Genomic DNA, 141472 nt, shown 5'->3' on the forward strand with positions numbered 1-141472 from the left:
CTGAGTGCCATCATATCTGCCTACAGCTGATATCTCCAAAACTTGGGAACTCACACTCTCAATGGATAAATAGCACTACGGGTAAGAGTTAAAGTATGTATTTTTGATTTTGGGGTGGACTGTTTCTTTAACCTTCAAAGTCTTACTAAGGATGGAACTTCTCAGATCTGTGCTCCAAAGTCAAAGAAAGAAAAGTGTGACAGAGAACGACTTGAAGGAGGAAAGAAGCAGAGAGAGGGAAGAAGTGTGGGAGAGTGACAGCTAATGACAGTAGCTACAAGCTGTGACCTTTAGAGCGATCACACAAGCATGACGAACCAGGCTCAAGGTGACAGATAAGCAGGCTACTTTGGAAGAGGATGTTAAGGACAACAAAGCTTAGTGTGTCTGTGGTTTAGCAGTCATGTTGCAGGAGTGGTATTGGAGATTATAGGTACACAGGTGATCAATAAGACTATCATTTTTGTCAGAGAACAATGGTCATCTGTGTGCAAATGGAGTTGAGGATAGTATGCTCAATCAGACATTATCTATCTTTTTAACCTTTATTTATCCAGGGAGAGTCAATTTTGCACACATGCTTTTCTTTGATATTCACGCACATAGACAGTGCAGAGATAGCATTCACAGAGCAGATGGAGTTTGGTCGTTATTTTTCATTATTTACATTTTCCAATGTGGTCTGGTGATTCAAACCAGAAACTTTGCATTTTCTAAGGACTGTACATGTGGTTCTGCATGTTCGAGCCCAAAGCCTACCAACTGTATTTAAAATCAAGAGAGAATTAACTGCAACAGAAACTGAAAGGTCAATTCAAGAATACTAAGAGTCTTTGGCAATTAGACCTCATCGTGACATCATTTTAACAGGGTAGTGATGGTCACTAACTTTCAACTTTCAGGAGATATTTAGTAAGTTGTATTTGATATACTTTAAGGTTGTATCCAACATCATTGACACCAGATGAGGTTGGATAGTAACACATCACTTGATGGTAGTAAATATAATAACATTATCAAAATCCTGTTATCTGATAATGTGTGAATGAGGTGGAGGTTGGTCACATCGATTTGACTGAAATGATGACTGACTGCAGCAGAGGGAGAAGTGTGAACTTTGACAACAATGAGAAGATCACTGGGGCCGTGGCAAAATAAGATAGCTTTAATTGAAAGAGTGAAACGCCCATGTTAGCTGACTGACCAGAACAGGAATAGAGAGGGAGAGAAAGGTGGAGAGAGAGATAGTCTACCAGTCAGTCAACTGAACTTCTCCGAACTTTGTACCTGAACACATTCAACTGTGATTGGACAGTATACTGAACACATTCAATTCTCATGTGACAGTGAAATTTACACATTTGATTGTGATGTCACAGTGCATTGGACACATTTACCTGTGAATGACCAGTAGACTAAGCACATTCAGGTCTATTGTTACAGTAGAATGAACACATTTAATTGTCGGATCCCAGTGAACTGAACGCATTCAGCTGTGATTGGACAGTAGACTCAACACATTTTTTAATGTTACAGTAGAATGAATATATTCAGTTGTGGTATAACAGTGCATTAAACATATTCCACTGTGATAGGACGGTGTGCTGAACACATTCAATTCTATTTTCAGAGAAGGATGTTAAAAAAGTTCAGCTGTATTTTCACGTGCATTCAAGACGTTCAACTGTGAATGGAGAGTAGACTGAGCACATTCAATTCTAGACAGTAAGATATACACTTTTAATTGTGATGTCAAAGGGCGCTGAACACATTCAGTTCTCATCTGGGAGAAGAAAGAAAACATTCAGCCCGCTTCAAAATATTGTAGACCATTTTTTTAATGACATTTTGGATTTATTTTTACTTTCAAGGCATTAATTGTTTTCCATAATCATTATTATACTTAAGTATTTGTGTTGTGAAACTTGCAATTGCCAGGAGATAGGAAATCCATCACTGTGTTTGGGTTTCTCACTTTTGTTTTTATCAGAGGCATTGTCGTGCGGAGAACCTGCGCCTGCATGCAAGGAGTCTGCAGTCCAATAGCAGCTCTGTGAGACTGTTCAAAGTGATGGATTTCCTATCTCATGTACATGCTAACACACTGATGCAAAGCGGTGTTTACCATCATCACCTTAGTTTAGTGTGTTAGCATTGCTAACATTTGTTAATTAGCGCCAAACACAAAGTAATGGACAAACAGACATATTGACCTGATGATGGCGATAGATGAAAAGTCAAAGGATCATAAAAGTCATTACGATTACTTCTCTTTGACATTCCTAGAGCACCTAGCATGGCAATAAAAATCATCGATCAACATTTGTTTCTATGGAGTTGCAAGCTGACAGGCAAACTTTTGATTTAGAATATGATCATAATTAGATTTTCCTTTATACACTTTCCATGTTTTCTTCTTATTTGCTCCTTGAATTGTCCATGAAACTGAAACATGCCAGACAACTTTTCTCCAAGACACCAAGCTTTATTCATTAATGTTGCTTTCATCGGGGTAAGCAACTTGGTCCAACAAAAGCACCAAGTTTGTGCTGTGTTATTGTTACAGAACAACTTTGTGGACATCAGTTTGAAAATGTAGGGCATGCTTCAGAAACTGTCTGCACTAATGTAAGCTATATGCAGTTTGTGGATGATGGTCTGAAACATACACAGACACCCACAAGTGGTCTTCTTGTATTGAGTCAATCAATATCGGCAGGCCTAAGTAATATTTAGGTCAATATATGACTATCAAGGAAATACTATACGTACACATACACATCACAGTGTCCTTGGTCATCAGTACTCTCAGGTGTGGTCTGAAAGTAGTTGGTCCACATAGTAGTATCATTGATCTACAGGTTTTTTTTTGTTGTTTTTTTTTCTCAACAAGGAAGGGGAGAGGAAAAGGAGGTGTCCTGGGATGATGTGTCCAGTTCAGGTCCCTGGTGAAGGTTTTCAAGTGGCTGTGTGCTCTGTCTGTCCTGTCAGCCCTGAGCAACCACCTCATCCTAAAAAGGATAAAGGAAAAAAAAACCAAAATCCCGGCTAGCATCACACACGGCTGGCCAGGGCCTCACTACCAGTCCACTTGTCTGCTCTCCCCTCCACAGAGCCTTCACAAGAGATGGGAGGAATACTAAGAGAGCAAGCATAGATTTTCTGGTGGGGGGTGGAGGAAGAGAGGGAAGGCTGTTGGAGGGTTGTGGGGTTGACTGCTCACATCAAACTCCCCTCCTTTTCTCTCACCCCTCTCCCTTTCTCCTCCTCTCCCTCTCATATGCCTGGCTCTGGAGGGACCCTCTGTTTGTCAGCCAGGCAGTGGAGCGTCTCCCTCTAACCCCACCTCCTCCTGTTTCTCTGTCTTTTTCATTTTCTCTCTCAGATTCCCTCTCTTTAAACCTCCACCTCTCCTTCCCTCTGTTTTCCTTACCGTATCACAATTCCTGTTTCTTGCTTTCTCCAGGTCTATTATAAGCAGCTTCTCTTCGCTCTTTTCACTCAGTCACATTAAGGAAGAGCCTGTTGAAAAAAGTCAATAAAGACCAGATACAGAGAAATGATTTGCTCTACCTGGGGGCCAAGCAGTGGCTGAAATGATGGGGATTAATTTGATCCAAAGAAATTCTTCAAAAATGCTTAACACTGGAATATAATTTTAAATGTTGCCTCACTACACTGCATTGCACTACAGCGCACAGCAGGTGTGTCCCTTTGTTGTGGCTCCAGACAAGCTGTGTGAGATCTGATAAACCGCCTCACTTGACTCAGCACTGGTTGGGGCAGAAGCCTACAGGTTTGAAAATAAAAAAAAAATATATGGGGATGTGGAGTTAGCAAGTGAGTTTATTGGACTGCTGTAGCCTACTCTTCATCTCTGCGTAAGGCTAGTGGCTTCAGGCGACATTAGCTACTACTAAGATAACACAGGCAAAACACTGACTGTACATAAAGATAAACAATATGAGAGCTCCACAAAGGTGAAGCTAAAATATATTTACTGGTGGCTGGCTCCAGTACAAGTCATGAGCTCCTCCCCCTCCATGTTTGCAGAGGGAACAATGACAAAACTAATAACCACATAAGTACACATCAAACTTTTTTTTTTTTTTTTTTTTTTACAAAGATGGTTTTCATTTTAGGTAGTTAATATCACACTGATGTGTGTTCAAGTGTTCATTCTTCTTAACATTTTTTGGTTTTAAGTAGTTGTAGTTATTTCTTAACGGGGGGAGGGGTGAAACATCATGACTGACAGCTGAGTGCTGCTCATGATTGAGTCAGACGGGTGTATGGGCGGGAACCAGATCACTACATCATCAGCCTTCAAGATGGGAGCAATCGTTTCTGGCTTCACTTTTGTAGAGTGGGAGGAAGTTGAGATGCATCATTTATATTTATATATGTCAATGGGCCAAACCTCCCACTAAACTGTCAGCAGTCAAATTGCATTGTAGGTAATGAAAGCACTCGTAAGATCAAGGAATACAAAAAAAACAATATTTTTAGTTCTGCTGCATTGATTTTTATCTATCTATCTATTTTTTTTATCTATATCAGGTACTTTTTTATTGTTTTATTTTATTTTTCTTATTAAGATAATGTAATTTTTCAATGCCGTATGTTAGACATCTAAAACCCTCGACAAACGGAGGATTATTATTATTATTATTATTATTATGATTGTGAATTTTGTAAAACAAACCCTTAACTTCAGCCTTTCATTTCCCAGCCTGGATTGATTGACCTTCATTTTCTCCCAAGCAGACGTCCCCTTCCTCCATCCTCACCTCTCTTCCATTCTTCCTCTCTCTTCTCTCATCTCTGCTTCCTTTACTCCTCTTTCTGTTTTCTAGCCCCTTTCTCATACCCAGTCAGTCCAAGCTCCACACGTATGCCAAGATTAGACAGAGAACATGGGGCTCTATTGATTTCTGACACTGCAAGATGACAAGTTTGGTCTCACATCTCCCTGTTTACATCTGATTCACTGCAAGCTGCTCATGAGACAACATCGAACAAGAGAGAAAAACCACAAATATTCCCCCTGCCGGAAGATGGGTACCTGTTACTCTGCTATGCTGCATGCACAGGTATTCATACTCTGTGTCATCTTTGTCTTAACTATACCTTTGTTAAGGGTTGTGTTTGCGAAATTGCCAGTGGCTAGTCCATCGTGGCACACCACTGGGCTGCCAGGTCAGATTGTGATAGATGCAGAAACAGAGGATGTTGAGTCACAGTGGCATTCAGAGGAGAAGATCCCTGCAGACAATAGATCATGCCTGCAGATGCGGCCTGAAGCTTGGGCAGGTGGGTCACAAACTGTCACAACAAGGGAATCGCTGGAGATTAGAGTAAAGGAGGTGGCATTGACTAGATCACTGTAACTCAACCCCATCTCATTAAAGAAGAGCCTCTCTACCACTTAAAGACCCCCCACCCCCAGCACAGACAGGACAAACTCCCTCTTGAAAGGATTAGACTTGACAACATTTTCTGATCCGTCATCATTTTGTCAGACAAACCCCTGACTCTGTGTGACCTTTGACCGCTTAGCTCATTTCCCCTTATTCTGTGAGGCAGATGTCCATATGGGTTGGTTTTGGTGAATGTGACAAACATGCATCACTTTTGTTTTGCTCACCTGCTTGATCAGCCAGGTGTGTATTATTTTTATCTTTCAGGATTCTATGCATCACTGGATTTATAAATCAGTCTTGCGCTGGGTGCTGGTGTCACTGAAATTTGGACATAAATGGCTGACAGTCTATTGACTGGCCTGCCAAGCCGTGTTAAACCAGCTGGCAGCTTTTCCAAGACCAAAGCATACATTGCATCCTTTAATACCAACAACAAACTTTTGTCCTCCCCTGCAGCTATTTATCTACCTTTCAATTCATGTCACCTTTCATTTCTCGCCATTGTTTTCAGCTGTCTTCTTGCCTGACCCCTGGTCTCTCTTGAAAGAAGCACATGGATTACTGGCGGCTTGCTGAGATTTTTTTCTCCCTACCAACATGCCACAATTCTATGATTGGCCTGTAAAGGTCTCTTTGAAGCTTCCCATCTGTCTAAACATCTCGGGCAACATCAAAGACCACACATTACAGGGGCCCAGAGTTCAAATGGGAGCCACTGTGATTCAAGCATCATCTCTGCTTCTCCCTTTTCCCCACTTCTTCGCGGGTCTTATTTCTGCACAGTGCTGCTGAAAGAGAAGGATCGCAAGCAGAGAGGGAAAGGGGAGGAGGAGGAGGAGGAGGAGTCAGTTTCTCTTCCAGCGTTTGTGTCCATCATATGTCATGGCCGCTCTTGGCTTTCATGTTCTGTCTGGCTGAGTCTCCTGCTCCAGCAGTCTCTGTTTCCTCGCTGAAAATCTGTGTCCCTGAGAGGCAGGAGACGCTCTCTCCTCTGCATCCATTTCAGTTCAGCTCAGCGTAGCTGGGCTCTGCTCACACCTTGCTGACACCAGCTCCTCAGCAGACACCTCTTCCCCGCATGGGCTCAGCTGGCTGACAGACAGCTGTCCATATGGATAAAGCAGGAGTGGACACACACACTGTAGTAGGCAGTCACCATCACTGCCTACTTTTCTAACACCTTTGTTATTGCCACCTCTTTGATGTAGGCACTTCTCTTGGAAGCATCTCGCGCATCCAAGAGGGGAAAAAAAGCTGTATGCAAAGAAACATCAGGTGATGTTTGTCTTTGTTTTTACTCAGGTTTGATAGCATATTACACAGGTACTACTTTTTATGCATTTTGCAGTTGCTTCTTTTTCAGGAGCTTATAATGTTCAGAGCAAACACAGAACACCCTCTTTACCCTTTTATCTTGCTGCTTTTCGTTAACATAGAATAATTATGCTCACTACATCTCAAGAGTAGCTAATCGTCGAACCTAATATAGCGGACTTTGACTCAAACACTTGTCCATGTTTGATTACCACGGGAAGGAAAACACAGTCGCAGAGGCCCAAAACAAGCCAGCGGCTGATGAAGACAAATGTGCAAACACATGTTGGCAGAATTGCTTTTTGGTTGAGCGTGATCGGCTACGCTCAGGAGGGCGGAACCAGGAGTTGTGATTTATAGTTTTGTGCTGTCCGTGGACCACCACTCTCTACTGCCTCCCACTACTGTAATTACCATGTGTGTCTATTAGAATAGTCCTGCTGCCCACAATGCATCACCTCAGCCGAGAGGAGAGGAGTGTTAACACTTAGCAGAGATAGTCTTGTTATTCAAAGGGTGTTCTCTACAAAAGCATGATGCACAAGCAGAGTGGAGAGCAAAAATACACTGCAGATGATATGATAAAGGTCAAAAAGAACAATGCTGAAAGGTTGAAGGGTGTATTGAAAAAGGGGGAATAAGGACAGACACGGTATCTTCCTTCAGAAAGACATAACTATATATGGATGCTACAAAAACAAAGATTTTAGCTACATCATATATCCACAATCATTCACACTAAATGCTCTTGGCCTGCCATGAATACAATTTAGCTAATCATTTCAACAACATAAAGGTTGTTGTATGTGCTTTTTATGCACTTTTATGGCACACCTGTGGATTTCAAAACATACTCAATCTTGATTTATATTACATGTCCTCCCACATCTTATCTGCATCCCTGCTGACCGCACCAAAGTCTGCTCTGCCTAAAGACTGCTCTGGATTCAGTTCACTTTGCCTTGGGCCTTACAGCATCTCCTAGCGGGCAAACTGCCTGCTGTTTTCAGTCCCATGAAAATTAATGCTTTGAATAATGTAATTCAGTCAATACCTTCAGGTGCCTTGACAAATAAGAAAACTTGACATCTTCTGAGCTTGTTTATAAGGTGGATTTCTCTGCCATGATTTCATTATGGATAATTTTCCTTTTCTGTTTTATAGTCACAGTGTGTGCACAGTCCACATCCCACAGACTTTGTCCAAACATTTGTATCAGTCCCCATCAATCACAATTTTGTTTAGAGCTAATAAAGCATTTTACATAACTAGATTTCTTTTCTTTTTCAAATGAATTTTTTTTGGAGGGTTGCATCTACCTAAAAAGGAACTGAATCACCTTTTTCTTCTTCATGAGAGCTCTGAAGAGATAATGAGACCTGGCACTGAGCTCTGGCCAGTGTCATTTATGCTGTAATTGGCCTAAGGGTGTAAAGGGCAGCCATGCATCAGAGAAGACAGAAAACTAAGTGGCTTACAATGACAGGACTGAGAGGACGGAATATAAGGAGAGAGTGCACGTAAGTGACAAAACAGAAGAGAATTTATGAGCTGCTTTATGATACAACATGCATATTGGCTACCAAAATACACAGCGATTATTACACAGATTAATAAATGCATGCCTGATGCATGACTGATTGAATGAATGAATGAATGAATGTGAATGAATGAATTGTTTTTTTCACGTCATATCATCAAAGTGCTGTTCCAGAAGGCACACACTCGCATCTAAACGTACTTTCAGCATTCACATTCAAAAGAAGGAAAATTAATCAACCAACATATAATCACACACACAATAATCTATCTAATATATTTTTACATACACCCTACAAACTGACATCGTAACAGCCTACAACATATTTTCTTATCTTAATGACCCTCTTATCAGTAAATAATGGGAATGCAAAATCAATATACCAGCAATTAAATAATAACTTCTTCTTTTCCTCAGTTGTATTACAACCTGTTAACATGCAGCAGTGTCCTTTTCAGCCAAGGTTATACATCATATGAAGTCTCACAGTCCCTCATTTCTAAATGCAGAAATCATTTTAAAATTCCATTATTACTGCATTAACAGCTGCATAGTTTGGGAGTCAGTACAAAGCAAAAAGTAAAATAACTAAAAAATGTAAATTTAATTAATGCATCTGTGCCTTTATAAAGCATCAATTTATTTTTAAAAAGACACCAGGATCATGACTTGGATCAAAAATGCTCAAGAATAGCAACCACGTTATTTTGTGTGTTCAGGCTTGTGTACTGTCTAGTTTCCGGACAGCCTTTTTGTTTTTTGGGAGGCTTTTTTGTTTGTTAGTTGTATTTTGTTTTGTTTTGTTTTTTAACAGTAAACTACTATAAAACAAGATCTTTAATTACGCTAATAGCAATGCTTTTATTTAAGATTGACACTGATTGAAACCCTGATTTCTGATATATATTTTTGATATACTAGTTATATACATTATGGACGTAGACCAAAGACTGTATTTTACATTAGCAGCCTCTGACATAGTCTTCCATCATTCATACTAATTTAAGCCACCGTCTGTTCATAAAGTAGTCAACCTAAGAACTTGTGTCCACCAACAAACCTTGTAGACCTAAACCAAATCAGTTCACACTCTTTGTAAACTTGAAATCCCAACACAGTACCTCCATAATATATACAGTAGATCAATTGCTGGCAGCACAGCAGTTGTTTAAAATAGTTGAATCAAGGGTTACATGAATGATTGAGGTCAGACAGAGGATAGGCTTGTGTTGTTCACACTGATATCGCAGCTCATTAGAAAAATAACTATGGCCTCAATTGATCTCTGTGACTACAAGCTCAAGTGGTTGTGGCTGAATTTGTGAGTCATTGATTTCTATGGCTCAGTAAAGGTACTAGTATCTGACTATACAGAGAGATGTGAAAGCAGGATTACTGGGAAATAGAGGTATTGATTGGGTCAAGAATCTGGGGCTTACGCTTCAAATTCCAGCAAGGAGACGGTTGGCAAAAGAAAAGTGTTGACTGAATGATACGGGAAAATATTCTGATGAGTCACAGATTCTTTGCACATGTGTTTAAATAATACAGAGAATTAATGTTATCTTATCGTGAATTCAACAATTTTATTTGCTAAATTTATAGCCAACTGTGTTCCATGAAAATCTGGGCCCCATACTTACTGCATGTGAGTCCTCTTGCCCTTTTAATACATTTTCACGCCTGTGCATAAAACTGAATCAGCAAGTAAGCATCTGTAGTGGTTATTAGGGTAATCAGCAATGAAGCATTTAGAACACACTTAAGAAAGTCTTGATCTGAATTTCGAAATCTCAGCACATTTCAGCCCTCTTTTCTCCACCCACTGTAAAGCTTTAACATTATCCATGTCCTGTTTGTTTAGATCTTCGTTGTACCCTTAGTATAAGGCAAAGAAGGATAACTGTGGCACTGAATTTCACAAAAGATGAGAAACAACTTCAATGAAATCAAATTTTATTCACAGAATTAAAGCAAACTAGTGTCCAGAAGAGCAAGCCCAGTCCAGTTACAACATGGAAAGAACACAATATAATTTAAAGACACAATACATATGTACAAAAATGCCAAAACATTTTTGATGCTGTTTATTTTGATCATGAATCTTTGTAAACACAACAGTAAAAATAATCAGGGTGGATAAGAGGGTGTAATATTATTTGGAAATGAGAAATAGTCTGTTATAATGCCCCTGCATACATATCAATGCATCACAATATATTGTATGATCACACATTTTATATGAAAGATATTCATCTGCAATGTAACTTGTAACTGTAGCCGTGAAACAGCTAGGGGTTAAAAAAAGAAGGTTTCAATTAAATTTTTCCCATTTTTTGTCCAGTAGGTGGCAGTGTCGCTACGTGTTTGACCTTGCCTCATGTGTGACGACAACCCGGAATAAGGAAGAGCAAAGTAAAGAACAGCTAGCGGCTGTGTAGCTCCATCCCGAGTGTCCCACAGCTAAAACTTTCACTTTATCTACTATTATAACGTAAGATAACTGTTTTTGCTTGTGCTGTTATATCATAGAATTTGTGTAGTTTAGTGTTACCGCTGTGAAGTCTTTTGTTTCGCAGGTTTCCTTGCTAGAAAGCTAGCTAGCAAACCTTTCCGTATGTTAAACTTCAGTGTTGTGCTTTGACAGATTTTTGCAGGTGCGTCCGCTGTGCCAATCATCTTGCCAGCTGGAAAATGCAGTCTGGCAGGGAAAGACTCTGGATCTTTGCTGCAGCCATACTGCTGACCTTGTTTCTGCTGGATGCTGTTGGTGTTGCACAGGCGAAGGTAAGACATGTTGGTCCTCACCTGGTGCATACTTGCAGAAAGTCTCATGCTAGTATGCTAGCTGATTGTTGTTCAGTACGTCCCCTTCCTCCTAGATGAGATAAAGTTATTTCAGGTCTGTAAGTTTAGTTTTCCTGATGCATCATCTGTAAAACTGAATCTTCTTGTTAAATAGACTGGAAAAGTACGTTTTTAATTTAACTGCCAATGTAAGTGTTGAAAGAGTCGAATAAAACGTCTTGTCATTGTATAAATCACTTAACCTTTAATATTCTGTTTATGTTTAAATGTTCAGCAAATTTCGATATGTGCGCTTCTATCTCAAATTACATTTTTGTAATGTAATATTAAAGGTCGGTCTTATCGGCAGTTATTCATGTCGGGTAATGGACAGTATTTCTCTCAGTTCCCTGTGAAAAATATACTTGATATTAAAGTTTTTCTGAAGTTGCTGTAAATGATGATTGGTTGGATCTTAAAAGGATATCTGTTTGACTTTGTAAGGTGGTTCACTTGTCTAATGTTTCTAATGTAAAACTAAAAAATAAAAATTCAAAGTTTGTTGTCTTTCAGACTGGAAAAACAGGACCTTTGTTTGTACAACCCTGTTTTGTCAGTAAGGCAACAAAAGGACAGATGCTGTGTGAAACAGATGAACTATAACATCAGCACTTAGCCAAGTTTGAGCTCACTTGACACAGTTTTCTTGATCATTACAGAACTTTGAGGATGTTCGCTGCAAGTGCATCTGCCCACCACACAGAAACATCAGTGGCCACGTGTATAACAGAAATGTCTCCCAGAAGGATTGGTAAGAGAAACCCCTGATTTAAACTTTTAAACTTTCAGGTTGCTTCCTGTCTGATATTGTGTATCATGTCTAACGCACAGACACTTTGATGTGTTTTCCAGTAACTGCCTCCATGTAGTGGATCCCATGCCTGTGCCTGGCCACGAAGTGGAAGCTTATTGCCTGTTGTGTGAGTGCAAGTATGAGGAACGAAGTAGCAACACCATCAAGGTACCGCTGCCTTTCTTTGCTTAATTGTGGCTCAAATCTGATGTGTTTACTCATGTGTGACTCAAATCCATTTTCATGGCAGTGTGAACAGCAGTGTGAACAGCACAAACCACATTGAATTTGATATTTTTTTATTTACTTATTTGAGCCACTGTGATCTGTGGCTGTGTGTTAAGTCAGACTTCGTGTGATTTTTCCTCACAGTTCACATTACTGTTACATGATTATTAATCAGAAACAAATGTGAAGGATTGCCCTCAGGCTGAAAAGCTGACAGACTATTACCACACCACTGTTACCACAGCAAACAATTTAAGAAAGGAATGGCTGCATCACTAATTAATTGATTTTGAAGATGGACTGTTGTACCAGTGACATTTTGTGTTGTTCAGCTGCAGGTTTGCTATGAATTTGTGTTATGAGTCACATACAAACATGAATGTGAACAGTCAAGGCAAAAAGATTACATTTGAGAAAAATCACAGTTGTGCCACCTTCAACCAAAGTGTGAATTTAGCCTTTGGGTTTTAGTCTGACTTTTGGAAACATACCTCATTCAAGAGTCATTTAAAAACATTCTTAAAGGCTCTTAAGTGTTTAGTCAGTGTTTACAGTGAGCTGATTAAACGCCTGTGTCTACTTTTGAAGAAATGTGAAACTTCTTTTTCTGTCAATATTTTAACGGTCTTTTGTATCTGAAACTGGAATTGTTTCACACAGTAATGTTAGTAATGTCTTCTGTCTGTCCCAGATAACCATCATCATTTACCTGTCTGTTGTGGGTGCACTGCTGCTCTACATGCTGTTCCTGCTACTGGTAGATCCTCTTATTCGCAAACATGACCCATACACCCAGCCGCTGCACAACGAGGAGGACTCTGAGGTAACCATTCATATACGTGCAGTTTGTCCTTTCAGTTGAATGTGAAGTCCTTCAATTTATGGTTTGTGTGGGTGTGTGTGTTCAGGAGATGCGACCACAAGTGGACAGCAGTCAGGCCAGAGGAAACACGGTCCTGGAGCGGGTTGAGGGAGCACAGCAGCGCTGGAAAAAGCAGGTCCAGGAACAGCGCAAAACTGTTTTTGACCGTCACAAGATGCTTAGTTAAATCCTACAGCTGATCTCAAGCCAAGCTTAGAATAGGTAACGTCCCTCTGCTCAGCACTCTTACACCCTCACCAGCTGCTATCTGGTAATCTAGTATCTCTTTGTCACCAATGTGCAGCACACCTTCTGAATAATCATTTTATTGCTTAGAAGTATTTAACCACACTGATCTAACAAAAAGATTTTTTTTTATTATATGTATGAGTTTAGGGTAAATTGCAGGAAAAACAGCATGTTTTCACACTCTTAACTGCTCGATCACTTAACTGCTTAACCAATTCAGCAAGTTTGATTTTGAAGTAAGATTTTGAACGTCTTGGTAAAGTATGAACCATTTTTGTCTTTTTTAGTCAGACTTTTAAGCTTCCTTATGATGTTTTTTTTTGGTAGCTACTTGTCAAATTTGTGTAATATTAAGGTGGTTAACTTGTAGCATAATTTATGAATTTACTTGCTAAAATGTAAAATTTACTGTATGTATGTTATTTGTCAGTATTTTGTTAGAAATAGTACCCTGTGTGCCAAATATTGGACATTCCCTAGTTTATCACTAATAATGATTTATTTGTTATTATAATTTATTTATTCCCCATTGCTGTGGATATTAACATGGGTATATTATCATCACAGAGTAATTAAAGGATTGTATATTTTTGGTTTTTTATATTTAATGCTTTGACATTTCTACCTTTAAGACGGCCCTAATATGTGCCTTTTTCTGTTTCTCTCCTTGTGTGGGTCAGTGTGTTAAGCAAACTCCAGTGCAAAACTTTGCTCTGAAATGTTCAAAGTTCACAAGTTGTAAAACATAGGTATTTACATAAGTATTTACAATACGGTGAGGTCTACCAGTGCATTCGGTGAGCATATCATCCATCTATGACCTGGACACAAGGCCACATTTGCGTGCTGTATTTTTCAGTTTGATGGAACATACTTTCCCATGCAAAGAGAGAAATGGAGAGTGGGGCATTTAACAGAGCTTTAAAGCCATCCACAGTTGAATCAAAGCTCTGCCACTGAATGTGATAAATCAGTAAAGATGCTGAGAATGTGGTTAAGTGTGGCAGAATCGGGTTGCTTCATGACTTTGAAGGTCCCTTGAGTGCATCATTATTTGTCAGCGAATTCTCATTCGCATCTTACCACTGAAGGTCTCTTTTGGGGAATTTTTAATGCGACAAAGGCCAAGACACACTGAGTCACATTACCTCATGCACTTTGTGAACTGCTGAAGTTTATTTGCCTGTAAAGGTTTGTTTTATTACTGAATTTTTGGATTTATTGATTTAAGTATCATTTAATGTCACTGGTATCAGTGGTTTTTATTTTAGGTTTATCTGTGATTATGCAGTATTGCACTGCTCATGTCTGCGCATTCAGCTTTAAGAGAAATAATAAAAAAAAAGAGTTGCAAAATGTTTTTTAATTGTTCTGGATGTTTGGGATGTTTATTTATTTATTTGAGGCAGTGATTGGCAATTCTGCTCACAGCAGAAGAGTTCCCAGTTCGAATCCCAGTCTGTGCCCTTCTGTGCACAGTTTGCATGTTCTCCCTGTGCCTGTGTGGGTTTTTCTTCCGGCTTCCTCCCACAATCCCAAAAACATGTACATTAGGTTAACTGGCTGCTGTACATTGTCCCTAGGTGTGCGTGTGTGGTTGTCTTTGTGTGTCAACCTTGCTGTTGACTGGCAATCAGTGCAGGGTGTACCCCACCTGTCGCCCGCTTTCAGCTGGGCTCCATCCCGCAACCCTGACGGATAAGCTGTATAAAAAATAGATCGATGGATGGATTTATTTATCTGTTTGTCTGGTCCGAAAGTCACTGCTGATTATTGGCACTAGGGGGCGACAGAGTACATAATATGGGTTCTTATGTACTTCACAGAAACACATCATCAAATTAATTCTCACATTTGGTGTGATGTTCAGCGAAAACTTACAGCAGTTTCCTCTGTGCCATAGAAAAGATTTGTTCTTAGTTTGAGAAGTCATAAATTGTTGTATCCTACATACTTTTATTCCCCAGATCACATCACACTATCCAGACTAATTCTTTGCTGGGCTCTGAATTAATTTAATGTTTGTTTATCAGCTTTTATTTGAATGGTGTCATATTTTGCTATCATTTTTGCAGACTTCTGTGATCCAAACAAATGATTCTTAGCACATTTAATCACAAATTCACAAAATGACATTTTCTTAATCTTTAATTTTATGGAGAATTTTGTCTTTTTTCGTTTGCTTCAATCAGCCTACAACTGCACTGTAGTGTGTTATAGACCTAGTTGACATTCACCTCATCACCCTGCCCTAAATTCTAAAGAGTCACGTGCAGAAAAATGTCCTACGTGTAAAGATATTTTGTGAAAGTTATGTTGTTGTGAAAAGCTTTAAGAAATATTTCCACCAGCACAATGTCACACCGAAGGCAGACTCATCCTTGTGTCTTCTCCCTCCTCTCTGCTCACTATTTTTTCCACACTTTATGGTTCAGTACCCGTCACTGTCAAGCAGCAGAGCAGCTGAGTCTGTTTTGAAATGAAGGGCAAGTTCGGGGGTGATACTCTGCTACCCTCCAAACCTTGTCTCTCCCCTTCTTTGTGCTGTCGACTGCCACTGCTATGCTACACCCCCCCACCCAGTTCAGTCCCCTTTACTCCCATCTTCCACCTTCCACCCCCCACTCTTTTAACCATCCCCAAGCATGGGCCTGTCAGTGGTTCACAGTCTAAATTTAAACTACAGCAGGGCCAACTGCTCCTCCAGCCGCTCTGGGCTCCTATTATTTTCCCTGCTGAGGGGGCTTTTTCTGTCAGAGGTCCTCAGCCAGGAGGCGAGGCCTGGGGCACTGTGTGCGGCAGACTGAGTCAGAGGGAGAGGCGAAGAGGGGAGAGAGGGCGGCGGAGGAGAGGACAGGATCAGAAGGTCTGGAACCCCCAGGGGGCCTTCACAGTGGGGAGCTATACGGTGCCTCAGCTTGGGATTATACAGTGAGAGGACACATTTCTAGAGGACTGGGAGCTTGTCTCAGGTGGAGGCATCGAGATGGCGGCCAACACAGACGCGGCCAAGCCGGTCATCATGAATGAAGAGGAGCTGAAGAGGAAGCAGAGGGAGAAGCTGAAGAAGCTACAGGCCACAGGGGGCAACCCTCGACCAGCAAGATCCCTCTTCTTCTTCACCCTCAAAAATCCCTTCCGCAAGGCCTGCATTAACATTGTGGAGTGGAAGTATCCTTTAAATCTTACACACATACTCACTCCCTTACCTACAACATACACAACTCACAACCTTTTGTACTATTAAGTAGACATTGGCTTAGAAACATGTGCTTCAACCCTTTCAGCGAAAGTGTTTTACTTTTGGTTAAACAGTATGTAAACTGTCAATACTGAAGGTATTATGCAGTTATTACAGCGTGTAGGCCTCTGGTGAAGAAAACTGGCAGCTACAGAGGTTGAGTGTCTACAGGCTAGAAAATTAATCCTCTTTCAAATCTGTGATAAGGCACTCTCTGAAGTGTTAAGTCTGTTGTTATGTATATGGCTCTCCTGTTTCAAAGCCTGGAGAACTTCTTAGGTTATTGATTTACACCAGGCAGACAGAAACAATACGGAGCTGCATGTGAGCGTCCTGATGGCTGACATTTTGCTTTTAGTGTGGAAAAGGCTGTTCTGATATGCTGGCACCCAGGGCAGGCAGTTAAGTGATGTTATGGCCCCTATAGGGGGTTTTCTGCTTTTAGCCTGATGTCCATTCCTGGATTATACGTATTTTACATCCAAAATAGAATATGGTAATCATATCTATCCAGTAAACACAGCCTTATCTTCACAGTGGGACCCACAGAGTTGAACAAAGTTGACTGTGTTTCTGTTGTTGTGTTGTTTTTATTATGTTGTAAATAATTATAGGTTTGTCGAACAGTTTCACAGAGCCTTGTGTCCATATGCCCAGCCAGGCCCTGAGATTTTTTTTTTTTCTTTAACTGCAGCAGTTGTTTAATCACATTGCTATGTGATTCAGTAACACAGGTCAAAGGTTCTGCATTTTGAGCAAAATTACAAAAACGGACTGAACTTGAACTAAATTCAGTCAGTGCTCACATATTTTATAATAAATAAATATCTCTAAGAATAATCTAACAGCTTTTTTTTCCTGATAGAGAGAATGAGATTAAAGGGTTTGGTTTTATTCTTGGGCTGTGCAGCTGTCCCGTGGCGTCACTGGAAGACATGATGCTGAGCTGGCAGGGGAATTCTCTTAGAGAGCCCCCTATGGATGAGAATGAAGCAGCACAGCAGACATGATTACATTTATCGTGGGCTGTTTCAGGGATTATGTTTCAGGCAGCTTTTAGAGACATCGATCACTGTTATTGTTGTAGAGCTGAGTCATTTGTCATTTGTATTTTTGTCACATTACATTACAAGAAAGTTACACATATAAAGAAACTGGTAATTTATTGAAGTGTTACCCTCACCCTTCCAATGTTAATATCAGCTAAACATGTACAGGAGTACTCAAATATTATCACAATAAATTATTCCAGGTAAATTGTATCCCTCTCTTAATGTTCCTTTTGGGGAACCTGGGATCATACCAGTTCTCCTCGCATGTTGTTTTTATGATCCTGAGTTTCCACATCCAGAACTTTTGAGATCATCATCTTATTGACCATCTTTGCAAACTGTATCGCCTTGGCTGTGTTCCTGCCCATGCCTGAAGAAGACAGTAACAACACCAACTCAAGCTTGGTGAGTACAAACACAGACCCTTTCTCTAATGCATGACTTCAGTGGTCAAGAAGAGCTTTGGGCCAATGGATGAATGTGGTATATTTTTCTGTCGTGCTAGATATGGAAAAGAAACACATTATTTCAATTATGGCCTTATGTCTTTGAAGGATTCCATATTTTACCATGACCAGTAAATGAATGTGCAGCTATGTCCAAGAAATTAATTTAGCTAAGTGTTTCAGCTCGTGCCAAGCCCCATTTAAATGCTTTCAGACACAACTGAGTTCTTTATTTGGAGTCCCATCTGTGTGGACATGTGGAATGCCTGGTTGAAACTGAGCTATTTACGTCTGAGTGGAGCAGTCATCAGACATTTTTTTATTTATTTATTTATTTTTGTTAGATAGACAACAATTATAGAATTTTTCTTTTAAAAAAATTAAGAAGGGCTTCATGACACAAGGTGATATACAGTGTCTCTCTTGTGTTAAAGTAGTGTGAACTCACTGCTGGCAGGTGGATGCTGCTGATGTGTTTCCAGGTGTTCTTATATTTCAGCCTCACAAGTGTGTGTTTACACTGAAGTGAGTGAGTGTGGATAGTGTATTATAGCTCAGGGACTGAGTGATGCAGCCCAGAGATGATCAAAGCTGAGGATATATGTTTGCTCTTTCACAATGTACATATCTTGCCAATGTCTAGATATTTGAGGCTGTATTGACACTGGTGTTATGATATTGAGGAGACTTATTGTGAGAGAACTTGATATGTGGCTCAAGCTCAAATAGACAGTCATCATCTGCTTTCCGCCATTCAGTCAATAAACTCCACACATCATTAGGTCAAAGCTATCAGTTTTGTTGGTACCCGACTGATTGACCTAAACCCCACAGATTTCATCAAGTCATCAGATATCTGGGCCTGAAACTGACCCCATTTCTTTAATATCTTTGCTTTGGCCCACTCACCAGCCTCATCTCAAACCCTTCTTACTTCTCACTGTGCCATTCCTCAGAGGTGAGGGATGTAAGAGGAGCTGGTCAGCTTCCCCACCTCCCTGTTATAAGTAGGTCGGCTCAGCCAGCGTCACCCCATTGACGCAGGTGGATACAGGAGAGTCCAAAAGCGTTGCCTCATATAACCACACTCATATACTCATAAAATATTATGGTTTGTGACATCGATACACTGCAGGGTACATCTCAGTTTGTTGCCCTCACTAATTTGAAAAACGTTTCTTGATTTTCAGTACATATCATTGTTAATGTATGAAAGGTTGTCCTTGGCGGTTCTGATTGCTTAGGGGCCTGGGGATGGTACTGTACCTCATATGAACTCTGTTGATGATACCTGAAGTTGTGGCTGGATTCCCAGGAAGCTCTGTCATACTGCACTCATATCTCCTCCTATGACAGCAATGAAGAGCAAAAAAACAGTTGTCTCTCTAATGTTGACAATTTCAGGCTGTTTTTATAAGCAAATATGTGCGTCGGAGTGTTTTGGTTGCACGTCTGCTGCAGGGCAACCTCTACTTTACGCTGACAATATCAACACTGATTGCTAATTTGTAATTAGATGATTCATTTCATTTATTTATTCAACCATTCCAATGTTTATGTGTCACCTCTAAAATAAACATTTACATTTTCTGTAAACACCTTGCTTGTAAAATCTGTCAAAGCTCTTACTTGTTAAATTGTGGCTCATTTTATGTAATTGATCACAATGTGACTCATAGGCCAAGCATTTGTTCTGAGGTCATGTTTAATCTGCAAGAGGTAAAAAAAAAAACCCAAAAACTAATGAGTTCATTTCATAACCAGTGACATCTATTGCAGTTCACTCTAGCTGATGATTAAATGCCAAAGTTGCCATTTTGTTGTTTGTTTGTCTTGCTGCAGGAGAGTTTGGAGTATATCTTCCTGATCATATTCACTTTAGAGTGCTTTCTGAAGATAGTGGCGTATGGGTTTGTGTTCCATGAAGGCGCCTATTTACGGAACTGTTGGAACATATTGGACTTTGTCATCGTCTTCATGGGGTAAGATGAACTTTGGGCAGCAGGTTGATATCCCTACCAGCAAAGGACACATCTTTTCTTTAACAACATCTAAGAAATAATTTTAATGTAAAATTTCACATGTGAAAGTTATGTAAAAACTGGAATATTGCTGTGCTGAATACCCATTTTTAAATGCTCATTTGAGAGTTTTGTAAAGGTAGACCATTATGGTTGTACAATTGTCTCCTCTTCTCCTACAGTCTTTTCACTTTTGCCTTGGATACCATCAATAAAATAGCAGGTGTACCATTGGAGAAGGGTGGGGGGTTTGACATGAAGGCATTGAGAGCCTTCAGAGTGCTGCGGCCCTTACGTCTCGTCTCTGGAGTACCCAGTAAGAGTCTTTTCACTAATTCAAAAAATACTGCTGAAAATACCCTGATTATGCTACACTCTTAGATTAGTTTGTGCATAAAACTTTGTTTAGAGACATGACTGAGATTTGGTCTGTTGTAACATTTTGGTTTTACTGTTCACAATCAGGCCTGCAGGTGGTGATGAACTCGATTCTCAAAGCTATGCTGCCTCTGCTGCACATCGCCCTGCTGGTCTTTTTGCTGGTTACCATCTATGCCATCATGGGACTGGAGCTCTTCAAGTGCAAAATGCATAAGACCTGCTATTACACTGGCACAAGTATGCATAAAGGGTTCAGCAGTGACTGATATATTATCGATTATAAATCCCTGCAGCTACATCCAATAGTTACATTTATCTCTTCTCTCTGGCTCACAGGTATCTACGCCACAGCAGAGGCTGAGCTGCCTGCACCCTGTGCTCAGGCTGGTAATGGACGTCGCTGTCTAATCAACGGCTCTGAGTGTCGGCCCAATTGGGAAGGTCCCAACAATGGCATCACCCACTTTGATAACATTGGTTTTGCCATGCTTACGGTCTACCAGTGTATCACCATGGAGGGGTGGACCAAAGTGCTCTATTGGGTCAGTTACTGCTTGAACCTCATTTGCTCATGTGCTCTTTCCATCAAAAATCTCCTGCATGTTAGGTATTTATTGTGTAAGGTATACCTTATACCTAACAGAATATGTTGTTATCTTTCAGGTTAATGATGCCATAGGAAATGAATGGCCCTGGCTCTACTTTGTTCCCCTCATTCTGCTGGGCTCCTTCTTTGTGCTCAATCTGGTTTTGGGTGTGCTTAGCGGGTAAGACAGCTAGTATGTTCTATCCTTTTTTGCCAATCTGCATCTTGCCTAATCACATGCGCAAACTAACAAAAATATCACATGGGTCGTTTTATTTTTTTTTGTCTTTCCGCATAGAGAGTTTACCAAAGAGCGAGAGAAGGCCAGGTCACGTGGAGAGTTCCAAAAGTTGCGAGAACGTCAGCAGCTGGATGAAGACCTGCATGGCTACATGGAGTGGATCACTCACGCTGAAGTCCTCGATGCCGACCGAGAGGGCAAAGGTCAGCACTGTGAACCATTTCAGCACCCATCCCATGTAGAGAGAGATATTGTTGAATAACAGTTGTTATTGTGTTTTCAGGACTCTTGCCTTTAACCAGTGGAGATTCAGACACAGACAGTCTGTATGACATGGAAGGCAAGAGTCGTATCGTCTACTACTAGTGAGTCTACTGTAAATGCGTGAATATTTGCACGCAATATTTACTAAACACAATAAGCCGAATTTATTTTTATGTTTAGCCGCCTTGCCCGTCGCTGGAACCGTTTCTTCAGAATGAAGTGTCTGGTGTATGTGAAAACCAAGGGCTTTTACTGGCTAGTGATGTTCCTGGTCTTCCTCAACACTCTGACCATAGCAACAGAATACCATCACCAGCCTGACTGGCTCACTTCACTACAAGGTTTGGTGACTTATATATTATAATGAAAATCGTTTTTAACATGAATTCGGAGTTGCTGACAGCTTCTTAATTTTGTCTCTCTCTCTCTCTCTCCTCTCTTATCTCAACAGATGTGGCCAGCCGTGTGCTGCTGGTGTTGTTTGTCATAGAGATGTTCATCAAGATGTATGCGCTGGGTCCCAGAGCATATTTCATGTCTCTGTTTAATCGCTTTGACTTCTTTGTGGTGCTATGTGGTATCCTGGAGATGATCATGTTTTCTGCAGGAGCCGTGACTCCCCTGGGTTTCTCTGTACTCAGGTGTATCCGACTGCTGAGGGTTCTCAAAGTCACTAAGTAGGTCTTGTCCCCCTCAAAGGATCATGCTGCATTAAGGTAGTTGTCAGGTGCTTTAATGTCATTTAATACCTCTCTTCTTCCAACTGTTTTGCAGGTACTGGACCTCTCTGAGTAATCTTGTGGCCTCTCTCCTCAACTCTGTACGCTCCATTGCCTCCCTGCTCCTTCTTCTCTTCCTCTTCATCGTCATTTTCTCACTCCTTGGTATGCAGGTGTTTGGTGGAAAATTCAACTTTTCTGACCACAGGTCCAGACGCAGTAACTTTGACAACTTCCCTCAGGCCCTCATTAGTGTGTTTCAGGTAAGTCCAGAAGTGGTTTCATAGATGCAGAACTATTAGAAATGTCTGCTTTGATTATGCCTTTCTTGCCTGATTTTGTTGATCCATTGTGTGAATTAAGTGCATTTAAAGTAGCAGCAGCTACCTCATCCCTTCAAAGGTGACATAAATAAATCACTGTCTGCTTTTTAACCTTTAACGATCTCTCAGATCTTGACAGGAGAGGACTGGACCACCATCATGTATAATGGCATTATGTCATACGGAGGGCCTGTCTTTCCTGGAATCCTGGTGGCCATCTACTTTATTGTTCTCTTTGTCTGTGGAAACTGTATCCTTCACATATATTTACAATCATCAGGGGTTTTAAAAGACAACCACGATAGCAGCTCTTTGAAGCTGCACTTACACACACATACAGGCACAGCTGTGCTTTTTGCAGTTGTTTGGTCGTAAACATATTGGACAAACAGGAGTTTTAACCTGATGATAGCACTAGATGAAAAATCACCAAATCTAGAAACACCATCTGGGTCCCATGAATGTTTGTACAAAATTGAATGGCAATCCGTCCCAGAGATATTTCAGTCAGGATTAAAGTGGTGACCTAACCAACTAACTGATAAATGCTGCAGTCTCTAGATTGTTATCTAAATTCTACACACAGCTAGAATGTTTTTAAAAATAAAAGTTTTTGTCTTCCTGAGCTCAGATATCAGATATCCTCCTCAATGTCTTCTTGGCCATCGCTGTTGATAACCTGGCTGAGGCTGAGAGTTTGACTTCTGCTCAGAAGGAAAAGGCAGAGGAGAAGTTGAGGAGAAAGCTTCTAAGGTCAATAAAATAATACCAAAAGTTTAACCAAAGTGTGACGATCTTCTTTGTCCCCTCATAGCTAAACCCAACTCCACTGCCTGCCTCTCTTACCCTCCAGATCCAAAATGCCTGACAAGACTGACGAGGAGAGAGAGAGGATAGCAAAGAAACTGGCAGAGCAAAGAGCCAAGATGGAGGGCATGCCCACCACAGCCAAGGTTAGCATTGTTGCTGTTGTCATATTACACATTGATAAGTTATTCAAAAGCATAAGTCGCTATAATAAATAAATGTTTTTTTCAGCTCAAAATTGATGAGTTTGAGTCCAATGTCAATGAGGTGAAAGATCCATTCCCGCCTGACGACTTCCCAGGTAACACAAAATATGGATCTCTAATATTAAATGTCCCAAATTTCTCAGCAATGCAGCTGTAGCAAAGGGAGGTCACTGACTACAGGAATCCATATTCATTACACTGGCTCTTTACCAGTTCTGCTGTCTTGGCTGTGTTACAGTACAAGTATAGTAACCCTTCATTATAATTAGACTTAGCTGATTCACTGAGCCAAGCTTATAGCAGAGTCTAAAGTTAGGCTGTTTTTACACTAGTCTGCTGACGACCATATAAAGTCTACTACATGAGCCAGTACAGATAGATTTCCTTTTTTTTTCAATAATTACTTTCTTTTAATTTGATGGATCTTATTTTACTCTTCTGTCGCACCATAACATGACCAACAAGTAAATCTGTTATTACTATAGAACTTAAAATCTACCTTCCTGCATATCATAGGTGATGATGAAGAGGTAGAGCCTGAAATCCCTGTCAGCCCTCGCCCTCGACCAATGGCTGACCTGCAGCTGAAGGAAGAAGCTGTTCCATTGCCTGAAGCCAGCTCCTTTTTCATTTTTGGCCCTCAGAACAAGTAAGAACGAACCATACCAGTCGGACAGTAACAGTTTCTTATCCTGTATCAGTATTAGTGTATGCACAACAGTAATTTGATTCAACTCAACCATGACTGTGTCTCTTTGCATATTCACTGGCATCCAGGTTCCGTAAGCTGTGCTACAAGATCATCAACGCGTCATCATTCACCAACTTAATACTTCTGTTCATCTTGCTCTCCTCCATCTCTCTGGCAGCTGAAGACCCCATCGACCCCAGGTCCTACAGAAACCAGGTGATATTCAGGTCAACCGCAACACATTGGGTATTAACTGTTGAAGGAAAGCTAAATTTTAAAAGAACTCTGTGCACTTTTTCTGCAGATCTTGGCCTATGCTGACATTGTCTTCACAACTGTGTTCACCATTGAGATTGTACTGAAGGTAATGTACTGTAAATTTCATGTTCTGCTTTATGTGGGTTTGACTGATGTGATTCTTTGAAGTCAAGACACCAGATAACAGATACAGTTTAAATTAAACTATGACAAAATATCTCAACAAATTTTCTCAGACATTCAATGCAACACATTTGCTCCTAAGCCTAAAAAAGCTCAAGCACAAATATATTTAGTTCAGTATTCTGATGTGTCTGACTGACAGATGACGGTATATGGAGCATTCATGCACAAAGGCTCCTTCTGCCGTAACTCCTTCAACATCCTGGATCTGATTGTAGTTGGAGTCTCCCTGCTTTCTATGGGGATGGAGTGAGTAAACATCCTGACATTGCCATATTAGTTTTTTTTCTAAATTACAAAGTTTACAAGACTGTGTTTTGTCATATGTTTGCAGATCCAGTGCTATTTCTGTGGTGAAGATTCTCAGGGTGCTGAGGGTGCTGAGGCCTCTCAGAGCCATCAACAGAGCCAAGGGGCTAAAGGTACAACACCTGCATGAATACAGTAATTCCACACGAGGAAATGTATGCATTTCAAGTGATCTAACCTTTTTTCAAGTCAAACTATCTATTCAATAGTGTAAAAATACTATATTACAAGTACTGCATTCATAATTTCATGTTAAGTATCAAAAGTAAAAGAAATTGTTCCAAGAGAAAGCATATGACAAAGTATTGTATTTTTATAAACTTGTTAAATATTTTTTGGGTAAAATCTTCTAAAATCTGAAAAAATCACTAATATAATAGATATATGTTGTTTAGTTAATGGTACAGTATTTTGCAATGTAGTGAAACAGAAATACAAAAGCAGTGTAAACTGGAAAGGCTTCAGTGAAGTATAAGTAATTCAAAATGGTACTTAAGTGGAGAACTTGTATGAATGGTATTAAGTGGTCACTGTTTGTCTTTAATGACAGCATGTGGTCCAATGTGTGTTTGTGGCCATCAAAACCATTGGCAACATCGTCCTGGTCACCATGCTGCTGAACTTTATGTTTGCCTGTATAGGAGTGCAACTCTTCAAGGTGAGTTTTTCAAAGATAATGTTGACACAATTTGTAGTATAACACTATAATAATTCCACATGAATATGCTGTAGGTATGGAGGCCTCTCGTCTTATGTAGTAAATGTGTCTTAATCCTTCCCATACTACAGGGTAAATTCTACAGCTGCACAGACATGTCCAAAATGACTGAGGAGGAATGCCAGTAAGACAAACATCAGTCATATATGAGAGATTTTCATCTATCAAAAAGCTATTTTTGAAGTGTCTGTGTTTATCTGTGTTTGTCTCTCAGGGGTTTCTTCTGGAAGCATATGGAGAATTCCCTACAAGACACAGTGTTGGCTAAGAGAGAATGGCTCAACAGTGACTTCAACTTTGATAATGTGCTCTATGGCATGCTGGCTCTCTTCACTGTTTCTACATTTGAAGGATGGCCAAAGTAAGCACAGCATCGATGTTGATTTAATAAATTGTTTGTTTTTGTTTGTTTCTTTTGATAATATCTGTTTGATTGAGTTAGAAGACAGAACATCTTATTGTGTGGATATTGAGTTGGGATGTAATTCCATTAACTGTAGCCAGAGATGATAACTGAGGCCATACATCTTTTTTAATCCACTGAATTAAACATTTCATCTCTACAAATTGGCCTTATTGTATCTTTGATCTTTTTCCTGCCAATTTCCCCTCTTCTCTCAACATCACTCCATTTGTTCCTAGACTGTTATACAGAGCCATTGATTCAGACAAAGAAGACATGGGTCCTGTCTTCAACAACCGCGTGGATGTGTCCATCTTTTTCATCATCTATATCATCCTCATCGCCTTCTTCATGATGAACATCTTTGTGGGCTTTGTCATCGTCACTTTCCAGGAGCAGGGTGAGGAGGAGTATAAGGACTGTGAGCTGGACAAGAACCAGGTATAGCAAGTCAGCTGGAGATGAAGCCGCAGTGAGAGAATCCAAATCTAAAACATGTTACTCAAGTGTGAAATTACTAATTATTTTTCTTTTAACTCACCTTCTGCCTCCCCTGCAGCGTCAGTGTGTGCAGTATGCACTGAAGGCTCGTCCTCTGCGTTGTTACATCCCCAAAAACCCCTACCAGTACAGAGTCTGGTACATTGTCACCTCCTGCTACTTTGAGTACCTCATGTTCTTTCTAATTATGCTCAACACCTTGTGCCTCGGGATGCAGGTATGCAAATTAAAGGCATGTTGTAACCTAAAAACATTGCGATCATATTGAGGCTGCTGACAGCCAATAGTCATTGCCAGTATTTAATATCTTTAGACGGAATAAGAGTTCAGTATTTGCCACAGCATTTAATTCATGTTCAAGTGGAAACTTTGAAAGTCTGTTTAAACTATGGGACATTATGACTTTCTGGCAAAATCCCAGACTAATTATTTTTGGTGGGGATTAGGAGCGTATTAATAGAGGGTGCCCTACATAATTCTTTGTCAATTAATTTACAAAACCTTAACTGTACCTAAAAGTCAAATGATGGACCAAAGCTACAACTAAAAATAAGACTGAATTTGTGATAAGAAGGACTTATCCTTTAAAGGTTGTGAAACCCTATTTTCTCAGTCTCAGTCTTTCTTCTTACTGTGATTGATGGGATCCTACATTAGCAACATTTGAATCAGAATCTAACACACACAGCCCTGATGAAGCAGATTATCTCTTAAAAATTCAATGGCAAAAAGATTTTTTTTTAAACTCTGATTTTGCTTGTTCAGTCATGACTATTAAACGTGATAGAGAAAAACTTCAGATTTCAGTTTCAGGGGCCAATGTTAGCATTTCACTTTACTAGTTTACTCAAGTACTAGTACTAGTTTCACTCAAGCTGTATTAGAGTTTGTAATGATGCTACACCAAATGGATGGTTGTAACATGTTGAGATTAATATTTGTTTTCCATTTTGAACAGCACTGCAACCAGTCGGATCATGTGACCAAACTGTCAGACACACTGAACTTGATCTTCACGGTGCTCTTCACTGTGGAGATGATTCTTAAGCTCATGGCCTTCAAAGCCAAGGTAAAGACTCTAATGTTTGTTGTTCAGACAATTATCCACCCAGTCTAGAGTCCTACTGTTGCTGCAGTGCTTTTCCTCTTTGTGCAGGGCTACTTCGGAGACCCCTGGAATGTCTTTGACTTCATTATCGTCATCGGTAGCGTCGTTGATGTCATCCTGAGTGAAGTCGATGTGAGTACATGTGATGAAACATTTATTTTATTAATCCTAATGTATACCATATCAGATGTCCACTGCAAGTGCAGTATGTCAAAGTCATGTTGTCTTAACGAGGCATTCCCAGTCAATAGTGTGATTTGAACTGTGTGACTGAATGTATTTATTCAATGGCCTGCTCCAGAAGAATATAATCGTGGCCCAACAGCTGACTGGTGCCAGCTCACAGGACAGGGTCAGTACTGTTGTTGGCCATTCCCACCCCAGCTGCCCCACATCCACCCTCCTCAGTGCCTTTTGTAACCTCAGACGCATTGCCATTGCCAACCACCAGATTATCCATCCGCAATTATCCATAACAATATTTCAGTAATATTATGTTTTCTGTGTGTTGTTTGAGCACTTTAAAAAGAGCACAATGTCAACTTAGGGGATTTTGGTGTTATTTCATGTAGTAATGCTACACAAATGCAATGTTTCCTCTGGCCAGTCACTTTTTTTCTTGTCATTAGAGCACTGCATTGTCCTAATCTTTTTCATCCACAAACACAAGCTTGTTGAAAATTCTGTTTTCTCCATCTAAATTTTATTTCACTCCTTCTTCTTCTTCTTGCTTCCATTTCTTCTTCTTAATCCTTCTCAATCCCTCTGCCCTCCATGCACCTCACCTCACTCATCTGTCTATCCTCCACAGACTGCCCTGGCCTCCAGTGGAGGACTGTACTGTCTCCATGGCTGTGCTGTAAATATCTGATCTGCACTGCACTGCTGCATGAGCCTTGCTGTGTGAGCACTCCACTATGTTCTCAACTAACCTATAGCACTGCTGCCCTCAACTCTGTGTGACCCAAACTGCTGGAGAAACGTTCATGTTTCTAGTGTCTGTCTAATCTTACAGAGCAAGTGCAAGACCTCAAGGTGTTTGTATTCCAGTATGACCCAAATAGTTTATATACACAGAACCCAACACTGAAAATATCAGCGCAGCAAGTATTAGTGGTGGCTGAACTGGCTGAACAGTGTTAATATTTTTGACAATAAAGTGTGTTTACATTGTTTATTTTGCATGAGTTACAAACTGCAGTTGTCCTTCTGGTTTTCAGCAACTAAGACCTGGAGGCTTTGTAACTCATCAATGGTGGAAAAAAACATCTCTAATATTAACCCTATTGCGTGATTGTAAATCATACTTTAATCATTTTTAGCAGTTGAGAAATCTGCTCCTTCTTAATGGTGCAAAAACTATCTAATATATCTCATGTAACCACACTGTCATCTACTTTGTGCAGGAGACAAATCCTATGCAAGCAATTGCGGTAAGACAAAGCGTTCTCAGCTTTAAAGCCACAAATGGTTTTCTTTTTGTGTTTTTTTACTTCTCAAATTTTCTGCTTTTTTTTTGTTTGCAGGCCTCTGAAAATGCCACAGTTTCCATCACATTCTTCCGACTCTTCCGTGTCATGCGTCTTGTCAAACTGCTGAACCGTTCAGAGGGCATCCGTAACCTGCTGTGGACCTTCATCAAGTCTTTCCAGGTGCGTCACACTGTGGTCATCATCATTTTCATTTCTTTAATTTCACTTTAACACACTTTTAGTGAGCTGACTGTTTGGTTTGTGTCCTCAGGCTCTTCCTCATGTTGCCCTGCTCATCATTATGCTGTTCTTTATTTACGCTGTCATCGGGATGCAGGTGCAGTCTTCTGTATTTATTTTCCGGATGAAAACAGTGTAAACCTCTGTTCTTGTAATATGTTTCTGAGTAACTGCTGCTAAGACAAATTTATATATGTGAATTTTGACTGGCATTGTGACATCCCATCAGATCTTTGGAAAGGTAGCCTTAGTGGATGGCACCCAAATCAACCGCAACAACAACTTCCAGACATTCCCTCAGGCTGTACTGATGTTATTCCGGTGAGTCTCGGAGCCAGAATCATTTGTTAAAATGTTAGTGGTTACGAAAACTGAGACAAGATCTCACTTAATATGTCTAGATGTGCTACTGGAGAGGCTTGGCAGGAGGTAATGATGGCTTCAATGTATGGGAAGAAGTGTGACCCCAAGTCTGACTACCTGCCCGGAGAGGAGTACACCTGCGGGTCCAACTTTGCTGTCTTCTACTTTCTCAGCTTCTACTGCCTCTGTGCCTTCCTGGTGAGCCGCAGCAGAAAGCAGAAAGTTAACATTTATCCTTTAGCTGCAATAGTATCTCTTGCTGCATTTTGATGAAAATGTATAAATATCCATATAAATAAGGGTCTTTTTTCCTGTCTACTTCAGATCCTCAACCTGTTTGTAGCTGTCATCATGGACAACTTTGACTATCTGACCCGTGACTGGTCTCTTCTTGGTCCACACCATCTCGATGAATTCAAGAAGATCTGGGCTGAATACGACCCTGAAGCCACGTGAGCCTGGACACAGCCCATGAAACTTTATTACCCCTCATGTATTTATTCTCAGAATACCTTTTAGACATATTGTAAGATGTCTCTCTGATCTAACAGAGGGAGAATTAAACATCTGGATGTGGTGACATTGCTGCGACGCATCCAGCCTCCACTGGGCTTTGGAAAGTTCTGTCCTCATCGTGCTGCGTGCAAGGTACATGAACAGGGTCAATGGCCATGTGGTGGGTGCATGTATGTGTTCATCAGACAGGAATTAAGAAGGGTTTCATATATATTGAATCATAATATTAATGATAGCATAAAATCACTGTATACTGACATATACAAAACGAGACTATAGGATATTTAATATCCCTGATAAAACTCTCACTCTTGCTGTCCACAGCGGTTGGTCGGCATGAACATGCCTCTCAACAGTGATGGCACTGTCACCTTCAATGCCACCCTGTTTGCTCTGGTTAGGACTGCCCTCAAGATCAAAACAGAAGGTACAGAGCATCAAAATCTGAATGGATTATGGTTCATATACCACATGTGTGTTTGCTTTAACTTGATGTACATACACTATATAGACAAAAGTATTGGGACATACCTCTTTACTATTGAGTTCAGGTGTGGTATGGGGCTGTGTTTCAGGGGTTGGGCTGGACCCCTTATTTCCATTGAAGGGAAATCTTAAGGCTTCAGCATACCAAGACATTTTGGACACTGCTATGCTTCCAGCATTGTGGCAACAGTTTGAGGAAGGCTCTTTTCTATTCCAGCACGGTTGTGCCCCAATGCACAAAGCAAAGTCCATAAAGACATTATATAAAGATGTTTGGATGAGTTTGGTGTGGAAGAGCTTGACTGGCCCACACAGAGCCCTGACCTCAACCCCATCCAACACCTCTGGGATGAACTGGAATGGAGACTGTGAGCCAGGCCTTTTTGTCAAATGTTAGGGCTCGACCTCGCAAATGCTCTGCTGAATGGGCAAAATTTCCCACAGAAACACTCAAAGCACTCAAAATCTTGTGAGCCTTCCCCAAAGAGTGGAAGCTGTTTTACCTGCAAAGGGTGTCCAACTTCATATTAATGTCTGTTTATTTAGAATGTGATGTCACAGTCCCTGTTGGTGTAATGGTAAGGTATTCCAATACTTTTGTCTAAAAAGTGTAATTAATTCTATTAAGATTTTAATGGATTCTTCTGAACAGGCAACTTTGAGAAGGCCAACGAGGAGCTGAGAGCCATTATAAAGCAAATCTGGAAACGCACTAGTATGAAACTTTTGGACCAGGTCATCCCTCCGATAGGGGGTGAGTTTATACACATTTCAGTTTCACCTTAATAAAGTAATCCAATCTTACCCCCACTGACAGCACTGTGACTTGTCTCTTAAAGATGATGAGGTGACCGTGGGGAAATTCTACTCCACCTTCCTGCTCCAGGACCATTTCCGTAAGTTCTTGAAACGTCAGGAGGAGTACTATGGCTACCGGCCCACTAAGAAGAGCGCCTCAGGCCCAGAGATCCAGGTGAGCAATCAGAATGGGGTCAAAATCACATCACTGTTGTGACGTTAAAATGAAATTCACACAGAAATACTGAAGAGATACATTAAGTATTTTTTATAATAGCATGTAATGCAAAAATGTTAATGTATATTGAGTATTTTCTCTTAATTTTGTTAGAAATGCCAATTTTTTTATCAGCAAGAGTGTCTTCAATGTTTTTCTAGGCGGGTCTGAGAAACATAGATGAAGAGGTGGCTCCAGAGATGCACAGGGCCATTTCAGGAGACCTTCAGAATGAGGAGGAGATGGACAGAGCCATGGAGGAGGCTGGAGAAGAGCAAATCTATCATGTGAGAACACTATGTGCAACTTGAAAAAACGCATTGTGATTGTTAGGAAATAATAAGATATATAATATATAATAAGGTAAGTGGTCATAGATAAAGGAGGGATGATTATGGAGTGACTATTCAGTTGGACTTACTTTGTAGACTAATACTGTGTTCACCCTGCCTGCATGTATCTTGCTCTGTATTTCCAGCGTACACACGATCTGTTTGGTAACCAGGTGGACTCATTCTCCCCTGAGCCTACCAACACGCAGTCCCAACAGGTGACCAACCTGCGGCCCCTCAAGTTCTCTGACAGCCAGTCTGAGTCTCCGCCAAACTCTGGCTTGGTGCCCACTACTGAATTTTTCCCCACCGCACCAAAAAGCAACACTAACAACAACGCCTTCGCAGAGTGAGTGCCAAACACATTTATATCAATAACAGAGAATGGATGAAGATGGGGGTCAACATATCTGATGGGTGGCAATTTTTGTTGCTTTTCAGATTTTCATTTGATAGAGAAGGCAGTCCCACAGACTTTTATAACCCGAATGAGGATGCCGAGCCAGGTACGTCAACCAGTCACTCATGTTACTGCAGTTCAAAGTGCCTGCTCAAGCAATATGTTTCTTGTGATGTGAAATGTTGCTTTTCCAGCTACTTTACACTGAACAGGGACAGACTGAAAAAAGAGTTGGATTTCTCTGTTTTTCCACAATTGTTCTCTTGTATCGCCCATGTTTAGACAACGTGCGCTCCTGGAACTTTACAGTGAGAACAGACAAAACACAGGTAACTTTCATTGACTCATCCAGCGTAAATGATGATCAGCAGCTTATATAGACAAGGTATGGATGCATATATTTTCTTTGCAGTACCCTTATGAGCCTGACTATGATAACAGTCGGAGTCAGAGCTCCAGTTCTGCAGCTGACCAGCTTATCCAAGAGGTGAGTGAGGAAGGCTCTCTGACTGTCCACCTCATTTATCATACACTAATTAATAGCCACCTCCATCAGCAGGAACTGTTCTGATCCACTGTCAGATCTGCCATAGATGGGTGATAATGAACAGAACGCCTTTTCAAGCACTGCGTACATTTCCTGGACACAAATTAAACCAAGTCCTGAACTGAACTTAATTTCTTTCTCCTGGAAAAGTAAACATAGTTAAGGTTTATTTTTCATTTGTTTGAGAACTCAGTGCTCTAAGTTCAAAGGCGACAATGTGTAAGGCAGATTCAGAAAAACTCTACAAATCACACTAATTATTGTTATTTAAAAACCAAAATAAAAAATAAATTCCAATTTCAGCATCCAACATTTATAAGTAACATTATTGAGAAGGTCAGGCATGAGATTACAGCATATTAACAATATCACCAAATACAGCAGGACCCGTGGTTGATGGATTTCAAGTACTGATAATAAGAAAATGTTACTGTTTGTGATGAAGGCCTCTCCATGTTGTTTCTTTTTCCAGGCTCTAGTAAAGGGCGGTCTGGCTTCCCTGGCCAAAGACCCTGGCTTTGTCTCTGTGGCAAAGGAGGAGATGGCTGATGCCATGCATACAACTGTAGACGATATGGAGGGCGTGGCTCAGGACATCATCAGCGAACGCTCCGGCGGCATCCCCTCTGCGAAAAAGAGACGTCCCATCCCTGTCCCTCCTCCTGCCTCTGCTGTGGCAGCACAGGCAAAAGGTCAGCCAGATCCAGCTGTGAGGAGAAAGAGACGTCCAATCCCCATGATTCCCTCCTCACAGGAGCTGGATGAGGTCAACTCCAATGTTTAGAGTTTGAATTCAATGTGGTTATCTTGTGATTTTTACATTTACACTGGCTCCACCTCACCTCACTCTACCAAGCTTGTTGCCACCTATGACAATCTGTATCTACTAGCCTGGCTCAAGGCCTGAAGGCACGTTGGCTCAGGTTTAGTATTGTTAAGTGTGGTTGAAATTTAGCCAAGGACAAACGGTATACCTGATGATGAAATATGAGTCTAAATCTTCAGATTTATTGACACTAATAAAAACACAAACCCATCTCATAGTGAACAGATTGATGCACTTCTTTCTTTGTAGCGTTTGTTCAGGTTATCCATTCCATATGACTTCTGGGACAGAACGTGAGTGAGCTGAGTGTCTTACTGAAGCCTCACTGAGGGAGGCAGGATAGCGTCTAAAACGACTCGCTGAACACAGGGAGCCGGCGACTGTCTTTGTTGTGCTGCAGTTCAGCGAGAGTCGAACGGACTCCACTTTGGGGAGATGACAACTGAGATTGCATGCATCCAGGCCCAACGTTCAACTGAGTATTCAGGTCAGACTCTTAAAATGGGCTCTGGTGCTACACTAACAATGCAAGTCAAGAATTTTTTTTCCTTTATTGGTAAAACAGCATCCTCCGATTGGTTAGGACTTGCTGTATTTTATTACTGAGGTTTACTGAGTTTTCTCCTGCTCACAGCTGTTCTTGTGGGCGGTTGGTATCAGCGGATTTTAAAGAGGAAACATCTTTTTTTTATTTTTGACATAGAGGTAGATTTATGTAGGAAGATAGATTTATTTGTATTAAAGCATTTGTTCAGTCCAAAGACATACTGTAGTCAGGCAGTGCATGTGATCTTTTTCCAAGTCACTCTAAGTCACTGTACTGTTACAGGTTTTTAAATTATGTCACACCTTTGAATTAGGGACACTTAGTTTGACCCACACAGTTTATGTATCTTCAGCATACCTGGAGTATGGTGGATTTAGCTTTATAGCTCAATCGGGCTTATAACAGATTTTATTGATAAATTGCATGGGCATAATTTATTGCACTTCTTTCATGTTTTGTGCCTGAATGCAAACAGTTAAAGGCTTTCTGAAGGATTTTTTTTTATTACAATATCTTCTAATCAGCCTGTTTTGCTGTCATACAAACATTACGTTGCTAGGTTTAGAGATACTTGGCAGTGAACATTATAGCTCAGCCTCTGACCTTGAGTCTCACTTCACCTCTCACTTCTGGATCTGTGCCATTATGGTTGATGTTACTTTGGTGTTTTCACCATGGCAAACGAAATAAATCATCCAAACATTCATTTCTGTGTTAGTTTTCTTTCTGTAAACAAACCTTTTGGAGAAGGAAAATAAGCACTTGCACTACAGGTGAGTTTTCTCCAGTACATAATAATCAAAACCAATGATAGAAATACCTTGAAATGAGGTAGCTTGAGCAAATGGAGCCTTCATGAGAAGATAGGTGCATGTTTTGGATACGTTCCCCTGCAGAAGTTACAGTGTGAAAACTGAGATCCTCTATAAATAGTCTTGCCCAGCATAGCACAGACTCACCCCTTATGGAATGGAAACCAATGCAGGAACGTGCATTCTGCATTGTAGATCCAAATAAAAGGAATTAATTAAAACTGCTACACAAATCTGTCAAAGTATTCAGAAAACAGAAGGAGATGCATTCTTGCATTATGCAATTAAAGTAATAAAAGTAAATAAAATAAAGGAGCTTAAATAATTCAAATTTTATTTATTGAAGCAAAGCAATCAATAAAGCAGACTTCACAGGACAGTCTCATGCTGAGTTTTCCATTCAGCCAAAGCTGATTTAGAATATCACTCAGAGAATATGAAGAGAGACTGCTGTTACTCATACAGCCATACAAAGTCAGAACTTTAATTTTCTGATGACAGTTTAGACAAAGCTCCATGATCTCATTATAGCACCACCAGCAGTAGCTAACTAGGGGATTCATTTAACTATCGCACACGGGAATGTGTCCACCATACTGTAACAACAGTCTGCTGCATAAGCTTTAGAAAAGTTAGCACATGAAAACTGCAAATACATCTTTAAGTACACACGAGAGGGGACAGGTAAAGGCTTTAAAGCACACAATTGAAAAGAGGAGCATAAACAGTATAAAAGCTCTGAAAACAAACACTTGCTTCTGGTAAATTCGACCCATTTTACCACGTGATACAAATTCTACAGTCTGTTAAAAAGGTTGGATTCCCTATCTCTTATACATGATTATAATTCATTTTTATTGATTATTAAAATCACTCATATGGCCAAATTGAGAAAGGGTTGGTTTATATAAATGTACATACATCCCAGTTGTCGCTGTCTATAAAGAACGACCTGCCACAACTAAAAAAAAAAAAACCCTCACTAATCCACTACTCTAACATATAAAAAAAATACATAAACATAAAAAAACAGTGGGAAATAATCTAATGGATACATGATCTGTGACTACAGAATACATCAGTCATTAATCCAGAGAGAGTAGCAAATGAATGTCCAACTTGCCAAAATGCCAGTGCTGGGAGAGTTTGTCCTCATTCATTCGGATTTGGGTTGGCATCAGGATACTGAGAAAGGTCAAAAGTGAGCACTTTGCTGATGACACAATCTCCTTGCTGTAATTGTAAGAGAAAGAAACTTAGTTAACACTTTAGTCTTCATGCACACCAAGATGTCTCCAGTGGGCATTTATTTAATAGCAGCTCACAAAGAGTTACTATTATTATTATTGGAATTATTAGACTCTAACCACATCAGGTTTGAAACTAGTTCTTGCAAATATGATATCTACAAGTTTTTGCAGTATTTATCAAATTCTGTTTTAAGATATTTTAATACCACAAAGAATGCATTTTTCAAAGCTAAAATGGTGGAAAGGCTGGAGAAGGCTCAATAAGGCCTATTATTTATTACAGGAAGTAAATAAATGTAATATTCAGTTTAATCATTACTTTTCATCTGTACATTATATAACAATAATCCTTACTTTTACAACTGATCAATTAAGCAATTAAGATCTTTTTAAATGAAACACGGACAATAACGGACAATAGAGAGACACACCTCTGGATAAACGCCAATGAGCGAGTCTGCCTTGGTGTAGAATTCCTCCTTCAGAGAAATGACGATGGCCTGGAAGTTCTGCACTGACTGGTCTTTGATGTAATTGGCCACCTTGATGATACACAGGGAAACATGAGTTGCAGTTTGTGTTTGCTGTCATTAAAGGCAGCATCAATGAAAACAAAAGTGATTAAAAGGCTTAAGTCACTGAGTCAAACATCATTGGTGAACAGACCTTGCCGATGTTAGTGTTGTCCAGAGCAGCATCAATCTCATCCAGGACAAAGAATGGGGCAGGTTTGTAACTAGAAACAAATAATAATCATATTCAAATGGTGCAAACATTGACATCAGCTTTAAAGCAATACAACAAATGCATAAACGTTTTTATGCAAAGCCTTTTTTTTTTTTTTAAATCAAACATGTCTTAAGTCTCTGTACCTGTGGATAGCAAAGAGCAGAGCCAGGGCAGCAACAGTTTTCTCTCCTCCAGACAGGTTGTCCATGGGTCTGAACCTCTTCCCAGGGGCCACACAGTTATAGTTGATGCCATCCAGATATGGCTCCTCAGGGTTTTCTGGGCCCAGGAAAGCCTACGGGAGAGCAACACACTCGTTGTAAAAGGCTTTGCTTTTGGTACATAAAATACAAAATTAAGTTAGTTAAGAACAAGTTAAGAACATTTTCTGTCACTGTACTGAATTTATACTGTGAAATTTACATTGGTTACTGTTAAAACACTGAGGCATACCTGGGCACTGCTGTTGCGTGAAAGAGCCTTGTAGATCTCATCAATGTTGGTGGCCACAGACTCAAAGCAGGTATTAAAACGATCAAACCTTTCCTTCTTGATCTGCTCAAACGCCTGCTTGGCCTTCTTGGCTCTCTTACGCGCGGCCTCGAACTCTGATGGAACAACAGAAACGAAACCATGAGACCACATAGAGAGAACAAGAACTCTGGAAAGGTACACTAAACCTGCATCACTTAATTTCTTTCTTTCATTTAACCCCAGCCTCTACGATCATCCCATCATCTCACCGTCACTAGTCTCTTGGAACTTGTCCCTGACACTCTCGAGCTTCTCCATGGCCTTCATGTTGGGTGCACTTATCCTCTGTAAGATACTCTGCTGCTCGTTCAGACGCTGCTGCAGTGTGTTTGTCTCCGCCTTGATCTCCTCTTCTGACAGTGCATCCTGCAGGAGGGATGAAGGTGGGATGAAATAAGTTTGACATACCAAGTAATAGAAATAAGAGATGAAGTTGGACTGTTTAAACAAACAATGGTGCGATGTGGACCATCTACCTTAAGGTCTTCAGACAGGTTGCTGTAGTCGATCTCTATAAGAGCCTCTTTAGCAAGAACACTACTGGATGTCCTCTGGCTGCTGGACTCCTCAGTCTGGGAGCTTCCCTGGAAGAGCAAAACAAGTAAGATGATATTTTCTGCTTGAATCCAAATAGTATTAAAATTAGAGCTTGCATGAGCGTCTTTGTGCGTACTTCTCCCTGGCTGATATCATCCATTGTTCCAGAACGAAGTGGCAACCTGATATCCTGCATTTTGCAGGCTTGCAGCAAGTTGTGACGGTCGCTGCGCTTTTGCTCCAGTTTGGTCTCAATGGCCGTCACCTCCTTCTGGAGCTGAGTCAACTCTCTGGAAGAAACAAAAACAACATATGTAGCACAAACTGACTCAAAACCAACATTTACATGACATAAGATATATTTGAGTTTGTATGTGTTTGCAGCTATTTACTTGTTGGCACCACCCAGTTTTTTGCGGATCTCCTCCATCTCGTGGTTCTTATCATTGACCTCAGATTTCTTGGTGAGGTGCTGGTTCTTCAGGTCCTGCAGTTGGGCCATTGTCTCATCAATTATCTTCATGTGTCTGTGCTCCTCCTACAGGAAGAAAGATGAAAAACAGAATTAGAAAAACAAGAATTAACTTGATGTCAAAACTTAGAGTGAAGGTTAAGTAATCCAATTTTTCACTTCACTTTATGTTTTCACCTTCTTAAGTCGCTCTATTTCAGCCTCGTCCTTCTTGACAGTCTGCTCCCACATCATGACCTTCTCCTGGTCTTCCTTCAGCTGATTCTTCTCGTAGTCTACCTGGATACCCAGGCGGGTCTTCTGTGTCTCAAATTCCAGACTGAAGCAAAATGATGTGTCAGATTAAACCACTGAGGAATCCTGTGACAGGTTAATTATGTGGAATGAAATGACTTATAATCTAAACTATATCTAAACTCACCGCTTCTTTGCAATTTCATTCTGCCTCTTCACCTTCTCCTCCTCAAACTCCCTGATGTTCCTCACTCCAATCTCCTTACAGAATTCAACAAACACCTCATCCTCCACCTGGAAAACAAATAAATTTGTATCAATATTACCACGGTGCCCCATATTCATAGACGGGCTTCCAAATGGACCTCACTTTGCATCTATCTCACCAGGTTCATGCGGTCTCGCAGGTCAGTGATCTCCCTCTCGCGGGACTGGATGATCCTCTTGATGTCATTGATGCGAGGGCCAAAGTTTGCCAACTCGCTCTCTAGCTTAGATTTCTCCTGCATGACACAAATGAAACAAGTTTTAATTCACCAGTCGGTATAGCAATAACAAACAGCTAGGAGGAAAATAATGAAGTGTAACCAGGCTGCACCTGCATGTTGAGGGAGAGGTGGCGGGTTTTTGTCTGTTCCAGATCACTCTGGGAGTATTTTAGTCTCATCTGCAGACCGTGGGCCTGAGACTGGACCTGACGCAGCTCCGCCTCCTTCCTCTTGGCCTTCATTTGCTCCTATAAAGAAAAAACATTATACATGAATTATTGTGAGTTTACTCCTAATGACAGTCCATCAAACTATTGACCCCAAATCACAAATAATCCACATTTTGAGGTTATCCACAGGATTTCAGCTGCATTCCAACAAACACTTCCGGCACATTGTGTTTTGAACAAAACGCTTCAACATATCATATATATTTTGGTGACCAACAGACAGGATCAAAACCACAACCTCTTTGATGAAGGGATTAGTGAAAAAAAAAAATCACCTTGAGCTCATCCGTGAGTTTTTCTTTCTTTTCCTTGAGCTTGTCCACTGCCTTCTCATCCCAGCGCCTGGCCTTGGCCTTCAGGTCGCTGGCTCCTCCAGAGATGACTCCAGACTTCTGGAACAGAGTACCATCCAGGGCTACCGTCTGTACATAAGAGGAGGAGAAATTAGATGGAAGAATAGACAAAATTCACATCTTCATAGCACACAGACATTGACAATATGTGCAAAATCTCAGTTAGTGACCACAAGAAACTGAAATACCTTGTGTCTGTATGGCCCCCCAAAAGCAATTCTTCGCGCATCCTCTACATTCTCACAGACCAGGGCGTTGCCACACGCATACTGGAGGGCTTTCTTGATGTGGGGTGGCTCATAGCGAATCACATCAATTACCAGTTTGGCTCCTCGCAGCTCCCTCAGTTTCTCATCTGTTGGTTTGACCTTTGATAAGACAAGTGAAAAGTCATTTTGGAAAATTTCTGAAATAAAACAGTTTCAAATTTCCAGAGTTTTTTTTGTGAGCACCATTTTCAGCAGGAAACCTTGTGTATGAGATTGAACAAAAAATTAAGATAGCTGGCTGTCAACATTTATAAATTAATTACAAATAAATGGTATTTCAGTTAGTAGCTCTGAAATGAAATGTTCATCAGCAGTGTCAGGGCGAAAAAGTTTTAAGGAAAATTCAATCCTGCTGTTTTTTAATTTAACACTTCTGACATGATCATTCCACAGACTGTTGAGAAGAGCTTTTATCTGTACTTATTCACCTCAAGGTAGTCAAGAGGAAGGAAGGTCTCAGGCTCTCCTCTCTGCTCTTTAATGTACTGAATACAATCTCTGCCAGTCTTCTCCGAGTCAACAATGATGGCATCCATGTTCTTGCCCAATACTTTGGTCACAGCAATCTGATACTTCTTCTGAGTTGGCTGGCAAAGGTCGATTAGACGACCATACTGAATAAAGAGAGAAGCATATTTAATTAATAGGACAAGTTTATTCAATACTATCACTAAATATAAATATAGCAGAGAAAATGAAATGATATTGTATTAAATACTGTCACTGTTGCCTTACCACAGAGCCAGGGTAAAGTCTTTTAATGCTCTCCATGATCTCGGCCTTGCGTTGCTGGCGACTGTTCTCCTGTCTGTCGATTCTAGCGTCTCCCAGCTGCTCCATTACCTACAGCAAAAGCCAATAATAATGGGATTTGTTATAGACTATTTCACAGCTGACATTTTCACTTGTCAATCACAAAACTAGCTCACTAGCAATATAAATACCAGTAGCAGCCCCTTGTATTGTACATGCTGGCCCACAGGGGTTAACAGTACATTTATTGGTCACATGTGCTTTTCCTTCCCTGATATGTGAAACTGTCAGTAGTAAGAAACATCTATTGATTCACATGGAGAAATGTAGTCTCCTGCTTCTCACTTTCAGGTTAACTGCAGATGCCAAGTTGAAGCTTGAAATCAGAAAAGGCTCTCTAACAACTACAGCACATTGGAATTGTTAATAATTAGCTGAGATGGCACAATGTGAAGTAATTTTCTGATGAGTGTGAGTGTATCGAGTACCTGATTAAGCTCCATGTTGATCTCGTCAATTCTCCTCTTGGCCATCTCCACCTCCTCAGTCAGCTCCTCTTCCATGCGCTTCTGCTCATCAAGTGACTGCCTGGGAGGAACAGGACAAATGAGTATGAATGAATGAGTGTAATGGACAAACCTCTTATTAAAAAAAATAAATAAATAAAAAAAAGCAATAGCTTGATCACAGCACTACACAGACAACATAAAAATGACATCAGCATACCTGCTGGTGGAAATGTAATCCTCTAATTTCTCAATACGTTTCTGGTTTTCCTCAATTTCACGGATCTTCTGTTTGATTTTGGCCTGAAGAGAAACAACAATATATGGTTGGAGGCATTCAAATGATTTAAAATCTATTTGTATTTGTATTGTAGCATGGGCAAACCTGTGATCATTATCTTATTTACCTCTGTCTCTACTTTCTTCCTCTCCTCCAAGTCAAGTCGGTCCTGGTCAGCCTTCTGGTCACGGTTAAACTTCTCCAGCTCCTGTGCCAGGGTGGCAGCACGTTTACTGGCTTCCTCCTTCAGACGATGGTACTGCTTGACCTGGAGAGAAACAAGAGGGAAGCAGTGGGTCATGTCATCTAACTTTCCAGTTATACCATCTTAATGTCAAAAAACTAAATGGATTCTGACAAGTCATGGCTGAGAACAGTCAGTTAAGACATCATTATTAGTAAGATATTTCTACTACAATCAGCTGAGTACACAGTATAACTGACTCCACAGAAAATTACAAGAATATTCAAACTTAAAATTATTTTTTTTTGTTTATATGGGACTGCAAGTACTTCAGTTCTATCAAAAAAAAAATCCTGAAAATAATAAATTCTATGATGATAAAATTTTAATATTCCAATATCAGACCTGGTTTTCCTCCAGGGTGAGATCCTGGCCTTGGCTCTGGGCCTCCTCCTCCATGCGCTCCTCAAATTCTTGCTTGGCCAACTCCACCGCCCTCATTTCTTTGTCTAGCTCATCCATGTCGGCCTTGCGTTTCTTGTACATCTTCTGGGCATTTTGTAATGATTTGCGTGCTGCCTCAAGCTTCTTGATCTTGTGTGAGGTGTTCTCTTTGGCCTTGATGTACTGTGGCCTCTTCTGATTCAACTCAGAGTCTTTCTCTCTGTGGACAGAGTTAAGTGATTAACAAAACTCCTAGTTTTAAATGGCATTAGGTACAATCTAACAAAGCAAGTGTGCTGTCAGATCATGTAACTGTCACTTACTTGATTTCTTTCTCAATTGTCTGTTGCTCCCTCATCAGCCTGCCCAGCTCCTTCTTCTTGTCTTTCAGTTCCTCCTCCACATGGTCCATCTTTTTACGGTCCTTGTCAATCTCCTTGTTCCGCTGGGCCAGCTCTTTGTTCAGTTTCTCAATCTCTGTCTCGTTGTGGTACAGCTTGAAGAGCTGCAACTGAACACTAGCCCTGGCCACTTCATCTTTCAGACGTTGGTAACGCTCAGCCTGGTGGGATAATGGGAAGAGAGTCAGTGTTGTGAAGTAAATTCTGTATGTTTTTTATACTTATTTTAACCAGTCAAGTGCTAAATCTCAACAACACGAAATAACAAATCATGTTTTGTATGATCCTGGGCGCAAATCAGTTTCGCTGTAAGGGACATTACAGATACTTTGTACCGTACTTAAAACTAGAAAACTAATCAGAAGTATATCTTAAGTGAAGTTAATTAAAATTAAAGGGCAAAATTTACATGAAATCACATAATTTCCAATCTAAGCAGGACACAAATACATAGAATTAAATAGAATTCCAGAGACGCTTCACTTAGATCAAACAAATACATACCTCTTCTTTCTCTTGCTTGGCTTCTTTGCGCTCAGCAGCAATGTTTTTCTTACGATGGTAATTGAACTGCGTGTCCTCCTCTGCTTTCACCATCTCCTTCTTCCGGCGGTCATACTCCTGAGCCAGCTCTCCAGAACGTGAGATTTCCTCAAACAGAGCTGTACGCTCCTTGGGGTTCTTCATGGCAATAGACTCCACGGCTCCCTGGAGGGTAAATTAGCAGGGGAAAAAACAAGGTTCACAACAGCACCTGGAAACACCACCTTACCAGATATTAATTTAACCACAGAACGTTGATATTTCAATTAAAAATATATTTATTATAATATTTATTTATTTATTTTTATTATTTATTATAACATTTGTGCAATATTTATCTTATGAATTTTAACCATACTGAGATCATTGCAAAGCACAGCTGTTATATAAAAGAAAACTAATGAACGGATTTCCGTCTCACCTGAAAGACCAAGAAGTTCCTGGCCTTGATCAGAATACCAAGTTTTTCAAGCTCTTCGCTGTATTCGGGCAGACCCACCACCTTGTTGTTGATACGGTACTCTGAAGATGAACCTGATAAACACACCACATGCACATTAAATGAGATAAAACTTAGCTTATCACAAGCACATACTATATCGTTGCATTGGTGTGTCACTGTTCCTACTCCTGTAACAAGCATTTAGTTGCATAATATGTGTTGTCTGGCCAGCATTAAAAAATAAACAGCGGCTGATTAAAGATCTACTGCCTCTTGGGCCGACTTGAGGGTGTAGGATAGATTCAAATTAAATCTGAGCACAGTGTGGTTAAGTGTGATAATGTCACAGGCTGAATGCATGTCTCTCTAGATCCTCAAAACATAGATTACTGGCAAAGTTTTAAAGCAATATTTAAAAATATTCAATACTCATTGCTGCACAGCTGTACTCAGATGTATGAGCTTACAAAAGCCAATTTTTCTGTACTGCATTACTTTCAATTCAATATTTAATTCCTTCAACTTAGGTAAACTGGAAAGCATATAAAGTACATAAACAATTCATGTCCTCTAATTTATGGTGAGAGAAGTGAGAGAAGAAAATTACTAGACCAATATTTTTTCATTTCACGCAGACTAATAATGAATAACAATAAATTATCTGAATTATTCCAACATGACTGCCAATGGTGGTTCATACCAATTATGACCCTTGTGAAAGAGCGTTCTTCTCCATTATCCTCCTGGTACACCATACTGACAAAGGCTCTGTTGGCAGCTGGCTTCCCTACAGGTGCTCCATGGATTAGATCCTTTAGAGTCTTCACACGCAGGTTACTGGTTTTCTCTGCCAACACGAAACTGATGGCATCCATGAGGTTGGACTTTCCTACAATAAAGGAATTCAGATTTTTACCAATATATTCAATTTCAATATAAAAATACAATATATAAATATTAGGTTTATATATACAAAAATGTGTGTGTTCAATTCAGTTTGTTTAGTTTACACTTTGTCAAAGACATGACATCAATTTGTTTGTAATATTAAAACCTCACAAAAACAAAAACTTCGTGTGCACACAAATTAATGGATATGCACACATTCATCACTGGCTAAGTTAATACTCAAAAATCCCAACACAGATAACACTGAAATAAACAACAATATGGTGCAGAATAGTAACGTTTCATAACGTTACTTTGTACGGTAAATATTTAAACTGCTATTTAGGAATTCTGACACAACGCTGACATTAATTCTATGCAAGAGCTACAAGTTATGATATTTAAAGGCGGTTGGTCATTACTGCACTGTTTACTGTTAGCCAAAGCTAGCAAGCAGTCTGCATTTTGAATTAGCCGCGAGCTAATATTTGCAATCATAACATACCAGATCCATTGGGTCCGATGATTGCAGTGAACTTATGAAAAGGTCCGATGATCTGTCTTCCTTTATACGACTTGAAGTTTTCGATCTCTATCAATTTCAAATAACCCATCTTTGTTTTATGTGTGCCGCTGTTCTGAAAAAAAAAACTGCACTGAATACTAGCAAACAAAATGTTAGCTAGCTAATGCTAACAGCCAATTTTTACCGGACAAGCTATCTTAAAGGCGAAGTTTGCACGCAAATGAATGAACCTCTCTGTTCAGTCTATTGCTGGCCCATGCACATTCACATTATTAAGTGCATTTTTAGTTTAACAATCTAAACAGCTTCATAATCTTAATCAGATAGACGAGATGCGGTTGTGACAACAATGCGCCATTTTACAATCCGACAGGAAGACCTTCGAGCGCGCGAGACAAGAAACCTCACAATTCATCGCGAGACTACATTGAGCTAGGCATACGACTCCTGTACTATGAGCCCTCATTCCACCACGAATATTAAAGTATGTAAGCTACAAAATAAAAAATAATGTCAGACTTTAACGTTTACATGTGCAGCTCTCACGGTTGTTATTTGTGTTAAATAACGCATAAAGCGTGCAGCGTCAAATTGAGATGTTACCATGGTTACCAAGGGCCTCCAAACATAACAGGACTCTAACAGCCACAGCTTCATTCACTGAGGTGCTACATGTTTCTAAGGTAAAATCAGAGGTAAGCGCTACTTTAGATGAATGATCATTGCCTATCTTTAAAGAAAATACAAATGAATTTAAAAAAATATATCATGTAAGTTAAGCAATAGTGAAGCGTCTCCATGTTTTATTGTGATGTTGTAATGTCATGATAGGATCAAATCTCTCTTGATAAATGCACCTGGATGAGATAGTAAATTTAACACAGTAATTTCTTTCCAGCAAGACTGTCACAAGCGTTAAGTGCCCTTCCATAAGACCAATTAGAAACTGAGAAAATGTACAAAGTGGATTTGCCTGTAGACCAGTCCATTGAAAAGGCTGTGGAGAGGCGAAGGTCCGCAGAGACAGTACGCAAGGCCCGGATCTTCAACACCCGGCTCCGTGTCATGGGCCTCGACACTGATGCTCTCAACCAACAGGTCCAGGAGAAAAAAAATAAGCAAGACATGGAGCTGCAACGGGACAAAGCATTCGGTAAACTATAGGCATGATGAGAGTCAGGGAGGAGTCTGAATTAAATTAGCTGAATGACAACTGTTACTCAGCAAATGACACAAACAGAAATAAAGCCTCCAGTCAGAATATTGTCTTATGCTATCCACTTATATATCACCTTTCACCGTTAATGAGCATCAAGGTGTATTTATTTTCATTACATTTCGGATACACTGAGACGGTATCATGATCACGCACTGCTGTTGCAAGACATTAAAGAAAGAGAGAAGCGGGCAGCTTTGCACACTGACCTGACCCAGTACTGGTCCACTCACCAGCGTGTAGAGGACTCTCGAGATGCTGATCTCATGTGTGGCCTGAAGGGGGCATTCAGGATCACCGAGGATAAGCTGGGGCCTGCCAGTATGCAAATCTTTCAGGTAGGCTCGGTGTAATAGGCAGGTGCTTGGTGTGCATCAAACATCAGTGGAACAAAATCCAGGTAATGTATGAATAAATGATCACCTGAGCACAGTGTCTTTGTTTCATGTACAGGGAGAGGGAATTGGAGAGGAGCAAAACAGGAGAGAACAAATGATGAAGACAGAAAGAGATCTACGAGCACAGAAGGAAGACAATGAGAGAAGGCGTATGGAAAACAAGCACAGAGGTGAAAAGAGACAAACACAAGCACACACTGTAATCACCGATGAGATGATATGCTATAGCCTCTGCAAATCACACACATGCTTCATGCTTTCCTGCACAAACAATCACACAACTCCTACGCACAGCCCTTACTGCCAGGTGGCATTGATGGATGTTCATCCCAGAGAGCCATTGTGCATGTGTGAGTGTGTCACTGAAGAGCTTTGTATGCTGGGTAATGGCTAAAGCAAGTGTTGAAACATGACACAGTAGGTGATTTCCAATTGTGTGTGTGCGTGTGTGTGTCACAGAGATGCTCATGAGTAAAGAGCTGGTGCAGCAGGACCTTAGGGGGGTTCACCTGCGTGCACTAGAGGAGGAGAGTAAGAAAGCTGCCTGCATTGCACTCGCCAACTACAATCAAGCTCTGGTACAGTACATGCATGCGCACACACAGATGGACGCACATATGCACACACACACCACCCGCTGATGTGGATGCTCAAAGCAAAATCCATGGGGTTTTGAGCTCTGACATAATGTTCTCAGGTGGGATTGTGAGATTAAAATTTCTAATTGAAAATGTTAAGTGATGCATACACGCACACTTGCTGCAGAAAGGCGGTCATCATATTAGTTGGTATCAAGCGACATGGATCGTTAAACAGCTTTGACGTATGCGTGGTCCCTGTCTGTTTTTAAAAGCCCCATTTAGCCCTCTCCTCATTTGCCTGAATGCACTCAGTTCCCAGCTCCATTGGGAGACATCATTATAAATACTTCAGGTTATGTTATTTTTCATGACAATTATGTGGTTTCTCTAATAACCACTCACATGCATGATGCACAAGCAAATACAACTGACTGAGCGAATCTCTCATGAGGATATGGCTGAGTCTTGCTTCTGTGCAAGAAGTAACCACATATTAGGGTGATGGGTTTCACAAAATCTCTTGGTATTGTAATCATTAAGGGAATGATCAATCTACTGTCTCTAAATCAGTGGTAAGGCCTCACTACGTCCCCGTCCTCCACAGGCTGCGGAGCAGGCAGAGAAACTGAAGGAGCAGCATAGGAGGGAGGAAAGGGACAATGTTGCCGAGATTTTTCACACGATGACATCCGACATGATGACAGAGTGTGCAGAGGCAGCAGAGAGAGAGGTGGGAGGAGGTAGACCACCTCAGCTTCTGGTAGACAAGTGGAAGGGGATGAGCCCCAGGCAGCTGAGCGCCATCCACAGGGAAAGAGAAGAACAACGTCTTGAGAGACAGGTACTGGAGTTACTATAAAACACAATGCACACACACAAATAGTGCTCCTTGAGTGATTCATGGTCAAGTTACTTCTCACTCTACTGTTTTTGAGTTCCACTTTCGTGAAAATTTCTATGGTTCCCAACCTTTTGACTTTGTCTGTCGTCTTAAAATGATAACACAGATGGGTGACAAATTAAAGGACAAACTAACATACAATGTCTGAGTGGGGTACTGGGGCTTGTCTATTTGTTCGTGTCTAACTTCACAGTCTGTTTATGTCTGAAGGTTGTTAACAAAGGGGTGTTACCCTTTCTCAGATAGTTTTAAAGAAACAAAAAGCATAAATGTTTTGGGGTTTTTTTTTTTTGCTTTTTAATCCTATTAATCACTTTGCCCCCCACCCCCAAATTTATCTTGTTGGGTTGGGAACCACGCTTTCATGACAACACTTTTCTAAACTTGGTATCCCACATATTCCACTCAGGTTTAGCATTAGCAGACCTTTATCTCTTGCCTTCTTAGAGACAACGTGATGCTGAGAAGGCTCAGGATGCAGCTTGGGATCTCCAGGCCCTGAAGCTGTCGAGAGAAGCAGAGGCAGAGGAGAGGAGAGCAGCAGAGTTGAGGAGAGAGAAGAGGCTTCAGACAGATCATTACAACATGCAACTGGCCAGAGAACAGTGGGAATAGTGAGCACTTTATATACAAACATACAGCACATTAATTTTGGGTGTAGGTGACGTAGTCCTCAGAGGTTGAATTCTGATTTAAATAAGCATTTTTGGAAAAAGCTACTCACCATGTGTTTATTCGTGTCTCTGTCTGTCCCAGTCAGGAGTACCTGAACAAGGAGCTATACACCAACAAACCCACCAAGGACTATTTTCATCAATTCAACACCAGCTCCCGCTGACCACCACACCTTTCTTTGACAATGTGCTAATAAAATCTACTGACACATTCAACATGAATTGAATCCTGGATGATCAATACTTGCTGACACATAGAAATACATATGCATTGATTTTATTATCTGGTGACAAAAAGGGACCCTCGTTTTGATACAGATGGTTCCACATACTTTATTTTTCAGTCATATAGCCAGTTACAGTGATAGATTCATAATGCAATTACAATTATATTGGCCCCATATGTGGTACAAGTCTGCCCAACTCCTGTCATTCACCCATAGAGATACCACCAGTCCCATTGTGCTAATTGCACACCCCACACACGGAAAAGAGGCACATCTACACTCCAGCAGTGACAATGGCTCCCTACCCCTCCTACCTCACCTCTTCACACCTCTATTTTCTCTCAACCCCCTGCCCTCCCACTCAGGGATTGTTGTTTAGATTCTGAGTTCTGAAGAAGCTCCTTTAAACAAACCATTTCGCTTTTTTAATACGTTTTTATCTTTTAAGTATAAAAAGGGGTTAGCAGTGGAAAAGCAAAGGCCAGTGTCCTCAGCTTTCCCCTCGACACATGAAAAGCAAAGAGTGAGTGGCAGTCGAGTGAGTATCTGTGTGTGTACACTCATTCCTCATTCAAAGCTAACATTTGCCCCGAACATTGACAAACACAGATGTTTAGCAGCAGATAGTCAAGTTAGAATATTGGCATATTTTGTGTCATTCGTCGCTCCTGTATGAAAATAGATTTTTTTTTTTTTTGTTAAAAGCATTATTTGTCCTGAGTGTGTCTGAATAACCAACAACAGGGAGCTTACACACACTTCTGTCCGTGCCACTAGCCTTTTTTGACAGCCAATAAATTTTACCTCAGGGACTGTCAGGAGATGTTTGGCCAGTGTCAAGTTTTTATTTGAATAGAGAGAATTGAGGCAGCAGTGTTGCATATAGGTACTCCCTGTGGTATGCACAAACTGTCTCGCTGCATCCCCGCCTCTCATAACTGCATCAGACAAAAACTCCACAGATATTCACTGCGCTGCAAAGCATTGTTGGATGGTTGTGGGCATGAATGCAATCTTAGCTCTCACTGTAATGTAACTACTGCTATCACTAAATGACACTAATGTACAATTTTTTGAGTTTGAAATTTTGAAATGTTTGCAAACATCTACAGAACAATGGTGATTTTTTTTCCTTTTTATTTTTTTTTTCCTCAACTATGAACTATTTTTGCTAAAACAGCCAAATCTCACTGCAATCATTAGTCAAAAACTGAAAGTTTGAATCCATAGCAATAGTACAAAAAAGAAAAATGACAACTTGCAACATTTTTAAATTAAGTGGTTTCAAAGCTGCACATTTTTTTCACATTTCTATATCAAACATTGTTGGGTTCATCAAAACAATCTGTAATGGTGGTATTTACATTCTGTAGGGGAAAAACTGTCCTTCCAGGTCTTCTCATAACCACTCTTATCTCTCCAGTAGCTTCTAGCTCAAATTATTTTAATCAGCAGTATGTAAATACAACATCTGTCCAGCTCTAAAAAGAATACATTCTCTGTGTTTGATGTGACAAATGCCAGCTTCGTGCCTTTATTATACACCGACTGGTAATCGTCACGCCTGTCTGCAATGTCAGTTTACATTGATGAGGGTTTGAAAATAGAACTTGAGAGTATTTGTCCACAAGACTTCACTCTCCTATCTGTAAATATACATGAATACTGCCCCTTGAACGGTTTGTGTCATATGAGATGGACGGGTATGAAAAGATTGTTCAGTAGAGACAACAGTGTTTTTAATACAGTGTAGAAAGAGACAAAGACAGATACAGAAAGCTACACGTAGGTCTCGACACAAAAAATTACAATATCATTTCCAATAATGACATTACACTTCTGGTGGAAAGGCGAGAGAGTAATGACATCAGTCTGGTGCTCTATGCAGACCCAGCAGGCACAGGAACTTATAAGGAGCATGTACATATCTATAATACTGTATTATGGCTAAATAGGTAGATGTAGATGCAGCTATATACACCAGATGCTACTCAGCATTTTCACAGCAAGCTCTCCTTATGCATCCAATGTTATTTATAGTAAGAAACTTGGCTTCACTTATCTATGAAATATGTCAGTAAAGAGAAGTCATGAGTTTTTTAGCAAATAGTGTAGAAAACAATATGAAAAACTGATGATATAAATAAAAGATAAGAAAAAGATGTTTCATATTCAAACACATTTGTAAAAAAAATTTAAAAAAATGTCATTGGAAAGTAGAATCTGAGACATGAAAATAGACATGTAAAATGATGTGTGAAATAATATAAGGCATGATAAATATCTAAGATTCAAGACTTTTTACAGCAGAGTGGGCCATCTGTTTCCTCACACTGAGCTCTGCCATTATCATCATCATCCTCCTCCTTCAATGTACTACTCTGCATCTCTATAGGACCACACCTACAATCCCTCTGATATGTCTACCTGTATAACATTCTGTTTTGATCTTTCTATAGAGTTGTCTGCGGAGAGAAACAATAAAGAAGAAAAGGAGAGAAATGAATGTTAGTCATTAAGATATGTTGTAAACCACACAGATAGAGCAGGGAGAGAGGGGTCAAAGGACATCTTCAGGTCAGTCAACTTCTTATCACACTGCCCAATACTTTGGACACTCCTTTGGTCAAAACAGTCCAGTCGATCAGATGACTGCCAGGTGCATCTGAATAGTCAAGATATTGATTGTGTATTAGTCGTTAAACTACAGATCTGAAAGTCGGTAAGGAACAGGAGCTTATGGGCACATATGTGTTGACATGTTTTGGTCTGATGGTCCCCGATGGATGTGATGGGGTTAATCAAGGATGGCGACAGAGTTGGGCACGCCATTGTTGGCTGGGGAGACGGTGGTGGGGTGGAGCAGAGAGTTGTCTGGGCCCACGCTGGGACGACTGAACTGGCTGGCCAGAGACTCATCCATGTTGAGCTCTGTGGTTATGGCACTGCTGCCGTTGAAGTCCAAGTTGTCCTCGCTGCACAGTTTGCTGTCCTCGCCAAGGGATGGTTGGCTGGCCGTGCGCTTCTCCTCAAGGTCACTACAGTATGCAAGAGCACGGGATGGGTCAAAAGCAGTAACTATTATCATAAGGCATGAAAGAAATCAAATTCAATCTGCCTATATACTAAAATATGAGAACTAAAACCAAACAAAATAATGTGCATTCAGATGACAAACCTGTAATCTCCAAAAGTATAAACAAAATACAGAATTGAAACAAACAAAAAATTCCTGGTTCAGTTCCTGGTTCTAAAATCTGAGAAATTGCTGCTTTAATTGGCATTATATTATAGTAAATTGAAGATTATTGGGTTTTGGGCTGTTGGTAGGATAAAACAAGACCTTAATTGACACCACCTTTTATGATTTTGTGATGGCCTGTTTCCATTGTTTTGTAATGATCTTTCTTTTTTTTAACAAATTAGTAACTGAGAAATCAACATCAAATCGACTACAGTTAATCATTAGTTGCAGCTCTACATAATGTATTACACCCTGATTATACCAGATATTTCAAAAAGAGAAGCATTGGCCGGGGCTAATAAATAAATGGTTTTGGGAAAGCAAATCAAAGCACAGCATACCTTTCTAGAGATCTGCATAGCAGGAGCAGGCATTTGGGAGAAAAGGGACAATAAAAGGAACAGAAAGGGTTAGGAAAGCGAGACAGTGCTGAGGGAGTCAGGGCTGTGTTAGGAGTCAGAATTTAAATGAATCTATAGAAACACAATGTAGTCCTCAAAGAGACGATGTGCATTCAGAATACAAACCTGTACTCTCCAAAAGTCTCATCCTTCATAGGCCGCGCTTCTGAGTCCATCGGACCCTCTTCTTTATCTTTCACTGAGAAGAAGATTATTGGATTTCATTATCAGGAGGATCTCAACCATGTTTCCCTCCAAGCCACTGTCTCAGACACTGATAATGACATTCTTTCACACCGCAAGATAACACAAAGTGAAAAAAAGAAGTTTGTGTATGTGGATCAAATGAGTCTTCTAAATCTTCTGACCTGTAGACAGAGTCTGTTTATTTATGTGGTTTATGGTTTGACATTTGGTAAAATTTCAGTCTAATAATAAATTCAGAGCAATTTGAATAATGAATTGTTCAGAATGGTTGTATTTATTATTCAATTAGTCTTTGCTTTTAGCACAGACAATTAAGTCTATATGTTTAAAGGACCCAGCCACTAGTCTCTCTCTCATATACAAAGGGGTGAAAGGCTGCTGCTTTTGTCTGACCAGTCAGGCGCTGGCCTGCAGGTTGCCTTTTCTCTTGTGGTTTGTGATTATTATTTCACATTCCTTTTCAGGGCAGAGGTCCTGCAATCAGAGTAAGAACGCACAGGCTTAGAGGTATATTTCACAGCATGTTTGATGTAAAAGCAGCAAGGAAGAATCTTGACCAAGTGAAAACTTGACAATAACTGTACAGATCATACAGCGAGCTGTTTGGGGAGACATTAAAATTTAGTGCAATTTTATTTCAGTTCTTTCCAGTAATAACAGTCTTGTGTACTGTGGTGCATTCCTGTAACTGCTTGGCGTCTTCCTACTGCAGTGTCATTTTCATTATTAGACAGCTTTTTGGCTCCAGACCGTCCAACGTTACGCACAAAGCTTGTGTACAGTGTGACTCAGCAGCAGGCTACCATTGTATCGTTCTTGCACCCAGGCTTAGAAGTATGACTGAATATAGCACAGGCTTCACAAAAAGCTATTTAACAGTTCAACATCTCTTCTGAAGATTGCTTAACAATGATCCCGAAAGATTGCACTTGCCTGAATACTTCCCCCCTTTACTTCTCTTGATGAAGCAGAGGATGAGCAGTATAAGCAGCAGCAACACAATGGCACTCACAACACCGATGAACCAACCCTGTGTTGCAAAGCTTGGCTGCATCTCCGTCACTCCTTGGGCAAAGAAGGGAGAGATGAAAAGGAGAGAGAATATGTATTTTTGTCATGTGAAACTGAGTAAAAGTACAAGAGAACTGTAAACAATAAAAAAGGAATGAGAAATGAGATGAAAGAGGGGGAAGAATCTAGAGCAAAAGAGACAGAGCCTCACGTATGCTGACAGGCAGCATTTCACTCGGGAACCAAAGAATACAGCACAATACACCAAACAAACACAAGTAATGGATCATTTCATATGGCTAACCAAGCTCTCTTTTCACGTAAGTCTTTGAAAGCACTTCTTAGGCAGCGGAGAGAACTGCAAGACACTCTCAGTAGGATCAGGCTTTATATTTAGGAGTGGGAAGCCCAGAGGAGAGAGAGCAGAGAAGATGAAAGGAAAGAGGATGAATGAAGGCTGCAGAATTCTCACAGCACCTGTTCCCTCTGTCTTGATGTTAGTCTCCCAGAAGGTGCTGTTGTTGTAGGTGAAGTTTAGATGATAATCAGAGCCTGGGGTCAGGCCCTGGAGCTGGTAGAAAGACTGAGAAGAGTTCAGCACTGCTGTTTTCGATTTGCGGTCACCTGCAAGAACATTAAATTCCTTTCCATCATTTAGGATGTTGAAACTATTCCCGTAATGAAGTAAAAGGTTGAATGCAACAAGGTTTTCCTTATTCTTTTTTTTTTTTTGTAGACACCATACCATTTTTTTTGGTGTAGTGGACTTGGAAGCTAACATTCCTGTGTCTCTTCTTGGCCAACCAGCTGATGTTAACTGACTTTTCTCCCGTGGACAGGCTGAAGTTGGCAGGAGGCACTGCAAGACATTCAGACAAAGGAATCGAACACTTGATCTACTAAGATCCGGGTTCTCTATGTGCCAGAGCTGTGACAGTGAAAAAAATCAGCTTTGTACCTCCATCAAGCATGGTGGCACCCTCTCTCCTGATGGGCTCTCCATCCCCTGCAGCAGTGCGGCCCCTCAGGTAGAAGCGGTAATGGCTATGACGGTCCAATCCCTTCAGGGTGTGGTGAGTGAGCATGGGGTCCTCTATTGCCTCTACCTGCATGGGGCTATCATCACTCTCCACAACTGACCACAGAGGAGTCAAAAAACATCCATTCACCACTTGATCTTCAACACAATGTTATTGGGGGCACATTGTTCTGGGTGACATGTGACTGACTGATGAACATCATTAAGAGCCTGTGCTTTTGACATTTTTCTAGTGTTATTGATTTAGCTGGAAATCTATTGTGTGGCATCATTCTCCCTACTGATGCTTTTGTCTTTGATACAGCATAGACACACTTAATAAACAGAAAAATGTATGTGTCTCGTGTGTTTTGTGGGATAAGAGCGTAAACAATTCTCACTCTGTTGGTACTGCAGTAGATATCCGGTGAGGATTCCATTGGGCTGGTCAGGAGGCGTCCAGCGGAGGGTCATTTCGGTCTCTGATGGGCTGTCCAGCATTAGGGACATAGGAGGACCAGGAACTAGCAGCAACACAAACAGGCCTCATTAAAATGCACTTGTTTTAAAGAGCATTATTGTACTAGTTGATCTGCTGTCATCTAGATTCCCCAAACACCTGCCTGCTCAATAACATCAATTCCTGATTCGACTTCACTGCCCTCGACTCAGTCAATCTCTGGATATGTCATTTCCTTTGTTGGAACCCACATACCACCACTCGCCTCCTCCCATGTTGCTCCATCTTTGTCTCTTCCTTGATGTAATTAAAGCTCTTCACTCACTTAATCTATTACTTGCGCCCATTTCAGCCGTGCTGTCCTTCTCTCTTTCACCCCCATTTTTCCTCCGCTTTCCCACTCTCACCTCCCTCATCAGTCATGAAGGACAGGCTCTCAGATGGGGGTCCCTCTCCCTTGCTGTTGAATACGGTGACGGCCAGGGCGTAGTGGGAGAAGGGTCGGAGACCACCGATCACCTTCTTCTCCTCGTTGGCCCCAGTCTCAACCACCACAGTGCTCTCTTGCTCCCTGGCCCTCCGTGCTCGGTGGTGTCCCTGGGAGCCTTTTCTGGTCAAATAGATCTGGATCCCATATCATATACTTAATTAAATCCATATCATGACTACACTGAGTGATGCATTTGCACTTTAAGAGACATTCTCTTATAGCAGCATTTAAACACGGTTTTCTAAAAGCGGGTAGAAAAGGATACAGAATATAGTTTGGGTGTTGGATGGAGCATGCATCAAAGATGCCAGAGAGAGAGAGAAGCAGTTCAATGAGATTGTGATACATTTTCAAGGTGAGATCATCTAAAATAAAAAAGGCTCTATATTCTTCACAACCTTGAAACTAAAGAGAACTGTGAAGCCCTTGCCAAGCTAAGATGTGGCTGCCTCTGCTCTAAACCCAGTGCATGTATTATTTATGAGGATAGGGGCTGAATATGTTAGGCCAAACATCAGAGGATATACAGGATCAGTACCTTGTATCCCAGCAGGTGTCCTCTGACCGTCTCTTTCTCTACTGCTGCCCAGGTCACTCTGATGGTAGTGCTGTTCATTAGCACGACACCCACATCCATTGGAGCCTCCAGTGGAACTGAGAGACAATGACAGACGAGAGAGTGGTAGGTGAGAAAGAATGTCAAGTAGAAATATTCCCAGTATAAGAAAACTGCTTGGGAGCCCATTTTTTTGTTTTGTTTTTACCATCTTCGCCTGAATAGCCAATGATGGGGTCTGGCTCGGGTCCGTCCCCTTTCTCATTGACAGTCTGAACTTTAATCTCAAAGGCAGAAAAGTTGCCAATGTCGTGGACTGTGAATGGCGGTGCCGTTGTGTAATTGGTGTGCCAGTTAGGCCCACTGCCCACCACTCGCCTCCACAGCACACGGTACTTGAAGTCAGGTCCATTGAAATTACGTTTGTCCATTTCCTGCAATCACAGGAACAGCAGCCAATAAAACACAAACCTTTTCTTTTAAGATGCTTCTTCGGATAATTGTACTTTCAAGTAGGAGATGTACCTCCCAGGTGATGACCAGAGTGTCTGGATCTGTGGACTCACTCCTAACATCTTCAGGGTTATTGTCTGGAGCTGTAATTGGAAGGAGGTTCAGTGTCATGTCAGCTGAGGTTCAATTTAAGAAAGAAAACTTGTGATTACAAAACACTGGTTCTGACCTTCAGCAGGTGTGTTGTGGATGTCAGATGGCTTGCTGGGGTCACTCTTGCCTACATCATTGATAGCAATGACCCGGAAACGGTAGGACATGTATGGCCAGAGAGAGAGGTTTGCACGCTTTTTGTTTCCTCCCACTCTCTTCAGCTCTTCCCAACCTCTTTCCTTCGAACCTTGATCCTCAAACTCAACCACATACTCTGCAGAGACAGAAAGAGAGAGTCAAAGAGGGGAGAGGAAATAGGGGATGCAAACAATAAGGAAGCAATAAAAACTGAAATACATACTTTGAGCTTTACAAAAGTCTGATGCAGCAGATCAAATAATAATCCTGTCCAAGTAATGAAAACAGTTAAGTCTTTCATTTTACCAGAGGCAGATAAATGATATGGGTTTGTTGCCCTGAGCATTAGACAAGATGAAAAGTTTCATGCTTACATTCGTGTCCAGATAAAGTATACAATGTCTTCAAACACAAAAATATAACTACTCTCTTAGCACTGAACAGAAGAAAAAGAGGAAGAATCACACAGCCGTGTACGGATGTGCGTGTATGTTTGTACTAAACCTAGCACAGGGCTGTTGTGGTCATCTCCAGGAGCCCAGGCGAGAGTAACGGCACGACGTTTAGCATCAGTGATCTGGAGGAGGGCAGGAGGGTCTGGACGATCTGAAGGGGACAACAATGATTTCAGTACCACAGCCACCTGGTGTGAAAATGACTGAACATTTTGGCATATATCATCCAGGCCTTTATGCTCAGTCTGAGCTTGGTCTTTGATCATACAATATATGATCAGTGATCTTACCACATAAAGTGAGGGTGCTGCTGGATTCAGCCATGTCCAGCTTAGTGATGACCTGACAGGTGTACACGCCCTCATCATCTGGTCCCACATTAGCTATTATCAGGTCTGGTCCTTCAAATGTGTATCTGAGGAAATGTGATCGTCATTGTTATCCTCATCTCACTTCTTTTAATTGTGACCACCTCCCTTTATCAAGTTTGCCTCTATCTCGTCATCATCATCACCCTTACTCTTATTTTTGTCACCAAACATTCTTTATTTAGGTTTGTTTTGTTGGGATAACACAGATACGCATTATTACATGGGGAAAAGAAGATGTGTTATACTGAACAAGGATGCTTATCTGAAGCTAATTTACAGACATTGTTCCTGGTTAGGCTTAGAGATTCAGCATTAAACAACTAAACAGACAAATAACCAAGACAGTATAACCTTTCTGTTAGTAATTTATAACATTATTCACATAATCATTGGTTCTCTAATGTAGTAGACTTAGTCTTACTTTTCGTCACTGTGGGACTCAAAGAGCTTCTGGTCGTTCTTTCTCCACTGAATCTGTGGAGGGCCGAGTTTGGGATCAACGAGGGACTGACAAGTGAAGATTGCTGTGTTTCCAGGCTGAACCTTCAGAGCCTGTGGGGGTGACAGGATCACTGTCCTGTCTGGAGGAGAAAGCAACGTGACATGCAAAGCTGAAACAAGCTGCAAGAGGTGCAAAGAAGATCAGCTGCTAAGGGACACAGTGTCTGACTTACTGAGCACTTCTAGATCGGCACTGACAGACAAGTTGCTGTTCTGTGCAGAGCAGGTGTAGATGCCCACATCATCATGGGTGACATTAGAGATCTCAAGCCCCCCAGTGGTGAGCAGGTTAACTCTGGGATCTGCCAGAAGGGAGGAGGAGCTGTCGCTCTCCCTGGAAAGACACAGAAACACACATGGGAAATTTGGCCAGCAAAGAAATCTTTTTAGCTACTGCAGGTGCTGATAAATTCACCAGCTCACTTGTCACTTTGTCTGTTTCACCAGAAAGAAGGAAACGGGCTGGATACCTGCCACGCTGACAAAATTCACAGTCACAGCCCAGATATAACAGCATTTGGTTGTTAATTTATGCATATGAAGAGCCACCTCCACAAAAATATCACATCTGTGAAATTTGCTAATATGAAAATCTGCAAGACAACACCCTAAAATACACAATACCATACAATGCAATATAACAGAACACAACGGAATAGAATAAGGTGCTTAAGTGCCTCACCATATGACTTTAGGTTTGGGAGAGCCAAAAGTTTCACACTCCAGTAAAGCCTTTTGGCCCTCTACAAATGTGTATGTATTCCCATCCTCAGTAAGGATCTGGGGAGGCAGCTCTGAAACACACACAAGAGAAATGAGATACACACACACACACACAAAACTCTGTTCAAACAGTAACATGTACGAAGCAACCATTCACCAATGACATAGACGTTGGCGTTGGTGAGGATGGCTCCATGCTTGTTGGAGGCCTGGCACTGGTAGATGGCAGTGTCTCCAAAGTTGACATCCTTTAGGATTAGAGATCCACTTGGTGTTAGAGTACGTCTGGGTTCCTTATCGGTTCCTGCAAAAAAAAAATATATATATGGTCAACACGTGGACATTGTTTGAACATTGAACTTGCAGATGGGTCTGTGCACTGACCTGAGAGTGGGATCCCATTCATGGTCCATCTGATGGTAGGAGTAGGGATGCCATCTGCCTGGCAGTCTAGTTTGACAGTCTCACCTGGAGCATATAACTGACTGACTGGCTCATTGGTCCAATAGGGAGACGCTATAAGGGACAGAATTATTATATTAATTACATACAACACAAGCAAAACATTATGTTCCTAAGTTGTACATAAATCATCAAGCCTTTACACAAGACAGTTCCCACTCCCACTGAGACTGATGGGTTGAGTTTGAAAGGTCACACCTTAGAAGATGTCAAAGAATGAAGCAAGAGATTGCTAAACTGGTCGGTTAAAAGGACATGCCATCAATTTTCAAGGTCAAGGTCTGTTTACTAGTCAGAGAGCACTACTCAGCTTGTGACAGTTGTAAAATGTCTTCTTCTGTGCATCTGGGGGCAGCTGTTGCCTAGAGTTTGGCGAAGCGGCTTGTGATCGGAAGGTCGCTGGTTCGATTCCCCCACCGGACGGGCAGGAAAAATTTGAGTGTGGTGGAGTGATAATGTCCCCACCCCCCATTAGCCGGCTGATGTGCCCTTAAGCAAGGCACTTAACCCCCAATATGCTCCCCGGGCGCTTGATGCAGCCCACTGCTCCTGTGTGTTTCACTGCATGTTGCATGTGTGTGTGTTTCAATCAGTGATGGGTTAAATGCAAAGTAATTTCCCAGCTTGGGATTAATAAAGTAACTTAAAAAAAAAAAAAAAGAGGAAACTACTCAGTTGACCATTGACCCATTTATGTCAACTTGTACCTCAATAAGTTAGGTCATGGGGACTAAAATTGCTATCCAAAATAATTTTTGAACCAGGTGACAGATCATGATTTTATACTTTGTTTTTTGGTGATGCTCATGTCATCCTTATTTCACATGCAAGTTACAGTAGCATACATACGACATACCTTCCACAGTCACAGTGTAAGTGTGTGTGGCTTTCCCTTGAGAGTTTTCAGCTATACACTGGTACTCGCCCCCGTCACTCTCGGAGATATTACTGAAGCGCAGGCGGCGGTCGAACATATCCTTAGTGATTCGGGATTCAGACAGTTCACCGTCTTTCCTCACCCATGACACTTTGGGAGTTGGACTGAAGAGGAGGAGAGAGGGGAGGAAGAAGTGTAGCAGAAATAGGAAGAATGAGGATGGCAGGAAGAAATACGTGGAGCAAAGAGAGAAGAAACAGAATGTTGTTTAAAAGTCATACATAAAATGAAGAAGACAGGTAGAGATAAAGAGACATGCAGGATAAAAAGAGAAGAAATGCACGAAAATGAGAAGGCAAGAAGATGCAGAGTCGGCAGGACACAGCAAAAGACAAAAGATAATGGAATGAGGAGAGTGTAGAGTTAGGAGGAGGGGCGAGAGATTGATGAGAGGCAGGTAAGATTGATTAAAAGGAGTGGCTGAAGTTTTATGATTGATGGGGGCAGCAACACACACATATGCACACATAGACACTCACAGGCCTTGGACGATGCACTCGAGCTCAATGGTTTGGCCCCTGAGGGCATGGTAAGTGCTGTGGCTTGAAGTAGGTATCAGCATGTGGGGCCTCCTGTTCCGCAGGACGGAGTTAGCTGGAGAAAGAGAGGTGGAAACACAAATAAGACAGAGAGAAAGATTCATACATATGTATGGATACTTTTCAAATCGCTAGTCTGCTGACACAGCAGCCACTTTGGAGACTGTGACACACACATACTGCACACACACACACATACACACACAGATGCAGGGTGTGGAATCCTGTGGAGAAGACTTTCTAACAACGCAACATCGTACAGATTTTCTCAACACACACACATACAGAGAGGTCTTATGTTAACATGCGTTCATCTTTCTGACCTCTAGTTGGGCCACAGATGCTGGCAGTCACATCTCAGTGTGAGCTGCATCTCATTACCACTGGACTGAGGAGGTGAATGGCCTCCTGTCGGCTCTGGGACCATCTACCAGATACGGTACTGCTCAGGTCAGCACAACATGCCACCACATGGGGGAGAGTTGACTTTGGTTTAACTGTGAGCCTCAGTGGTGCTCCATAAATTGTCATGCTGACTATTCATCACACTCATGTGCCAATTTGATATACTGCCCTATACAGTATTTTCCTGTCACAGATTTAACTTAAATGAGGAAAAGAAGACTGATTTTTAAGAGCTGTTACTGCCAATTTGTTCAGGCTAAAACAAAATGCACGTGTTAATGTTGGTTCATCCAAAGCTTTGGTTCAAAAACTTTAGGATGAATTGGCATGAAATGTGGTACATGTGTACATCTTTGGCTGCCAGACCAGTCCAGAAAAATTCTGGTGATCCTCTGACATGCTCTAATTTCACCTAGTGCCATCTTGGGGTTGATATTTGTAGTTCTGAGAGAAATGTTTCTCAACCATTGAATTGGGGGTCATAAAATTTAGTAGACATTAATGTTCAAATTGTGATAACTTTCTCTACATTTTGATATAGCACCATCATCAGGTCAAAATTTTAATTTGAGGCAGATATGTAAAACTCAAAGCTATTTGCTTTTCTAGATATCACAAGAGGTACAGGTGAATAAATTAAGTCATGTTTTTTTGCATTTTCAGCTGCCATCACAGCGGATGGTGAGAGGAAGGGTGTTCAGTTCATCGGTCTGCAACCACTCCAAGAGATGCCATTAAATCCTACTCACTGGACCTTTAAAATCTGAATAAAAGCATTAAAATACTAAAGATGCATTTCTGGAACTCAGTTCCATTCAGATCACTTTATATTAGTTGATCCACAGGAAAACTCACAGGGATTGACAGTAAGAGTGATGGGTTCCTTAGCCAGAATGGTGCGTGTTGCCAGGTACTGGACATTGCAGGTGTAGTCATCCCTGCTGTCTTCAGGTGTCACATGGGCAAAATACAGGTTGCCATCCTTTCCCACCACCACTCGTTCACTTAGCAGGATATGATGTAGCCCTTTAGGGAGAGAGAGGGAGACAAGAAATAAGAGAGAGAGATCGGAGAGAAAATGATGACGGATAGATGCATCATAAAAATGAGAAACAAGGAAGAGAGAAAGAGCAGCTTAACAACAGAATAAGACAATGAGATGAAATCTAAGAGGGAGCCATAGGAGATGAGAGAAACAGAAAAAAGATGAGGAGGGTAAAAATAGACTCTACTCAGTCTACAAAAATTTAGGAATAGATAAATGCATCGAAGGATATTCTGTACATTGAGAAAGAAAAAAGATATTAGAAAAGAAAAGAATATTAATTCAGAAATAAATAAACAACTACCTCTCTCTCTAATGTGATGAAAGTGGATAACAAAAGGATGGATAGATTTATTGAGGAGACAGGAAGAATGTAATGGAGGGAGAGATGGAAAGGTAATGTACTCACTCCAGTCCATCCAGTGAATGATAGGCTGCAAAGAGCTCTGTGGGGGGTTGCACTTCAGAACAATACTGTTTCCCTCTTCAGCCTTCACGCTGCCTTTTTTTTCTTTCTGCTGGGAAGGGGGAGCTAAAGAGAGGCAAGTGAAGAAAAATACACACCTGTTAGACTCTATACTAACATGTTCACAACCACCTGTAAACACATTTATTGTGTCATGTCAAGATTTCCTGAGGCAATTCACAACACAAGTCAATTTGAACACACAACATGTTGGAGAGGAAGTATTATTTATAGATCCCAGTCTGAGGAAAAAGGAGCACAGCTGTGTTCATAGAAGTTGCCAGGTTTTCTTTTGTCTTGTTCCCATCACCACCGCCCCACACGCACACAGGAGCCACTGATGAGTGCTTCACATGACATCAACTCAAGAGCGTTTCTGGGGAAACCGTTGTCAGGGAAACTGAAGGAAGGAGGTCGCCCAGGAGAGCCAGTCACACAGGTGGATGGATACACAGGGGTGCTCTTTACTTTTGCCCAGGGGCCCGTGTGTGTGTGTTTGTGCGTGCGCAAATGTGTGTACCTGAGTTTAAGCTAATTATCATGTTATTGCATGTAATTATGTTTGGGGTGGCAATTCTGGGAGCCTCCATCTGCTAACAAATGTGCTCTGTATAAAGCAGGGCAAGGAAATGGTTTATATGTGGGTGCTGCTCGCAGCTTTGTAAATCGCTCTGTTATTGCTGATAAAACCAACAACAACACAGCTCTCTTCTAATCTGGACCTTGAAGCCATTCACAGAAGTGCGAACGCTGCAACTGACATCTATGAAAGACTTAAAGCTCCTCTGATCTAATGCAGCTTGTTTGAAAACAGATCAGAGAATGTTTGATCAGTTTGTTGCTATTTCAAATGGTGAGCTCTGTCGATCAAATGATTATTAATCAGCAAACACTCACTGTGCTTAACGGAATTGGGTTATATAAAGGTCAAAATTTACTGACTCATTTTATGTCTCAGTAACTGGTCAGTGGTTGCTTCAGGATTAACTAGTTGTCAGCGCGTTCTTACCATCAGTGTGGAGTATGGCCTCGTTAGACACGGCTGTCCCCAGCTCATTGGATGCATAGCAGACATATTTGCCTTGGTACTGCTTTAGGGTGTCCATAGTATTACTGAGTGTGTAGAATGCAGATGAACCAGGTTGTTCAGAAACCTTCAGCTCAGGGTCACTGCCTGGGTCAAACTCCTTTCCATCCTTTGTCCATCGGAAACTTGAGCAAAAAAAACAAACAAGCAAAAAACCTTTACAATAATGGGAAGGTGTTGACTAAAATGTCAAAGTTAGAAAAAGTCATTTCCATGCCTTTGAAAAAAAAAGACACAAATATTAGATGTTTTGAATTTGAGGACACAACCGAATTACTGCAAAATTTACACGAGATGCCTCTGGTGGGACTGGGAAGCCTGTCCTGTGTAATTGCAATATTCATCTTTTCCTTGGCAATTTGAGTGGTTTTCCACTTCAGAGCAGCTACGACACAGTGAAAAGATTGCTCGAGAGCTTAATGACATTTATCCCTTGTTGAGATGAGAACTGTGACTGGGAGAATCTGTGCTCTCATGTAATACTAATATGTAGATGTCAGCTGAACAAGGAGACGGTTCTCAGTTGTCTTAACGGATAACTGCTGGCTAGGCTCTACAATGACTAATGTAACATCTTCAGACTTTATGTGTTGGTGTGAATGTGTGTGTGTGTGTGTGCGTGCACTGACTAACATGGGTGAAGGGTTGCCGGAGGCTTCGCAGCTCATGACGAGGTCTTCAACACTGAAGACGGTGACAGACTCTGGCTGTGTGGTGATCACTGGAGGCCTTTTGACTGCAGGGACCAAAGACAGTCATGCTGCTATCACGAAGCCAGTTAAAAAAGCAGGTGTACATGTGCTGATACACACCCATATGATTTAAATAGATAGAGATGTACTGTAGTCTTCACATGACCTGCTTTCATGCTGCATGCTGCTGTAATAATTCCTGCTGTGACATAATCACATATATCTTCCTACTGTAACATGCACAGCTGTTGGTTGGCTTAGCGAAAAGCACAGAATAACCAGCATTGCTACTAATTTTTAGCGTTCAACAACTGCCGATAAGCATGTTCAGTCAATATCACTTAAAAAGACTCCTCAGAGAAAGAGATGAAATGTAGGGCGAGGAAAATAGTGAGAGTAAGAGAGCAGGCAGAGAATGTGGGTTGAGATGAGAGGAAATTGATACGGCATAATGTAAAAAGGAGAGTTCATGTAAAAGAGATATATGGCACAGTGCTCCCGGGGAGACTGAGAGACAGGCAGAACGAGGGAACAAGTCTGTGGGGAAATGAAGCAGGGATTGCAAAGGGAAAGAAATAATGACCACCGGAAGAGGTTTCTCTTTCTCTGTCACCGCTGCCCATAACAGCCATAAAGCAAAGTCTCGATAACAGACTCATAAAATCCTGCTGGGATTTGGTGTGACTACTGTATTGAACCAGTGTGGGTTATTATTTCTTCTTCTTTTTTTTTTTTTACATGTTTAATGGCCTGTGTCATGTTTTTATGTCTTGTTTTCAATACTTATAGACAAAAATTTTAATCATTTTTTTCTAAAGAGCTCCAGTAACTATACACATAGGTTGCTTGCAGTGGAATAGAGATCACAGCTTGATACTTGTTGGTAGAGCTTTTAATTTGACTTTAAGGGAAGGAGACAGAGCTCGAGCCAGGGATGAATTTACATTATGTAGGTAAACGGGTAAAGGAGGACATGGAGGAGGGGGGGGTGCTGCAGTAGATGAGAAGAGGGCGATGGAGATTTAGAGCTGAGCAGACAGGGGAGATGGATGGAGGTGCAGTGAAGAGAGAGCGCATGCAGTGCAACACGAAAAGCAAAGCAAAGGGAAACAGAGATGGAGGGAGCAAAACAAACAAGCGGTAGGTTCACAGAGATGCAGAAAGAGACGGATAAGGAGAGTGGGGGAATTTAATGAAAGAATTCCCACTGATAGAGGAAATAAGCCCATTTCCTCAACTGATCAGATTGAAGAGGCTGCGGGCGCTGCTCCATTATTGGCAGAGGAGGAGGAGGAGAGGAGCTAGTGCTTAGTGCTTTAACTCCTCTTTATTTCCCCATGTCTTTGATCTGACAGCCCTGCTGCCTCCTTACTGACAGCAGCTCCTCACACTTCCTATGGGATCTCACCTTTTGGAAGCCAGTAAAACTAAACACACACCCACACATAGAAAAAAAGGCACAAAGACAAGCACCTGCACAATACAACACACAGACACACACATCCTCACAAACAAAAACATAACTATAATGACAGTCATACACACACAGGCATAACACTGCAAATGCACACTAATGCCAGATTCATTCAAGTGCAGCACAGTGCAGTAGGGCTTTGCATGCTAGATGGAAAATAACCTCTCTGGCATCATGAAAGTGATTACGATAAGCTTTGCCAGCACCTAAGACATTAAGCTAAAAGACAGATAAGATGTCAGTGAAGTTAAAAGCACTTACGATCACTTATGTGGTCTGTTAGTCCACAGTGGTGGCCAGAGAAGCAACAAGAGAACAATATATTAGTTAGAGTAAACAAGAAGGAGAAAAGACAGACAGACACACAGAGAGATAGATAGATAGATAGATAGATAGATAGATAGATAGATAGATAGATAGATAGATAGATAATGCTTCACTGATAATTGAACAACAGTCATGATACATGCACAATAAAGCAGTGTAATGTCTGCTGTAATGGGGCGTGGCCTTTAACCCCAGCCTTCTTGACACAGATTCTAAAGCATCTCCTTTATCGATCCCGATCACTGCCTCGGTGACTCTCATTGACATGGCAGAGGATTGCTAATTGAAAGGCAGGGGACACCTTGACCTTTCACATCTCTGACCCGCTCCTCCTTCCTCCTCATCTTCATCCTTCTTTCATCTTCCACAGCCCTCTCACCCCTGTGTCACCTCACCCTTTGGGGATTAGACTGGGAGATTGACTGCATCTCATCAGCATTTACGTGTTATGTGTGTGCGAGTGTGTCCACGCCCGTGCGATTGCTTGTTTGTACACACACTTTTGAAAGCAGCGTGGGAGGTGAAGGACTGTGACTCACTGCAAGTAGTCTTAGATAAAGAGTGAACAACAAAAGCAGCAGTGGAAACAATATTCTCTCCCCCTCCTTCTCTCTCTCTCTCTCTCTCTCTCTCTCTCTCTCCATTGGAGCTCCGTGGGCAGGCCGACAGCAGCAGAGGAGATGAAGATCAATTTCCCTGCAGGGCCACAAGCTCAACTGTATTTCCATTGCCCACATATTGCATCGAGGGAGAAAGAAATGAGAGCGACTGTGGGAAAACCTTGCTGTATTTTTGTTGTATAACTCAACTGTATATTAAATTACTTTCCAATCAGATTCTGGTTTGCACCAAGGAAACCAGATCAATAGTGGGACTAATCAATGCAGCACGAGGGGATCAGTTACAAAGTAATTAGACACACCACAGGCACAGATGAGTGCTAACCAAAGAAACCTCAGACAGTGTAGTATTTTGAGCACAATAGCGCAATCCCAGCCTGAATATCGAGGTTACTGAACAAACACATGTTCACCCTGCTCAATAGCACTAATTAATCATGATGAAAGATCATTATTAGCGTGCTTTGATGAATCAACAATGTAATTAACACTACAAATGGATCTTTGAACCTCATGGAAGCATTCAGCTACCATTGTTATGAATGGTACAACATAAATCTGTACTCACAGTTGGAGGGTATGTGTATGGCTGCTCGGCTGGGCTGTGCAGCAAGAGAGAGGAGGAGGAGGAGGGGGAGGTGAAGGCGTGAGGAGCACTGCCCCCTACTGCCAACCTGCTGTCGTTGTGTGTGAGGCATTGCTCACTGTCCCATCAAAGTCCCACCTGCTCACACACACGTACAGTAAAACAAATGTACAATGAGGGCAACCTCTCTCTCTCACACACACACACACACTCACATACACACACACTCGTGAGTAAGTGTGAGTTTATGTTTTTTGTTCCAGGAGGCCTTGACTGTGCCTCGTATGTCTTTGGTCCCTCTTGTCCTCTCTGTTTTTTCTCTCTCGATTTTTCTTTTCTTCTTTAGGTCAGGTCCACGCCCTCCTGCTGGTCTCCTCTCTGAAAGATAAAAGAGATTGTGTGTGTGTGCGGGGGGGTTACAGCAAGAGTAGAAGCAAGAGGGAGGGGAAAGAGGGGGCCATGTGTCAGAATGGGAGAAAAATTACCCTTCACCATGTGGTCAAATCTATACACAGGCCGAGACACGGAGTTAACACGCCAATCAAGATTCAACAATCGCACATCCCAACAAAGAAACACCAGCAATGCCTATCACTAAACCCGTTCCCGCAAGAAAAAAAAATCTCCATTTGGTTAATTACATGACCAGTGGCCCATATGGAAGGGCCAGTCAACAGGACAGATGGACAGAATACCACAACAAGAAGGTGAACAGAGACTCCCAGTGCCCAGATGGGCTGTGGACAGACAAATGCAGATTGACGAAGTGTCAAATCAGATAATACGCAAGACAGACAAACAAATAGTTGTTAATTAGGTTGACTGCTCAAAGCTGCGTTGCACAAACTGAACAGTTCATACTGTACTTGGGTGATGGTGCTGTGATAAGTGTGCAATAAAGATGCTATCAGTCATGGGGAGTGAGGCAAGCCACCCCTGCTAGGAGTCTATCCGTTCTCCATCTGTACCCTTGGATCTGGTCCTCACCACAACATGCAGGCTGTCCTCCCCCGCGGCACCACGTGGAGCAGCCCGCTGACTGTTTACACTACTCAGTATCACACACAAAGAACTGTTATAGCACACCATGATTAAGACTTACATGTGAGACAAAAGAAAATGGCGATAATAGAGAGGTTCATATTTGGCAGCTCTGCAGTAATGGCAGCCTGACTGAGAGAGTCTTGGCTCTGCATAGAGCTGTTTGCTGGCAACGCCACGCTGGAGTGATGGGTGACCTTGGAGAGTGGGGGAAGGTCAGAGAGGAGAGGAGATGAAGATGATGGAGAAGTGCGGAGGCTCAGAAGGAGATGGAGAGACGTTATTTTCTAATGGATAATGGCTGGCCAGTTAATTACTGTGGATATTTGCACATCAGTCTGTGAACAATATCTTAGTAAGAGAAACAGAAATATGGGATTTGTCTATCTCAATAGAGCCAAATTAGATTAAATTAAGGGCCAAACAAGAGCTGAGCCATTAATAAGGCAGTTTAAACTAAGGGCATTAGGATTAAATGAGCCATTACACTAACTATCTTGTCTTGTCAGAAGAATTGCACAACAAGCACAAAGAGAGAAAGAGGAAGGAGTGGTGAAGTGGGCGAAGGACTGTAGAGGGACATAAAAGAGGGAAGGTGGGTGTGAGGAGGAAAGTGGCGAGGGAGAGGCAGAGGTGAGGGAGGACAGAGGCAGAGTGAAGGAGGGAGGATAAGAGATGATTGAGAGAAGTGGAGGGGTGTGGTAGGGGGGAGGAGGAGGGACGACAAAGGACGACAGCTGTGACGCTAATCCTATCCATCCACTTGCACACATACACACACGTGTAAGCTCTTCCAATCAGTGCGCATTATTTGTTCACTTTCTTCTTGTCTTTCTTCTGCTCCTTCTTTTATTGTCCTCATTTCAGACGCTTTAGTTGGTTGTCTTTTCTGCAGAACAGGGGGGCCTTAAACCTGCCTTTCCAAAATGTCATTAGAGACAGATGAATGAAGCGGGGCTAGTAAGGGTATTAGTACTGGTGTTAATGTGATCTAAGGTGGGAGCTTGCCTGTCAGTGCCCCTCCAAAGAAATGGAGAGGGAGAGCTGAATGAGGTGAAGCAGGACACTGATTAACTGTGTGGCGAGCCACAGCTTGTCACGCTGCCAATCACCATTCACCAGTGGACTGTGCTGCATGTGCACAGGCTGGCACACACATGCATACACAGACACAGACATACAAAGAGGCTTGTAATGCATGGATAGACTGACAGAGAGGAAGGCGGACCGACAGACACACACCTCGAGTGGTCTGACAGAAGAGATCAGACAAATAAAACTGCATGGTTCAGTGGGCTCCAGTCAGCAGGTAGACCTTGCCAAAGAAGATTCCAGTCATGCTGAGTAGGAGCAGTAAAGGGGAACACTATAATGGGTTGGGAGGGGTGTGCAAAGGAGGGACTGTGAGCAAGAGAGGGAGGCTGAGACAGACAGAAAGAGAGAAGAGACATGGAAGGTGGGCATGTAATGAGACTAATGCAGCCACCACAAACACACTGATAGCACAGACTGATGTGGCCTGACACACTAATACACACAGAGACACTTCCAAGCTGTGCACATGGCATGGACTCTCATGGCGCTCCATTACCACCGGGGTGAAAGACACCGACATCGAAGCAGATGCCTGATTTCACCTCTTCAGGGTGTCTGCTGTGCAGCTGTCAGAGATCCAATCCCAACCCCGTTACCTGCTTCATTGGACAGGGTCAAAGGTCACTCCTGGGATGGCTGTTCACAGCTGGGTTGAGATGACCCGTCACAGTGCTTCTGAGTGCTTTTAAAAACTATTATCACCGCTGGGATGTCAACGGGCTCCATCAGAAGTCGTTCAATTACAGGGAGGTCGTAGAAGAAGCAGTGCTGTGTTGAGGTTTGAGGGCGTGGTCGTTGTCTTTTTTTCCACAAGAAAGCGCAAATGCAGAAAATTAGTAACCCAATAAGTAATCCAATTCGACCAAGTCCATTTTGCAACTTCGTCAATTATTGATGAATTCCCGCTTTGAGGCATTTTGCTTACAAAAACATGAATAACCCAAACATTTTGTGTTAGGCTGTTGGTGATGCTAATACTGGTAGACTTTAATTGCTGCACACCATTGTGCTGTGTAACCCCCTTGTCATCCATTAGACAGAAAATTGCACCCTTCTGTGTGTCTGCAAAATGTAGTAATTAGGATTAAGTAGGCATATTTGGCGTTGCCAAGGACTTTCCAGTGCTGAATAGGCTCTCTTAACTGTGGAGGAGGGGGCAACACACACAAGATCAAACCTCAAGAGTCAAATCATGTTCAGAATTTTCCTGCATCTTCTGATCCCTATCGTGCCAACCACCCACACATACATGAGAGACTCTTACTATTTGTCTGAGGAGCTGCTATCTTGATGAGCAAAGTCTGGTATATTTTCTCTCAACACAGTGAATCATGCAAATATCAATTCTGAAAACTTGTTTGTACTTTATTCAGTTGTGCTACTCTCCTGGATTTGCGCGAGGATGTGTGTGTGCATGTTCAAACATGTGTGCATGTCTCGTGTCCTGTCATGCCTTGCTTTTAAATATTAACTACCTCCAGCTGTGAAGATGTGTAGGGGGAGAGGATGCGGGACGGAAGGAGGGGGAAGAGAAAAATAAATGAATACATGCCCCCCTTTACCCTCTACTCTTTCCCCAGGGTTAGTCTGTCTGGTGAAACATCAGGCTGAAAAGAGACTGACAGAGGGACAGGATGAAGACGGAGTGATTCAATCATAAATAAAGAGAGTATCCACTAAGACAAATGGACTGATAGGCATTACGGGAGAGAGGCAGTGAGAGATTATAAGGGTCAGTAGATAGTAAAAGTGAGGAGGGGGGTTTGAGAAACAAGGTGATGCTGGTGGGGGGTAGATGATCAGGCCCCCTACAGAGTGAATTATTCATAGAAATACCCTTCCTGTCGGCACAATTTGCCCCATATCCACCCAAATTCATAATTCATCCACACCCCTCACCATACATTTGGTTTGGTTCCAGGCTGATGCTGTCCATCTATACCTGGTGTCTTTGGTGTGGTCGCCTGATTCTCTCCTGACTCCCTCCACTCTTCCTCTCTCTGGCAGGATCATACTTAATGCATGAGCCTGTTGCAGTGAGACAAGTCTCAGGCCCAGAAAAATACCACAAATCATGTGAAATAATACAGGCTACCTGTTTCCTCCCTGCGCCGCAATTCACTTTGCAAACGCAGACATGTCTTTCATCATTTACCACAGTGAAGATTGCATTTCTTACAAGCCTTTCTCACGTTTTTAAAAGTGTTTCTACTTAGGATCCGAACCTTATAATAGAAACTGTCCAAGAATGATGAGTGCCCATTTTCTTGTCACCTTTTTATCAGTCTTCTCCCTTCTTGGCCCCCCTGATAGCTGACACTAAAAGCTTTCTTCAATTCCCCTCCGATCACTTTTCACAGTACATTTCCTAGTCCCTCCTCCTCCTCCTCTTCCTCCACTCCTCTCCTTCTCTTCTTTCTATATACAATACCGTCTCTCTCCATGAATTTAATAAACTGCTTGTGGTAGCACTCTGACTTGGACAATAGGCAACATGGCTGATTAATTCAACATTTGCGACTTTAATGGAAAAGGGGTTTTACAACACAGCGGGAAACCAATATCTCCTTCATGCTGGTATTCTTTGTTTAAAAGGCCAAGTAGCATATCTTCAAGACCGATGGTCCATGGTCAACTCCAAACGGAAATTTACCAGCAGGAAAATGCTGCAGAGCTACTGCTTATCTGGAATCAGGGTATACAGACAGCACATTTATCAATACCACTATTAGCATAAGCTTGGTCATTACATACGTTGCTACTCCCACTAGTGTCAAATGTAGTGATAGAAAGCACGCCATGCTTTCCTCATTTTCAAAATACTTGTACCCCCCACTCCCCACCCACCCACCCTGTCTTGGTTTTGTCAAGGGTTATTAGGGGTTAGTATTGACACAAAGCTGGAGAAAATAAAGGTTGTCAGAGGAGCCATGAGGGCAACCGCCCACTCTCTCTTTCTCCTTTTCTGGTTGCCATGACAACATGGTCTCCACACAGAACCCCCCCTCCCTCGAACATACAAATTCAGTTATTCACACACATGGACACAAATGGTTTTGCAGTATCACTAACATATGTGCATGCACGTACACACTCTCACACTTGGTGCTTGCTGACAGGCCATCCCTCAAACACACGTTCATGTATAAGTAGAAATACTAAATGTCTTCATGTCGATACTATGTAGACATGTTTAAACAGGCAAAACACTCAGGATTGGCAGAAAGTTTTTTTTAATTTACTCAAAGATTTATGAGGTGAAATCATTCACCAAGTTATTCAGCTGAAAGTTAACGTACAAAATAGAAGTACAAGATTCTCAAAGTCCTCTACAAATCTCTAGTCTCCCTCCCTCCTTCCTTTGTACACCAACAAACATGCACACAGTCATCCCTCCTATTGCCAAGACTGCAAAAGCAGCTACCTCTGGCGTGATTTATTTATTGATGTTTTTCCCCTTAAGACACAATGGGAATGGTAGAATAAAAGAAGTGGTGAATAATTCAGGGAGAAAGGAGTGGACTCATTAAGACACCCGTGAGGGATGGAGAAAAAGAAGAGAGGTAGATGGGTGGATGGAGGGACAGAGGAAGGATACTGACAAAAAATAAGAAGGGCAACACTGGTGGGAGATCAAAAGGATTGGGGCGGTGACAACAAAGTCAACAATAAAAAGTCTGAAAAAATTAACAAAAAGTGAAAACAAAGATGGAAAGAACAAAAAGAAAAATGTGGGGTACCAAAAACATGAAGCATATGACAGATGTGAAAAGAGAGGGAGAGATCTGGTTATGGGATCTTACCAGTAAAAGCTCTTTAACGATCAAAAACAGGGGTGTTACCCTAATGTGATAGTGTATCAGATTCCCTGTGTGTGTATGTGTATGTGCACAGGAGTGCATGTGTGTTGTGGTGCATATCAGTAAAGATCAGCCTGTGTGTCAGCAGGTCAGCTAATCTCTCTTGTCAGCTAATGGAGCCAGACTGGAGTGCTGCCACTGGCTCTCCCGGCTTCTAGCATGTTAGCTGCTGCTCACTTAAGTCCACATCTGATAAGGTAAATTGTTTGCGACTTGCCTGTCAGTCAGTTACTCACAGGAAATGGATATGTATGAATAAACAAAACGAACCCAGACTGGAGCAGAACGTGTGTGTTCTTGTATAGATAAAATTATGACCGCAATGCTGCAATACTGAATCTCTTTTCCCATTTTCTTTCTATAAAGGCAATTGAGATGTAAATAATAATAATAATAATAATAATAAAAATAACAGATGGCTCTGTCTCATTTGAAACGTAAACACAGACAAGGAAACAGAATCCTTTCTGTACACTAAATGAGAGACATATGTATTCTGTACTCACACACATGCATAAACTATCTTTGCACTGCAGCACTGGTGCCTGTGGGCGTCTTTTGCTTCATTAGCAGCAGCATCAGTCAGATTCTGCCCCTGCAGCACAAAGCGCAGTAATTACGGACACACCCTCCGTGTCATGCAGAAGATATAAGACGTGATGCATACAAACGCCCCTGTGCACAGCACACACCCAGGTGCATTGTTCAGTGATGACTGCATGTAACTCATGATACTTTTTCTGTGGTTTAGCATCCATAGATCAGATAGTTAATGGCGTTAGTTAGAGTAAATAGGGGCAATCATGACATTATGAAATTACGTGGAACAGCTATTAGGAGTGACCTTCCCTCTTTCCCCTTCCTGCTTCCTTTTATGTCTCTGGCTCCATTCTAAAGCTACTCCTTTCTCTCTCTCTCTTTATCTCTCTCAGTCAGACTCTCCCCTTTTCTCCTGTTCCTCTGGAGCTACCAGCCTGACTTGTCTCTTTTTCTTATTTTGAAGAGCATTTTTGACCTTCACTGCCACTTTCTTTCCTTTCTCTCTCTCTACCTTTGTGGAGATATGTGCTGTTTGGGTAAGTGAAACAGAGTAAAGATCCTTTAGTGTTTGTATCCTGCAGTTCATTCCTTAGAAAGAAAAATTAGAGGGAGATCAGACGAGTGAAATGGAGATTATATTTGAGTATGCAAATAAAGCCTTTGGGAATCAAACTGGAGCCAGTGAGGCCAGTAAAAAAGAAGCTTACATCAGTATAGTATGTGTCAGTTTTTGCCCTAAAAACAAATGCAACAGCTTAACACAGTTGGAAATGACAAACCAGCTACAACAACACAAATGGTATGCAACTGTGGTATCAACCGCTGAAGCAGATGCTTGAACAGCCATGTCATGGCATATATAGATATATAAGGGCACAAAATATAAGCTTTGACTTCACGATGATTTCTCTACACAGGTCACATTGTTATTCAGCCATGCATAAATACAATATAAAGCAGCAGAGAAAGCTGTATGGCCCTCATAGAGAGTGTTGAAACGCTAAGTCTATCTGATAAGCCTCAGGCGTGAACGGGAGCATATGTGAGCACTTGTGCGTTTGTGTGTGTGTCTGTGTTGCATCAAGTGAAGTGTTGCAGGTAGTGATGGCTGAGGAGGGGCTGTGCAGTCAGCCACACAGCAGACAGAGAGGAGAAGGAGGGAGTGGTCCCTTGGGCCAGGTGATAAGTGGCCCAAACAGCAATAGAGGACACAGCTCCTGTGACATGCAAGGACACGTGGCCGACTCCGCAGGGAAAACTGGCACACCACACCCTGAGGAGAGGGGCGGAGTGTGTGTATGTGACCTACGACCTTCATCACAACAGGTTAGACATTTGAGATATTTGTGTTTGTGGGGAAAAAACATTTGTACTGAAGATAACAAAAACATCAATTTAGCATAATGGTAAACGTTTTGAAGGCATGACAGTGTCTTGGATTACTCAGTTCTTAACCCATGTTTTTATTATTGTTATTTATGTTATTATTATTATTTTATTCTTTTATTATTTCAAAAAGGTAATTTTTGGCCCCAAGCTTCCCTGCAGAAAGCTTATTTCTAAGATTAAGATTTTGCCAGAAATGTTTTTGAAGGTCTCCTTTGGTTAGATGTAATCCTGTCTATCCCACCACTTGAGGGAAATGAGCTGCTGTCAGGGCAAGGTCACACATGCTGCTTTGTTAACACATTTGCATGGAAGGGCAACAGTGGTTCAACGACTGTGGGAAAGTGGCCTGAGATTTTTTTTGTTTTGTTTTGTTTTCCATGTCGTCTGATATTAGGCTTGCAGAGACATGTAAGAGTCACATCTGAAAGTCTGTTAATAAAAACATACATCAGGCATGCTTGAACCCACGCAGAAGTAAAAGTACAAACACACACTCATGTTTCATTAATCAAAACAATGCAAAAAGCGCACATTTTCTACAACAAACCCAAGCAAACAGCTCTAGCATGTCACAGGTTAAAGGAGTAGAGTAATGGTGGAGGAGATGCATTTGTAACAAAACAACTCACAAGGCCTGGTGATTGGCATTTTCAAAATGATTAACCAGATCAGACGATGGCTTCTTGGCAATCCCATTAACTTTGTTAAAAGTTGCAAAAGCAGCACTTCCCCTTAAGTGCTCCTCATCTAATAAAATACAAGGTCTTCTGGGGATGAGGAAGGAGCTGTAACGCCCCTAAACAGCTAGAGAATTTCTACTGAGTGGAAATGGATGGGGGGGGTGATGGTGTGCAAAGAGAAAACATGTATATTGTCACTCTCATCGGCTTGTTTAGTCTGGACTAAAATTTAGAAAACGATCACAGTCTCATAAGCTGTGAGACAATTTATCTATTCTACTGCACCTTTTCGCACTCTGTCTTCTGTTAGGACATGACGAAAACCAAATCTTCTATAAGTGCAAACAGTCTGACTGAGCAATTTCATCGATTTGTTTGTTCTACAATATGGAAATCTTTCTTTCGTCCTGCTGTGTTTGCACTTTGCTGTATTTCTTTTATGCCTCAATCTCTCTCACAATTCTGTATTGACAAGCCAATATATAAATCTGAAGATAAATATTTTCAGACAGACTTGCAGAACTTTTAATGTCAGTAAAGACCACATGACACATGACATGAAGTTGAATTAAGTTAGAAGGTAAAAAATATTAATTTTCGCCTCAGTAAATTGGTATTCCTGATAAACACATTCTTTACAAATAGTTCACAGTAAGTAATTTATATTCAGTTTATATGAAAAAGTGCTGTCTTAAACATTAAAAATCCTATGATAAAAAATGCATGTGATACGTTTTAGGTTATTTTCAGCAGGTAACTGCAGTTTGGAGATGGAGATTTGCTTTTTAGAGCAGTTTTATAATTCTATAAGGTTACAAATACTAATTATTATATAAGTGTACGCACTGGCTCGGAAAACCCTGGCACACTGGAGCTGCTGCTTGTCTCTACATCAGCTTTTTTATGCCTTTCTCGTCTCTCTGTGTCATCAACACACACAGGAAAAACAGCAAAGCTCAAATATGTGAAGACTCACACACAAAGTCGCTCGGCCCTGCAAGCGCACACACACACACACACACACAGACCCATGCGAAAGCACGCAGCAGCAGACTGAGGGTTGGTTTAGGTAATTGTCTGGCAAGACAAGTCAGTTTAAGGGGATTTGCCTGCCATTCAAATAGGGCCGAGTGAGGATAAAGGGCAGCAGAGAGATGGGAAACAGAGTTTGCATGATGATAGGGCTGCTGAGCTTCATACATGGTCTCAGCTTATTGGTACGCACCACCTGTGCGAGTGTGTGCATGTGAGTGAGAAAGTATGAGTGTGTGTTTATTCAGAATGTAGCAGGTCAGTGTTGTTATGCATGACTAATTTTGTTTGTTCTAATGTATGTGTGTGAGTGTGTGTGCGCACGCAGTATCTGGAGCTAGGTGTCAATACTCCTGCCTCCCTTTCCTTTTCTCACCCCGCTATCACCATGACAACCTCCTGACTCCAGCTCAGTTGCACACAGCAAATATTTCTCTCCCCTCCCCCTTCTACATGTTCATCCTCCTCACCCCATCCCCCCACACCCTCTCTCTTTCTCTCTCATCTATCTTTTCGTTCTTTATACTCTCTACCTTCATCTCCTGTCTCCAGTGCCTCCATCTCTTGCTCTTTTCCATCTCAGGCTTTCTCCAGTTCCCCTGTTAATGTCTACATGCTACCCGCTCTTTAAAGAGTTCCTCCATCCTGACTGTCGTCTTTGCAGAAAGTCTTTTATTTGCACTACTCTACCTCCTTCACTTGTATTCTGAATTCACTGCTCCCTGCCGATTGCCTCTCACTTCTTATGTCAGTATGAAACTTTCCTTTTTCTCTCCCTGAACTCCTTCACCTTACCCCTCCCTCCCAGTCTTCCTCTTCTCCTTCCCAATAGAAAGATGTTTATGGAACACTACCTTCCGTCTGTCCTGCACTACATCTTCATTAGAGCCACCCAGCATAGATCATACACAATGCAATTATAGGTAGCGTTCTATCAACGTCTGCCATCAACTTTTATCAAGAAGTGAGCATCTGGTCTTAGGGGAAATTTGCAGGCTGGCACAGCATCGATACAATCCCATGACCCTAAGTGGCAGACTAACTCCCATCGCATCTGTTATCATTATCATCAGCAAACTATTTCGGCTCTGTAACTGAATCCAATCATTACCAAAGGGGTCCGCAGTGGAGATCTATTTGAGGTGGAGCAGCATGTGCTCTCCAACAGAGGAGGCCCGGGCTCCATCAAAAGCGGCAGTGTTATCTGAGGCACGCAGCCCTGTCTCTGCTGCAGACCCCCGTCTCTGCAAATCCCCCTCCCCGCGTCTCTGAGCGGCTCCAGCCTCTCCACACACCAGTGTGTAGTGGTGCAAAGAGATCAAGGACATGACATTTTCTGGAACGCGCAGCAATTTTCAGCAAGGCGCAAAATGAAAGAGAGTAAACAGACAACCTGTTCCTTCCCGCCTGTGTTTGATCAGTCTGTGTGTGCGTCATCTCCTGTCAGACAGTTAAAGAAAGTGACAAGTATATCTGGTCTTATATTATCTATTCCAGAAATCAGTCATAGTGAATAAGCAAAAAAAAAAGCAAGGATGCTGTTTCATCTCATCTCTATTTATATTGTTTGCTTGTTTTGCAGAGCTTCAATTATCCTCTCCTCCCTCACTCCCCTCCTCCTGCAGCCGCTCCACTTCCTCCTGGGGTATCGCCCTGTGCGCTGAAGCCTCAGCTGTGGCCGCAACTCCGCCGCACTCTCTCATTTCTCTTTCCCTCCCGTTTTGCCTCAGTTATGAGAGTTGACAGAAGGGGTTCGGCCCCAATTCCAGTGAGAGAGAAGAAAACAGACTGATAGAAACAGAGAGAGGCCGCGGATGCAGAGGAAGCTGCGGTGACCTTTCCCTGAGGCTAAACAACCAGCTGATAAGCTTTTCATAGACAGTTAGGCCAACAACGTCTGACAATCCACATCTATACTGTAGACACACACACAACAAAGTTGCTTGGGGCCAGCTGTTGATATGCTTGTGCACTCAAAAAAAATATTACATCCTAAAACATTTTATTTAATTATTTTAATTACATATAAATTTTCCATCTTATTTTCTGACATAAGTTCAAAGTAAAGGGGCCACATTTAATGCAGTGTTTTTTTCTATCGTGTCAATGTGTATAAATTAAATGAGTATGATTTATTACAGGGGACAGGATCACCAACTGAATAAACACATTATGTTTATGTAGAAATTACCCTTGACTATTTGTACTAACTGAATGAACACATAGGGTTTATGTATGAGTTTGCATTAATTTAATTTAATCAGACTAAGTTATTATATTTATTCATATGGACTCAACATGAAAAAAACAGTAACAACAACAACTCTGCATTGAATGTGGCATTTTATATTGAACTTGTTTAATAAAATTAGATGAAAATTTTACCAAAAAAATTGCTTAAAGTCAGTGTTGTAGTCAGTTTTTGAGTGATACTCCGGCAGTGAAATATATAGCAACATAACATACAGATATACACCTTCTCAAGGAGAAAGAACACCAGTGGCAATATTCTAGCACACTAAATCCCCTGCTGTAGTGGCACATATCTAAATCATCAGCATGGCTTAAAACAAGCTGATTGTGCAGGTTCCTATATGGGACACCCACACAGCACATCAGCAACTCCTGCCAGCTAGCAATAGCTAAAACAAACACAGCTTATTTTATGACAACATTTCTGAGACACCTGAGACTGAGACTCTTTTTCCTTTATTCAAACTGAAAGCAGAACCCAGATTTTCTGACACTTGTGGAGGCGGATGGGCACCCACTGACAGGCTGAGGGAATGAAAACACAGGGAACAGTGGGAACGACGGCCGCACGGCTAGTAACAGCCCTGTCACTAACATTTACTGCTGGATTGTTTGGCCCCCTCTGAACCACAGGCTGGTCAAACGCCACACAGTCATAAATAAAATACAGACTGTCTGGACCATTAGGCAAAGGAGAGACAGAAGGAGAAATGGAATATAGACACAAGGGATGGAGGAGTGAATAACAAGAGTTATGAGGACCTATAAAGATGAATGATAGGGAGACTTTAAGTCATTTGAAATCAGATGATTTTCCTGTCAGTTCAGTCTTTAGGCACTCATACTATTTGTGTTTGTTTAATTAGTGTCACAAAGTCACTCTGTACACAGTCTGAGAAGATGTAGGTGAGCTGCATGTGTGTGTGAATGGGTGTGTGCTTGGCAGGTGTGCATCTGTCTCTGCACGCTCTGACATTTTAATCGCTACAGGATCTCTGTCCTTTACCCTACCATCTCTCTCTCTCTCTCTCTGTCTATCTTCCCATACTGTCCCCCCGCCTTAGCCTCTGCACTCTCACACTTCCTGCTCCTTGCCCTGAGCAGGATCACACTTTAACGGTACAATCAACATTATCAAAAGGTTACTGATAATAAATGTCCTTTCATTCTCCCCCCAGTATTCCACTTTCTGTCCTGCTTCCCCCGCCCCACCCAACCATACAAAGCCTGAAGGATGAGGTCTTTGCTCATAATTACCTCATTAAGCTCGTTAACAATGTCTGGGCCCTCTGTATATTCTCTCCAGTATCTCTCTTTATGTCCATGTGGTTTGTTTTCCACCTCTCGTCTCTCCTCTCTTCATCTCCCTCCTTCCCCCGATGTGACATCTGTACCCCTGAATAAATCCATTTTTTCCTCCTTGTTGCTTGTGTGTTTTCTCTTGGGGATTGGGCCTTTTATCTTTTCCCCATATTAACAAGGAGCCTCACCCCATGTCTCCTTATCGCTTCCTGCTACAACGCCCAGTCCTCTCTTCAACATAGATTTTAACAAATGATTTACAAAAATCGCTACACAGAAGTTTGCCCTGCAAGTTTGGCCACAAAAACACAATCACTCATTTCGTCCCACTGTGCAGCAGAGCATGATGGCTGATGTTAACAGACAGTTTTACAGCCAAATATAGAGTCTCATTATGGCAGCTCTGGCACTGTGAGAGGCTTTCTGCAGCACCATGCCCAATTACCCCTGATCAATTCAGAGAGCAAACTCAAACAACTCCAACACCAACCTGATTTAAAAACACTAAGTCCGCATTTAGAAGACACTAACAAGAACGGATTTTCAGACATCCACCTCATCAGGTGGAGACGGTGTCTGGCAGGCTTGCATGACCTAATTTACTTTGGCTATGAGCAGATAAGGAGGGATGATGAGAGGGATGTAGGACATAAATGGTAAAGAAAACAGCAGAATAAGTTGAATAAATCCTTACTTCATCAAGTAAAGTCTACTTGACATGCAAATTATGTGCAACAAATAAATAAGATGGAGAGCCAGCCCCAAATACACTCGTTAGAAGGCTGCACTGGACATGTTACCAAACTGAGACATGAAACTGAGAGACATGTATGTTTTTGAATCAAGTAATTTTGAAGTACAGTGATATAGGCCACACACTGTGTAATGACACGTGACAACACATGACAATGACAATGTGTCAAACAACACATGCTACACGCACTATCAATAACCATGATTATAATTTCTAGCTATTTTAATGTTTTATCACCAGCTGAGGCGTTCTACAGTTCTGCGCGGGTTGAGAAAATGCAGTCATCTTTACTGCACGTATTTTAAGACGGTCAAAGTAGTGCTGAGTTTGAGAGGCTGGCCAGCCTGCCTGGCGACTGAGACACATTCTGTATACTGTCTACTCACTACATCCACCCTCTCTCCGTTTCTCCCTGTGTTTTAATGTTTTCCTGCATTTATATTCTATATGTTCTACAAGTCAACGGGATACATGAAAGAAATGTCTTCATATGCATTCTGAAAGATGAGGCTGACAACTCAGAAGGGAAAGAAGCAAGTCAACACATTTATTGTCACTCATAAAAACAAACCCCTAAATCTCTAAATATGCCTCCGCTTTTGTTTCTCACATTTCTTTCCTCCTTGACATTTTCTGTTTCTTGCTCTGTACTTGAATCTCTCTCTCCTGCTGCGCATAATCAGTTTCCTTTCCCTTCTCTTTTCTGACAATCCCCCCTCTTTGTCTCCATGCCTCTTGTCTGACATTACCCTGTTTTAACCTAGCATGCCCCTCTGCTGCTCGCCTCTAGCCAGCGCCTGCATGCATGTGGTGGGTGCAGTGTGTAATGGGATGGCACAGTAGGTGAGATTAAATTAGGCCAGTGTATGGGGATTACAACCCACTCAAAACCTGATCCCCTCCCACTCTCTGTAATCCAACCCTAATGAATATATCATGGCTGACACAGCAGATAAAGCGCCCGCGAGAAATTACAGTCATAGCATCATTGAGACATGCAGAGGAGACAAATACAGACAGCCTGTTTACTTGCATCACCTGCAGTACTTGAGGATGCTGTGTCTGTTCGAGTGTGTATGGATGCTCGTGTTTCGTGCCCCGTCTATTTTGGTTATGTTTAATTCAAATGAAGTGTAGATATAGAGTGGGGAAGAGCCAAGTGAAACGAAATCAATACAGTTCAGGGTAAACAGTTGAAATAAATAAGCCTTTATGGATTCAGAACACTATCAAATCACACTGCGTCTCATGTGTGAGAAAATGTTGATGTGTGCCACTCAATCAATGTGAAGCACTCACGTTCATTGCAGCAGACTTACTCTAATGCCTGAGAAAAACACAGTTTATGTTTGCTTTCCTGATTATGTGTCTCTTGATGGCAACATTCCAAACGCTGCGTCCCATTTTATCGGCGCAATTTATAGACTTAATTATTCTACAACTGAAGCATGCAGTTCCCAGATGTAATTTTCAGAGTTCCTGAGGAACATCATCTTGATCATCAAATGGTTGGATGTGCTTCTGTGATGCTCCAAGTGAGTGGATATGCCCTGATATAAGCCTCAACGTTTCAATCCAGTCCAGGCTTTTCAAACAAGAACATGTCAACGTCAGCTCCACTGTTGTAACACATTAGTGGCAGAACATAAGCCTCTTCAACTTTGTCAAATACTACCTATGCAATACACACCTGTAAGTATGAGTTGGTGACTAAACACAGCTATTCCACTTATAGTTTACTGGGTGGCAGAATGAACAGTTTTTGCCAAGTATTGAACTAGGGTGGAAGTCATGCTGAGGATATTAAAAAGCATTGTCGAGGGAAAACTGACAACGAAAACAGCACAGGTGCAGAATAAACTACAACAGTACTGAAAAAGCTTGTCAAAACTTTACTAAAACAGTATAATTTAACTTAATTCAATTCAGTTTTTAATTTCAATTTATTCATATAGCGCCAAATTACAACAAAAGTTGTTTCATGGCACTTTCCAATTAGAGCAGGTCTAAAGCAAAACAAAGCAATAGTGCTGAAGTAGACTACAATACTGAGACAAAACATGGCCTCAAGTTTCATTAAAAATGCAGCTGGCCTCTCAGCAACAAATCAATAAATTAGGAGGCCAATGCTGTCACGTCCCTTTCATAAACGACCTGTGCGATGTAATCAAAGCCAGGATGGTATATTGACTATAATTCCCCAGTGAATCACAATATGGTCAGAGATATTGTCCTTAACAGATAACAATTAGCTTACCTGTATATGACAGTGACATATGACATGAAAGTTATTAGACTTTATATGCTCTAAATCTCTAAAATTGGAATTTCTAAAAGAACACGAATGCAGCACAGCACATCTGACGTCATTTTCTGCGTATTTACACAGTCTAATAAATGTCATCATTTGCTGTGTATGATGACATTTATAAAATAACCCACAAGTTAACCTGGTGATAAGCTAACTGCTGTAAATCATTTGGTTTGTAGCCAATTTAGGCTAAAATTTCCTCACATATTATTCCCACAAAATGTAATTTTAAATGTAATATAATAACATAATTTTGCTAATGCTACAGTGTATAAATCCCAATAGATAATCTATACACTTAAGTCAGATTTACCAGTTTACCTTAGAAATTTTGATTAAAATGTTGCAAACCAATAGCTAACTGTTCACACAGTCATATACGTTCTGACGCTACTACTACAGCTACTACTACTAGTAGTAGTACTAGTAGCAAAAGTACCATTGCTTTTATGGATTATTATTAAGTTTCTTACAAAATTTTTTGGGATTGTATAAGTTGTAAATCGTTTCAAAGATTTTGAAAATATTGGCAGATTAGCAACTCAAAACTTCTGTGTTTGATTTTTTTAAATTATTTTTAAAAAAGAATTATGGTGGAAAGAATGTGAAGCAAAATAAAAGGAAAACTTTCTGTGAGGCAGAAAAGGTAGGCCATTATATAACTCAATTTCAAAGCTGTTTTCACTTGCAAGGGTTTCGAACTCAGATTTACATATAGATTCCCTGCAGTATGGCCATCAGACGCTTTGCATTATCTTTCACAAATAAAAAGCAGTAACTCCACAACGTCGACAGTTAATTCATTTATGAGGGCATCTCATACTGGTCTTTTCATGATAAGTCATGCATGCACATAAATGTATGACTTATCTCTGACAATCAACAGAACACTTCATAGATTCGTTGCAACTGGGAAACACACTGGACAGAGGATCATTTTAGTCCAATTATAGACACTGATGTGGACAATAAAGCCTTTTTCACAGAGCTGACTGTGGTCCAGATGGATTGACGCAAAGGGGAATTCTCACTGTTTCACTGAGACAAAGACATAATTTAGACACAGGCAAAGAGGAAAGACGAGGACGGCATCAAGGAGACACACACAAGGTCAGACATGGAGGTTCATATCTCTTCTAATTCATGTTCAGTCTAATGTGTAGCTTTATTGCTTTCCACATTGGTCACTGAATTCACAAAAATTTAAAAAATGTTTTGCACCATAATAATAATATTACAAATGCCCCTCCACACTCCCCATTTCCACAATGTCAGGCCCCTCTGAGTTTGTTATTAGTTTGGCACTGAATAATTTCGCTCCCGATGTGAACTAATATCCACTATGTGGTTCCAGTTTTGTAATTTTAACCACCAATATCTCCCACCCAGGGGAATTCTACAATTTCTCCTCTTTCATACCATCACTTCTGAAAGCCGTAATAAGGTAATTCACTCTGCCAAATTAAATTCATTTCCATACATGACGCCTCTATTTGTGCCCTAGTCTCCATCACAGGTTCAGTTGCACAACAGGGTTGGATTTATGAGTCTTTGTCTGAGTGCATCTTTCTGGGAAGGCTTGAGGCAGAGCCTTAGTCATTATTTTGATTAAGACCCCGGTGTAGGCTTCTCTGTCCACCACTGTATGAATAATGATATGACAAGTGAAACCGAAAAACTGCATGGCGGGAAGAGTGGGGAAAAGAATAGAGATACAGAAGCAGTAAAGGAAAAGTGGATTACCTAGGTTGAAAGGTTTGCTGGAGCTGTCTAAGAAGCCACAACATGAACAAGGTGGTTCAGAGAAATGGTCATGGTCATCTTCCACAACAGCCATTATCTTTCTGCCAACTCCATACCAACCTGCTGCTTTTTAAATCAATCCTTTCCATCTTTGGGTTTTGTTCCCTGCCTGCATCATTTCACCTCTGCAAATTTCATTCCCTTTTAACTGGCCTCCTTCCCTCCTCCACAGTTCTCTATTATCATTTACCCGTGGCTGTCCTGTCAATCCATCTGACCCTTAACTCCCTAAATCACCACAATGTATTCTCCACCAAACCCTGACAGCATGTCTACACGATCCCCCACTTGACACCCAGTGGGCTGACTCCCATCTGCACAACCTAAATCAAACAGCCTCCAAGCTGCAGTCAGGGAGGGGTTTTGTGACTGAGTGTGTGAGTGTATGTGTGGGAGGGTGTGGGTGTGTGTGGGTGGGGGGGCAACTCTCCATCTTGACAGCATCCTGAAGGCACACAAGTGCAACTGTGCACACACGCATGCAAGGCATCGAAAAGACGCGCACCCGCTGGAAGATAACTCAAGAGAGTTCTCTCGCAAATCTTTGAATCTGCGTAACAGTACAACTATTATTCTCAAAGGAGGACAAAAAGGAAACCAGAGATGAAACGGTTATTGTTGACACTTCAGTCTAAGAAATAGTTCTCTCTCTTAACCCTTATTTTATCCCGTCACTGCTTCAATGGCTGAATCCCCAGAAAGTGGCGAGCGCACTCTTTGATCAGTTGTAGATGCTTAAGTAATCAGGCCAGGGAGACAACATTAGAGAATCTTTAATTTGGTGCACTGCAACAGGATCTCTGCAGTGTGTATTTGCAGGGTGTTTGTTTGTGTGTGGTGCACAAGTTGTGCCTGCGTAGATGTGTTTCTGCATGCGTGTTGATATATCTGTGTTTGGTTAGTAGGATGACTGGCAAAGGTGCCTGAGGCCATAACAGGTTGCTGAGGAGTGAAGGGCCAGTGCAGCGCTGCTCTTCCCTGGAGTTGCTCCTAACTGGCAGATTGAGAGCAGATCACTTCCTTTCCTCCTACACAACACCAGCTCTCCACATCAACTGCAGGACTAAAGGCATTTGGAAAAAGGCCAGCCTCTGACATTATCATACCAGAAAAATTAATACAGCAAAAACAAATACCAAAGCATGAACTGCAGAGCATCTCTCTCATAATCTTCGTAATCATAATCAGTTATTAAAAGGAATATTTAGAAATCCTCCTTTTAATCTTTTTGCCTTTCATTTCTGTACTCCTTTCTCTTGCCACAGCCCATCCTCCCTTGTGACCTTGCCCTTTTCTACATCCCAGTTGATCCCTCCTTCTCTCGGTCTCTACTCTCTTCGATACCTATAGCAGCGAACACGCATTAAAGGATGCAAAGTACTTCGCCTTTCAAAAGGAAGTCCACTTTCTTCTCCTTCTCCTTTATCTTTTTTATGTTGCTTACATCATCCTCCCCTGCCTTTTCTCTCCCTTTTCATTGCAGATCCCGTCGGTCTCTCTGTCCCTCTCTCCTCACATAAATCCCTGTTTCCATTCATCTCTTTGATGGAACAGCTCAATTAACCAGCCAGCGTCAGAGGGGAGATTACATTCTGCACCATACTGTAGGAAGGGTAATCATATACTCCAAGTCTAGCCAGTTACTCCGACAACAACAGAAGCGGAAACACCAGCAGCTCCTAACACTGTCTAGAGATCTGACTGCCACTGCCATACAAACCCCGCTGCATTAAATAGTATGATAATGTGACCAGCAGTGGGTCTCTGGAGCAATGCTGCCATGGAGAGGATTCACACACGCGCACACACATGCACACACTCATTCACTTCAACACACCCTCTTCAGCAGCAGCTGTATCGTGATCTATTGTGTGAATGTGTGCAGTGCAGTATGTTTATGGATGTTGCACAGATGGTAACAAGTCATTGTCAGGCACAGAGCCTTCCCTCCAGTCCCTTGACTGAGTTCATGTGGGACAAGCTGCAGGCTACTGAGGCATGGAGGGAGAGAGAAAGCAGCTTCACTACACCACCAGCACACACATGTACTCCCGCCATATGAGCAGATGCACAAAGATAGTCTCACCCACAAAACGGCAGACATGTAGAAACAACCTACAGACAAAACAACCTCACAGCCTTGAGCATCTGCTTCTGGCAGTACAGTTTTCTGCATCATTAACACAACTGGGGGAACATTGGTTATTTTCTGCTGTTGGATAGAACAGATGTGAAATGGCTGCAGAGGGTGAAAGCAGGCAGCTGCATGGTGTACAGCCAGGTGAGTGTCTCCTTTTCATGGGCACACCTCCACAGTCTGCTGCGAGCACTGCCCCACCCTTATTTCCCCTGGTGTCTCCTCCTGAATAAATATCTCTCTCACGCTCTGTCTCCTGTTGATATCTGAATCTCTCTTTCTTTCCCTCTTCCAGTTTTTTTTAGATTCCTTCTATTTTCTTCCTTCCAAGGTCTGTAGTTTCAGGTTACCCAGCTCTGCCATTGCCCTTGCAAAACAGACCCACTGCAGCTGCAGGAGATAAGATTGGTAGACTAGAGAATTGTTGTAGTCTGCCCCAGTGTGCTGTTCACCATACAGACGAGTTTCATCCTCCACTTCATTGGAAATCACAGCGACACATTGCAATCATGGGCAGTACTTAACATTAAGCCACTCGGCTATTAGCTGGGGGAGGGGAATGTGGAGAGAAAACGAATATTCATATTTATGTAGCAAGGCAGAAGAACAGGCAAAGCACTGGATTTTCCCACAGTTTGCAGGGAAAAAAAATGCACAACGCAATATGAATTCCAAAGGAAAAGATTCAAATCATATTTCAATTAAATATTTTTCATATTTGGTAGAAAATCATAAAGTACACAATGCAACAGATTTAAAGTGTAGTCCAATGCACTTTGCAGTTTATTAAAAAAATTAACTAAAGATCGCATTGAGGTTGCATGTTCAAAATTTAAGCGTAGCAGAGAATGATGCAAAGTGAAATTTTAAAGAGCAAATCTTGAAAGATGAATAATAAAGTGTTCAGTGAGGTGGTATAACAGCACTGTGTATTCAATATTAATGTCAGGGAGACCCTGTTGCATGCAATGCATTGAATGTTCAGTCAGCAAGATAAACAGACAAAAGCAAAAGACAAAACATTTTCTTTAAAAGTAAGCAGCACCAACAGGTTATCCATGACACCTTGGCTTTAATACTTCAGATGTCTTTTAACAGTGCAAGTAGCACAATGGTACAGTGTAGTGTAAGTAATCATAATGCCACTGCCTCTTAAATGAAAAAGTGCTATGACATTAATCTAATGATTTATTTTTTTTCAAACTATGTGGCTTTGAAACTCGTTTGTCCTCAACATCGACACACCTGATGGCATTAGGACAAAATGCCAAACAGAAGACATTTAGATAAGAAGCTATAAAAGTGATTTACATGAACCAGACTGTCATGTTTTCCTGCCAGAGGAAGATGAGGCAAAGGTGCAATTCCATAACAAACCACCTAGAGCTAAGAGTCTAGTTAATCCACTCACCAGCTCCATAACGCTCTCATTCTGTTAAATGACACACTGTCCACCTGGTCACAAAACCATGCATCCTCTTACCTTCACAGTGATGCTCCTTTCATCTGCCGACTCCTTGTGTCCCTTTCCTTTTCTCTTCCGTATCTACTTGTGCCTTTTCTTCTTCTTGTCTATGAAAGTGATTGTGCCCCTCTCCTCTCTGCTGATGCTGCAGTGACAGAAAAACACACCCTCCTTCGGCCTCTCTCTCTCTCTCTCCCTCCCTTACTCTCATTGGCTGCCTGTTAGAGGTGACATCACCCTTCTCCTGTGCCTCCCTCCCTCCTCCCTTGCTCCCTCCATTGCTCTCTCTTCACCTCGCTCTCTTTGGATTCTGACCATTCCTTTATTTTAACCCCCCTCCCACCACCTTCCTGCCTTCTATCCATTGCCTCCATCCTCTCATCTCCCTGTACACAGTATGAATTAGTAGCTGCTCTTTAGCCTATGGAATTAGCATTTAGCACATGAATCTGTGGCCCTTCAGCACTTCTTCTCCCTCTGTACCCACTACAAAGGTGAAATAATGATCGTATGAGGTTTTGTGTTAGCAATTGCTACACTCCACTGGGCTCAACTTTCATAAGCTTGTTTAATTCACTCTGCCACTAAGACATCGACTGAGCTTCAGTTGATTACAGTGTAATCAAAGGCATGACTGGGATGAATGTTACGCAATGCTGGTGAATAAAAATGTGTCTGAGTCTGGGGGAGCGGTCAAGGAGATGCAGAGATGCACTGATTTCAGGGTAATGAAGGGATGCGTAATCCAGGGGTTGTCTGACTGTGTTTGTTGTTGTTGTGACAGGATAAATGTAATCGGGTGACTGACACACATGATGATAGGGATCTACATGCTTTTTATCTCTTTGCATCTTGATTACTTTATGTGTCAGTCAGTTGTCTTTATTTCCCCTGCAGCTCATCCAAAATCTAGTGACAAAAAACTCAATCTTCTTTTCCTTTCTTTGAAAGCACTGCTTGGACTGGCACCCATTTATATTTTAAAACTCTTAAGTCCCTATGCCTCCCCCAAAACCCTTTAGATCTTATCAACAATTGCTCAGACCGTTTATCCCTCTCAGTTAGAAAAACAGTGACATTTTCAAGTAATGTTTTAAGATCTTTTCTCTTCTTATATTCCTACTTTTTTACAATATTAAATTTGTGACTATGCACACTTGGGACCATGCACAAAAACACTGATATAAAGCACAAAAATGATATGATTTGTACTGTGTACATTCTATCTGCAATCACTGAGCAAGTCTAAGAAAACACTGCAAATACAATAAATACAAACTGCAGTACCAAAGTTTTCTTTGGTACTTTTTATTTGCAACACCAGCAATGTGATTAACCTTGTGATTAACCGTCACCCTCTGACCCACTAGCGCCACCATGATGTTCACATTTGTGAGTTTTGAGTGAAATCCCTCAATAACTATTTGACGGACTGCCATGACAACAGCTCCATCATCACTGATGACATACCTGTCCAGCTCAGCTGTACTTTGTATTCAGTGCTAATTAGCACATGTTAGCATCCCAACACTAATCTAAATGGTTAACATGGTGAGCTTTACCAAGTAAAGATCAGCATGTTAGCATTAGCATTTAGCATTAGCATTTAGCTGTAACCAACCCTTTCCGCAAGACTGCAAGTGTTCTTTGCAAGGTTGGACGCTCTTATCAGAATATATTACAATATTTGTTTTAATTCCAGTCATCTAATTGTATGTTTAACATCATTTGTTAGTTTTCAGTGTGAGCCTTAGATAAAGAGACCTGAGTTAAATTACATGATGTTGGAGGGATTACATGATCCCTCCAAAAAAAATACACAGATCCTGACATTCAGATGAATTTCAATCTGTTCCTAAAAAGAAAACAAATCAAATGTTGGCACAAAAGGAACATGCAAACATGAGAACACATACAAACTTGTTCCAAACTTGTTCCTAAAAATACAGCACTCAGAACAATTCAGGTAACTGGGTCAGCACCACATCAAGTCAGAAAAGCCCATTCCCTCTGAGCTGCTGGAGTTTTTCTTTGTGTCTCTCCAACCTGAGGGTGCCAGCGGGCCCATCTGCCGTGGGTGCCCGAGGATTTGCCAGGCATGCAGACAAAAGCTGCTAGAGGAACGGACAGAATGATTGATGAGGCCAGTTTAGATAGACGAGAACCTTCGTCACTATCCTCATGAGAGGCTGGATGGATGAAGAAAGGCTGAGAGTTCAGGGTCAAAGCTGTAGCTGGATGGTGACCAGGAGTGGAGACAAGAACTGGAGGTGAGACTGGAATGGACATGATAACTTATAAAATTAAGGTACAATCAAAAATAGTCTTATTTTCATTAAAGGAGTAATCAGCTCAATGCTTGTGATATTTTTGAAAAGAGGAAGAAAATAAGAGAAAGAAGGTGGTGGGGATTTTTTTAATTTTAGCAAGTTTGGGGAAGTGGTTGATCTAGAAACACAGATCTTGCATACTTCATAACCGGGAGCAGAAAGGCCAAGTTTACTCGTCTCCCTGAAAAGTCTGTGTCATGTGACTTAGCTTCATTTCATTTTTTCATTTTAAAGCTTTTAGTTAATTGCTTTTTTATGATTTAAAAAAAGGTTCAGGAAGGGAACTTTTTTTGTGGCAGATTTTATATGTTGAGTCATAAGTTCCTTGCCTGCTACGTTAGGTAAGAGGTAAGAGTGTTACACAATTTATTCTTTTTTGTCTCACAGTCCTTGTGGGCTTAGCACTTGTATGACAACATAAAAGTGATTTTGCTGTGTACTTGATCAACAGGAAGTTATAAGGATTTAACCATTAATATGATTCTTAAAACCACGCTCAGTCATTTCATCTCCACAGTCTCTGTACAGAGCAAGCTATTAAAACCAAGATAAACACTTTAATATTTAAAAGGCAGATGCAAGTAGAGGAAAATTAGCTTGTAGGAAGTCTCACTTAGACCAATCAATAATAATAGCGTCTCTCCTGTCTGATTGTTTCACCTACTGATAGCCAAAGTTTCATGTTAAAGGGACCAGAGCTAGAGAGTAAATCCTCCTCCCTGACCCTCTGTGAGAAGACGTTTACCTCAGCTGTCACACCTCCATACAGCACCTTCTGGATTCCGGGCCTTCACTCAAAAACCATTCATCTGTGAGAGACTTCTTACTTGCCCTTGCAAAAGCTCTCCACTCATTTTCCTTCCTCCCGACTCGACTGTAAGTGAGTCAGCTGGCAGACTGGCAGGAGAGATGAAATGATATATGAGCAGGAAGACGGGATTGTGGAGAGAGAGAGAGAGAGAGAGAAGGGAAGGCTATGAATGAACAACTTAAAGCCTGCAGTCGCAGGAAAAACAGATGCAGTCAGCAAAATAGAGAGAAAGAGAGAGAGAGAGAGAGAGAGAGAATTCCATCAGCTTTAAAAGCGAGGGGATGGAAGCAATATAATAAAGGGCTGCGTTATGGGTGTGGACGTTGAGAGAGACAGAGAGAAAGAGCCACTGTGATGGAGCGCCCACAAGGTTAAGACAGAAAGGAATAGGAGGACACGGCGTCATAGAAGGAGGTGTGGTGGACACATAAATGTACACATACAGGTGCCATAAAAACACTACAAAGATGGACAGTGTTGTTGTTGTGGCCTAAAAGGGCCGCTGGATCTATAGGAAGTAAAGCAAAAGCCCTCCAGCCCAGGGATATCAGGCTGCATGAAGACAGGAGGATAATGTTAAAAAGCAGAAAAGAGATGAGCAACAGCAGGCCAACTCGACAACAGACACTGATGCAACATCTGCAGAAGTGGAGGAATAACAACCGGCTGCAAATCTTGACCAGTAGTGACTGGAAAAAACATGGAGTTCATTGCATAAACAGTTCCAGAGAAAATGGATAATGAAGGCAATAACAAGAAATGAAGCGGTTTGGGTCAGTAAAATTCACACGGTCACAGTCACACCACCCAGTGAGTAATTGTATTATCCTGAAAAATGACCTGCTTAGCAAGAGGAACTCATCGAATCAACCTCATTTCTCATATATTAACATTAGGAGTGTTCTTGGTGTGCTTGGAGCTACAGAAAAAACAGTGACAGAAAAAGAAGTGAGCCAAAAGTATGAGTGTAAAAAAAAAAAGAATAAAAAAGGAGCATTGATGTGACAACTTTACAGAGAGAGAGAGAGAGAGAGAGAGAGGTGACAGGCAACCAAGCCAAAGATAGAAAATCGGTGAGAAGTGGGCAGTCAGAGGTGGATTCAACAACTCTTCTCTCATTCAGGGTCTGTCCACTGACTGCACAGCTCCTAGGTCGCTGATGTGGCAGGCGTTTGGAGATCCATTGATCCGGTTAAAAGTCATTAGGTGCCCAGAAGGTCAGCCAGCCGTCTCTGACCTGCGTTAATCACTCGCTAATTGAAGGGAAATGACTCTGATTTAGTTTTCTTCCCATGCTTAGAGTAGCCTGGCTGCCAGATATGACAAGCAATTCACTCACCACAGCACATCTCATCATGCATGTTAACTGTCTCAGATAAATGCACAGTAGTACGCCAGAGGTTACAGCCCTGTCAGAGACAGCAATGTGATGCAGCTTTACATGGAATTTCTCACTGCAGTTTGTTGCTATTAAAGCAGAGCAATTATGTACAGAAATGACCCTTTACTGTCCTTTATCTTGTATTGCAATGCACTGTGTAGGAATTACATCATCCCATGATTTGCATTTTTAACACAGTGTAATGAGGTAGCCATGAAAATGTCACCAAGAGGAGATTGAGAATGTTTTCTTGCACTTCCCATGTTGTATCTACAGATGAATAAGCTGTTTATTTAAGATGGTGCCATCAAATCCAGCTGCAGTTATTGCTTACTGCTATATTACAGCGCTCTCAGTGGCTCGACAGTATTACTTCCCAAATGACACCCTTTAGTAGTTGACCACATAACATGATCTGTAATATGACAGGGCTGGATTTCAGGCAGTGGCTTGTCTCCTGTAAAATGCCACAAGGTGCATACCGCTGTGCCACTGAGGGGAGGTGAGGGAGAAGCTTAAAGGGGAGGAGGTTGCAGATTCAATGTGGTAAACAGATAGCGACCACAGATACTTGGAAGCTCAGAGGCAATAAAGACTATGACCTTTACAGTAGACAGACTGTCACTCCTGGTTTGGGGCTGGATTCTTCAGTCACCAGTGCATGCGTTTGTGACCGAAGGCCAGCTTACGTGCACCCACCTGAGCCCAGCTTTTATGCAAAAACGCACACAGACGCACAAATATATCAACACTTGAAGGACAACATGAAGCCAAAAGATTTGTCACTGCGCATGGATCATCTCCTATGATGAGGATAAGCAGACAGTCGTCTCTGATGCTCTCCGCCCAGGCCCTCGTCCTCGCAGACGGAGCAGAGACAGCAGCATAATCAGGAGGTGATGACAAACCCGACAGATTCACAACAGCACATAACACCCTCCCCAACCCGTCACACTGCTGTCAAAACGGAGGGCTGCTCCTGTCCACCTTAATATGTCAAGCTTCTCCTTTATCACTTGGAGCTCAGGGTTCACAGTATCTGATGCAATGAATTCTGAGAAAAGAGAGAAATGTGGAAAAAAAATGCAATAATTCATACCACCAGTATAAGTCTGAGCAAGTTTCTACTGGGATGCTTTATATTTAGAACAACTACGCTGACTTAATGGAGAGAAACAATAAGAAGCTGTCATCATGGTGTTCTCAACCTTGTAAACAGCAACAATGCTAACTGGTTCCTACTGCAAATGAAGCCAGTGTTAACTGACTACAAACAGTCATCAAGCTTCTCCTTTATCCTTCTGCTGCTTAGAGGATCAAGAAACTGGGAAGGTGCAAAGTGAAGTGAATTCGGCAAAGAAAGGGTTAAGCACCATCATCAATTTTCTCAAGTATAAACATCTCTCTGACTAATTAGAAACACTAAACCAATTACTCTAATGAACTGATTTTGTCCCTTTGCCCGTTTGGACTGTGAGCAAAAGAAACCTTTTATCATTGTGCTCTGAGCGCTGTAATGTTGTGATTTATCCCAGAGACACTGAAGACAGCAGCAGTAAAATGTATTAGGCTGAGAGCTTTCTGGCTCATACATAAAGTAGTCATTATTAATGAACTCTACTGGCCTTCAAATTCATTTCCTCCTCAACTCCATTATTACTGTTGTGGGGGGGTCCACTATTATCAGTGCACTTTGTTTAATGTCAACATGTTTTTAATGCCACTGCAGTTGCCATCTGTTGATTTGTTGATGTCCGTTGTCTTATATGCAATTCAAGGCCATTTATTTTTCACGTTGAAGTATGAAAATAAAACTTAAGTACCACAGTATGACAAATCCTCAGTTGGTCAAACTACTCACAGGTATACTACAGACATCAATTGCTCCAAACACACCAATAATTTCCGTTCTCCAAACTCACTCCAAAAATCGTTCTCAGAGGATGAAAATGCCAAACATCACAGAGTGACTTTGCTGGAAACCAAAATGCACTGACACGGAGAATTTGTGACAGGGAACATCCTGTTAAGTCAGTGTAGTCTTATGATCCCCACCCAGTGGAGGGGCAGGTACAGTGCATTGCAACAACTCATTTTGTCAAAACCCACTGACATCTCCGTCAGTGACTGACAGTCACAATAAATATATTCAGCCAAAGTTGCGACATATTTTGTTCAACAGGAAATCTAAAATCCCCTGAGAAGCAGAAAGTTAACACCCATTTCTGAGGAAATGTATTGTGAAATCTTATGCCAGGCAAATTCCCCGCATGACTTAATTATTTTTCGTCTTTAATTGCTAATCAAAGCTTCCACACAGCAACAGATGCTTACAAAATATGTAAATCAAGCATGGCAAACGCAAAATTGCATCTGTGCATCATACACAAAGAGGGGGTGGGGGGCCTGGCAGGCCAGTGTACCGAGAACTATAGGACTTACTGTGGAGTCTAAAATCCCTGCATGGAAGCATTGTAATTTAATTTATCATGCCTCGGCACACACCAAATCAGACATGGACGCTCTATTCTGCAATCGTGTGTAGGTTTTCAGCAGGGGTGGGGGAAGGTCAAAGAAGCAGCAAAGCAACAGTGGCGGTAATGGTGAAGGGGATTCGATTTCCACTGTTGTTACGGGTTCTCAAGTGGAACAAATTCTGCACGCAAGAGCAGGTAAAAGAAGATGGATACACAGGGGAGGATTGAGAAAGAGGGACCAGCAGGTGCAAACTGCAGACATGCAACAGCTTTAGTGGAGGAGCAAACAGCCGAACAGAGAAGGAAACCTAGAGAGGAAGACCACAAAGTACTCTGTAATGGCACTGAGGCCACACTGAGCACATTAAGTAATTATCTTTCCAAGAAGCAAACAAACATCCTTAAATTATTTGCAGAAGAAAAAAGAAAAACATGCACACTGCTGGTTTGTTCCAAATACTTTCACTTTTTCTCCAGTATATGGACATATTCTGCTTTTCAGCCACAGGTGTTCTTCAGGCATAAAACTAAAAGCAAATCTTTATCATCGGTACTTCTCAGAGTATATTTTTCATTTTTGTTTAAATGAATAAAAATCAGAGTTTATTCCTGGCCTACTGGACTATGTGGATAGCAGAAGCCAGTTGCACACTTCAAACGTTCAGACTTTGCATATTAGGTGTAATGTGTTCACTGCTAGTGGATATATAAGCATCACTAAATTAAAATGGAGTGCCAAATACAAACCAACTCTTACATACAGATTATTTGTTATTAAATAGTCACACCTGCTAACTGCCACCTGTAATAGTTACATAGCCAGCTAACCAAACTAATGATAATGATAAAGCTAATATTAGCAGGCCAATATGCCACCCTGAGTCAAAAGTAAGAATTACAATGGAGAAAGAAAAAAAAAAGGTCTGTGTGACCTTTGACTTTATCAAAATTACATTTAATGTTGTGAACTTAAACTTCAGAAAATAATAATATGCCTCACACTATAAAACTAAAACTGAATGCTGAAGTTAACTAATCTGGTTACCATCAGTTATTTGGGTGCATAATTGGGTTTTTCCCTCTCATTCCAAACAGAATGAATATTACAAACGGAAACACATTTATCCATGTATGTACATATACATAAAACAAAGTCACACTGAAAAAGGATAAGCAGTTAGCTTTAAACTCCTTTTTGACTGGACAGGGCAACACTTGTTTCTTTTTCTTTCCTACCAGTTGTACTTAAGTCTTTACTTAAGCTAGTCAAGTCTTTCTTTTTTAAGTAAGACTCAACAACTAGATTTTGTGACTCACTAGTTTGAAACCAGTTATTAGTTAGTAGTTAGAAGCATAAGGACATAAGTTGATAATAGATTTACAAATAGCCAATGCAAACCAATTATACTCTCTGTGGCTCATACCATGATAGGGAATTCAAGCTACTGCTGTGTCATCTTCAGTTAGTAATGAAAAGTGATAAATAGGGGACGCTGTGGACTGTGTGATATAATAAAGAGTACAGACAATTGTTCGAGACTGCAGGGGATACAAGGCCGGCATCAGCATGGACAATTACAGCTCTGCTGCAACAAACTACGGTTATGCTACCACCTGATTGTACTAGAAATAAGGCCTTGGGCAGTGCATGAGATATGTGCTCCAAGATGGCATCAGTCATGGCACATGATGTCAAATACATTGCTGTGAGTGTGAACTGTGAGATTGATTTCACTTCAGAAAAGCACTGGGGACTCAGACAATTAGAATATTGTCAACAGAAAATATTGTCTATTGGGAATTGTCCAATAACTGCATGGTATTTTGGTGTTATACACAGAACTGATACACTCAATTTTGATAACGTAGCAACGGTTAAAACACTGTTCAAAGAGACAATGGACGCAATTTTATGCATTTATTCATGTAGTTATTCCACTCTGATTCAAAGGCTCAAGGCTGGGTCAGCGATTTAATAGCCAAAAATACTCTAGAATTTATGGTTAATGTTTTTTTTAATCTCCTTCAGGTTTTATCTTCATTTTTTGTACCATCCTTCCTTAAAAATGCCACAAAACTTTGAAAAGTGCATTTTTTGTGAATATCTCCAAAACTTCTCAAGTTGTTCATATACCCCTGATAAAAATGTTCCCCCTCGTCAAGGTTTGTGAGGTCACAAATTTGCAACAAGAAACCACCACCATTTTTTCCCCAAAGGTTTTATAACCATCCTGTTCAAACAACATTCTCTTTTCTCTTTTTACACAGCCAGAGAACAAAAAAGATTAAACATAACAAACTCCCAAACCTTTTGTACAGAGAAATCAAACTAAATGAAGAAAACATCTCTTATATTAGTCCATGTTTTATCCTCTGAATCCACTCTTGCATTTGCCATTAAATTGGGAAGGGAGACACAAATGTGTCAACATGAGGCTCTCTGTGTTGTATGCAATTTCAAACAGTCCATTTCACTTGCTGGTTTTATCTGTTTTATATGGAATAGAAACCAGTAAGTCTAGGCCATTCAGCAAGTTATCCAGTAATGTCAATGATCGTGTGTGTGTGTGTGTGTGTGTGTGTGTGCATTCAAAGATTATCAGTGTGAATGTGTCAGGAGTAGGCAAATCTAAATCAAGTGTTTGTATGCATGTCTGTGTGTGTTAAGAGTCTCTTAGTTTAAGCGAGTCCGAATCCCTCTGAACATTCCTGAATGGCCAACAGCAGCATATGTCTCAGCTTCTCATAGCTCTCATAAGCTGGGAGGTCCAGCTGGTTAAAGCTGAGGGTGGAAAAAGATAAAGAACATTAAAGGGAGATTTTCACAATTTTGTTCCTTCCAGGATTTTTTCTATATTATTTATGCCCTGTAAATTTGTTAAGTCTTTACCAGGTGTGAGCAGATGGCAGGCGGTCAGTGGAGCGATCATCACGGTGGATCTGAAACTTCTGGATGCCATTCATGCCTTCCAGAGCAGCAAAGCCCTGGAGGGGAACCTTGGATGTGCCAGTGACAAACTGTAGGAACTTGGCCCGGTCTGCCTGGTCAAAGGAACGCAAGGCCCTCCAGAACCACTGAATCTGTTTTTAAAGAAAAAACAAAAAAAAAGCACGACAACAGCAGCTGAGTTATAAATATGTTCCAGTATAATGTTTTTTTCTGAGGGGAATCACATATCTGCTCTCTCATACATATGCAGAAGTGGGCAGACATTTAAATAATAATAATACTGTACATGTCATTACTCATCCATACCTGGATGGAGCTGGACTGGTATTTGTGATATTCAGTGTTGGCCTTCAGATCATCGATGTCAATAGTAGGCAGGCCAGAGATGAGCAGTTCCAGCTCCTGCTCGGTGAAGATGGAGATCAGCCTCTTGGGGATGATCTCATAAAATCCCTCAAGGAAGGCTGCCAGCTGCTTGCGGATTGCACCTGGAAAACAAGTAATAGAGTATTCACAGGGGGATCTTGCCATAGCACTGAGAATATTCTATATTTGGCATGGAACCAGTGTTAATTAAGTCAGTAGCATTTTTTTCTTTTTTGTTTTTTTTCCCAATTAAGCAGCTGAAAATTGAAGGCTTTACTGAATAACTTATTTTAGCAGCAGCTGGAGTCGCTACTCATGATAAATCAACCATTTTTCAGAGAGAAACACCTTTAACATTTTGCTGCATACTGATTTGATTCAAAATTTAAGGATGCTGCCACCTAGTGCCACGAGTGAGAATAACATGTTTCATACATGCTGGTCAAACCTTTAAATTATCACCTGTTCACCTGAAAGCACTGATTAAATTGTTTTTGCCAGTAATACAGCCTTCCTGCTAACATGAAATTAAATATTTGGTGAAATAACCACAATCTCACCTGTCATCTTCATCTGGCACACCAGGTGCACATACTCCTTTTTGTTTTCCTCTGTTACCAGGATATTGGCTCCATTTGGCTTGAGGTCTCTCACTTCACACACTCCAAATTCCTGGACCTGAACAGACAAGAGGACATGAATACTAGCCCATCAGACTGCAAATTATATTTCTGCAGATTTTACTTTATGAAAACATAAGCATTTGGGATTCAGGCGCTAGAGAGCTAGGGAAGAGACAAACCTCTGTGCTAAATGTCAGCTCATAACCCAGTGTGGACACATCATTCTCCAACAAGTACACCAAACCTTGGAAGAATGGGTAGTCCTCGCTCTCCATGTCTGTGTACCTGATAACCCCACAGAAACACATACAAATTATTCACACATTCAGGACAAAGGCTGCAAAATATAGCTGCCCTCTGTTTGAAACAAGGTTTAGTATAACAATCAATAAGCCACACACAGATAAATACTTATCCAGATGGTTACTAGAGTACAAGGCTGTAACTGCCAGTAGTTCAAATACCTGACACTCTTGCCCAGGATGTGCTTGTAGAAGCTGCGAGTGAAATAGCACTCCAATAACCGGTTGTCATAAACTGCCTTGGCCACCACGCGACCCACAAACTTGAAGTAGCTGAGGTGGTTAGGGTTGCAGTGGGATGAGGGGTTGATGGTATAGGTGACACGGTCACCTGGCGAAGTGCGAAACAGGGCGTACATAGGGTTGAACATCTCCCGAGAGATGATCATATACCATTCTCTCAGCAGGCCACCAGCATCCTGACCCTCCTCCCCTTCAAACACAATGTACCTGCAATGTAAAGAGAACAGAGTATGACTCCGGTTGAGTGGTTCTGAAATGAGAGGACACATAAACTGGATGGAAGGGCAATGGCGTCTTACAGCCTGTTCTTCATGTCCTCTGGGCTCTTGCGATGCAGCTCCCTGTAAGAGTCCTCAAACACATGATCTCTCCTCACATGGACAGCCATGTCCTCCTTCCTCAGGCCTTCATCTAGTCGTTCCAACTCCTGGCGGAAGTACCTGTTGAAAAGGCCAGAAGGAACAGCATGTCAATTATATAAAAAATCGGCAGCTGTGTATTTGACAGCGTGAGATAAGAGGCTAGGATAATCCCCCCTTACTTCCTCTTAACATCAAAGTCCAGGATGCGTATGTAGTCAACCAGTACAGCAAAAGGTCCATCAGCCAAGTGAGTGGTGGACTGGCGTAGGATCTGGTTAAGCACTGTGCGGTGAGTTTCTAAAAGGAAGAAGAATGGGTCCTGTTAGACACAGCACTACACATCAGGACAAAGCTTTATCCTTACTTAATTCTTTCAAGCTTACCAGCAAAGCGGAGAAACTTCTGAGTGTCAGGTGGCAGGTTTGAAGAGATGTGCATGGAGGATGGTTCCCTGGAAAAGAACGGGTCCAGGGATGAAGGTGTGGCAGGTGTAAGTGGTGCTGGAGACAGTGGTGGAGGCTCATCTTTGATGTGAGAAAGCTGGCTCTCCCGTGTGTCCCTCACTGGTGGTTTGCTCTCTCGCTCTGTGGCATGGACTAGGAAGAAGGCCTCCACAGCAGGCTGGAGAACTAGGGAAACAAAAAAACATTATTATGGGAACAAATCACTGAACCACGCTCTTTTAACAGAAACACAATTTAAATAATACACAGTATTAAAAGAAAATGTATTTCTGTGAAGAAGTCCACTTACCCAGTACAGCATGCTGGTCATGGGACTCCTCCAGCTCTTTCAGGCACTCCCCGAGCATGTCCCACAATTCATCCAACAACAGCTGCTCGCTGAGCAGTGGGAGGTCTGGAAGCCTCTCCTCACTCTCTGACTGGCCGTTTCCTTCTTCATCTAAAAGAAAAATAAAAAATTCCAATATAGTCTGAATGATTTCATTAGAAAAATATGCCTGCTATTAGACTGTAACTACTTTCTGGATATTAAAAGAACTGTTTCAGTGGTGATGAACAAGCCCATATTAGATTAACTATGATAAAATTGGTTGGGTTATTACTGTAACTCCCTCTGTTTAATTTGCAATTAATGTGCATTGTATGAGTATGGTCCACGATGACACCTGTCGATTGCCAACTCTGTACCATGTGACCAATAAGTTATGTTTGACTGATCAGTTAGGTGGTTGTGCAACTTCTAAACTGAATGGATAAAAAGTAGTTCTTCATAACATTCATCTTTGTGCTCAACAGATCTGGAGGTAATTTACCAAACAAAACCACAAACAATCAGCAGGAGGATCATGAGCAGAGTGCAAGTGAGTCCTACCCAGAGGCACAGGGTCCTGCTCTAGAGGAGACGGCTGGTCCACATCCATTGGAGAGTCATCTCTCTGGGCCGCCTGGACTTCTGACATTGACTGCGCATCAGACTACAGAAAACAAACCAAGAAGGACCAGAAAGGCAGAGAGTGGATGAGAATTTATTTTCCCCTAAAGTAACCATCATTCCCATGCATGACAACACTGCCATGAACCACAATGAGAGGGGAGGAACTGGGACTGCAATAGGGATGGAGGGAGGGCCAAAAGCATGAAGCTATGTCAGCCAGCAAACAAATATCAGTGGAACAGATCAAACAGTTTAGAGCAAGCAGCATAATCACTTTTTGAGAATTTCAACAGTAAAACATGTCAATTCAGTGTTGCTGAAAATGCAGTGGATCACTGGCATATCTGTCTTTCTGTTGGGGCTGTTGATGTCATGGCAGCAGCTGTCACTATCCATAAACCGTTAGCAGGCTCTATGGTCACTGCACGCTCTATCATTATATTTACAGATATAACTTAATACCATCTTAAAAAGGTTAACTATAGTTTATTTCAGCCAAATAAGACAGATATGCATAACAAGTAATGGGTTAGCTTATGATTTTCCAAAATGCACAAAAGCCAGAACAGGAACAGCCAAATTAGACACGAAGCATGTCATAGGTAATGCCCATTTCATAGCAATCATCTTGCTGACAACCACAGTACTTTCAAAGTAAATATACTGTGATGGTCAAACTATGTAATCAATGTGCTTTACTGAGCTTTCAAATGGTTTCCCAATTTGAGTGTGTGCATGGTGAGGGTGAGTAGAAGTATGCCTGCTGTCAGTGCAGCCCATGCTAACCGTGGCAGCAGCAGCCGTGCCAGCAGGGGGAGCAGCACCAGCGGGGGCATGGGGGGCAGCCACTGAGGATCCGACGGCGACGGCGACTGAAGAGGCGGTGGGTGGCGGGGCCTGTTGGAGTCGGCGTGCCCGCTGACCCTCTCTCACCATCTGTATGATGGCATCAGCCTCAGCCTCTAGCTGACGTACCGCAGCCTGGATACTGCTGGCTGAGCCCAAACTGGTGGAGCCTGGCCATTGAGAGAGGGACGAGAGAGGTTTCATCATTCAATACTATCAGGATGTGTCAGGATATTACATGCAGTCAAGAGGACTGTGTGTATATATAACACCTTCTTACCTAATCGTCCTGTCTGTTTCGCTTTCTTGTTGGCTCGCCTAGTGTCCTCACGAAGCTGGATAATGACCTGCAGCACTCGCAAGAAAAACTTCTGTGTTGACGTCTTTGAGGTCAGTGAGCTCATACAGGGAAGCTGTAGTTCACGTCCACCGAGTGTGCGCTTTTGTGCAGCCACAATGACGACACTCTCCGAACCATCAAACCTGTGCCCCAACCAACAAATGCAAACAACATAAAGGAAATAGTTATGAGACAGTAACCACTGTGCACAAACTGATACCATCATTACATACTAAAGCTAATTTAACTCTTGCACATGTATTGACAAAGTAATGCAGTCCAGATTCATCACTAGCTAACCTGCTAGTCATCTTGCCCTTGAGTCTGGCTGAGATGGATGAATCCTCAGGAGGGGCATCTGGGGAATGTGAATCAGCTTGTGCCCGTCTCTGCTGCTCCAAGTTGTACTCTCTAAGTTCAGCTAGTAATGTGCCTGAATGAGAGAAAATGTTAAAAAATGTGCATAAAAAGAAAATTGTACCTGCTTAAACAGGAGCACCAGAATCTTTGAAGTTGGCCAGAACTGACCGATCTGTTTGCAAAGAGTGTATCCGAGGTGTCTAGCTCCACTGAGCAGCAGCCTGAGCACAGTGTCTCTGGTGATCCCGTCGCCTCTAGATAACTGCAGCAGAATGTTAGCTGCATCCTCCAGACCCTCCTCTGAACATGAGTGAGACGTCAAAACCTTGTAAGAGGAAAAGAGTTGTTATAAAAACATCTAAAAGAGTATAAATCAAATGTGTGGCTTGTGGCTGTTCCAATGGCGAGACTGAAGAGTCTGCTTTTCAACTCTGTACAGCCACGTCAGTGCACATCTTTTAAAAGACATCTTCAAAATCAATTTGTTTTCTTTGGCATTCTCTTGATCTTCTACATGTGGATGATGCATGCATTTCTCCTTCTTTTGAGAAGTGTTACATAATAGCTGGCTTTAGACAGATCCTGCCAAGACTGACTGAAAACCACCTTTGAGTGATGGATGCCACAGTCCAGGTAATTCTTAATGGGGGGTGATGCATCAGAAGTCTCTCTTGAGTGATTATGTTTCGACGCAGAAAAGTAAAAAAATCAGAAATTTATAACCCAGTTCTCAACATTATAATCTCGTGTAACAATTTTGTATGATGGGACTATATATTTCTGACATCTGAACTATTCGGATGGTGAAATGCAACAGATTTAAAATGTGTCACTATTGTGTTTGTGTTTTGGGCCTGTCTCCACCTTGAATTGTTTGTAATGGGAGCACTACTTTGCTACAAACACCAACTGCTGAGCGTCTATTCGGTGTTGTGCACTGCACACTTCGCAACTTACAGTGGAAGGGTGGGAAAAATATGATATTTATAACATATATTTTAGACAATTTCTATTTTTAAAATATTAAAAAAAATGGCTCTGCTCTTAATCATAATCTAAACATCTCTCTTTACATTTGCTAAGTGTGTTGAATCAACTGATCCTGAGTACATGTTCTCCAGAGTTCATATACATGACAGCATGACTGACACCATATGAAACTTTTTAAACTTCTTCCCCCATACCTCCACAGAGAGTTGAAGCTGTTTCTCAGTGAGTCCAGTGGAGGCCATCTTGTTATCACTATCTGTACTGCTAGTAGTGCCCTTTTGTTTTCCTGTTTAAAAAGAAAAGAAAACAAAACAAAAAACTCATTATTTTCTAATGAAATTAATTAACATTGTTAAGTCTAAATGAACTCAATCTACACTTATTCAATTACACTACCAGTAGATGTTGTTCCAGTGGACGTGGGTATAGAGATTGTTGTAGAGGATGTCTGGGAGGCTGCTAGACTTGTCCCTGAGGATGTTCCCTGGGCTGTAGCTCCCACAGACGTCCCTGGGACTGCCACAGTGGGCTGCGTAGAACCCGCCAACACAGCGCCCTGCGTTATGATTGGGGCTGTCGCTCCTGAGCTGGTTGCCACATTGGGGTTGGCAGCCTGTGAGGTGGGGTGCCCAGCAGGCACCTCAGTGGCCTTGTTGTCAGGCAGAGCAATGGATATGAGGGAGAGCAGGCGCAGCAGCTTTTCAGTGAGCAAGGAGCTCCGTCTGATTACTGGGTGGGATAGCATATTCATGAGCTGGCCTAGAGGGGAGGTCTCCAGGCTGAACTGAGCCCCCTCAGCCTCTGCACTCCCTCCCAGAGGCACTGTCTTCATAGAGGCTTTGCCCTTGCGGCTGACATTCATGTTATCTAGCTTGACCAGCAGGTCCCAAAAATCAGTGGAGATTCCCAGAGACTGGAGAGTAGCAGCAGCGGAACTCAAGGAGTTTTGTGTGTTGGAGGAATTGGAGCTGGGGTTGCTCTGAGACTGTGGCCCTGACCTGGAGCCAACGCCTCCACCCCCTCCTCCAGAGGAGACTGAGCAAAGGCGAGAATCCAGGTCAGAGGGAGATGCTGACAGATCCTTACAACGCTGCTGGGTGAAGTGGCTGGGGAACACCTTCAGAGACAATGATAAGGGGACAAGAAACAAAAAAAGATTTCATTTTTTTAAAAAAGTCAACTTCATTGCCTTTTTTTATTTTTACAGGTGGCATATATAATAGGTGATACAGCAGATGAAGACAAAACAGGTAGACTCTCACCTTAGCTAGCTGGATGAGTGTGTCCAACACATGTCGACAGACCACCGGAGCAGCCTGTGGGTGGATATGGACAGTGGAACCTCCACCTCCAGCACACGTGACACCTGCAGTAGTGCCTGACACCCCTCCTCCCAGTGTCCCAGATGCTGTAGATCCCCCAGCTGAGTGTCTGTCGGCATGCTTCCTACCTGATGCTCGCTGAATCTGGAAAATGTTTGTCCGGCAGCCCAAGGCTGCGTCCATAGAAACAGAGAGCCAGGAAAGCTGGCTGGAGCTGCGAGACTCTACCCTGTTCAGTAGCTCTAAGGAGGAAGATGAGGATGATGAAGAAGAGGATGATGAAGAAGAGAGTGAGGAGGTAGCTGTGCCTTTTCCTCCACAGCCTCCCTGGATGCTCCTCTTGCCACGAGAGTCTTCTAGACGTGAGGTCTCTACACACACCTCACTCTCGCTGCTGCGTTGGAGGATGGATAACAGGCTGCGAATGACCCACCCACGTGTCTGAGAGTGGTAGCAGAGGTTCCTGAGCACACGGTGCAGACGACTGGTGTTAAGCTTTGGCTCATCCACAAACAACAAAACCAGCAGGCATGACAAGGCCTCATGGTCCAGCAGCAATCGACCACGCAGACGCAACAAGGAGTCCACGCTAGAACTGGAAGGTCTGATGAAACAAAAACCACACACAATCAGTTTGTCAAGTGTAGCATGATTTCAATGACTACCTTCTATTTACGATAACATAAAAGTCAAACATTTCTTAAAAGACCTCATATCAAAGATGACGACTTTTAAACTGACAATTAGATCAGTGTCTCCCCTCACCTGTGGTTTGTTCCTCCCCCCATTTGAAATGTGCCTCCTCTCTGCACAGCCAGTCGAGTGTACTGGACGCCACGATTGCTCCCTAACCGACTGGTGAAGGCTGGTGAGCGCAAAATGGCTGAAAGGGCCGAAGATGAGCTGTGACCAAATAACCTCTCATGCATCAGTTGCCTCTGGCGTGCCTCTTGCTCTCTGCGCAATGCAGCTGCTTCAGCAGCAATGTCTGGAGGCATGACTGCCAAGACACTGTCCTCCATGTCCTCCAGGACACTACGCCGGAGCTCAGAGGGCAGTGTCTGGATGAAGGTGACTGGATCCAGAGGGGTGTCTCCCTGTGGGGGCTGTTGGGCTAATTCCCTGCGCTGCAGCTCTGCCCGTTGCTGGGCGAGAACCTAGGACAAACAATTAACATGCTTAGCTTAAAGAATTAATCTATCTATTATCACTGGAATCATATTTTATCACAGTTAGTAGGTTTCTAAAGGCAAGCATTTTGTTATCTTTGAAAATTTCAGTGAAGCATCTCTCACCTCCTCCTGGATTGCAGGTGGCAATGCCGCCAGGAACTCAGGACTGACTTCTGTAACCCCTGGTCCTCCCAGTACTGGTGCAGTAGAAGACGGCAGGCTGGTGGCAACAGGGGGACGGGAGGGTGGTCTGATACCAAGCTGATTTTGCAACACCTCTCGACGGATGTCCTCAGGAAGAGCTGCCAGGAAAGAAGGATCCACACCCTCTGGCAGGCTGATGCCTATGAAGAAAAAAATAACACAGACATCATGAGATAACATTTTATTAAAAATATTACAAACTGCATAAAGAGTATGGCTGCAATTAATTTAACCTGCAAGTGGGTCCTCCTCCTCGTTGCTGGTGGATGGGAGTGGCTCTTCCTGGATGGCCTGAGACTGGCTATCAGCACTGTCACTCCTGGGCATTGTTTCTCCAGGTGATGAGACAGAGGTGGAGCTGTAAACATTAAAAAAAAGGCTATCATCAGTCATCAGCAATGTGTGTAATAGTGTACTCAGCTGATCTGTACAATGCCAAACATCTTTAACAAATTTGCTGCACAAACTGAAACTGTTTGGACAGCATTGGACTGGAACAGAATTTACATGGTCAGGCATTTTGCACAACCTGTTACCTTTTGCACTTATGGTTAATCAACAAAGACATAAAGGGTACATGATGGGTCAGAGGTGATACTTAAAGCGTCTCACCCAGTCTCTGCATCTGTCTGCCGGTCGGTTAGGCCACTCTCTCCACTGCCAGACAGCTCCTGAGAAAGCTGCGCGGTTTGGGCAGGGTTGGGAGCAGCTTCTTCCTGAGTGGCAGAGGCAGGGCTGCTGGTATCCATGGGTGACCCTTCCAGCTGTGAAACACCCACTACTGTAGGCTCTGAGGTCTCCACAATGTCTGGACTTAGCGAGGCTGGGGGATTGCAGGGAATAAAATTACATCAGTCAACGCAGTGCAGCAAAATTCCTCGGGTAACTGATTTGTGTTTCACAGTGTTGAACAAATTTTAACAGATGCTACTGACAAGCACAGCCAGTAATGTCATTTAAATTACATGTGCATCCTTACTGTTGGCCAATCTGTATAAAGAGAGTCTTCAAAGTTAGTCTACCTTCCCTGCCTTCATCCAACGCTCCTCCTCCTCCTCCACCTCCTCCGACTCTCTCACCGATTGTTGGTGCAGGGGACATTTCCATCTGAGATGCCTCCGCTTCACTGTTTGGCCTGTCAGCTGCCGACATGGGTGGAAGGCCTGCTCCCGCCAGAGCAGCCAGTGAGCCAGCATGCGACTCGGCCAGTAGCAAGTCAGCAATTGGCTGGTGGACCTGCTGACTGATGGCAGTCTCCAGGGAGACTAGGGCCTGTTCATGAGGAGCAGGTGTGGTGGGAGTGACCTCTCCAGATGGAGGAGCAGTGAGGAAGCCCTCCGAGACCCTCGGTGGGTCTAGACATGACACCGTACCACCCTGTGCCTGTTCACCCTCTGCAACATCCAAAAAGAAAAAACTTATGTGAAGGCAGGAGATATAGTTTTCATACATTTTTGATGGGTAAAAAGAAAACTTACTGTTTTCAGTGACTGAACGGGTTACACGGTTTTAAAACAGTAAAATGCTCATTGTGAAGCAATGACTAATTGAATTTCTCCATGCATACCGTGCACAGCTACATAGGCTTACTTATTAAACAGGCTCTAGTATTTTGAAACCGCAGAAAAGATTTTCTCTATACACATTTGCATCCAAATCTGTTAAACTGTTTCAAAGTCATGTTCAGAAGAAGACTGCTCAAACACAGCACACAAAAAAACATAACTGATACGGCAGCATGCTGATAGATGGCATGGGTCTCTGCTGAGGAAGGCAGTAAGTTGTATAGTTATCTCCTGAACGGGGTGCACAATCCTGATCCCCAACAACAACACAACTTACTACCTCACCACAACCAAGCCAACTCCAGAAAATGCAATGAATCCTAGATATACAGTATATGAAGCAACATTGTAGTCCAGAGACACAATTAAAATATGAGGAATTAGGTGCTTAAGACAGCAATGTAGAGTGGAACTCCTTGCAGCAGATGAAGATGTCAAGCTGGTATAGCGTTGCCATAAGAAAGACAGTAGACTGTATAGTTATCTCCCAGATCTGGTGTGATCCTAAAACTATACAAACTACTACCTCATCCCACAGCACGCTCCACTGGCTGCTTGTCTTTGTGCGCCCAGCAATGTGTCCATTCTGACAAGAAATTTATTATTAAGACATAATTAAAATCAAAATCAATGCAAATGTCAGTACCTGCAGTATTTTCTGCACCATTAACTGTCCCCAATCCAGAACCCTGTCGACAAAAAAAAAAAGTTAACATTAACAAACCATGAATAAAAACGTCAAAAGATGCAGGCACCTTAATGTTAGAAAGTCCTTCTCCTACACAGCTAACAACGACATTAATTTCCCACCTGCAAGCTCTGTTCCCTGGCCTGTTCTGCTCCAGAAGCCCTCCTCTCATTCTGCTTAGACTCCTCCTCCTCAGCCAGCTGCCGCCTTCTCTTCTCCCTGCGCTCTTCCAGTTCCTCATCCCGTAGACTCTCCAGGTGTTGCAGGATGGGCACCTTCACCACTGAAAGCAGAAACAGAGGTCTGAGTTCATCTCTGGTTGTAACAAGGCCAACAACTACAACCTTGATTCAAAAAAAAGTTGTGCAGCCATGTAAAATAAATAAAACAGAACATGATAATTTGCTGAACTTTGGGCAATCATTAAGTCCCAGTGTTGTCATTCTTCACATTTTCTAAGTCAACTCGTTGGATCTCCACTGTAAACCCAAGTACTTCATTGAAAAGGAGATTGTTAGACAGTCCGAATATTTTTAATGATTTACTATCAAATATACACAGAAAAACTGTCTGCATGTTTTGTCTCCCATTTTATAACACTGCTTTCCTTTTGGCCAAACAACTACAAATAAGATCATCCACGGTTGATCATAATGTGGTCAAACTACTGGTTTAGAGTTGGCTTAAACGTTCAGTAAATACTTGTAACTACTTGGCCATCATATCCAAATTTATTATTGATCCAATCCAATTCTTAAATATGTAACATTTTCTAAAAGCACTAACAGCCACCAAAAAAATGTTGTCACACTTTCTATGTTATGTTGAGGTAGTCAGTCCTACAGAGTTTTTCTTAAGATAAAGTGATGAAAATTTATCGCCTTTGAAAAAGGTCTCCAATCTAACACCAACTTACCTGCGACACAGTCGTGCATACTCTCAGCATCCAGCACTTTGCACTCATCTGTCCATCTAGTTAAGGCAGTGGGAATACTAGAGAGAGTGCCTAGAGACACAGAATGAACAATGATGTTAGAAATTCAGACAAATACTAAACCAAAAGACTGTTACATTACCAACAAGCCATTGTATTCTCACCTGCTTGTCCTCCAGTACTGCTCTGCTCATGGAAAAAGTCATCCAGCAATTCATCATCAGAACGAGCGATGATGTGCACGTCCTCATTTCCAACCAAAAGGCGAGCACGGCCACGAGATTGCAGAGGCAGAGAGCTGGACAACTGTAAAATGTCTGCAGCAGCACTGGGGCCTAACAATCTAAAAAAAATAAAAATAGTAATTACAGGAAGGACAGACATTTTAATAAGCATTATCACTCCAAAGAATGGTGGTGTAACAGATGTGTTGTTCAGTTAAAAAATAAATAAATAAATTTCACCTTTGCAAGATGAGCGGAGGGTTGGGTTGGCGGTTGCCTGGGTAGTGGACATGGATGGTGTGTCCGCTGTTGGCAGTAAGTTGGCGCAGTGTTCGCTGGCTGCGGCCCATCCCCTGTGCCAGGCGGCTACTAGTACCTGCCACGCCCAGGGTGAGGGAACCGTGGTCAGCATGGCGCACCATCAGTGGGTGGGAGCTAGGGATGTTGCCTGGGGAAGGAGGGATGTCAGCTGATGGAAAAAAAACAACAAAAAGAAGTAGGAAGACATTAGGGAGACAGCTCTGGCAGAACCCCAAGCTATGTTTACAAATAATAATAAAGCATAAGAAAAGAAACTTGTTGCATCATCTGCTTTTTGTGATTGTTTGTCATGTGTAGCTTCAACTAGTCTTTGGAAAACTGGATCAAAAATGTTTTTTTCCCAATGGTTCAACTGGTTCTGATTTTTAGCATCATTTTAGCCATTTCAGTAGCCTGCAATGTCTAAATAATGTGACCTCAATAAACGTTAGCTATCAATGATCCTGCTTACCGTTGTTGGAAAACATGTTGTCAAACTCTATGATGAGGTCATCATCCCTGTCGAACCTTTCAAAGCGGATGTGTGGTGCGGCATTTATGTCAGGGAAGTCCTCATCCAACTCCATTTCTGAACCTTCATCATCGTCATCCTCATCTCCTTCTTCATCATCCTTGAGGACAAGCAGCAGCCATAAGTCTTAAAAATAAACAACCAAGACTTGTTTACTGAACCTCATTGCATTATTCCATACCTGATCCTCCTCCTCCTCTTCTTCTTCCTCCTCCTCTTCATCCTGGCTGTCTTCATCGTCATTGCTGCCACTAGAATCTTCTTCCTGTGTGTGTTCCTCATCCTCTGGTTCAAGAATGTTCATGGAGTCTAATAGAAGAGAAGAAACACACAGTCCATTACAAGAAGGACTTTTTACAATGATACACACATAAAGCTCTGATGCACCAGTGTCTTACCTTCCCGGTTGGCCTGAAGAGTGGATGCCTGGCTTATATTGGAGGGAGCTTCATCCATCAACACATCCTCTTGTGATTCATCTTCACCGCTGCGTCCCACTGAGTGACAGAACAGACAACAAGTGATACAGACTCTCTGGATTCACTTGCCTGTTTGTTACACAAAGAGTACCTGCACACCGGTATCACGCATCATAAAAACTATAAAATCAAAGGAACCATGACTCCAGTGTATGGGTAGCTCCTTGCATTTCGAGTTTGTTGATTTTGCATCAACCCACTATATTTTGACTATGCTACTGAGTCTTAGTGGTTGTTCACAAAACTAATCTAACCTTGTCCTTGCCTATTGTATATCTACCCCTGTTGTCTCCTCCCCTATTAACTGATCAGCTTACCTATAATTGTGCTGTTAACAGTGCCAGCATCTCTCTCCAGCAGCTCATCAATCAGATCCACCAACTCATTCTCCACCTACATACAGAAGAAATGAACCACAATTGCAGTGCCAATCATCAAGTGGAGAAACGGACATTAACACCAGAGCTCTAACTTTGATGATAATCTCTTTCATGTTATAATCAATAGTTATGGGTGCTATATATGAGGTTAATGCGGTGAAATACTGTGAGTATTGTGTGGAATATAACGCCACTCACCTGCATAGCCTGTGTGCTGAGGACCTCTGGCTGACCCGCAATGACTACAGTGTCTCCCTCTGTCTCTCCATCCATTAGGTCACTATCTGTCCCCTGCACCCTGTGGTTGCCCTCCGCTGGCTCTGCTTCACCAGGTTCTCCTGGAATAGATGTCACATATCAGTAACAGAAAAAAATTGCAATGACTGTATCAAGAATGTTGAAGCATCTCATCTCACTCATGCAGATACCTTGGTCCTGAGTGTTGCTGTTGCTGTCCCTGGCAGTGCCAACAGTGTCATGTTCAGCCTTGCTCTTGCTGGAGCCTCCTTTGCCCCCAAACAGACTGCTGGGCTGGTTAACAATGCGGGATAGAGTTTCCAGTGGCTTCAGGGCAGCATTCACGGTGTTGGCCATGTTGGGACTAAAACAAATGATTTGAAGGAAGAATATGCAATCAATTTATATTGATTTCATACAGCATAAATAAGTTGTTGTTTTTATTTTTTTTTTGGCACAAAGCCAACTTGATCCCAGTTTAACCTCATCCAACTTAATAATATCATAAAGCTTGGGTTATAATAAACAGATTACATTAGATAATGCAGGCCCCTGGCCCCTGTGCAAAATGAAATATGGTCTCATCATATACCTGGACAAGTCCAAGCTGTGAGGGACACGAGCCAAGTCGTTGACCAGTCCTTTCTTAAGAAAGAGCCTTATGATATTGTTCATGCCATTGTGTTGCGTCTTGGCTGCGGCTGTGCTATAGAAACTGGATGTAGAGGGACATGATTCCATGATGGTGCTGATGATGCACATCACTGCCTGAAGCCTGTGAAATAAATAAATGGACAGAGTGATCATGTGAGTACAGTTTTGTACAGATGGATATAAATCATTAACCAAAAAAGGGTTATAGTATCAATATTATGTATGTTTACTTATTTTTTATGCTGATTACCTGGCATGTTTTTCAGCACCTTCTGCCATTGCTAGTGCTCGACTGAGGGCAGCCTTCACCTCATTGACCAAGGCCACCTGGGCATCAGTACCTGTGCCAGCAGCTGCCAGGCTGGCTAGGAACAGACGTGCCAAAGCTGGTGTGTCTTTGTCCTCCGAATTTTGGGTGTGGGGCAGCAAGTGGTCAAGCACAAAGGCCAGGACACTGCAATCCTGTTAGGATACAAGGAAGTCAAAATAGGTTAAAAGGAAAAACATGCACAGTAGTAGTGTAGTAAAGGTATAACAGTAGAGGAGTGATAGGCTGACAAAGTTTTGTTTAACTACTCACCTCCTTAATAAGCTCGGACTGCCCAGCAGTGTAGCAGTAGGAGGCGATTAGCGTAGCGATGCCAACGTAGGAACGCACCAGCTCAGCAAGCAGCCTCAAGATCGTGGAAGTAGGCATTAGAGGCTTGCTAGCCTTTACCTTAGCTGCTTTACCCTCCTCAGAGCCAGAACTCTTCTCTCCCTCTTGTTCTTTCTTTTCCTCCCGCATCTCTTCTGGTGTGGAAGCTGATGAAATTGGGATAACAAACTCAGCTACACTGTTGGCATACAACACTTTTACTATGCTATATAATGATTAGGATGACAGAGAATCTGATACAGTACATGCAGTTTTATCAAACAGATGTTCTTGCAAGGTTTACAAAAAGAATTTTAGTCTCACCTTCTCCTTGTGGTGTGCCAGACTGGGATGTCTCGGCTACACCTCCGTCAGCAGCAAACACTTGTGTCTGAGGGGAAGAGACATCGCTCTCTTATTAACTGAGAAGATGACACAATTCATATTTCAATACAGGACAACTTGTCATTGAGACTTACATTGATATGGAATGCCGTCTGGGAGTCAAAGTCACTGCCCTGCCGGGTGAGTCTGTATTGCTGGTAAACATCATCACCAACATCCTGCAATATCTGGCACAGGTCTTGACCACCAGGCACCATTGCTGCACGTTCTTCTGGACGCTCAGCTGCGCCACACACACAAAAACATACTCAGCTGAAATGCTCAAATGATTTTTTTTTCCATAAAATGACATATACCTTAGCCATAGCTCTCTTATAAACATATCTTACGTTCTTCAGGGGCATGATAGGCAGCCAAAGCATTGAGCATGTCATAGATGACTTCCTTGATAGTGTCAGGAATAGGGGGTAAGGCGGACAGCTTCAGAGGAGTGGTCTTCACCAGCTGCACAGCATTGGGCCCCTTAATTCGCAGATTCTCAAACTCATCATCGGAGGCTGCAAAAAAGACTGAGTATGAGTTTATAAGAATTTTAAAAAATTAGAAAAGACTAGATGGCAAAATAAATCTGTCAAACAAAATCACAGTACTTGTAACTTCAAATCTAATGACAAGTTTGCACACCCCTTGCACACTCACCTGTGCCAGCTCCACGGGGTGCAGGCAGAGCAATGCGGACACAACTGCTGGCCGTTTCAGTAAAGCATTCAGGGTTACGGCAGGCAGCAGGACCCAGGACACGAAGGATATAATTAATTTCTCTGGAACCAAGGCTGCCTGACACCACTCCTGAGGTGGTGCTGCCTGCCCCACTGGTCACTGCTGACCTCACCACCTACAGCAACAGATTGTTGACGAATTTAATTGTTATCTCAGCACAACTAAAAAGCATTATTCAGAAAATACCACATTTGGCAACAACAAAATAGTAATGCAACAGTATCTTAAGATACGCTCAACATTATGGGAATAGACTCTAACCTTCTCCATGGTGTGCCGCAGAGTGGCTGGATCTTCTATGATGTGCCTGAACAGCAGTGTAACGAGTGGAGTGAAGCCATTGAAGCCAGAGCTCTGCGTCAGCCCCAGAATCATCCGCGTGCTCTTTAACTCAGCAAACATCATAGCATAGTGGTGATTGCGTGTAAGACGCAGGCAGAGACGCAATGTTGCATGGAGGGTGTCTGGGTCCACAGGAACACTAATCATACTGACACAGGCACGAATAAGAACAGTGGTCATGTCGTCAGTCAGGCCTTGCACAACAATATCAGAGCCTTGGGAGTAGTCAGACTCCAGGGAAGATGAGGGGCCAGATGTGGTCTCCTTCAGTTGGCTGGAATCATCCTTAGAGGCACTCATCTCCAATGCTGTCCCTGAGTCCAGGTCAGTGTGGGTTTCCTCTGCTTTGCTCCTGTCTCCCTCTTCTCTTTCTGAGTCAGTAATGCTGCCGGTCTTCGTGGGTTTGGGCATGCGAGGCACTCTCTGGACAGTCAACATCACTGGCCTTCTGTTACCAGTCTCTTCGTTAACCTGCCCGATAAGAGTGGTGTTATATTGTTCAAAGAACCAAGTAAATTCTAGTAACACAACCGATCACACCAGGAAAGAGTCCATAAAGGGTAATTATTAAGGTATTCTCTAGAAGGGAAGAAAAGTGTTTGTTTATACCTGCACCATGGTGTTAAACTGCACAGTGTATCTCCGCCGTCCAGCTGTAAAGCGGACACTGCTCTCCCCAGCCCTCCATGCTGAGTCAATGGTACTGTTGTTTGATGCACTGTAACTGCACCAACGGCCTGAGCGGTCATCAAACCATCGCCAGTTATTCCCATTGGGCTGCAGATACTAAAAGCAGAGAACACAGTTTTACAAAAGGGGTGCACAAAATCACACCAATCCCAACAATGTAATGCAGACAGTCAATTCAATAACTCTTGACTAAACAAAAACCTATTATACACTTGACAAAGTTGTATTTATGTAAACCATGTTAAATGGGATTACACGTTTGTCCACCTTCTTTATGCTCAGTACTAAAAATGCATGTCTTCCTGTCTAGACACAGCTCATTCTAGACAACAAATCTTGAATAAAAGAAAGCAAAGCACTATTAGCATGCAGAGAAAAGGAATATTTGATGGTATAGTGGTAATTGTGTGAAGCACCAACATACAAAAAGTATGTCGGTTTTTCCATTTATTCTCTTCCAACACTTAAGCTTTTCACTCATGGACTCAGTACATGGCTGTCTACACCTGTGCTTGTAACTTGGCATACAGATTTAAATATATAACTTCAATAGTAATATGTTTAAGTGGCTTTGTGTTATAATGTTGGCTTTTACCTTGTTCATTTGTTCCCTGCGCTTTGAAGAGACTGCCATCTTCTCATAGAAGTCAATGATCAACAATACTGGTGTAATCCATCTACAGAAAAAATAAATAAATTCAGAATGCAAACATATGAGGGTTTTCATGGTGAAAAGCTGGTCTAACTTTTGCAAGTAAGTCTAAGCAAGTTTCTAGACTTTGCAGAACTCACTTTGGTGTCTGAATGTCTTTCTGTTCTTTAGCAGCCTGAAGACAGGGCTGCACCACCTCAAGCAGCTTTATCAGCAAGTCCAAAATCCCACTGTTCTCCACCACTCTGGCACCCAACAGCTTCAGTTCCTTTTAAAACAGAAAATAACATATGATGGGGATGAGTAGGTGAACAATGACAAAAATGTATTTTATCCTCTATCAGCAAACATTTTGAAGCTAGAGACAACCGAATTGTTCAGTGGGTGTTTGTGTTACCTCAAAGAGCAATGTGAGCAGCAGAATTCTCGTTGCCAGCTTGGAGGCTTGCGGCAGTGTGGCCATCTGTCTGGTCCACTCAGACACTGTCTTTGTGTCACTGGTAGTCAGAGGCTCAGCAGCCTTGATCAGCACGTCTGCTGCCTCCCACACCTACACACAACATGACAACAATGAGGCTGGTACAAGAATGTGATGCTTCTATTGTTCAGACTTATTTAAAGCCTGCTCTGTTTTCATTGACTTAGTGATACAGCAGGATACTGGCAGCAGGAAACAAGAACAAATTCAAACATCTTCCACAGTCCACTAAATCAGCGGATCTTAACTCTGAACATATATATAGAAGACTCTAGAGAGCAAACAACAGTATAAACATGTATTTATCCACTGACCTGATGGACAACTTGTCCAAGGATGAGATCTCTGTACTCTGGGCCACTTCTCTTAATGGCAGTCATCAGCAGGTCACAGAGTCGGTAGACTGTGTCAGGCAGCTCATCTAGAAGATGGAAGCAGCCAGGCAGCATGGAGTCAGTGAACGCATGAAGCTCCTTGGGGTCTAGCGGCTCAGCCTCCATGAAACGCTCCAAGCAGCGGGCCTCCTCCTCCTCTGCCCGCTCCCTGGCCCTCCTGTCCTCTTCCTCACGCCGACGTGCTGCTTCCTGAAGCATGCACAGAAATAATCTGAACAGCTGCTCAGCTAAATGGTAACGTAATCATTCAAGAGGTTTTATTTAGCAACAGACAGTTTAGGGCAAAACTTTTCCCCCCCCATGTAATCTGAACAGCGAGAGTGACGCACCTCAGGAGAGTCAGAGCGCTGGTCCATGCTGACCTCTTGTCCAAGTGACATGGCAATAGCCCGCATCATCTGGTCCTCTTCGGACATAGTCAGGTCCTGGGAAAAAAGGCAACAATGTCAGCTGCTTGAATTTGACTTACAGAACAAAGAATGGAAGCATGTTTCCGTCTATAACGCCTTACTCTCACTGCTCCACCAAGAAGCGGCGGGGGGTGTGTAAGCAGGTACTCCGTTGCCTGTTCCATGGTGCTGGTGTTCAGAAGGGCCTCCATGGCATGCTCTCTTGAGAAACCCATATCCATCAGCTAAAACACCACACAAAAAGATGAATTTTTTTAGAGTTTAAAGTTTTTAGAGTAAACATAAATGGTGTCATGAACAACAAGGCAAGACACTCAATTTTATTTAAGAGGGACAAAGAAATGTTTTTCCAGTTACATCTTGTCTGTTTTTGAAAAATGAGTGCATACAACCTCTCTGCAAGACCCAATCAAACCTCTTTCATCAGCAATAATATCCTGACTGTTAGGGAGAAAATCTCAGTACTGCAGCGCTGAAGATATGATGCTGGACCTAGATGTCTTATGCTGAAAGATTTACTGAACTTGAGCTCAATGGGTCAATGAGCTCAAACAATCTGTCTTGAAAAAAGGTAGGATTGCCAATAATCTGGGCTAAATTCATCTTGCTCTTTTCCTGTGAATCAGTTCTCACTCTCCATTCTTTCTAAATTCTTCTCACTTACCCCTTAGAGAAAGCTTTCAAGCTGCAATACCACGCAATTACAAAAAAATGTAAAAAACAAAATCATGCACACTTTGCCCCCAATTGGTCTTGGACTAATATCCCCAAAGATAAAAGCACAGCATCATAACAATTGTCTACAAACAGTACAATATTCTAACAGTGATACATATATACCTGTGTAAGCTGAGCCTGGTTAACCTGGGGCTCCCGGCGCGGAGTGGAACTAACTGGGCCATCAGCTGATCCTCCTGCTGGTACTCCAGTTGTTGTTCCACTCGGCGCTGGTGCCTCTCCGCTTGTTGCAGATGCTCCAGCGGCAACACTGGGTCCCAAAGAACCAGTGGAGGGTGTCTCATCATCCGGGCGCAGTGTTCCCTCTCTCTCCTTGGCCAGGCGCTCCTGGATAACAGGTTCCCCTCTCAGGATGTGACAAAGAATGGCCAGCATGGATTCAGCCATCCTGCCTCCATAAACTTTCAATGGCTTCCTATTCCACAGACTGCGAATGCAGTTGAATGCAGCCTGGATGGAGGAGGAATTCGGGACTGTGTTACAATAATAAAACACCAGAGATTGCAGAGATTATGGAAGGCTTTTCTTATTCCTAGTATTATAATTATCTTATTATTACAATTACCTCCTTTGAATGCCATGCATAATGTACAACTGACTTCCCATGTTGAAAACAAACTCAAAAATATGATCTGACGGCAGCAACAGACTCACGGACTCACTAACTGATACTGACCTTCTGGGTGACTATGAGGAACCGAAGGGCACTGAACTGGGGCATGGTGGGGGTGACCCCAGGCATTTTAGCTGGTAGGGAGTGGGGTGAATCAAGCACAGTGCTTGGGTTCACCATTTTCTCAACCAGCATTAACCAGGCATCCAAGAACTCCCCTGTCCCATCTGGCAGATCAGTATGCTCAAGACCTTCAGAAACGGGAACCTTCCCACCCATTGACAGGGCCCAGTTAAATGTCCTGCATAAGAGCAATACAACCAATAAAACTCCTCAGTGACATAGAAATTGGCATATTCTTAATATGAGCAACCACACTTAGGATGAAATACTGTTCATCTTCATATGTCACTGTACTGGGTGGGACTTACTCAAATAAGGCATCATGCCCTCCAGAGCAGAAGAACTTTTGCAGCATGAGGTGATAGGGGTACTTCCTCTCATCAAACAGCATGGGGGATGTGAATCCCACTGAGCAGATGAAGAAAGTCAGCCTGCCCAAGAAAAAAAAGAACATTCCATATCCCCTTTGTGTGCAATGCATATATTAAAAATGACAAAATGTGGTAAGCATAGTCTGCTCTTACCGAAACCGAGGGGTGGGTGTGTAAGGTGGTGGCTGCCAACTCAGACCCTTGGTAAGAAGCTTCGTGAGGGCAGAGGCAGTGGCCCGGGCAGCAGGCGTGGGAGTAGTGCCTGTACTTGTGGCATGATGGGAGCGCCGTTGGCGCACCGGAGAGCCCACACATAGCTTCACCAGCAGGCCAAAGAGCTCAGCCAGAGCTCTACCTAGTCGAGACGAAGCTGTAAAGACACAAGCATACGTTAGTGAGAAATAGTACACTCGTGGAGATTTAAGGCATTTTGAGACATTTTGTTAATATATTAACATGCATAAAAACTTGATTACTGAAAACTGAAAAAAAAGAAACTTCATTATAGTTTGCACAGACATTCTCACCAGATAGAAGGGGTTTAATCTGTTTTATGCGTGTGGCCATAGCTGGGGTTAGTTTGGATTTCGCTTTAGAATCAGTTGCAGTGGGTTCGTCTGTCTCCATGGGAGCCAAGGTATCCCCATCCAGACCCATCCCTTCCAACAGTCCACTAGCAGACGAATCCACAGACACTGCCTCAGACTCCGCTATAAAAAGGCAGAGAAGACAGATGTTGCTGAGAAGCGTTCAGGCACATTGTGGTTATCATTCAACAAAGGTAAATGGTTATATTACCAGCTCTCCTTGAACCAGAGGCTGTAGTTGCTGCAGTGCTGCCAGACGGCTTCTCCTCTTTGGGCACCAGTTTCTGCATGTCAGCCTGACCAAACTCACATCCTGGAGGCAGACTGTTAGACATAAGGCAAGAGGTGTTAGAGGGATACAGCTGATCACATAATTAAATAAATGGGGTAAAGTTTAAGAGAGTCACCTGTTAGGTGTGCAAAGGGACAGCAGCACAGTGCTCTCCCATACCAGAGAGCAGTAGAGCTGACTGAGTTTGTTGAGAACACTCAAGCCCAACTGGGACCCCCACTGATTCACTGAGATAGCTCTGATCTCACTCTGTTTCAAAAGACAACAGAAGCATAGGTATAGGTATTTAGGTAGGTAATAGGTATTTAGTCCCATAACTATGTCATTTTGCATCCATATTTACCTGTCCCACTCTGCATGTATGGACAAACATGAGGATGTAGGCATGCGCTGCTGTAAGCGCATGGAGTAGTGGTGTGGCACGGGCTGACAGTGTGGCATCAGTGACATGGCCCGCATTAGCCAGTTCTCTGAGAAGCACAGACCCTCCAGGCACCTCAATTGGTCGATGAAGTGGCTCCAGAGATGTCAGGATACTGTCCAGTTGGCACAGTCCCTCCTGGAGTACTTTAGGTTCATGTGAAAGTGTCTAAGGGAGAGGATTTGGGGGAGAAAGTCTTTGTTAAATCCAGCAAACTAGTGTTTCTTTTAGCTCTCATCATCAAGTCAACTAGGGACTAGAGTCTTTTAGCTATATCTGGCACTTTAACATCACATTCGCATCAACATACATCATTTCAGAGAAATAAATACAAAATTGAGAAAAATAAACAACCACACTGATCTTTCTTTTGTGCTCACCAGTATGGACTTGCAGACACCAGCTACAGCTTGGCAGGCAGCAGATGTGGGGAAGTCTATGGGCAAGTTGGGCAGGCCCAGAATAGAAACCAGAGGTAGGAGACCCTTCTGGTTCACAAACTCTTGACAGTGGTCATCTGTTGTGTTGTTGCTTAGTATAGATTCCACAAACTTCATCTGGAAAATGTGCATTGTCAATCAATGAGTTAGAGGCAAATTGAGGTGAGTATTGACCCATAGCTTCAAATATTTCACAACACACCCAAAACAAGACAAAAGCTGCCACAAAATACATACCACATTCAGAATGTAATCCATGAGAGGAATCGGTATCCGCTCCTCAGTGCCCACCACCCTGTGAGAAGCAAAACATCATCAAAATGACAGCCACTAACTAAAACATTTGCAATTTAGTTGACAGACTTGAAAAATAAAACACAAGTTTATTATGAGTTGTAGTTCTATTCTATTGTGTTATGAACTCAGCGTCATACAGTTCAAGTGGCACTGACTGTCTGTTGCTCTCTGCTTCCCCCTGCTGCTGGCTGAATGTGTGCAGGGCCTCCTCTTCCTCTTCATCCTCACTTGAAGCTTCTTCAGCAGCGTGGCTGGAGCGTGCTGGTGGGACTGCCACAGTGCCATCTGGTTTCTGGATAGAAGGTTTCTGGCAGATATACTCAGGGGCTCGACCGAGGTTGCAGATCTCCTCCAATAACTGTAACAACAATTATACTTTAAATTTCCTGCCAGATCATGTGGCAACACTTTAAAGCACGCTTGAAAACCAAGGTACACTACCTTAATAATGGCAGTAGTAGCATCAGTCTTCAGAGTGGGTTGGTGCCTCATGAGCTCATCCACAGCACTGCCCAAATTGGATGCAGTGTCACCTGGAGCCAAACACAGAATATGTCATCCACTCAAGCTGGTTCCATACGAAAAAATATGAATCATACAGCGCACACAGTCCAGCTCACCCAAAGGATCAGAGCTCCGTCGCCGTCGCATGGCAGGCAGGTAGTCAGGAGACAAAAGCACTTTGAAGAGGCGCTCAAACGGCTGGCACTGGACAAACGAGTGCAGACCTCTTGCATTGAGACACAGGGCACTGAACACATTGGGGAGAGAGCCCAACACCTCACGAGTGGCAGGAACCTGGAAAGAAGAAACAATGAAGAATATACAATAAATGGAGGGGGGTGAAAGTTTTGCTAACTATTGTGCTTTTCCCCATCAATGATTATCACCCCATGCTTTATTGGCTCGCATTGAAACTTTTACAAAAAACTCGATGACCTACATTATAGTTATTATATTTACACAACATGCCAGAACCTGACACTGGCTCAGATCAAAGCCGGCCTGTCTCAAATTTAAAGTACATAATAACTTATGGGAGCTAATTAGCCTCCCATATGCACTGCAGTTCATCTTGTCATTTTCTTTTATATAGTGAAGCCACATACTGAGCGTTTATCACAATCCATCACTCACATTGTCACATTAGCCAAGCATGCTTGTTTCTAAATAAACCATTGATGCCAGACAGAAACAGGTACAGGCAAACAGTCATGTCCTTGCAGATATGTAGCATTTGTTTGCTATGATAAATGGTTCACATGTTCAGGAAACAATAAGAAGAATCTAAAATTTTGGTTCCCACCCCCTAGCCAGGAACTCACATCTTTGATGAGTAGGGCATGCAACATGACATCAGTGAGACCATTATCCTGCAGGGAGGAGAGCAGGGATGGCTCCTGGAACACAAACACCGTCACAACTTCCGTCGCTATAAAACCAGAAGACAGAGACAGAAAGAAGAGAAAATAAGAATGTTAAAAAATAAATAAAAATGTTTAATATGATATAAAAGCATCTCTGAAAACAATCACTAGGCTCAGTCAGAAGAGTATGCGAAGGACTTTTGTGTGTGCTACAGTGAACTCACCTAAGAGGAACAGTGAAGGGCCATAATATTCTGCATTACTGATGATGTGCTTGAGTGAGGTAGGCAAGGACCCATCCATTACTTATGAGAAAAAGAAATTGCACATACACATGTTAACATCCAGCATTTGCATACTTGAGTGTATAGATCTTGGTGACAATTTTTTTAAAATTTGCTCTAAAACCCTTAATCTTATTTACAAAGAAAATGTAGAACAAATAAGAGTTATGGTTATCCAATGACTCACCATGGCGGATACCATCAGAGAAGGCAGGGTCCTGAATGGCTTTCTTTAAGAAATTTAGCATTGACTTTAACAGAGCTGCCCTCTGGGGGATACACTGCATACCTACAGAGACAGAGTGCCATGATGATGACAGAGTTTTATAGTGGCGAGTGTTTGTTTATGTATGTATGTGTGTGTGTTCGCGTTGTATACCTGCACGAGGCGTGTTAGCAGCACTGCTCTGTGCCTCAGTTCTGGGACCAGAAGATGTGGATGGTCCAGGGCTGCTTTCCATGGCAACCTCTGACACTGCAAGAATAGAAAATGCTGGCATATCAACTCTTCTTTACAACTTGGCAAAACTGATCAATTGTCTAGAACTTAAATAGTAGCCTTAATCTTTAGTTGTTTTTAAAAAAGAAGGTTAAAAATTCCATAGGTCTTAGGAATGGAGACTTACTCTCCATGTCTGTGTCCATGTCCTCAGACTCCACAGCTGCGCTAGGCCTCTGGATCTTTGGCTTGATGACAAAAGGGCACTCCTTCCTCGACAGGTCCACTTCATGCTATATATACCAAGCAATAGAGAGAGTAATAGAAAAATTAAATCTAGAGGTTTGGCTAAAGTTTTGTGTCAGAAATGGACAGTGCAAAGTGCATTACCAACCTCTAGCCTGCAAATGAAAATAGAAAGGCCGCTGTGGGACTGAAAGGCAGCCATGTCAAGATTGGTGATGAGGTCCACGACTCGCACTGCTCGTGTCACAAAAGTGATCTGGTCTTGCTCATCCCCCAGGAACTTGATCACCTGCAAAGTAAAAGACAAACTTGAAACCAGAGTCACATTCTGGTAATAAATGGACTTAAAACTTTTTGAGAAGAAAATTGGTTGGTAAAAATGTACTGATAAGATCAGGACATATACCTTCAGGAGGGCTTCCATCATGCCACAGGAGACAAGGGCTTCCCCTCCAGCATCATAACTAGCCAAGTGGTAAAGGAATGAGAAGAGCGCAGTGGCAAACTGGTGTGGGTAGGGTTCCATCAGAGGATCTAAAAAGACAGAAATAGAGTTAAACAAGAGCTCAATTTAAATGTCTCATTTCCTTCTGCATTACACTTAAATGTTGAAGCCAAGTATTTAGCTGCAGTCTCACCAATCATTGCCTGTATACAGTTGCGCACCAACACAGGCAAGAAGCCATGGTAGGAGGCAGTGCCGGTGCAGTCAATGATGTTGGAAAGCTTGGGTGTCCTCTCCAGATGGACGATTGAAGTTAAAGTGCGCAAAGATGCTGCCTTGATATCCTAATGGACAAAGTCAAAAAATGAAAAGGGACATGAGTGAATACAAACCTTTTAAAGAAATCTGCAAAGCAAAAGATATCTAATGCCATATTACATATGCTGTACTACTGCTAGGGTGGCATAGATATTTAGCATAATGACTGATTTATCAGAAAAAGGAAAGCGCTTTCTTACCACAAGCTGTTTGTCTGTAATCTGTAATACATCCACCAGCTCCTCTATCAAGCCATTATACAGAATACTGTTGGCTGACTCTTGGAGTGCATTTGAATACACTGCAGAGAAACAGAAAAAGTCAGCTCTTAAAACTTGGGAGTAAAAGCCATTGTCCCTTATCTTTGGAAAAAGGCTTGCACTCACCCAGAATGGAGATAGCATGCAGTCGAGCCTGCACAGCCTGCAACCTCTTCTTGTGATTTGAGAAACCATGGGCAAGTCGAATATGTGTGAATAGGAGAGTCTGCTTGTCTTTAGGGATGTTGTACATCACTGTCAGCGACTCCATGATCTCTGATGGGCTCTCTGAAATCTAAAAGACACAGAGAACCATGCATAAGCCGAACATGCAAAAGTATTACTTAAAAATTACTACATTTTTAGATTATAATTTTAATATGACTGTACCTTGTCAAGCTGCTCGATGTGAATATAGTGTAGTGTGTTACTACTTGTCTGCTGGGGTGAAAAGAAAATCTCAGTAAGGTTTAGGAAGAAACTGAGCCATTAACACAATATTCCAAAAGTGTATGTATTTTTTATTTCAGAAATGACCGTCAAAATAAATGTCTAGGTCTTTACCTTCCTCTCTACTTTGATCTCAGGGCCCGGTTCAGCGTAAAACTCAAAGTGCAGTGTGGTGGCACTAGGAGGGTACTTCTGTTCATAAACCAATGAGGGGTAGCAAAGTAAGCAAAGATAGTTTATAAATAGTGATTAAATAACGTCACTTGGCAGACTTTATTTATAAACATAAATCTAACAGTCACATAGCTGTAGATAGCTGACAGAGACAGTTATTGAGCACCACTCTGTCAAATTCTTACCGTCATAGGCAGATCCCTGCAGCACTCAGCTAGACCGAAGCCATTCTCCTTTCCTCCCCAGCTCTATAACAGAAAACAAAGAGACTAAACAATACAGCTCTTTCTCTTGAGGGACAGCTGGAATCATGGCAATAGGAAAACAATGGCATTCACAAGACCTCAGCCAGGTGTTGCAGACGGGCCAGCAGAGGTGTCCTTTTGTCAGATCCCAGTCTTGTGATGTAATTAGAGCGCTTACTGAACACATAGAGCAGGTTCAGCACAGACAGGACCACCTGCATGTCACATGATGCTAACAAGGTGGTTAAATGCTGTAAAGGGGGTGGGGGTGGTAGATAAAACAGAGTTCATGTTAGTGGGTTGCTTTACCTCTCCTTCTGTGACATATGCAAATCCCAAAAAGCAGATAAGTGGTCCAGATTGTGCTAGGTTCAAGCCTACCTCTATGGAGCTGTAGAGGTGCCTTGAGAAGCTATACTCGATGAGCAGGGCAGTGAAGTTGAGCACCGCCAAAAGCAGTGCTTTTAGCTGTCCATTGTCAGGACGATCACACACCAGCAGCCATGACATGTTCTCCACTGTCTGGCCTGCATCACACAGAATGCCATCAAAGCGGTCCAGTAGATCCACCCAGTGATACAGCTCACACTGTTGAATACAGGCAAAAGTATTTTCAGTGATAAGTAAAGTATCCCAGACCTTTATATTTTCCAACAACAACAGCAAGCTCAAACTAAGTGTGTTGCACTTTTCCATCAGTAAACCTGAGGTTAAATGCCATGACTCTTGACAAGACAGAAAACATTATGATAAAGACAATTTCATTTATTAATTGCCTTTGTTGTTTTAAACAATGGCAAAATGTGACAAAAGCGTGTGAACAAAACTGCTGAAAACCATCATCAGGACATGTTTAAAAACATTATCTTTTTATATTCAGGGTGGAAGCAACATTTGCCTTCCTCACTGTTCCTGTCAGCTACCTTTTCCTTATTTTTGTGCTTTCTGGATGAGTAGAAGCATTGTATGAAAAATCTAAATGTACAAAAAATAGCAGAAAGGTATTTACGCTTAGATCAACCAGGGCATCCTGGTGGCCAAGCATCCCAAGAGTACAACCAACAGGTAAATTATGAGAATGACCAAATTGTCAATTTGGCTGCACTGAGCAGGAGGGGACCGAACACTGGATTAATGGATTGACACTAAGCAAAACAGGTATGGATGTTAGCCTACATTGTCACGATTGTCTGTGTTAAGAGAGAAGGGGAAAGAAAAAAAACTGTCACTGTACATTTGTACATACGGAGTTTATATCTGTAGAGTGCAATTTTTATTTGCAATATTAACTCCTTGTTGAGGCTTGTTTGGTTTAGAAAGGAGGTTAAGGGGGCAAGTAACATGAGGAGCATCTGTATATGCACGAACGCTGTTTAACACTGACTACCGACAAAAAATCTGTTGGTTGTATGCACGGTTTGCCAACTGAAAACAGAAGGCGAGCCTGTGACATTTTTCTATAGTTCAGGTGTTTCACTGTGTACAGGTGTCTCTACAAAAGCTACACTAGTGGGGACACATGTTTTTCATGTAAGCATCTAGTATGTTGTTTAGTGTAGGCACAACGGAGGAGTTGCTCCAGTCCCAGTCAAATTCCTGGAATACACCAGTGGAAACACTACTGTAACACACATACTGTTCTAAGTCTTATCTTTGGGGCTTACCTTGCCAATATTCCAGGTCTTAATGTGCTGCAGTTCAACTAGAAGTTGCTCATCATTGCATGCCTTGAGCTTCTCTATAAGTATCCTGCAGTCAGCAGGCTGTTGGTTCAAAAACATGAAAAGGTTAGTCACACAGAGTTCACATACCACCTATGTTTCTTTTCTGCTAATGTACAATAACAAGTTTCAGCTATGTTGTTACATGCCAAGATATTAAAATGTACATTTTCCCTGTGAACTCACTGTAGAGGACAACCACACTGACTCTCAATATTTTTGCTTAGGAGCAAGGCCAAACTATGACCATCTTTACCCTAAACTGAGAAATGTCCCTGTACTACAAATATTGGCTCATCATGATCAACCATCCAACGCGCAGCTCCAATGAAGCCTTCTGGCATCTTAACAGAAATCTTACAGTTTTGCAGACTGCTCTCCTTTATCTTGACCTGCACAAGATCCCATGACAATTTAACAGGAATAAGTGTACCACCATGGAAACCCTAAAAACCCAGGGTCAAGTCCCAGCTGTATAGAAATTGGGCATCAACGAAGCCAGGAAAGCCTGCACAGCAAATATTATGCATACTCACAGCTTCCGTAGGAGTTTTCTTTAACTTGCTTCTGTCGACCTTCATTGTCGATAATTTCTATTTGTTGCTCCTGTTGAGAAATTTTCATGTCTGTCAGAAACCAACACGATGCCTAGTTTTAATGTGTGAGATGTATAATTTATCAATAAGTCAAATATTGCACTTTAAACATCTAAAAACTCTAGTCATTCAGACTCAGAATTTAAGACTGGATTTGTATACACCTTGAGACGTGAAATATACTTACAGAAAAAAAAATGGCAATACCCACTTAACAGCATGTTCTAGTCACGTTACCTGTAAAAGGATGAAAAAAATATTTATATATATGCATATACATACACACATTAAACTACCAACAGTGTCCCACATGTCAATATACAGCTGAAGTTTAAACAAAGTATACACATAAAATGCATAACTCTCCACAAAGGATGGTTTGCACCCAGTTTACAACAGCATGGATTACAGTGGACACAATATACATATGGAAATGCCTGCTTGCTGTACTGCAAAATAAAAAAAATGTAATCAGTTAACAGTCATAAATACCAACAAAGCACCCATATAATAATCAAGGTAGATATGGATATTCCCCCTAAAATATCTGTACTAGCGAAAAAAACAAAAAACCCCCCCAAAAATCACTGATCTGAATCACTGGTGAAAACGATACTAAATTTGTTCTTGTCATCGCAAAGCAGAGGGCACTAGCTAGTGGCTAGCTGGCAACATACGACACAAAGTTAATTAAATCAGATTGGGCCTTAATTAATGACCAAAAACATTTTTCTATCGTTTAACGTACTTGGGATTCAAATATATCTCAATAAATCAGATGACTACCTCACTGTGCGCTTGCTCATTATCAATTCAAGTGACTTGACGCTGACAGATTAAAGTTGTAGCTACTTAGCAAATAAGCTAACGTCACCCTTGCTAATAGCATAACGTTATTTACCTAACGTTACCATGTCACTATACACACATTGAGCTATAATTACGACTCATAAACGACATTGGATAGCTTGGTGATTGGCAAACAACGCGTATGACAAAACAAGTCACGCCGGGAAGTACCAAATACATCGACCCGTAACATTTGCTACGGAGTTGATGTTAGCACCCAACCAGCTAACAGTGAGCTACCGGTAATGTTAGCAAACGATCTTTTCTTGATATACTTCTAACGCTATTCACTTGAATACCACAATACCGTGTAAAAGTCATCTAAGTAACAAACAAGGCACGTGATTAACCTATGATAAACATTTTAAATGTAACTAACCAGAAATCAAGCAGTTTCTAGCCATTTCTGCCACAACTGTCAGTCCTGGGCTCACGAATTCACCATGCTGTCCTGTACTGACTCTTGACTAATTTAGGTCGGGGCTGCGCAGGCCGATGAAGAAACCCGCACTTCCCATTTCAGCACCACTGCCGCTCTAAGTAAGAACGAAACTGCAGACACCACTTGGTGAACAACGACAGCAAGAATGGTGTGTGTCAAATACCTCTAGACCAGGTAACGTTGCTTTGCTAAGGCTCTTAGCCTGGTTCCTCGACTAGACTGTCGTAGCACGCGTTAGCTAGCAAGCTACGAGCTACCGTTAGTTGAGATCCAAACAGAAACGCATAATAACTCGCTGAATCATTGTCGGACGGGTCTAACGTGACACTGCGAGTTTTTTGTTTTCAGTTTTCGTTCGGGTAGACTGGCCCAAGGCTACCGTCTCAGCAAGGAAATGTGTTCACCCGTTCGTTGTATTATTTGTCAGACTATCCGCGCTTGCCTCCATAACACACAAGCACTAGCTATTGGCACAGTCATCATGACTCTGGGTAGTGTGCAAAAAATGAATATCGTTACGGCAGTGAATGAGTAGCCACTGTTTATCGATGCAGTGCAGGGGCAATATATGGCAATTGTTCCTCTTTGGAACGCATCATCTCAACATTTTACAGGGTCTTTCACATTAAACATCAACACAGGTCTTCAACTGACAACATTCGCAACAAACGACTAAAGACACTAAATTAATAATGACAATGACTACACAATCTTTGAAATTATTTTCATAAAAATCTACCAGGCACGCAAATGTCAACCACACCACGGGGGATGCATTTATATGTGCATCATGCATCAAACATTCTACTCATTGTGAACAGTGAGCCATACATATTTAATGAAACACTGAAACCCAATCAATCAATACAACCCAAATAGCTTATGCATGCATAAAACGAGACGCAACATTTTAGGAGCACACTTGGTTCTGACCAATCCAGCTAAAGATGGGGCAAACAGGCATTCAGCATGCTAGTTTTTATGCCAGGTCATAACAGCTCATTAGTATTGGCACTGATGAAATTCTAATGTTGACAGTTTTTCAGTTAGTTTGGTCGTAAATATTTTTTGAGGTTAGCCACTTTAATATTTCACATGAAAGAAAAATATTGTCTCTCAAGAAACAATAATCAGGGGATTAATTCTAGATTCTTTCTCCTATGACCAGCCCGATAAATCTACAACAAACCCACACACAATAATGGATGATGATTATTGTTCAGAGTTTTTTTTTGTTTTTTGTTTTTTTTTAGGGATTACATGTTGACATTTTTAGGGAGTTTGATTTGGTGGACCATACCACTTAAATTGCATCAAAGAATTAAATTAGAGAGTTTAAATTTTTGTATTCAAAAAACTAATTTTATTATTATTATTATGGTGGAACTAGTTAAATAAATAGTAAAGTGTCTAATTTTCTTTTAGAAAACCTTCTTATAACAAACCAACTTTTTTTTTAAACAACAAACACCTTTTGGTAATATTTAATTTTATTCCAGTTAATTCAATTATTTTGTATTCATGCGTTCACCTCTATGCATATTCAAGCAACATTAAGATGAGTGAGAACTCCTTTAATAAACCTCTTCACAGTATCTCTGGACTATTATAAGAAATGATTGCTGTTGTGTTGTTAAAAGATGATGCTGCACTATGTACTGCTGCTAGCTTATCACAAACATTGTCACATATACTGGCTGATGTGCAAATCTAAATGGGGGCACATAAACACTTTATAAACATAACAGGGATGAATGATATACCCTTTTTTTTTTTTTTTTTTTTAGCTGATAACAATAACCGATAACTACCTGCTTCTCAAGGCTGATACCAATAATTTCACATTTTTGTGTTTTCAAAAGAAGATTATAACCTGTAGTTTATGCACACCTGAGGGTAGGAAAAGATGTAGTGAGCAAAGATAGATGACTTAATATTCCATAGCTCTGATAATATTTGCTTTTTGGCTTTAAGCAGATGCAGCAGTGTGAAGTCATGAGCACAACAGCATGCTGCACTTATTTTTCTTCTTCTCCATTTATTGGTGGACTGGTCCATATATATTGTGTATTCCGAAAGCCTAATGTGTCCTTTTAGCCATATTTTTCAATTCACTATTTCAAATTTAAAATATTGATTTTGTTTTATATGCTATGGCTTGATTTTCACTCCAGATGATTCAACATGTAATTTCACATTAAAATATGTGTATATATAATAAAAATAAACAAATTTAAAGAGTTTCCCCTTGGGGATAAATAAAGAAATTCTGATTCTGATGATTCTGAAATTTCAGAGATAATTCTTATGCTTATCTAGAAAAGGAATATGGTGACAATGTAAATTTTTTTTGGGTTAATGAGCTGGCATAGTATGGAAGTTTTCTTACTGTAGTGAAAGGAAAATTTTGTACATAAGGATATTCACCCCATTCTAGCGCCAGCAGTCTTGGAATTACCACATAAGGCGAGTATGTTTGCTATAAGCACTTGCCTTTAAATTCTGACCCCAACCGTTTACTTTATGTCTCTCTCTTCTGCATCTGTGTATTATAAATTCCACTCTAAGTCTGTATATATTGCAAGTCTTGAAATAACACAAAAGAAATTCCTAGTATATTTAATGGACATGCAACTGAATTCATGCAATTTTTCCCTAAAAGCCCTTAAACATAGGATGTAGGAAAGTAAACAGCCCCTTTAACACAGCCTCTTCTAGATGTGGCTGTTGTGCCATCATCCTACCTTGCCATCCTGTATAAAACATACAAACATGGAATGGGTAGGTATTGTTGTGCCACCTTTAAGCCAACTACAGAGTTAGTTAGAAGCCGACAATGCTGTGCTGCACACCATACCTCTTTTGCTTCCAGAATGCCAGCATGCCATTGAAAAATCAAATACCGGGGCAGCATTATGCTGGTTTAGCTCAGTGTGTAAAAGGCAAGCCGGTGTAATGACAGGTCTAGTTTACAGCATCTCTATTTACAGCGGGGTCTCTGGGTGACAGGGGCTAGTGATGATAACTAAACAAACATTACTGTGTTCAAAAATTGTAGTGGTGATGTTCCGATTGTGCGGTTACTGTCAGAGGCCTATACTCAGATTTTAACTATAGCACTGACAAATCTCATAAAGGCTGGCATCTAAGAGTTAGTAACCTTTTCAAAACTCAAATTTCCTGGTGCTATGAGCAGCACAAATCCTGTGTCACTGAGTTCCATTGTACCGAGGTGGCCTGCTGCTGATGAATGCAAATTATAGTAAATCACCCAATACCATCTAAATGGACAGATAAAACCACAGGAAAAAAGAAAATAAGTTGGCATTGTCTAGGGTGAAATGTCCATGTGTGAAGATATACAATCTTTAATTTTTACCATTAAGAAATGGGAAGAATTTTGGGTTTAATTTAGATTACTGAAATAAATAATTCAAATATAACTAATTTCACAGGCAGAAATATCTAATAGTTCCTGTGAGGGGAAAAATACCTTTTTGTTTTTGTTTACTATGTGTGGTTCATGATATTAACCCTAAGTTGTGATTAACTTATTTTATCAGATGGCACAGTCTTGGAATCAAACACTTAAGGCAAATCACCGCATTGTGTATGTATTGAATTGTATTGTATGAATTTCAATACAACAGCTTTAGTCAATGACCTAAATGGGTTAGCAGTACATACCAGAAATGCTTTGGTTCAATTGCTTCACCATTCTCATCCTTGGCTCGCTTTGTGGTTTCTTTTGAACTATCTGAAAATATAAACACAATGAAATCAGATTGACAGAATGAGAAAAATCCAAACAGCTTGATCAAAACACTCACTAAAGCTTTTAAGTATTTAGGGCAACTTCAAACCCAAATATATTAATAAATAATATAATGCCAATAAGTGTGTGGGGCTTTCCTGTCACTGAAACTATCAAAACCACATCAATCTTTCTACTTTTGGGGTCTACATGGTTTCTTTTTATGTGCTAGTGTCTATACATATCTCTGTGTTATCCCTCTGCAGGTTTACCCTCTATAATACATATCTCAAAAATGTATCTGAAAATGTGTCCATTCTTTTGGTCAGGATATGTTATTTTAAAACATTACTCAAAAATTAAAACAAATTATCTTACTTGTGCAATATTCATTTCTATCAGGGGACTGAAAAGAAACTCATCACTTCCAACTGAAACACCTTTGATTGTCTATCACACAACTGGGTTGCTCCAATGACACTTCCTTTCACTCACTCAATTCCTGTACTTGATTATTATCAAGTAGTATTAGTATTAATAGTATTATCATTACTTGAGTTCCAAAACTTGAAAATGTGATGTATTTTGTTGGTTACTAGCCTAAGTGACAGTGCGAAGATCCCCTCTTTAAGGGATCTGATTTACCAGACCTCTCTGTATAATTAATGTTACATCCACAAACAACGCAGCAGTCATTAGCTGCTGAATTTGTGAACTGGTCAAATCATCTGTACCATACAAGACAGTAATGGCCGTTGATGGTTCCTTACTTTAAGAAATATTAATACACTTCCTAACTCGTTTAAAAACCTGCTCAGTTTGTTTGTCGTTATTATTTTGGTAACGCAGCTACCTAACGTTGCGCACTATAGTCGAACGGTAACGGTAGCAAAGTTAAAAGCTAGCTAGGTGACGTTAGCTAGGCTTACTAGCAGTCTATGCTAACGTGAGTTACTTCGGTTCCAATTCAGCTTTGACGGCTAACATTAGCAGATTACGAAAAGTCAAATCTGCATGCTGACACTGATTTTAACTCTCACTGGTTATTTGCATCACCATTCCCGAAAGTAAGTAGCCAAAAAACGAAGATACTCTTTGACTAGTAGCCGTACAGAGGTGCACATACCCTCACACAGTGAACATGAATGTGTATGTGTGTGGCGTGTGTTTGCGGGTTTCGCGCGAGCTAACTAGCTAGCAGTTAGAGCTCCGCACAATGCTCTATCAGTGGGATCACGGCTAAATTAAAAATGGCGGTTTACACAGCATATGATCCTTACTTTACCCTTAAAAAGACATTAGTTTGTGATCTCAGATCACAGTGATGGGTGGGAATTATCTATAGGAGTTGTTAACGGAGAGAAATTTATGACACCAGTTCACTAAAATCCATGTCAATACTATGCACTAAGTCTTTCTGCTTACCTCGAATGCGTGTTACATTAGCTTCTCCATCTTGCACTAGCGAGTGGCAGGGCAGTTTGGATCTCGCGAGAATACCTGCTGCTGCGTTTACCCAGGGCACTCCCTTGTAATTGTTGTGAAAAAATGAAAACCGACGCTAATGCATTTTCGTCTGGAAGAGGATACACCGCCTGTTAACTGGTATTTCCTGCGTCCACCTTGTGATTAGATGTGCACACGAAAGCACACAGCAGAATTCTCCAGGCTTTATGAAAAATATATTTTAATTCAGTTTAATATGAAAGTGTAATCAAATTCACTGACAATTAAATAAAGACTGGACATTTTTAATAACAAATGCATTTAGCTCCCTTTGGATGGGGAAGTTGAAGATTAAGGAATGGAAATAATATCTGGATATGAAAACGTACAATAATCCGTACAAAAAAAACAAAACAAAACCTGAGTAAAAGTGTAGTCACCATTAATAATTCCAAAGTCATATCTAAAGTGTCTTATTAACATTAAATTGTACTTTCATTGTTAGAAATCAATGAGTGTACAGATGTTAATACAACAAAATATTACTTATTGTATCTTAATGACGATTCACCTTCGTGAATACAATGAAAACCGAGCTCTCCAATAGTCTGAAACACAGACAACAGAAAACCATTAATTGGGCCCACACACCTCACTTTTGGTGATACTAAAATAAATTCAATGAAAAACCAAATTTTGCCCAAGGTGTATTTTATCTGTTCCAGGTCATATTTAAACATGTCATGTTTAAAACACATAGTACACACCAACACAAGAGTGAATATCAACAATAATTAATATAAAATTAAATGGATGAAATAAAACCAGGGCATTTTCTTTTCCAGAACACTTCCACTATTACACTGAGACATCAACATGACAAACTAAGCATGACGATTACTGCGTACAAATATAAAAAATGAACTATTTTAGATATTTACCAAATACAGCAATGTGTCATGTACAAGTTATGTTAAGAAAGATTTCAAAGTTTTTGAACTATAAAAGAACTTAAATTACAACAAGTATTTACATATGAATTAATATCCTGCACCTTCACAATGTGTTCACACAGTTAAATCTAAATTACCCATTTAATCACTAGTACATTCTGTGAAGAGAAAGCACATGTCTAGATCTGGCCCAAGAATTCTGCCAACACTTGGGGAACAAATTACAACAATTTGCAGGAAACTAGTCTCTTAGAACCTTTTTCATAACATTTTTTTCTGCTCTTCCAATGTAGCTATATAAATTACAAATATTACAAATATTTACAATGGCAACTTAAACTGTAAAAAAATCTGACATAGCAATGGATCATTATTTTATACAGGTATTAAGTGGTTGAATATAATTAAAGTGGGGACCAAGAAGATGAAGTGGCAAAACCATTATATTTTAAAAGAGGTTAAATGATGGCAAAATGCTGTTAATAAATATGATCAGAATAAATAGAACTGTATGGTGTTACTCTTAGCACCAGTTAAGTGCTTTCTATTCCATATGTAGAGCTACAGTATATGAAGGAAAATTAGTTGTACAAACATCAGTGACAAATTCCCCAAAAAGAACCACATACATATGGTATACTGGGCACTAACCATGTGCACACACTGGATTTTGTCAAAAGAGTTGTGTAAGGACTGATCTACGGTTATCATTATCCCACACAAGGATGTGTTTTATGAGGTAAAATGAGGTAAAAGACAACTAAATACAATACTATAGGTAGATGACTGTATGTATTTAGGATTGCAAGAGGGCTACAGACATTATATTTTGACTGACTATAAAACGTGTTGTCTTTCCCTTTTAAAAATTTATGATGGACAGTAGACTGTCTTTGCATAAACAGAGTCACTAAAAATAGCCTAAAAAAATAAATTTAATCAATTTCTTATGGTTGTTTGTCTAGCTAGTTAAATCAATGTCCATTGTGTGACAGGCATTTCGAAATGCCTGTCACAATTTCCCCTTGCCAATGTCAAATGGTGTGTGATCATTACGAGGTTTCTAACACATTATTATTGTTTAAAGTAACAGATGTGTCTTTAAAAATACCTTTATGGAACTATGGATGAGTGAATGCCAAACAGCTGGCTAGAGTGAATGGTGTAGGACAGAATACAATGATATTCAATAACAAGTGAAAACAATAAACAAATTGAACTAGAGTATAAAATATAGATCACTATCTCTATTTCCTTCAGACCTATTTCCACAAAAGCAATTTTCTTCATTCCCACTTAAAAATCTTCTGCCACATTTCCAATATTTCTCACAAAAGAAGTTTGCCATTGCGGTGGATTTTCAGAATTTTTCCAAGTCTTTGTTTCGCAGTTGCAAGTCCTTTCTTTGGACGTCTCCCTACATTAAAGTGAAATGGGAAAATACATGAGAAAATTTGTCATCAACAGTGTGAACTTACTCAGTCGATATGTCAGATTATGCTTACCTTGGCCAACCCCTGTTGTGCCTTGGCTAGCTAAACCTGCAGGGGATGCACCAGAGTGAGAGCTGCTGTTCTGCGGAGACAGTGAAGGTCGGCGTGAAGTGAGAAATACACCAGGGGCCATGGCTCCACTGCCTCTAGGGCCTCCAGGGCCAAAAGGCCCTGGTCCTGCTGTGTATTCATGATCCAGCAGACTAGCAGAGAAGTAATCCATCCTCCTCTCTGGGCTGAAGTCTGCTGCAGACTCTGGAGCAGGTGGTGGTGAAGGTGGGGCTGGCTCAGTCTGAACAGGGAGAGGAGTGACTACAGGAGCAGGAGGACGCTGCTTTTTGGTGTACTTCCTTTTAGCAGGCTTTTGCTGTTCCTGTTTCAAAACCACAATAAAATACAAAACCACATCATTCACCTGGCATATACTTCCAACACCAATAGCTTTTGTTTCCAAACTCACTTGTTGTGCCAGCTTGGCAGCAGCTGCTGCTAGTCCAGTTTCCACAGATGCGACTCTGGCCCCTTCCCTGGCTGGTCGATCCTGTTTGGGAAGGGTAGGCATCACCCTGGCTATAAATGGAAAGAAATTATCAAAAGATCAACAATCAGAAATCTAAAAAGTGTGATCCATCTTGCTGCTATATTTAGGCTAGGTACCTTTTGGACTCCAAGGTGTGTCATCCCAGTTTTTCTTTCGCTTCATCTTAGCCTTGTTGGCATGGTCCTCCTCATCAGACTCCAAGGATGGGTAAACTTAAACAAAGATTTGATTATCATAATTAAACACTGGGATAAACTGGAAAAAATAACTATCAACTATTAACTTCAACTAGACTTGATGTGCGCAGCAGTAGGTGTAAGTAATTGAGCGTACTGCTCACCATAGTCTGAGTCTTTAAAACAGGTTCCCAGAGTCTCTTGCTCATCTGGACTCTCCTCATCACTGAGGTGACGGGCTGGTCGTTTAATTGGCCGTTTACCAGGCCGCTCGATGACGGGTTTCTTTTCGGGACTTCCTGTCTTTTTGACCCCTCCCGTCACCCATACAGCCCTGCCACCTTTTTCCTTGACCTTCCCCAATCCCTCGGTAAGGCCTCCAGAAATAGATAAGGGAGACGAAGAGGAAGAAGACGAGGACGAGGAAGGGGGGTTGGCCATGGACAGCATACCCTGAATGGCATCACGGGTACTTGGAGAGGCGGGGGCTTCCTCACTGAGATAAGGACAGAGTTGAGCTGTAATTCAACATCTCAAAATGACCCCGTAACAGGAAGATGTTTTCAAATTCTTAAGTAAAATTGCTAATAACTCACAGTAATACCGTTTTTTGAAAAGTTCTGCATTGACAATGTTACTTAAGTAAAAGTATGTAAGTATAATCAGGAAAATACACTTGAAGTATTGAAAGTGAACGTACTCAATGCAGAAAAATGTCTGCTGTGGCTATTATATTATGCTATATGATATCCTTATATTATTATTACTCATGCATTAATGTAAAAGCAGCACTTTACTGTTGTCATTCATTGAGGTGGAGCTCATTTTGAATTATTCTGTGCAGGACATGAAATGTTTTTACATGAAAAGTTAATGTAATGATTATCAAATGAGTTGCCAATTAATTTTTTGTCAATTTATTGATCAACTATTTGTGTCAACGGTGATTGTACATTTTCATATGTTTTGTGTGCAAAAAATCTAACTAAACTTGTCAATGACATGCAGTGAAGTGAAAAGTACAATATTTACCTCTGTAATGAAGTAGAAACAGAAAGTGGCGTGAAAAGGGAATACTCAAGTAAAGTACCTTAAATTTGTATTTGAGTACATGTACATTGTTACATTACCCCACTGCCTCCTGAACATAGCCTGCTGTCACAACCATTGCAAATATGTGAACTATGCAAGTTTTAAAGGTTGATGAAATCTTAAAACAACACAGTGACACATTTATACCAAATTGTGTTCTGACAATTGCTCTAGTCACTGATCGAGGAGATCTAACCTGAGTGCTGCAGAGTCCAAGCCCGCCACTTGCTTGCTGGCTTTCAATAAGTCCAGAATGCCTCCTGCACCACCCTTCACCCCATGAGCAGCTAGTGCTTCTTCATCTGTGGTGTAATCCTCCTGAAGCCACACAAACATGCTATTGTTACTACTGAACCAGTGGTGTAATAAACACTTTCTTACCTTGTGGATAATGCGGGACACGTTACACAAAGTGATGGCAGGAAGTGTTGTGTATACACCTTACAATTCCTGTTACATTTTTACTGTTTAACAATGACAGCCTTTGATTACAAATCATTAGCATTGTATTCCACTGAGAACAGAGTGTATTTTGCCAAAATGAAAAACTCAATGCTGTTTTACAAAATATATAATTTAAACTGGAGATCTCAGTGGTGATTGGTTGTTTATATTGTACAACATGTATGTAGACAGTGAACCAGCTTGATCACTCTGAAAACAGTGTTTATCATTGTGGGAAAATTAGCTTGATAAAGTAATCAACATAATGTTATTCAGCAGGGAAAAGGCAGTGAATTTAAGGAGCACCTACCAAGTAATACACAATTAGCAATAACCTGTCATTAGTTTTATGCTAAATCTATAGGCAGAATCTTGTACGTTTGGTATGAAAAACATAAACTAGCAAAAACTCACACCCATAATGTAGCCTTAAAGTCTTATGTAATCTTCCATAAACTAATTTGTAAACACTGCAGGGTGGCTGCAAAGGTATGTGTCAAATACTTTAAAGAATTTTTAATCTTTGGGACCAACTTATACTGACAGCATTCAGAACTGGCTATAGAAAACCTGACTGGTGTATCCATAATAAACTCACCTCAATGTCAAAGTCTACCTCTCCAGGCTCCCTGACGCGATTGGGGTCAGAGCAGGGTTTGGCTCTCGGCAGCTTCCTGGGAAGACCTAATGGCACATTTTAACACAATTAGGTCACCACAACAGGCTGGCATCTGAAACTACACTGATGACTGTATGGCATAATAAGTAAAACAAATGCAGTACCACAAAGTTCCACTGCATTTTGATACATGTATTTTTGTTGAAAGTGTTGGGGGGAAATAA

The 141472-nt window shown here is 41.6% G+C and overlaps 7 protein-coding genes across 22 annotated transcripts in view; 3 read left to right on the plus strand and 4 right to left on the minus strand.

Annotated features, from left to right (window-relative positions):
- Positions 1–10632: 10632 nt before the first annotated feature.
- tmem9 (transmembrane protein 9) lies at positions 10633–14612 on the plus strand. Its single transcript, XM_046397750.1, has 6 exons — positions 10633–10771; positions 10925–11064; positions 11784–11875; positions 11977–12085; positions 12837–12968; positions 13054–14612. The coding sequence occupies exons 2-6, from the start codon at positions 10972–10974 to the stop codon at positions 13192–13194; spliced, it is 567 nt and encodes a 188-aa protein (XP_046253706.1). The 5' UTR covers positions 10633–10771; positions 10925–10971; the 3' UTR covers positions 13195–14612.
- A 954-nt stretch (positions 14613–15566) lies between these two features.
- Positions 15567–35164, plus strand: LOC124062763 (dihydropyridine-sensitive L-type skeletal muscle calcium channel subunit alpha-1-like). Its single transcript, XM_046395701.1, has 45 exons — positions 15567–16427; positions 17849–17954; positions 19838–19977; positions 20199–20332; positions 20482–20634; positions 20734–20939; positions 21061–21164; positions 21282–21427; positions 21508–21589; positions 21669–21829; positions 21940–22165; positions 22263–22470; positions 22660–22780; positions 23169–23283; positions 23384–23483; positions 23569–23638; positions 24060–24192; positions 24321–24450; positions 24539–24598; positions 24818–24924; positions 25010–25097; positions 25535–25642; positions 25774–25826; positions 25917–26063; positions 26345–26546; positions 26665–26823; positions 27565–27675; positions 27763–27846; positions 28526–28573; positions 29121–29147; positions 29241–29366; positions 29458–29523; positions 29656–29747; positions 29828–29987; positions 30114–30241; positions 30341–30437; positions 30630–30732; positions 31444–31545; positions 31631–31764; positions 31968–32093; positions 32285–32487; positions 32580–32644; positions 32821–32867; positions 32951–33025; positions 33558–35164. Exons 1-45 carry the CDS (start codon positions 16243–16245, stop codon positions 33867–33869), a joined length of 5550 nt encoding a protein of 1849 aa, XP_046251657.1. The 5' UTR covers positions 15567–16242; the 3' UTR covers positions 33870–35164.
- A 423-nt stretch (positions 35165–35587) lies between these two features.
- Positions 35588–45702, minus strand: smc1a (structural maintenance of chromosomes 1A). Its single transcript, XM_046395706.1, has 26 exons — positions 45313–45702; positions 44620–44808; positions 43899–44011; positions 43439–43642; positions 42857–43095; positions 42495–42753; positions 42033–42173; positions 41846–41928; positions 41608–41707; positions 41102–41209; positions 40795–40980; positions 40286–40465; positions 40020–40166; positions 39625–39762; positions 39413–39529; positions 39214–39320; positions 38970–39111; positions 38713–38858; positions 38457–38610; positions 38260–38367; positions 37993–38149; positions 37703–37857; positions 37393–37544; positions 37187–37256; positions 36952–37062; positions 35588–36503 (listed from the first exon to the last, which is right to left on the minus strand). Exons 1-26 carry the CDS (start codon positions 45419–45421, stop codon positions 36423–36425), a joined length of 3696 nt encoding a protein of 1231 aa, XP_046251662.1. The 5' UTR covers positions 45422–45702; the 3' UTR covers positions 35588–36422.
- A 133-nt stretch (positions 45703–45835) lies between these two features.
- On the plus strand, positions 45836–49325 carry ribc1 (RIB43A domain with coiled-coils 1). Of its 2 annotated transcripts, none has more exons than XR_006844004.1 (7): positions 45836–46486; positions 46676–46887; positions 47003–47117; positions 47407–47525; positions 48133–48369; positions 48854–49043; positions 49186–49325. XR_006844004.1 is itself a non-coding variant. In XM_046395707.1 (7 exons), the coding sequence occupies exons 1-7, from the start codon at positions 46288–46290 to the stop codon at positions 49265–49267; spliced, it is 1131 nt and encodes a 376-aa protein (XP_046251663.1). In that variant the 5' UTR covers positions 45836–46287; the 3' UTR covers positions 49268–49325. The 2 variants fall into 2 exon arrangements, 1 of the variants encoding a protein (XP_046251663.1); XM_046395707.1 differs by having other exon boundaries at positions 48877–49043.
- Positions 49326–50407: 1082 nt separating this feature from the next.
- Positions 50408–93021, minus strand: l1cama (L1 cell adhesion molecule, paralog a). Of its 4 annotated transcripts, none has more exons than XM_046395703.1 (29): positions 92889–93021; positions 68134–68529; positions 66880–66894; positions 65086–65188; positions 64375–64577; positions 63309–63431; positions 62710–62880; positions 61390–61504; positions 60830–61014; positions 59896–60027; positions 59669–59815; positions 59471–59582; positions 58962–59122; positions 58709–58868; positions 58207–58331; positions 57966–58067; positions 57400–57597; positions 57243–57313; positions 56926–57151; positions 56700–56815; positions 56079–56295; positions 55613–55735; positions 55152–55328; positions 54939–55052; positions 54671–54817; positions 54116–54247; positions 53102–53174; positions 52916–52927; positions 50408–52368 (listed from the first exon to the last, which is right to left on the minus strand). In XM_046395703.1, the coding sequence occupies exons 2-29, from the start codon at positions 68261–68263 to the stop codon at positions 52128–52130; spliced, it is 3831 nt and encodes a 1276-aa protein (XP_046251659.1). In that variant the 5' UTR covers positions 68264–68529; positions 92889–93021; the 3' UTR covers positions 50408–52127. The 4 variants fall into 4 exon arrangements, with proteins under 4 accessions (XP_046251659.1, XP_046251658.1, XP_046251661.1 ...); XM_046395702.1 differs by lacking the exon at positions 92889–93021 and adding an exon at positions 89832–89965; XM_046395705.1 differs by lacking the exons at positions 66880–66894; positions 92889–93021 and adding an exon at positions 89832–89965.
- A 5695-nt stretch (positions 93022–98716) lies between these two features.
- On the minus strand, positions 98717–136051 carry huwe1 (HECT, UBA and WWE domain containing E3 ubiquitin protein ligase 1). 11 transcript variants are annotated; one of them, XM_046396298.1, is made up of 82 exons: positions 135910–136051; positions 134418–134487; positions 129627–129676; positions 129380–129449; positions 128787–128885; positions 127504–127710; positions 127221–127373; positions 127063–127125; positions 126818–126895; positions 126644–126691; positions 126380–126548; positions 126194–126294; positions 125869–126019; positions 125637–125764; positions 125379–125519; positions 125172–125277; positions 124925–125020; positions 124733–124834; positions 124486–124566; positions 124220–124326; positions 123515–123692; positions 123336–123427; positions 123050–123252; positions 122835–122892; positions 122538–122714; positions 122080–122325; positions 121852–121985; positions 121656–121768; positions 121385–121567; positions 121011–121227; positions 120795–120917; positions 120427–120664; positions 119853–120200; positions 119114–119236; positions 118932–119027; positions 118522–118791; positions 118127–118279; positions 117870–117997; positions 117673–117754; positions 116997–117173; positions 116307–116858; positions 115965–116160; positions 115655–115822; positions 115400–115548; positions 115245–115311; positions 114864–115087; positions 114534–114745; positions 114222–114404; positions 113821–113993; positions 113591–113730; positions 113330–113405; positions 112932–113030; positions 112715–112842; positions 112474–112633; positions 111942–112170; positions 111642–111820; positions 111460–111549; positions 110666–110826; positions 110502–110544; positions 109313–109684; positions 108903–109113; positions 108524–108648; positions 108210–108430; positions 107680–108071; positions 106855–107518; positions 105989–106709; positions 105787–105878; positions 104771–104927; positions 104543–104675; positions 104183–104385; positions 103843–104072; positions 102994–103096; positions 102412–102561; positions 102042–102287; positions 101838–101955; positions 101596–101736; positions 101216–101503; positions 100931–101036; positions 100689–100806; positions 100069–100250; positions 99703–99893; positions 98717–99594 (listed from the first exon to the last, which is right to left on the minus strand). In XM_046396298.1, exons 4-82 carry the CDS (start codon positions 129422–129424, stop codon positions 99492–99494), a joined length of 13710 nt encoding a protein of 4569 aa, XP_046252254.1. In that variant the 5' UTR covers positions 129425–129449; positions 129627–129676; positions 134418–134487; positions 135910–136051; the 3' UTR covers positions 98717–99491. The 11 variants fall into 11 exon arrangements, with proteins under 11 accessions (XP_046252254.1, XP_046252246.1, XP_046252249.1 ...); XM_046396290.1 differs by having other exon boundaries at positions 104183–104397; positions 115655–115834; positions 123032–123252; XM_046396293.1 differs by having other exon boundaries at positions 104183–104397; positions 115655–115834; positions 126644–126694.
- Positions 136052–136624: 573 nt separating this feature from the next.
- phf8 (PHD finger protein 8) overlaps positions 136625–141472 on the minus strand; it is an 11675-nt gene continuing 6827 nt past the window's right edge. For both annotated transcript variants that reach the window (XM_046396314.1, XM_046396313.1), the window contains 7 exons: positions 141228–141313; positions 140382–140503; positions 139258–139589; positions 139034–139129; positions 138837–138946; positions 138389–138749; positions 136625–138300 (listed from right to left, as the gene is read on the minus strand). In XM_046396314.1, the coding sequence (XP_046252270.1) occupies positions 138212–138300; positions 138389–138749; positions 138837–138946; positions 139034–139129; positions 139258–139589; positions 140382–140503; positions 141228–141313 (1196 nt within the window). In that variant the 3' untranslated portion in view covers positions 136625–138211. The remainder of the gene's footprint in view (positions 138301–138388; positions 138750–138836; positions 138947–139033; positions 139130–139257; positions 139590–140381; positions 140504–141227; positions 141314–141472) is intronic.

The sequence above is a fragment of the Scatophagus argus genome, chromosome 8 (genome assembly GCF_020382885.2).
Source record: "Scatophagus argus isolate fScaArg1 chromosome 8, fScaArg1.pri, whole genome shotgun sequence".
Taxonomy (NCBI): Eukaryota; Metazoa; Chordata; class Actinopteri; family Scatophagidae; genus Scatophagus; species Scatophagus argus.

What these genes read in the sequence shown, in the direction of transcription:
- tmem9 (XM_046397750.1), top strand. Translation starts at nt 10,972, where the DNA reads ATGCAGTCTGGCAGGGAAAGACTCTGGATCTTTGCTGCAGCCATACTG. An exon ending in TTGGTGTTGCACAGGCGAAG is followed by an intron (nt 11,065 to 11,783) that starts GTAAGACATGTT and finishes TGATCATTACAG; the next exon opens with AACTTTGAGGATGTTCGCTG. An exon ending in ACAACGAGGAGGACTCTGAG is followed by an intron (nt 12,969 to 13,053) that starts GTAACCATTCAT and finishes GTGTGTGTTCAG; the next exon opens with GAGATGCGACCACAAGTGGA.
- LOC124062763 (XM_046395701.1), top strand. Translation starts at nt 16,243, where the DNA reads ATGGCGGCCAACACAGACGCGGCCAAGCCGGTCATCATGAATGAAGAG. An exon ending in CCTCAAGATCAAAACAGAAG is followed by an intron (nt 30,733 to 31,443) that starts GTACAGAGCATC and finishes TCTTCTGAACAG; the next exon opens with GCAACTTTGAGAAGGCCAAC. An exon ending in TGAGAACAGACAAAACACAG is followed by an intron (nt 32,868 to 32,950) that starts GTAACTTTCATT and finishes TTTTCTTTGCAG; the next exon opens with TACCCTTATGAGCCTGACTA.
- smc1a (XM_046395706.1), bottom strand. Translation starts at nt 45,421, where the DNA reads ATGGGTTATTTGAAATTGATAGAGATCGAAAACTTCAAGTCGTATAAA. An exon ending in TTTCACAAGGGTCATAATTG is followed by an intron (nt 44,012 to 44,619) that starts GTATGAACCACC and finishes TGTGTTTATCAG; the next exon opens with GTTCATCTTCAGAGTACCGT. An exon ending in GGAAGAAAGTAGAGACAGAG is followed by an intron (nt 41,929 to 42,032) that starts GTAAATAAGATA and finishes GTTTCTCTTCAG; the next exon opens with GCCAAAATCAAACAGAAGAT.
- ribc1 (XM_046395707.1), top strand. Translation starts at nt 46,288, where the DNA reads ATGTACAAAGTGGATTTGCCTGTAGACCAGTCCATTGAAAAGGCTGTG. An exon ending in TATGGAAAACAAGCACAGAG is followed by an intron (nt 47,118 to 47,406) that starts GTGAAAAGAGAC and finishes TGTGTGTCACAG; the next exon opens with AGATGCTCATGAGTAAAGAG. An exon ending in AACAACGTCTTGAGAGACAG is followed by an intron (nt 48,370 to 48,876) that starts GTACTGGAGTTA and finishes TTGCCTTCTTAG; the next exon opens with AGACAACGTGATGCTGAGAA.
- l1cama (XM_046395703.1), bottom strand. Translation starts at nt 68,263, where the DNA reads ATGCCTCACACACAACGACAGCAGGTTGGCAGTAGGGGGCAGTGCTCC. An exon ending in CTTCATGACTGATGAGGGAG is followed by an intron (nt 55,736 to 56,078) that starts GTGAGAGTGGGA and finishes TGTTGCTGCTAG; the next exon opens with TTCCTGGTCCTCCTATGTCC. An exon ending in TGCCACCATGCTTGATGGAG is followed by an intron (nt 55,053 to 55,151) that starts GTACAAAGCTGA and finishes AATGTCTTGCAG; the next exon opens with TGCCTCCTGCCAACTTCAGC.
- huwe1 (XM_046396287.1), bottom strand. Translation starts at nt 129,424, where the DNA reads ATGAAGGTCGACAGAAGCAAGTTAAAGAAAACTCCTACGGAAGCT. An exon ending in CATGGACACAGACATGGAGA is followed by an intron (nt 125,021 to 125,171) that starts GTAAGTCTCCAT and finishes CTATTCTTGCAG; the next exon opens with TGTCAGAGGTTGCCATGGAA. An exon ending in AGCTGACATTTAGCACAGAG is followed by an intron (nt 100,807 to 100,930) that starts GTTTGTCTCTTC and finishes TTGTCTGTTCAG; the next exon opens with GTCCAGGAATTTGGAGTGTG.